This window comes from Mustela erminea, chromosome 14 (assembly GCF_009829155.1).
Source record: "Mustela erminea isolate mMusErm1 chromosome 14, mMusErm1.Pri, whole genome shotgun sequence".
NCBI classification, from domain to species: domain Eukaryota; kingdom Metazoa; phylum Chordata; class Mammalia; order Carnivora; family Mustelidae; genus Mustela; species Mustela erminea.
In genome coordinates, this window is record NC_045627.1 from 17081920 (window position 1) to 17194877 (window position 112958).

Below are 112958 nucleotides of genomic sequence, written 5' to 3' on the forward strand. Positions count from 1 at the left end.
AAGTGGGTTGAAAACTTTGAGTTTATCTCTAATATGTTCTTTTTTTTTCCTCTCCTGTCTTCCCATTCACTGAAAAAAAAAAATCCATTATGGCAAGATAGAGATTTCTTTTTTCTTTTCTTTTTTAAAATTAATTTGACAAACAGAGACCACAAGTAGGCAGAGAGGCAGGCAGAGAGAGAGAGAGAGGAGGAAGCAGGCTCCCCGCTGAGCAGAGAGCCTGATGCGGGGCTCGGATCCCAGGATCCTGGGATCATGACCTAAGTCAAAGGCAGAGGCTTTAACCCACTGAGCCACCCAGGCACCCCAAGATAGAGATTTCTGATGCTGCCAAAAAGACGAGGTGGAAGGTAAAGGCTTTGTTTAGGAGACAGACCTGATTGCTCTGAGTTTTATTAAAAAAGCTAAGGCCCTTCAGTGATCCTTCTGATGAGGGGATCAAGGATAAGATGGCCAACACGCTGCTTTAACCTACGCACCACTGGTGGGTGTTTTGCCTCGTAAATCTAGGATGGCTTTAAAAAAGCTGGTATTCACATCTGCTTCCCCCAGAACCCTTTCTATGATGATACAAATATTCTTTCCCTCTTACCCCAGGCTTTAGGATGTTGGATTCCATTTGTGATGGTTAATTTTACTTGTCAAGTTGACTGGCTAAGGGATGTGCAGAGTTGGTAAAACATTATTTCTCGATGCATCTATGAGGGTGTTTCTGGAAGAGATTAGCATTTGAGTTGGGAGACTAGGAAAAGATCATTCTCCCCAGTATAGGAGGCACTCCCCACCCCATCCACTGAGGGTCTGAATATGACAAAAAGGCAGAGGAAGGTCTAATTTTCTCTCTCTAAGCTGGGACATCTGCTTCTCCTGCCCTCGGACATAGGCTCTCGGCCTTTCAGGCCTTTGGGCTCAGACCGCAACTACCGTGTTTCAGACTCGTCTGTCAAATGTGAGGGCCTGGGTCTCTCAGCCATTTGGATGTCTTCTTTGCAGAAACATCTGTTCATGTCCTCTGCCTATTTCTTCACTAGATTATTTGTTCTTTGGGTGTTGAGTTTGATAAGTTCTTTAAAGATTTTAGATACTAACCTTTAATCTAAGATATTTGCAAATATCTCCTCCCATTCTGAAGGTTGTCTTTGGTCCACTGTTTCCTTTGCTGTGCAAAAGATTTTTATCTCGGTAAGTCCCAATAGCTCATTTTTGCTTTTGTCTCCCTTGCGTTTGGAGACGTGTCTGGCAACAGGATATAATGAGCACTGGGTGTTATAGATAACTAATGAATCACCAAACTCTACCTGTGAAACTAATAATACACTCCATGTTAATTAGTTGAATTTAAATTTAAATTTAAAAAAAATGCTTGCATAGCAGAAGTCTTGAAAAGTGAAAATTTCCCTATAGAGCGAATGGGTAGACATGCTTACTGCCCGTTATAAAGATCCAGTGTGTTCTTCTGTGTTTGAGTATCTATCTCTGGCTCATGGGCTTTGCTCCCACAGGAACCTATTAGCCTGCAAGTAGGGCAAATTCTCATACCCTTTAGCTTTTGCACTTGCTGCTAGAATTGCTCTTTAGAAATGGGAGCCAGTCAATAGAGAAATGGCATCTCAGCTTTTTCTCTTCTGAACTTCTAATTCTAAGCTCACATGGCAGATTGCTTCTAATTGGTGGGCCTAGATCATGTGATGCTTGGGGTAAAAGGAGTCTGGGGAAATCCAGTATTTGTTTTTCTACAGTTTCCATAGTAGGATAGTCTCCAAACAGCTTGTTCAGGATGACAGGAGGAAAAAAAAAAACAGACAAATGTCCACTATATGAATAGTTATTCTGTATTTCCCAAATTGATACATAACAGGAATTCTTAGGACTTTGTCAAAGGTTAAATGCAAAGCCAGAGGTCTGTAATATTCCTCAGGGAAAGACTTAATTCCATGGCTCCCAGCGGAGATGTTTGTGTCACTCAGCAAAAAATACGCCAGATGGCGCTCTAAGTAGTAATTATACTTCTGCTCTCCCCTAGTTGCGTTGGGTGCATTGTTAGAGCAGAACAGAATCCTTCTAGGAAAAGAAGATCGATGTGGCCAGATTCCAGTTGTTCCTATCATATTTCTCAAATGAGATGGCTTCTCGGGCTGTAGGTGATTCAGGGCTAGAAGGAACATGTGCTACAGGTGTCCAAGGACTACCATAACAACAAGCAGTGACTCAGTTGCCACCACCTGGGGTAATAAAGAGAAGGCAAGACTGGAGATGGGAACGTTCTCCAAGAGGATGGTGAGCTGGTGGGAATGGAGAAGCAGTCCTCGGGGGAGAGGTCCTAGAGAATCATACTTGTTGGAGGTTTTAATCTATTCATTCTACAGAAGTCTTGATGTGTATGTGTGTGTCTGTGTGTGTATTATGTTTAAGAGTAACATACATGTAGAAACATGATAAGCTCAGTTAATTATCCTAAAGGGAACATAACCATGAAATCATACCCCAGGTTAAGAAATAGAACTTTGTCAATATCCAGAAACTCACGTGCCTCCCAAGTGCCATTTCCTTCCCTTCCTCAAAGATAGTCACTAAGAATTCTAATATCTTATTACTTTTCTCTTTTGAACTTTATAAAAATGGAATTGTGGGGTGCCTGTGTGGCTCAGTTGGTTAAGTGACTGCCTTTGGCTCAGGTCATGATCCTGGAGTCCCGGGATCGAGTCCCGCATCAGGCTCCTTGCTCAGCAAGGAGCCTATTTCTCCCTCTGCCCCTTGCCCTGCTTGTGCTGTCTCTCTCTCTCTCTCTCTTTCAAATAAATCTTTAAAAAAAAATAAAAATGAAATTGTCTGTACATCCTTTTTTGTGTCTAGCTTCTTTGTTCAACATTATGGTTGTGTGATTCATCCGTATTTTTGCATGTAACAGTAGTCTGTTCATTTGTATTGCTGTCTAGTATTCCATTATATTCCTATATAAAATTTTATTTATCTTTTCCACAGTTCATGGAGTCCAACTTTTGTCCATTGCAAATAATGCCCACTTGAATTTTTTTATGTCTTTGGTATTTACATTTTGGTTAAGCGTATGCTAAGAGTGGAATTTTTGGTCACAAGTGTACTCATGTATAGAACTGCAGTAGATGTTCCAAAAAAATTTCCAGAATGGCTGTAACATTTTGCACTCCACCTGCACTGGGTTTAAACTTGGAGGGACATCAGGCATTTGAAGATGAATGGAATTTTCCATCTTGGATCCTCAAACTTCTTTGGTGGTTAACTGATGTTGGGGAGGAAGAATTCTCTCTTCCATTCGAAGTCCTTCTAGTTGGAGTAAGAATCAAATTGACATTGGCATGAGGCAGATTAACAAGAGATAAAATTAAATTTTATGTGTATGTAGAATCCACATGGACATGGAAATTCCAAAGACATATGAGTTAGAACTGAGGTGGTAGGGGTCTGGGACTTGAAAGTGAAGGAATGCGGTTCACAGGAAGATCAAAGAGCCAATGTTTGTAAACAAATCCGTACTGGGCCCTTCAGAAACAATGTGACATAGAGGACTTTGATCTAACAGTCCTTGCTAGGTTCCTCCTTGATTACCACACCTAGTTCATATCATAACGAAGTTATCAATAGTGATATCTCTCTTACTGGAGCAAGTCTTCTATCTGAATTAATTTGAGCTGGAAGGTAAACGCTTTTCCTGAATCTACTGGGTTTTGATTGTACTCAAAATGATATTCATGCCCAAGTGGCCCACCTTGGGTCTGCCTGCCCTTGGCCGCCTGCGGAGTGTGTGGGCTGAATGTCTGTATAAGAACCTCTCATATTTCTTTTTTTTAAAATAGATTTTATTATTTATTTGACAGACAGAGATCACAAGTAGACAGAGAAGCAGGCAGAGAGAGAGGGGGAAGCAGGCTCCCTGCCAAACAGAGAACCCAAAGCGGGGCTCAATCCCAGGACCCTGGGATCATGACCTGAGCCGAAGACAGAGGCTTTAACCCACTGAGCCACCCAGGTGCCCCAAGAAACTCTCATATTTCTTAGCACCAACTAAGTCACTTCCTTCTTTGTGAGATAGTTCCTTCCTTCACCCACACTTTGTTTCTTCCTGAATCACTGCCAAATTCCCGAGTATATAGTCCCCTAAGGGTCAGAATTATAAACTAAGAGTCAATATTTGGTTCAAATCAGGTTCAAAAGCTCTTGAGGAGCACAACCCCTCAACTCACTTGGCCACACCATAAATTTCTTTAGGGGATGTTTATTTTTTTCCTCTAAGGAAATGTTTTTGCATAATTCTCTCTTTTTTTTACAGTTTCAAAGCCACGCATTGAAATATGGATTTCAGTTGGAAAATAGCATTTCTTATCATCTTCTACTTGGAGACATCACATAGCCACAGTGAATATGGATACTTCTGTAACTTTTCTTCTTCTTTGTATTTTAAACACAAAATAGAAAAAAATATTGCCTCCTATATGTTTAATATTTTTCCTGTTGAAATGACACATTCCTGTGACACATTCCTGACACTAGCTCTTAGCTAATTCAGCTTTTTTGTTTGCCCACCTACAAATAATGCTGCAAATGATGCCATTTGCCTCTGGGCCAATGACCCACTCTGAGAGGGGAACATTCCAAGAATTATGGACTTATCTTCTGTGCCATTTATTTGGTCAGAGTTAATAACACCCATGTTGGAATGCAATGAGACGATGGCTGGACGAGTTGAACTTGAAAAAGGTCAGGGAATCCAAGCTCACGGTGACCAATGGGAGCCCCAGTAGTCTAGGGATGTCTAGCCAACATGAGTCAAGGTCTGGAAATCAAGACACCATCATGGCAGCAAGTAGTCTACCTAGAGGAAGGTTTTTAGCTACATTCTGCCTCTTGTCACCTGCTGATTTGGGGCAGATAATTTTGCCTCTCAAAGTCTCAGTCTCCTCCTCTGTACAAGTGGGGATAATAGTGGTGTCAGCCTCACTGGGTGATTGTGAGAGAGCACTAATGTGAACGAGGTCCCTCAGATGTGCCCAGTGAATAGGAAACACTCCGTACATTCAAGCCATAATTTTTTTTTATTATCTCGAGAAATTACTATCCTCATAGTTTGAGCCAGACGATATGTGAGAAGCACCTGGTAGACAGCCTGGCCCTGGGAAATGCTAAGTAAATGAGAGCTGTTGTCATCGATACCAAGGAAATGTTAAGGCAGTCACAAAAAATCATACCAAGGGCTATCTTGTAACTGGAAAGGGAGTCACTAAGTAGCAGGAAAGGGAAAATGTGGGATGCCAATAATTGCACAAAAAATATCTCACTTTTTGCAAGTTAATTTATGAAGCACACACACATCCTTAGGAAGACGGGAAGGCTGTTTACCAAAAGAGAGGCCAGATAAGGTGATGGCTCTAGTGACAGATTCTGAGGCCATGTGTCCTGGTTTTGGCTCTCATGTTGCCATTCAGAGTCAGGTCACCCTGGCGAATTATTTTATGTCTCTGGGCCTCCGCTTCCTCATCTGTTAAATCATTGTTGGGTTTACCCTGGTCAAAGATTGTTGACCACGTTAGAGAAGTTAGTATGTATAAAGGGCTCAGACTACTCCCTGAAAGTATCAACTATGTGTTTGTTTGAGGGGGAGCAAGAGGGAGGGAGAGCGCCCCAGCAGGGGGGAGGGGCAGAGGGAGACGCAGACTCCGCGCTGAGCAGGGAGCCCAACAAGGTGGGGCTTGACCCCAGGACCCTGAGATCAAAACCTGAGCCAAAGGCAGATACTTCACCAACCGAGCCACCCAGGTGCCCCCATAAAAGATGTCTATTTTAAAAACTAAAAAACTAAGATTGAAATTAGGTGCAGCCATGTTTCTCAAACTTTCCTTCCTGTTTCATTTTAAGGAAGCTTTGGAGGCCCCCCTCCCTAAGTGACGTTTCTCCATGAAACTGTAGTGCCACAGGTACATTGGATCTCCGTTTACGTACTGTGTTTATACCTGTGCTGCAGGCACAGAAACTGAGTTTCTCTTCTCCCGCCAAGAAGTAAGTTTGCTGGGAGGGGAGAGTGACAGCATCCTCATTGAGCACACGTTAGTTAAAAGAAACAAGCAAATATTGATGGCCAAGGAAGAAAAACCTGGGGTAAAAAAACGTAGTAGGTCAAAACCCTGGTAGCAGGGATTCAGACCCGTGCGTGAATGTGTTCCTATTCCATGGGTTATTTACTATAAGGTCTTTTTTAGGTTTTATGCCTAGAATAGAAATGAGCAGTCAGTTCTGGACCAAAAATGGACTATGGAGAAATGAGTATCATCATCGAGAGGGTAGGGCCATTAAAGTCAGAAATAGTATTTGTTATACAGCTTTATTACTTTAAAAAAAAGATTATTCATTTGAAAGAGAGAGAGAATGAGCATGAATGGGGCAGGGGGAGGGACAGGCAGACTTCCCACTGAGCAGGGAGCCTGATCCCCGGGCTCCAAGGTCATGACCTGACTCCAAGGTCATGATCTGAGCTAAAGGCAGACACTTAACAGACAGAGCCACCCAGGCGTTGCACAACTTCATTAATTTTATGTGAAGAAGTCTTAGAATCTCAAACTCAAATGGATTTATTTATCCATTCTTAATATTTTATTTATGTTTTTGAAGTAGGCTCCTCACTCAGTGTGGGGTTCAAGCTCATGACCTCAAGATCCAGAGCCACGTGCTTTACCAACGAGCCAGCCAGGCGCCTCACAAACCGCATTCATCTACAAGTCCAACACTGCCTTTGGAGCTGGATAAATGCTTCCTGTCCAAGCTTCTAGATCAGAAAGATAAAAAATCACAAGTGGCCATGGACACCAGCTTCAGAATCATCTGGAATGTTTATCAACATGTCATTCCCCAGGTCCTCACATATCTGGTGTGAGCGTGAGGAATTAACATTTTAGCAAGCTGTCAAGATTTTTGTAGGCACGTTATGGAATAATGACAAGGAGGAGGCTAATAACCACCCTAGCTCATTTGCCTAGAGCCACGTGTGCCGAGACCCCAAGGGTTCTGGTACATCCCAGGAGAGGGAGAAAGCCCAGGGAACTTGAGCAATCTTGGATTTCTTCAAAGCCTCGGACAGTGGGCTCCACCCACTTACAATCTGATTGAAAAAGTAAAGATGTAGATGTTTCTTATATTCTAAATGGCCCGTGGAATGCCTATGCATCCGTTTCATTAGTCGGTTTAAGCCGTGCACCACACGGCTGACTCATAACATGATTGTGAGAGTAAATGCAAACTGGGAAAAGGGGAAGAGAGGCTGAGAACATAGACAAAAACTCCCATCAGGTAGCATGATGAGAACCTTCCAGAATGGTTGTCCCCGAATGCTATGCTATGGTTTTTCAGCCTTAGAGGTGCCATTCTTCATGCTTTCAAAGCAATATTAAAATGGCAACATAATGGAATGTCTCGTGTTCACTAGTTTTGGTGGATTCATGATCAACAGGGAGAAAGAAGGAATGCCTTGAATTAAAAGAATGATACGTGAGATGATGACCTTGGGACCCTGCCTTATTCTATGAGAAATGGTTGGCCGAAAAGCTCTGGGCTTTGACAAGGACTGGGGGGAATAGGTCAAGCTCTAAAGAGGAAAGCTCAGAATCTGGGCCCACCACCAGTCTGACAGGCCTGACCTTAACAACAGCTGAATTCAAAAAAACAAAACAAAAAGTCCAGAAAGCAACCCTTTATTAGGACATAGAACAAAACAAACAAAACTCCAGAAGAAATTGAGATTGCATTTCATAACCTCAGAAGAGAACATAATAGGTTGAACGTTAAGGCCCCACGAGAAAGTAGACATAACTTCTCTCTTTGTCAAGCCCCAAAAGGCACCAAGAGCAATGGAAAATTGCAGTTCGAAGTGTAAATAAAGGAGGTAACGTCTTCTGCCCCAGGACCAAGTAGTAAACCCACACCCTAAAGAGTATAGCTTGTCTCCCATTGTTTTTATTTAAAAACTGGTTTTACTGCAAAATGGCAAAAGCCTTATAATTTAATTCTACCAGCAGGTTCCCCGTCCCTGGAGGAATAGTGGACGGTTTGCCAAAGTAGGTAGGTATATCCCATAACAGTCATCCAACGTAACAGATTCATCAGTGATATAGTGACTTTTTAGCTTCTTTTCTGCTTTTACCAAGAAGTAAAAATAAACTCTCATCTCAGATATGTGAAGTTATCTAGAAAATCACAGCATTCCAATGACGGTGGGAGCATGGTATTTACTCTTGATGTTTCCATTACAGCACATGATAGTAACTGATTCTGGGACTACATTATGGAGGGTGACACAGAAGTAGAAGCCGCCGAGGAATTAAATGTGGTGTAAGTGTTAAGCAGTGAAGTGACCTACTTCAAATTTAAACTTAAAATGTCATTTTTTTTTTTTTTTTAATTTTCAGGGATGGCTGACCCCATTTCCTTTCCCATTATCATAAACCTCTTTCTGGAAAATTCAAGACTGATTTCAAATTTGACAAGATTTTTTTTAAGTCTTGGAGGAAGGACCCCCCTATCTTAGTACAGAACAACAATTAATGCGATTTGGCCTCAGAATCCGGGACTTTATTTTAAGCGAACAAGTGACCTAAAAAGCTTTCACAAGCAGGAGAATTGTAGAAAGAGATGGTGGGACTCCAATGCATAACACTCAGAAACACAAACATTCTGGTGAGCAAAAGTGCTTATTTGATTGGATAGCCATTGTTCACCTTTAAAGGTGCTAAAATGAAAAGAAAAAGTTGTTATGTTATTTAAAGAAGAAATAACCCTATACAGTGAAGCTGGAAACGTGCATGCCTTCCTTGATCTGGGATTCCGAATATCACTCATCTGTAGCTTCTACACAACTCCAGCGCACTACATCAGCTAGAGCCCAGTAAGGAAAACCATACAACTTACTTTTTTATTTTTCATTTTTATCTGTATTTATGTATTTGTTTATTTATTTATTTGAGAGAAAGCCAGGGCGAGGCGGGGAGGGGTGGAAGGAGAGGGAAAGAGTGAATCTTAAGTAGGCTCCATGCCCAGCACGGAGTCAGAGGTGGAGCTCGATCCCACGACCCTGAGATCATGACCTGAGCTGAAATCAAGGGTCAGATGCTTAACAAATGGAGCCGCTCAGGTGCCCAACCACAGTTATTTTAACTGAAAGAATTTAATATAAGGAATTAATAAAGTGGGTCTTTCAGGGCTGAACAGGCAGAGGGGTAACACTTTGTTACACTGTTACAACAAAATGGTAAAAGCAGCCACCACTTCTTGGACTGGGGGAACAAGGACCAGAGGTTGGGGTTACCAGAATGGAGGAGCTGCAGGGAAGGACCCTGGAATGCTGGGGACCCAGGCAGTGAGGGGGGACATGGTCTGCTTGCTGCTGTGGGAGCTCAGGGGAGGAGCTGCACCTCGTTGGGTGGTGGGAGTCGGTACCTCTGAAGGGCTCGATTTGGCTCTTCCAGACAGTGCAGGGAAAAGCCAGCCTATGGCTGTTTCCAGGATGAAGGGCTATTGCGGGGCTTAGGCGGATGGGATCAGCTAACACATAGGAATGAGCAGCTCTCTTTCTGCCTCCTTCATCTTGTGCCTTCCTGGAGTGCTCCCTATGGGGGAAATCTAACAGGAGGCCAGTGAGGCAAAGAGAAATGTAATTGACAGAGAGCTCTTGTGAGTGTCACAGATCAACGTACAGGGACGTGCTTTTGGTGCCAGGAGGAAATGGTTGTCAAATGACAAGAATAAAGCAATTTAGTTTGATATCCTTTGGACTGGGGGAGTACCGCAGGAGGACTAGGACACTCTTCTCAAGGGAAGTGGGGCAGAGGCAAGTTTTATTGAGCATTAGAAGCAGTGATATAGACACAGGACACCCCCGGCTAGCAGGTCAATCAGGGAATAAGGTAAATGTCTTTGGTTTAAGCTGATTGGCCAGGGGTGACGATTTGACCTTGTTTAAAACTATGACATTAGCACAGATTCTTGGCGGTTGGCTATGGGGTGGCTGGAAATGCCTCCTTTTTGGTAAAATGGAGCATTTACAGGAACAGGAAAGTTCTCTCAGTTTTGGTTTCCTGATGTGACATTCTGGGCAAGTGTGGCCCATCTTGGGCATAAAAGTTTGTTTCAACAATGCATTTTCAACAAAAATGCCCCTTATTTCTACCTCCTACCTCCTCTTCTCTCTGTCCCCACTGCTGCTCTCCTGACTTCCGCACGATTATCTCCGTAGCCTCTTAACTGGTCTTTCTGTTTTTTCTCCTGCCTGCCTCAAATCCACTTTCCACACAATGGCTAGAGCAATGGCTTTATTATTTTTTTTTTTTTTTGAAGATTTTCTTTATTTATTTATGGGAGAGGGAGAGAGAAAGAACGAGCACAAGAGCGCGGGGTGAGGGGCAGGGAGAAGCAGACTCCTGATGGAGCAGGGAGCCCGACCTGGGGTTTCATCCCAGGACCCTGAGATCATGACCTGAGCTGAAGACAGACGCTTAAAGGACTGAGCCATCCAGGCGCCCATTTCATTTTAAGTTAAACAACATAGTTGTTCAATAGAAGCATTCCCCATGCGGTATTTCAGAAATTTATCTAAAATTCAAATTTAACTAAACATCCTGTATTTTTGTTTGCTGTATCTGGGAGCCCTACCTAGGGGCCAAATCGTAGCTGTTTGAAACTCACTGCCCTGGGGTGTTTTTACCAACTGCAGTGAGTCAATTGCTTTTTTATTGGTTTGTTTTTCAGGTTCAACCCTACATCTAAAAAGTTCATCTACCATAATTATATGAGTATTGTGCCTTTAGAATTAGATTGTAGGGAAGGAAAAAGAATCTTTCCCCTACCCTTCTAGGTTCTGTGTCTGGAACCCTCGTCACAAAAGACGGATTAACAAGAGAAAAACAAACCGCAGGTAATAACGTGTGTACCTCATGTGTACGCAAAGGAGACCCAGGAAAACTGAGTAAAATCCCTTGAAATGGCCCAAACCAACATTTTAACCATCATCTCCAGCTGAAGAGAATGGAAGATGGGGGAGGGGCAGTTACGGGACGCTACCAGGAAAAGCACAATAAACAGCATCAGTTGTCCCACAGATTTAAGTCATTACTTTCTCCATTATTCGGAGAATTAATCTTCAATGGAGATTTAGAATCAACCTCCTCTTCCCCAGGGAGGCACCTTAGTAACTGGGAAATTTCTTTTATATATGTAAATGTCCTTTACAAAAAAGTAACTTCTCCTCTGTTTTCAGAGATTCTCTTGTGTGTCTGAAGGTTTTCAGAAACAACCGTATCAAAACAATCCTTGTGTCCAAGAGGCATATGTTAGGGTGGTGTATTTTGCTACCTTTCTAGATGTAGTCAAGAGAGAGACACGGAATCCAATTAGGTGAGTTTTGGTCCTGACGGGAAGTGGAAGAATCCTCTGGATCAGGGAGGAAGGAGCTTGGAGAAGGAAGCCAGCAGCAGCCTTAGAGAGGCAGGGATGGCGAAGAGTTCTGGAGTCAGTAATTTGTTGAAAGAGGTTATAAAGACGCTGAAAGGGGTTATAGAAGACTTGCGTAAGAACATGCAGCACCCAGTGGAAAAAACGTTAATGTTTACGTCAAAGGGAAAGATACTCAAATGTCTTAAGTGTTTTAAGAAACGCAAAATCAAACCAAGCCAAAAGGAAAGTCAGCTGCTACGTTGGTGGTTACTGCAGATTCCCATCCTCAACAGAAGAATTCGTTAATTCTTAACTCCTGGGAGGTTGGTCCGAAAGCCAAGTCCAAGGTAAAGTATATAATTCTTGTTATAAAACTCATAAAAATAGCTCATGATGTCCATCAGGGGAGTAGGAAGAAGTTCCCTGAATATATGTAGGCTCAGGTCTTGGATCCTGGCCCCTTATTCTTGGCCACCGAAGAAACTTCAGAGACTGGAAAAATCACATCAGTTTGACTGGGATAGTTGAAACTGTTTTTTTCATGGGTATGTGTGGATTTACTAATTCTGGAAAATTTCCACACTTTGCTGTGATTGTGTTCAGAGATAATGTGTGAATGGTTGGCATTATATTTATTATATAAAATGTTTAGAATGTTGAAGAGATTTGCCGTATTACCGTGTTTTACCAAGTGGCCTGGTGAATCCGTTTAAAACATGCAATGCGGCAATTGATTTCAGACTTACAATGTTAAAATTGAATATTATAAAAGAATTTGGCTGAATTTATATTAGAATTTTTAAGACAACTAATATTTATTATGTTAATAAGTTTATTAGATATATGAGACAATTTCGCTAGGTAAGTATTACTTGTTAGGTTCAGAATTAAAGTACTTATTAAAGAAAATTAAATATAGTGATATTATAAGTATAATTTAAACATTGAAGGATAATTTAATTACTTAGGATATAAATGGGACTGAAATCTTCAAAGATCTGAGTTTTTTCAACTTGAATTGCTCAAGCTTTATTCAAAATGCCTGTGCAAGTGAACACATTTATGTCTATAAAATAATATAGCTTAAAAACTTCATCTATTATTTAATTTATTACTTTAATTTATTTATATTAATCATGACCATCAAGGAGAAACAAATGACTTTATCCATGCTTAAGGACAGCAAGTAATCCAGGACTCCTGGGTGGCTCAGTCGTTAAGTGTCTGCCTTCAGTTATGTCGTGATCCTGGGGACCTGGGATCGAGTCTCACATTGGGCTCTTTGCTCAGCAGGGAGCCTGCTTCTCCCTCTCCCATCCACCTGCTTGTGTTCCCCCTCACTGCGTCTCTCTCTGTCAAGTAAATAAATAAAATCTTAAAAAAAAAAGGATAGCAAAATTCCATAATGACAGTTTAGAAGATTATTATTCTATTTCCCCCCCCTTTTTTTGAGCAGGGTGGGGAAGCAGAGGGAGATGGAGGTGATCTTGGGGCACCAGGGTGGCTCAGTGGGTTAAAGCCTCTGCTTTCAGCTCAGGTCATGATCCCAGGGTCCTGGGTTCGAGCCCTGCATCAGGCTCTCTGCTTGTTGGGGGGCCTGCTTCTGCCTCTCTCTCTCTCTGCCTGCCTCTCTGCCTACTTGTGATCTCTGTCAAATAAATAAATAAAATCTTAAAAAAAAAAAAAAAAGGAGACGATCTTGAGCAAATCCATGCTGAGTGTGGAGTCTGACAGTGGGCTCGATCTCAGGACCCTGAGACCATGCCCTGAGCCAAAATCAAGAGTCGGCTGCCTAACTGACTGAGCCGCTCAGGTGCCCCTTCGGGATTATTTTTCATGAAAGTCAAGCCCGGGGTAGATATACATGGTTCTAACAAGCAAGTCTGCTCATCCCTAGCCTTTCTCAATAGCCACTGAAAACCAGATTTCAATTAGGAAATGTCTTAACTACCCTGCCCTATTTTGAACCCCGAGTCCTTCCTGTGAGGCTGGGAACTTCCCTTTCCCCTTGACTTTGCTCCCTTCTCTCCACATATCACTACTGGCAGAGCAAATGTGACTCAGAAACCGGTTCCTCGGGCTTGTAACTTTAGATGATGCACACTTAGGTCATTGCGCTGTAAACCAATGCCCGTGTTGCGTTGGGCTGGGCTCTCTAGTAGGTGTGCTGCTGCCTGTGTTATTGGAAGAGCATTCTACAAGTGTGGGAAGAAAGGACGTGCCACCAGCCTCAGCTTCTAGGGACTTTTCTCTTGGCTGGGAAGGATTTTATGTTAATCAGAAATACTTTCAGAAGATTCAAGAAGCGGTAAGGGCGACGCCAATCTGTGAAGGGCCGGCATGGGAATCCTATACTCTGAGGTATGTGATCTTTCTGGAACTAAGATTCCAAAGGTGTTGAAAACTGCTCTTGCCTTTCAAATGTAATTTCCTGCTCCCATAAAAATGTGCCTTTTTCTTGTTTAGCTTTCTGTGAGTGTTAAGCCCAAACAAAGAGCTGTGTATTCATCTTTTTGAGATATATATATATGTGTATATATATATATACACATATATATATATATTTGATATATTTAAAATTTTAAAGCCAATTATTTTGCAATTCTAAAACTCTATCCACGTCCAAGGAGAGAGCAATATGCTATGTCACGATGTCTAGATGTTTGTGGGGGTAATTTGGATCTTGCAGGAACTTCTGAAAATGGAGTTAATGGAGTCGTGTTTTCTGATGTCAAACTTCCAGTGGAAAAATGAAAATTGTATCCAACTGGATTTTCTAAACATACAAAAATAGACCGGCTCCTTTATGGAACCACACAGACAGAGCGACACCTTTCAGCTTGACATTTGAAAGAAATTCACTAGCAGCAATTATAAATAGAGATTATCCCTGTATAAAAGAGGATAAATGCAGAATATATTTGTGATACTTTGAGTTTTTTCTTTTCCCATCTGATCAATCCAAAAAATGTTTTCTGCTGTATTGAAAGTAACCTATTAGAATCGAATAAATTTGTAATCATGTGTCAAAGGAGTACAAGTAATGTATACACAAGAGTGTAAGGGGTAATGATGTTATTATGCACAATTTCCTTTCCTCTCTAACACAATTAACCGGTTATTCTGCATTTCATCACAAATGCTCAACGCAACCTCCTTGGGTGGTTCTCCTCCTCGTATTAAAGACAGTTTCTCTTCATTTGCAATTGTTTCTAATACCTGTCCGGGGTGGGTGCGTGTCTGTGCATGTCTTTCTATAGTCAGTATACTCGTTGATCAGTTTAAAATTCCAGGCGTGTCTTGCTCAGTGATTCTAGTTTGGTGAAGAGATCATATATATGAAACCGACAATTACTACCCCAGCCCAGACAGTCCATTTCACGCACTCAGTCTGTAGTAGGGTCGGGAAACAGCTTTTGGGGGAACATCCCAGGTGACTCTCCCATAGGTGATCGGTTTGCCACCCATGGGAGAGAAGCATTGCCATGAGGCTTGGGCTTTTCAAATTTTAATATGAGTACAGATCACCTAGATCTTATTCAACTGCAGATTTTTTTTTCTGTAGATCTGGGTGGGGCCGAAGATTATGCATCTCCATTCGTCAAAGCTTATGTTGTTGGTCCCCGGACCACACTTGGCAGACCACACTTGGAGTAGCCAGGTTCGATCTAGGTCCTGAGAATAATTATGTTTAAAAAAAAAAAATGTCTCTGCGCAGTACAATTGTTTGTTGATGGGGTGTTGATTTGGCAAGTAGTTGAATAAGTCAAGGCAAGGTAAGATATGTTGAATTGCTTTTGTTTTGTTTTGTTTTAAGATTTTATTTATTTGATAGAAAGGGAGCACAAGCAGGGGGCGTGGGAGAGGGAGAAGCAGGCTTCCCACTGAGCGACACTGGGGGTGGGGGGGCTCAATCCCAGGACCTTGGGATCATGACTTGAGCTGAAGGCAGACACCTAACAACTGAGCCACCCCGGCGCCCCTGCTGAATTGTTTTTAAGTATTGCTGGGGAAAAGAAAATTTTCTTCTACTCTTCAAAATTTCTTCTGACTCTAAGAACTAAATTGACCTTAGACAGATTAACAGAAGAAAATCAAATTTTAATTTGTATATATGGGAACCCTACCAACCTGAGAGTTCAAGGACAGAAAGGTAAAAGGAGGTACATATGCCATCCTGAACTGAGGCATGCAGTAGGACCCAGGATTCAATGGAGAGAAGGCCATTCACAGGTGAAAAGGAGAACAGATGTTTAACCAAGAGATGTGTGCTCTGCTGTACTAATGGTCCCTCAGATAACATTTATTTCTGGAAAAACTCATTCTGGGAGAGACCCCTAATTTAATTTCTTCTCAGTAGTTCAGGGAAGGGCAAAATTTTCTTTTGAGCCTGCTGGATCTTGATTGCCTCTAGCTCAAAAGACTTCACATGCTAAAAGTGGGGAGACTTACCCTGAACCCCTTTAGTATCTATGAGACTATCCGCAGAAGTGGAATCAGTGTTTCACTTTCCAAATATATGGAGGACAAAGCGACTTGGAATTTACTGTACTTAAAGACAGATCCAACAACCACACTCACACAAACCCACATGTATGCACGCACCCCTAAAAATCCCTAACATACCTAGAAGATCAAAGATAATTATTCAAAGCTCATAATTAATATTGAACCAAAGGTAAACTAAGGTAGTGTTGAATTAGATGTTTTGGCCATGCCAATCCATGGCATGTGGATTCTAGAACCTTCCATCTGATTGTGCACACTTGTCCACTAACTCCAGTATCAGTGACGTGAAACACATGATCTCTGGGAAGTCCACCGTTTCCAGAAAGAAGGCAGTTGACTATCATTTTGGCAAATAGTTTCTCAACTTGCAGAATTCCCCCTTGATATCAACTTTTTTTTTTTTTTCCTTAAGGTAAAAGTGGCCACCACTGAGGATTGTAAAGTCATTAGTAGGACTAGCTCTAGTGGCAGGTTTGTACTGGGAGTAAGTGTTAAATCTTCTCCAGTGTCAGCTGGGTCCAGGATGCTGTTTGCGGAGTGGAGGTGTCTGTTCCGACATCTCGTTCCGTCTCATTCCTCCCCCATGGCTGATATCAGGAGACCCTCAGCCGGTATGAGCACACTCTCCCTGGGCTCTGCTGCGGGGACTGCGGCGTGTTTGCTGGCTTTAGATAGAGGGATGGGGCCCAGGGCAGTGGGTTCTAGAGCTGCGCCGATTCTGCCCAAGGTTTTAAAGATACTCAGTGTCCCCAAATGTCACCTAGACTAACACTGCGTGTTACTCCATGCCCAGGACTGGAACAATCCGGCCTGAGCAATGGATGTAAGCTCTGAGGAGAAGTGGGTCCTTTTATTTTTTTTTAAAGATTTTATTTATTTATTTGACAGAGATCACAAGTAGGCAGAGAGGCAGGAAGAGAGAAAGAGGAAGTGAAGGGAGCCTGATGCGGGGCTCCATTCCCGGACCCTGAGATCATGACCTGAGCCGAAGGCAGACGCTTAACCCACTGAGCCACCCAGGTGCCCCCTTTTATTTTTTTAAAAAATATTTTATTTATTTATTTGACACAGAGAGATCACAGTAGACAGAGAGGCAGACAGAGAGAGAGAGGGGGAAGAAGGCTACCTCCTGAGCAGAGAGCCTGATGCGGGGCTCCATCCCCGGACCCTGAGATCATGACCTGAGCTGAAGGCAGACGCTTAACCCACTGAGCCACCCAGGTGCCCCCTTTTATTTTTTTAAAAAATATTTTATTTATTTATTTGACACAGAGAGAGATCACAAGTAGGCAGAGAGAAAGGGGAAGGAAGGTTCTATGCTGAGCAGAGAGCCTGACGTGGGGCTTGATCCCAGTACCCTGAGGTCATGACCTAAGCTGAAAGCAGAGCCTTAACCCACTGGGTCCTTTTAGCTCAGAAGAAAGCTTAGCTTGCTTTCTGTAAGCGGCAACTGCAGTTGCGTGTGGGGGTTACCTCTGAAAGGAAACAAAACAAAACAAAACAAAACAAAACAAAACTTAGCCTTACTGTCTGGTGTCTTGAGGCCGAAGGTCTGCAGTGGCCCCTCTGTGAGACTCTTCTATCTCTGATTTCAAAGAAGGTGTGACACTCTGGAGTAATTCCTCAAATACATAAACGTAACCGACCCATCTGTGATGTATGTCCCAGTCTCTCTTCTGCCCTCGGCCAACAGCTCTGCATTGCCTGAGTGTAAAGAATGGGAACCACTAAATTAAGAACAGGGCAAGAGCCCCCCAGGCCTGCCTTTTCCTTGGTCCTAGACTGCCTCAAAGTACCTTTTCAAAACAATTTTAGGGGCGCCTGGGTGGCTCAATGGGTTAAGCCTCTGCCTTCGGCTCAGGTCATAATCTCGGGGTCCTGGGATCGAGCCCCACATTGGGCTCTCTACTCAGCAGGAAGCCTGCTTTCCCCCCTTTCTCTGCCTGCTTCTCTGCCTAATTGTGATCTCTCTGACAAATAAATAAATAAAATCTTTTAAAAAAAGACAATTTTAATTCCAGTGTTATATTAGCTTCAGGTGTGCAGCATAGCGGTTCAGCAATTGTCCACATTGTTCAGTGCTCATTCTGATAACTGTGCTCGTCATCGGGCATCTGTTAAAAAAAAAAAAAAAAAAAGACTTTTAGTAGAGTTCAACTCCCCAGTTTGAGTGTGGGAAGCTCTTCTACACTGGGGAGGTAAGGTTGTCATTTTTTTCCCTAGAGGGGAGGAAAAATTCTTTGTCCCTCTACTCATTTTCGGTTGATTGGCTGGAGCCCTGCAAATCTGACAACTGAAATCATAACAAAAGAAAAAGAAACAGAAGTTTATTGGTGTGGGCCTTGTCCATATCCATGGGAGCACCCCGCGGTGAGAAACTCCCAGCTACTCTGACAGCATCTCAACCAAGGGACCATACATTTCCAGAGAAGCAATCAGACCCAGGAGAGACTCAGACTTTGAGTCTGTAGGGTAGCAGACCGTGGAGGACAAATATATGGTGGAGCTAATGGACTGGGGCTGCTCAGTCCATTATTATGCTGAGTCCTTTGGTGACTTCTCTGAGCTGACAAGGGGGACTTTTGTCCTTCCTGGCAGAGAGCGGAGGGGAAGCCTCTTCATAAATTTATGTCAGGCTTTTAGCTGAATGGGAGGAAGGTAGAGCTTTCCTTATAGCTGCTTCCTCTCAGTCAACTTCAGCACAAAATAATTATTATGCCAGAGGTATATTTTGGGATATACACACACACGCACACACAGAGAGTGAGAGAGAGAGAGAGAGAGAGAGGGAGAGAGAGGAATAATTGACATAACATTATATTAGTTTCAAATGCTTCAATAGTTTCAAATAGACAATGACTCTGTATTTGTCTGTGATCATCACAGTAGGTTCCGTTAATATCCATCGCCACAGAAAGTTGCACATTTTGTTCCTTGTGACGAGAACTTTCAAGATCCACTCCCTTACCTACTTCCAAATACACGGTACAGAATTAACTACAGTCACTACGCTGTACGGGACATCCTGATGATTTATTCATTTTATAACTGGAAATTTGTACCTTTTCACTCTTTTCACCAATTCAGCACATTTCACCTTCCCCACCCGCCCCACCCCAGGCAACTGCCGATCTGTTTTCGTGTGCTGGATTTTTTTGTTTTTGTTTGTGTGGGTTTTATTTTGCTGCTGTCGATGTTGCTTACATTCCGCATATAAATGAGGTCATATGGTATTTGCTTTTCTGTATCGCATTTACTTCGTTTAGCTGAATGCCCTGGAGGTCCATCCATGTTGCAAATGACAAGGTTTCATTCCTTTTTATGGCTGAGTAATATTCCTTGCCATGTATATGCCACACCTTTGTCCATTCATCCACCCGTGGACACTGGGGATGTATTTTTAAGAAAGAAGGAGAGCATAAGGAAGCATTCCCGGATTGTGCTAACATCTGCAACAGAGGATAGTCTTAGAGCTCAGTGAGAGAACCTGGATTAGAATGATCTATCCGTGCTCGGAAGGCTGGATGCTGAAACAGGGCTGACTCATGTAAGCCCTTATCAAATGTATTTATTCACACTCTTTACAACCACAGCAAACATTTAATTAGGGCTTGTTACATATGTGGTCATGTTCTAAGCACTTCATGTGCATTAATGATTTAATACTCAGAACAACCATATAAGAGAATCACTATTATTATCTTCATTTTACAAATGAAAAAAATTGAGGCAAAGAGAGTTTAAGCAACTTGACCAGAGTAATGCAGCTAAACGTACTTTCTGGCTGGAGATCGGGGGCTGCGAGAGAAGACCTGTGTTTGTCTACTCTAGGGAATTATGCTTACCCCACTGAGGAACACGCAAAGCTCTGTGTCTGCTTGCTTTCTCGAGAGGGACACATGCTTCCTCCATGAATGTGTTGATCTTAACTGCCCTGCTCTCTGCCAGTGTGCTTTCCCACTCGGATACACTGTTGCCTGTTTCTCGGAGGAAAAAGAATAGGGAACCCTGAATCCAGGTTCCAGAGAGCTGCCTTCTACCCCTATCCAGCAGACAAGCACTGCCCTGCGCAGTACTCCAAAAATTAGAAAGAAGGAAGATGTGTAGGAACTTAACTCAAAGAGGTCAGGAATTCATGCTTTAGAGAACTGTAGAACATTCTGTAGACTCTTGGCCCTGTCAGCTGGGGAAAAGGCCCCAAAAGAAATGAAAGTCATATCAGAATGATGTATCTCTTTAAACCTGGAAAAGTCTAATGATAAGGAGATCTATGAGCAGAAGGACTCACAGACACATACCCACCCCCACCCCCACCATTAATGTTAATCTTTTGGGCATGGGCCTGCTTGTCAGCGAGGCAGATGTTACTATAGAAAAAGGCACATGGCAAGTAGGAGAAAGACTGTATTGACGTATAATGTCCACAGAGCAGTAGAGGTTAAACAGGGCTTTTGGGGAGAGCTGGTAGAGTCGAGGGGAAGAACCCAGGGAGACAGGAAGAGAGTTGTGGGCGATGGGAAAGCCGTTGGACCAAACGTCAAGAAAATGTAGAATTTATACTGACCACGCTGGGAACCCTGTGGGACTTTATATCTATAAAATGAGAGCAGGGTGAGATCTGGTTTAGCGTCGAGTCATTCCGTAATACGAGAAACAGAAAGGCAGAGATACTAGAAACAAGATGCCTCCTTCACGATCTTACCAGCTCTCTCTACTTTGTGTGTTGAACCCCTAGTACTGGCACCATGTATTCAAAAAAGAAAAAAAAAACAAAGCACTACTCTAATAGGTTTCTTAATTCTTTCCTTAAAGAAATATTTTTACAAACGATAATGTACCAAGTCACATTTTTAAGAGGAAATGATTACTTGAATGTAGGAACAGGAACCAGGACCAAAAATCTGTAAATATTTCTTCCTTTGATCACTCATCCATTTATGGAATCCACAATATTTGCTGATCACACATTCCAGGCCCACGCTGCTCCTGGTAGATAGTGATAAGTAAATAGAAGTGGACCCTGACCTCTTGGAGTTACCAGTTTCAAAAATGAATATACGCGGGGCGCCTGGGTGGCTCAGTGGGTTAAAGCCTCTGCCTTTGGCTCAGGTCATGATCTCAGGGTTCTGGGATCGAGCCCTGCATCAGGCTCTCTGCTTGGCAGGGAGCCTGCTTCCTCCTCCCTCTCTCTCTGCCTGCCTACTCTCTGTCAAATACGTAAATAAAATCTTTAAAAAAAAATGAATATACACTTGAAAAAAATAAGTATAAATAATTCAAAGTGGCATTGAGGAAGCATCAGGCTGATGAGAGGATATATGAGGCAGGGCGGGGGGCGGTGGTTGCGCGTATGATCTTTCACCCGAGGCTCCTCTTAGATAGTTGATACTGGAGCTGAGCACTGAGGAATGAGCACCAGCCTTGGGAGCTTGGGGCGAGTCCCAGACAGGGGACAGATATGTGGGGAACTGGAAGCATGGATGGTTGAGCCTGTCGGAGTGATGGACGGAGGGTATACGAAGGTGTGCTGGGGACAGCGGCTTGTCCAGGTGCGGGCAACAAGGCTCACTGTCTATATGGAATTTAGAGACTCACAAATCTGACTAGAGGTTGTTTTGCTTCGTGGCATCACCCATGCTCCAGTCATTCTAGCTTGGTCCTCTTCTCCCTTGGGTAGCCATTGTTTGCCAGAAGGTCCGCGTGTTCAAGAGGCTGTGAGGCTGGGCGCCTGGGTGGCTCAGTGGGCTAAAGCCTCTGCCTTCGGCTCAGGTCATGATCCCGGGGTCCTGGGATCGAGCCCCACATCAGGCTTTCTGCTCAGCAGGGAGTCTGCTTCCCTTCCTCTCTCTCTGCCTGCCTCTCTGCCTACTTATGACCTCTGTCTGTCAAATAAATAATAAATAAAATCTTTAAAAAAAAAAAGAAAAAGAGGCTGTGAGACTGAGGTTCTTGCTTCCTCCAGGCTCTGCACTCACCTGTTGGGTGGTCTGAGGCAGGAGGGAGATATCTGGGCTTCTGATCGGCTCCATCCTGGCAACTAGAAGGCGCCCTTTCTCCTCCTCCTGCGGGAGTGGCTGTCTTGCTTTCTCCTGGTCGTCATCACTGACCTCAGAGCTTCTAGGGTCTGAAGTCAGCAGGGAGGCTCCTCTGGCCTCCCAGCAGCGAAGGCAACGTATTCCGAAGCGGACCTTGTAGGAGAAAGAAAACGAAACAGATAACTGTGTGCCCTGCCTCCGTGTCTCCTCATTGCTACAATTCCCCACAATCCAAGCACTTCTGGGACCTTCCTTCATGTTCCATAAAGGCTCCATGGGGCTAAGAAAACCTTCTAAAAACAAAACAAAACAAAACCCTGTGCCTTTTAATTGACCCGGAAGAAAGAACTTACCAAGAAATTTCCAAATCCCAATGTGCATGAGTCATCAGAAAGAACGGCCAGTGATTAATTGTACCAATAAAATGAAGCCTTTGAGATCATTCCCTAGGACTGCTTAATCTGAAGGGGAAGAACATGTCTTCTTTTGTTTTCTGAGAAGACTTTTCTTGAGTACATCAGAATTACCCGAATCATTTTGCTTCAAAAAGCACAAATCCTCCTCAGATCTTTGGCTGTGAGAATGGAGAGAAGAGTACCAAGGGTCAGAATCATCACGACCGTGTTCCAGGTTCTCCACGGGCTTCCCCTTTACCGAGACTTCTCCCAAGTTCCAGAAGCTTCAGAGGTCAACAGAATCCATAATAACACTTCCAGCCCTAGGGGACAGCCTCTTCCTCTTTCTGGGCCTTAGATTTCCCCCAGACTTCCCTCCTGTTCTTGTCCATGCTTTCGTGACCCCGAGCTGCCCCCTGGTGGACACTGGGAGTTCTCAACAGCATAGAGCCTTTTCTGGGGTTCACTCAACTCCTACACCTCTTTTTGGGGGGGGACCCACGGAAACTCTGTGGCTGGGATATAGGAAGCTTCAGAAAGATTAAAAGATAAGGTCGGGTTGATGTGTTAAGTACGATCCCCCCGAGTGGGGTTAAGAAAGCCCTGAGAGTCACTGGGTGTCTTTTTTTTTTTTTTTAATTAAAGATTTTATTTATTTATTTGGCAGAGAGAGAGAGATCACACGTAGGCAGAGCAGCAGGTGGCGGGGGCAGGGAAGCAGGTTCCCTGCTGAGCAGAGAGTCCGATGCGGGGCTGGATCCCAGGACCCTGGGATCATGACCTGAGCCAAAGGCAGAGGCTTTAACCCACTGAGCCACCCAGATGCCCCTGGCACTGGGTGTCTTAACACTTAATACTGCTGTATTTAGCTCCATTTTGTTTGTTATTTAAATTTAAGTGACAGGGCATCTCCCTGGGAAGTTTCTGTGCAGTGTTTGTGCTTAAAAAGGACTAGCTCTCTGGGGCATCTGGGTGGTTCAGTCAGTTAAGTGTCCCACTCTTGATTTCAGCCCAGGTCATGATCTCAGGGTTGTGGGATCAAGCCCTGCTTTGGGCTCTGTGCTCAGTGGGGAGTCTGCTTGAGATTCTCTGCCTCTCCCCCACCCCTTTGCCTCTTTCCCCGCTCGCATTCTCTTTCTCTAAAATAAAAAAATCTTAAAAAAAAAAAATACTATGTGTTGATCTTACTGTTGATGCGGAGGAGACATTGGTTGGGGGAAGACTTGCAGTCTGGGGTGTAACAGTCATAGGGTGTGACAACATGAAACAACTTTTACTTAATTCCTTTGCTTCGTGATTGAGGACACAGAGATACATGAGGGGAAGAGATTTGTCCACCGTCACCAAGGAGTTAGGAGCAGAACCGCAAGGACAAGCCAGTTTGCGTCCTTTCAAGGGCTCTGGTCACTTCTCTGTCAGCCAGACAGAAAATCCGGGGACACTGCTGAGCCCAGCTGGTGACAGTTCTAGTCAAGGGATGACTTCAGGGTAGTAGAAAAGTGAGTTGTATGATTGTGCATTTCTACTGCATTTCAGACCCCGGTATGGTGCTCGTTTCCTTTTGGGGTACAGAAGCTCGCCTCTTCCCTGCTCCCCAGCTGACTTTCCTTTGGGATGTTTCTTTCATGAGTGGGGCCTTGTGTTTAAAAGCATTTTACTTTTAAAAGCTCACCGGTTGGGCGCCTGGGGGGCTCAGCTGGTTAAGCAGCTGCCTTCGACTCAGGTCATGATCCTGGAGTCACAGGATCGAGTCTCGCATCGGGCTCCCTGCTTGGTGGCGAGTCTGCTTCTTCCTCTGACCCTCCCCCTTCTCAAGCTCTCTCTCTCTCAAAGAAAAAAAAAAAAAAAAAGCTCACAGGTTGCGGCGTTTGGCCATGTTGGAACATGAACTGATTAGCCAATGACCCTGCGGTCCGCCCCAGCTGGCGCTGAGTAACCCGAATCCGTGCTTCTTGAACTCTTGAACTGTTGAGGCTGTGCGCGGGCGCGCATGCGCACACCGTCTTCCCAGCTGGTAAATACGTTTCAGGGGGTGCAGACACGCATTTTCTTCTCCTCCCTGATCCCCCACAACGGCGGCTGGCACCCAGGGGAGGTCTTTGTTTCCAAACTGAAGAAGGACTGAGTGAGCAGGAACAATAATTTCCATAAACTGAGTCCCATCTCTGTGCCTGGTATTATTCTAAGGGCTCTTTTCTTTGTCTTGTCTTTTCTTTCTTTCTTTTTTAACTCTCTAATTAAAATCGGTCTGAGGGTATTTAGTATTTGCCTACCGTGTGTCGGTGCTGTGTAAGCACTGGGGATAGGACTCGGATGGGTTCCAGTGATGACTGCACAGAGGTAGCCTCTGTCCGCAGGGCGCGGACAGCCTGAACTCGGACTCCTGGCCGCCTCCCCTCCCGGTCGGTGCCTGCGCCCCACGATCATAAACCACTAAGAAAAGACTGACCGTTACCCGGTTGAACCAGCGCCGACCCTGTCAGGAAAGATGGATAAAGTAAAAATAAAGTGAGGGTACAAAGGACGGGTCAGCAGGCAGCCAGGAGGGCAGAGAAGGAGAAAATGGGTTTGCACCGAGGGAAGAGGGAGGGCAGAGGCCCACGTGGAAGGAACCGAACATGAGGTATTGTAAACAGAAGAGAGAGCCAGGGGCGCGTGGGTGGTTCAGTGGGTTAAAGCCTCAGCTTTCGGCTCAGTTGTGATTCCCAGGGTCCTGGAATCGAGCCCCGAATCGGGCCCTCTGCTCAGCAGGGAGCCTGCGCTCTCTCTCCCTCCAGGCCTGCCTCTCTGCCTACTTGTGATCTCTGTCTGTGAAATGAATTAATAAAATCTTAAAAAAAAAAAAAAGAAGAAGAAGAAGAGAGGTCCAGAAGGAGGGACAAAGTGAGCAAGGGGAGGTAGGCTTCTGTCTTGCTGGTGAGCCCCCACCGTGCTTTGCAAAGCTCCTTCTAACATTCTGGAGATAAAAAGCATCGAATGCAGTTAATTAATTTGTTGTTTATATATTATTTGTCTAAAATAGGTCTTTGCTCCTGTGCTGGGTTTCTTGAGCACAGGGGGTCAGATGTCTTCATCTCATGTCCCAGGGCTGCCCTCAATTCCCCCTCCCCCATGCCTATTTTGTCTTCAGTGAAGTCCTGTCTTTCTGACAGGCCTCCTCTACCCAGCCACCCACCAGGCAGTTTTGTCCCTGACCTGAATCTCCAGTATTGCTTCCACCTTTTCCCTCCTTCAGCAAACACATCTGACTGCCAAGCAATCTGGGAAATCCCAAGAGCTCCTCATGGACTTAGGCTGAATTTTAAGCCTAGGCAAAGGGAGACCAAAGACTCACCTACAAAGCAATATATTACAATTTGGAAACACGCAAGGTTTAAGTGACTGCGTGAGGATTTCTTTTCTATGGGGGGTGGGGTGGTCTCATTATACCCCTATTGCAAAATCTGCTTCTGCGTTTCCCCCCTCAGCCCATCTGCCAGGCGGCCTACCAGAACGACTTGGGTCAAGTGTGGCGATGGGTGAGAGAAGACAGCGCTTGCATCAATGTGCGAGATGACTTCAATGGAGACACGCCCCTGATCTGTGCCTGTAGGCGAGGACACCTGAGAATCGTTTCCTTCCTTTTAAAAAGAAATGCAGATGTGAACCTCAAAAACCGGGTGAGGCCATTACACATGAGTAGAGAGAGTCAATGACCATGGTAATCCTTTCTCCTCATAGCAATGGAAGTAGTGAATGCCATTCTCTCTTTGCTTGTAGCTCCTGATACCAAAAAAAATTTTTTTTTGCCTTACTTTAGAGGGACAGATACATACTATTCTATTAGGCTAAAAAGCCGGATAAATCACAGTTCATTCAGCAGGCATATTTTGTGGTTCAGTATGTCCTTGTACTTCTGAAAAGAAAGGTAATGGTTTACTCATTTGACTAGTGAGAGCTTCTTCCTTTCTTTTCCTCCTCCTCCCCACGCTGTTCCCTGCCTTCCGGCATCCCCCTCTCTGCTCCTCTTCCTCACTATCACAGAAGTAACGGGAAAGACTTCCTGGAAAAAAAATATTGACCCAGTGGTGTTGTGTCTTTAGGTTTTTATCTACTGGGTCAATGTTCTCCAGAAGATCCTGTAGTTTGCTTTTGGACTGAAGGATGCCAGTGAGACATTTGTCAAGGACAAACAAGCTCATGAACCAGAGGCTCCTTGAAGCCACACAGAAAGGCATAAAGATTGTACTTAAGATGCAGGGTTAGCCGACGGAAACTTCAGAATCAAGGAAGAGCAGAACATGTGTGTATTGCCCCAAGCATCCTTTCAGAACACCTTTAAACTTTCTGTGTGTGCATCATAGCAACAAGAAACATTTAAAGCACACCAAGTGGAGGACAAGGGGTGTTAGAGAGGAGAAGGGAGTTGGGGGAAATTGGAAGGGGAGGTGAATCACGAGACTATGGACTCTGAAAAACAATCTGAGGGGTTTGAAATGGCGGGGGGTTGGGAGGTTGGGGTACCAGGTGGTGGGTACTATAGAGGGCACGGATTGCATGGAGCACTGAGTGTGGTGAAAAAATAATGAATACTGTTTTTCTGAAAATAAATAAATTGAAAAAATTTTTAAAAAATAAGTAAAGCATACCAAGTAAATATAAAAAATCATTATTTGTAATAATTATGAGTGCCCTGTTCCCACTCACATATATTCAGTGAGGAAAAGCAACCTGTAGGGCCTCCTGGTTCAAGACCAGTTCATTTAGAGCAATAATATATTACCAGAAAATGGATCGCTCCTAGGCCTTCTTGTTTGTACTTTTTTTTTTTTTTCTCTGGTTGGGTTTAAAAGCAAGTCAGGCCTGCACGGGATCTCACAGATATGCAGCTTAGTGGAGACTATGACACGCTCTCCCCAGCTCGCAGCTGAGGACCTAGCTGTGTGTGCTTTGTGGCGAGTGGTAAAGACAGATGTCTGCGAATTCACGACCTCTGTTGGGAGACATACTTATTCGGAAGCTGTGGGCAGGAGATGCTGGTCGACACAGGGGTGGGCCCGGAAGGGACAGAACCTGAGCCCAGCCCTACTGGATCCTCTGGTTATTATGAACATCTTGGAAAGGACTTTGAGGGATACTTTAGAAAATTAGAGATCTTATTATAAGAAGTATTTGGCTCCCATTTTTTATTTTTAGAATATTTTAAGTCATTTTTAAATGCTTAATCTTAATTTTCCCCCAATGCTAATCTTGGTATGTTAATAATTTAAAGTGCCTTCTCATTTCTTAAATCTATGTTTAGGACTTATTTTAAGAAGTACTAAATAAACAAAGGCCTTAAAATAGGACACACAATTCTGCTGGTGATTTCATATGCACAGATCTCATAAAGAACATCAATTCTATGGAACAAATTATATATATCTATATATTTTTTGTTTTTTTGTTTTTGTTTTTGTTTTTGTTTGTTTTCCCCTGTCAAATTGACCAGGATTAAAAAAGGAAACCATGTGTTGATCAGGAAGGAAGTTTAAATCATTATGATTTTACCAGAGCCAGTTTAGCAATACAATATGAAAAGCGTTCATACTTTTCACGTCAACAATTATACTTTTGGAAACTTTTGCTAAGGACCAATTTGGAAATGTTGACAAAGCTTTATGAATGAGGATGTCCACAAGTAGTGTAATTTATAAAAATGAAAAGTTAAAATCTCGAGATGTCCAACAGATAGGGTTTGGTTAAATAAATTAGAATAGCTCCAGTCAATAGGAAGTCATACAGCTGTTATAGTCCTATGTTTAAAAGTTTTAAAGGGCATGGGAAAAAGCGGACATGACTTTGTACATGCAGTATGACCCTACATTTTAAAATTCGACATAATGCATTTGATCTTATTTTATTTTAATATTTTGTTTATTTATTTAACAGAGAGAGAGAAAGCATGTATTTTTCCCCCAAAAAACTAACATGCATGTGAGAATCCATCTTTTAAAAAAAAAAAATTTATGGGGCGCCTGGGTGGCTCAGTTGGTTGGGCGACTACCTTCGGCTCAGGTCATGATCCCGGACTTCCAAGATCGAGTCCCGCATCAGGCTCCCAGCTCCTTGGGGAGTCTGCTCCTCCCTCTGACCTTCTCCTCTCTCATGCTCTCTCTCACTCATTCTCTCTCAAATAAATAAATAAAATCTTTAGAAAAAAAATTTATTCATAGATTTTTTGAGAGAGAGAGAGCACGTGTGAGTGGGGGAAGAAGGAGAAGGGGAGAGAGAGAGAGAGAGAGAGAGAATCTCAAGCAGACTTCCCACAGAGCCCACATGCGGACTCCATCCCCCAACCTGAGATCATCACATGAGCCAAAACCAAGAGCTGGTTGCTTAACTGACTGAGCCACCTAGGCGCCCACCCTGAGAATCTGTAGACTATACTGTGTTTGACATTCTCATCAATGGAGACATGGCCTTATTAATCAGATACTCTCCACCATAAAAATAAAAAGCATAAACTAACCTTTTTTTTTTTAATAATGTAGTCTTTTTTTTTTTTTAAGATTTTATTCACTTATTCAACAGAGAGAGAGAGAGAGAGATCACAAGTAGGCAGAGAGGCAGGCAGAGAGAGGGGGAAGCAGGATCCCCGTTGAGCACAGAGCCTGATGTGGGACTTGATCTCAGGACTCTGAGATCATGACCTGAGTCAAAGGCAGAGGCTCAACCCACTGAGCCACCCAGGTGTCCCCTGCCCCTTTTTAAAAGTAAACTCTCCTAAAAAAAAAAAGTGCTTGTTCAATAAATTTAATTAATTAATTAATTAAAAAAAAAAAAAAAAAAGTAAACTCTCCTGCCTAACATGGGGCTTGAACTCATGACCCTGAGATCAAAAGTTTGCATGCTCTACCAACTGAGCCAGCCAAATGCCCCATGAATGAAACTTTTTGATATGGCAATCTGAAAATATGAAATTTGAGACAAATGTTAATAAAGAATTTCTTTATTTCTCTATTTTATTTTCTTAATTTTCAGAAAGAGAGAAACTGCTTGCATTATGCTGTGAAGAAAAAATTTACCTTCTTTGATTACCTCCTCATCATCCTCTTAATGCCCGTTCTGCTTATCGGGTATTTCCTCATGGTAAGTAATACAGGTGTGATCAAAGGGTAAATGGAGAGATCAACAGCATGACTCAGCAAGTTTTGCTGGGCCAGTACAATGAGAGAAACAGTAACAAAATAAACTCCTGGTTGGTATTCGAAAAATGACATTTCCAATATCCACGTAATGCTGGGATTGAAGGAAAGTGAGAAGAAAGGCAGCCAACTAGGTTGATCTGTGGTAAAATCATGTGAGATGTTTATTTAGAAAACTAAATTAATTTAAGAATCATCTGAAGAAAGCAGAAAATCCCGAATGTTTAAAAAAAAAAAATCCCCACTTGCTTCTTTGCACACATCTTTGAGTTTCGATTTTTCTGGACCTGCCCTGTCTTGAGTTAAAAAACAGATCCCAGGATATTTGCAGCCAGAGGTTGACAAACACCAGTCATCTTTACAGAGAATTTAAAGCCAACCTTTTCCCTTTACAGAGCTGAATAACAAAAGATACACTTGGTGTAGGAACGCAAGTCATTTCATGAGTAGAAGAGTTGAAGTTGAGTAGAAGAAGAGTAGAAGAGTATGAGTTGAAGTGTGAAATGGTTACGTTGGTTTTTTTAAATGGAGCGACAGCTTTGCCCTGACTCATTCCCTTTTTCCCATCTGGTTCCCCGGAGTCCATGTCCATCCTTGAGCGATGACTCAGCAGATGTGTCACTTAATCCAATTAAATGACCGAGCTCCCTTCTCCCCGTAGCTAATAGACCGTGGACTTTGGTTATTTTTGCTACGAGAGGCTCCAGGACGATGTCTGCCCATTGGAAGTGTAATTACCTCCTTGGGTATTTAAATGTCACAATTTGTGAAACTCTAATTAAATATGATAATACTGATTTCGATGCTTGGATTTATGGAAAAAAGAAAACACAAGTCACTGAGAAACACATCATTTGCTTATATCCTGGAAAAGTTCTTTAAAAATTAATTGCATATTTAGTGCAGAACATTGGTATATTTGCCATTTCTGGGCAGGCGAGGGATCTGCCGTTCATTTCCAGAACGATCACAAGGGTGATGAACAAGGCTTGTTGACACACAACCCTGCTTTCGAAGATAGTCGGAGGTTTAAAATTAAGCACAAGTTGTAGTGGTGAGAAAAGACATTTTAGAGGAAGGAACCAGAAAGGACTGAGTTACTTCAGAGAAAGGGGGAGCCTGTCTAGGCTGTGTAGATGTTGTCGTGGGAGGGAATTACAAATAAAGAAGGAGAGTGGGTGGGGCTTCCTGCTAGGCGAAGGGGCTGATCTTCAGGACTTGCCCACCTGTTCCCTGAGAACTGCCCTCCCTAAAGCAATGGGATGTTGGAGGGTTGCTCAACCTGTCCTGTGGTCAGAATCTCAGGGGATGGGGCAGGAAGCGTGGATTTCTCAGGAGTCTTGTTCATTTCGTTCCTTCGTTCGATCATTCAACACACACTTACTGCGGACCTACTCTGTGCACACACGGCTGGCTGGGAGGGATGCAGTTGGGAAGCAAACAGGTGTCGTTGTTGTCCTCATGAGAGTCAGAGAGGACTGAAGAATGGGTCATTAATGAAATAACCACAGAAATGCATGTAAACTTACTACAAAGTAGGTGATATGGGGAGGTGATCTTCTCCCAGAGAAGAGATTCCACCAACGGCGGTAGGTCAGAGAAAGCCTCCTGGAGGAAAGAGGGGCTTGGGCTGGGATATTAAACATGGATTTACCAGGCAAAGGAGGGAGGTCTGGCATGGGGCCACTGAATTCACATTTCCAATTTCCCAGAGGCTGATGCAGCTATCCCAGGACCACTCTCTGAGAACCCAGGCTTTACCTGCCTGATATCAGAGGGGACAGGGACGTGGGGGAAATTTTAAGACCGATGCAGAGACCCATAAAGGGGTTGGATTAAAATAAATCTGTTGAGTAGAATAGTCTAGGCATAAGATGGAGAAAAGTGTTGTCAATGAACGTCTTCCATATTTGCTCTTTGTAACAGGTGTCAAAGACCAAGCAGAATGAGGCTCTTGTCCGAATGTTGCTCAACGCCGGGGTGGACGTGAACGCCGCAGACTGTGTAAGTTCGTGGGTGCAGTCGTTTAGAAAGAATATTCAAAATGCTGTGTGCAGCCAGTGTATTTGTCACCTACAAACTTACTGGCTTTATTTTCCTAGACGCCTCTCCGTTTTCCCTGGCTTTCTTTATGTTTCGTTTGCTTTCTTTTCGTTTTCACTGCTAGTCAGGCAGCCTTGAAGTTGTTAGGCTCTTGCCATGAAAGTCATGGGAATAACATCTTTATTGACTAGAGGACATGTTGTTTTTTATTTTAATTTTTAAAATTTTTTTTATAAACATATAATATATTTTTATCCCCATGGGTACAGGTCTGTGAATCGCCAGGTTTACACACTTCACAGCACTCACCATAGCACATACCCTCCCCAATGTCCGTAACCCCACCCCCCATCTCCCAACCCCCCTCCCCCCAGCAACCCTCAGTTTGTTTTGTGAGATTAAGAGTCACTTATGGTTTGTCTCCCTCCCAATCCCATCTCATTTCATTTATTCTTCTCCTACCCCCTTAAGCCCCCATGTTGCATCTCCACTTCCTCATATCAGGGAGATCATATGATAGTTGTCTTTCTTTGATTGACTTATTTCGCTACACATGATACCCTCTAGTTCCATCCACGCTGTCACAAATGGCAAGATTTCATTCCTTTTGATGGCTGCATAGTATTCCATTGTGTATATATACCGCATCTTCTTTATCCATTCATCTGTTGATGGACATCTAGGTTCTTTCCATAGTTTGGCTATTGTGGACATTGCTGCTATAAACATTCGGGTGCACGTGCCCCTTCAGATCACTGCATTTGTATCTATAGGGTAAATACCCAGTAGTGCAATTGCTGGGTCGTAAGGTAGTTCTATTTTCAACATGAGGACATGTTTTAAAAGAACTGCTCCACCCTTGGTGAGAAGTTATGGGAGAAGGCAGCTCTGCTGAGAAACTCCCATCCTCCGTCATGAAGACGCTGGAGTCTGAATGCCTACGTGTCAAACTAGGCTTGTCCCTTTATGCCTGTGTGTGTTGTGGCCGGTCATAAGCTTGTAGGTTTGCTCACTTGCAAAGCGAGGATGTTGACAGCACCCACCTTGCAAGGCTGACTGTTTAAAGTGCTTCTCAGTGTGCCTGGCCCAGAGTACTGGCTGCTGCAGCCGAGCTCCCAGCTCACTTGTAAGAGTCCCCGTCTGTTAACTAGATCAGTAAGGATCCAGGTCAAGGAGCCCAGACGGTGGCGAGGGCAGTGACCAGCAGGCCGCAGCCCTGAACTTCTGTTTCTAAATATCAGGTTTTGTTTTTACCTTTTCACCCCATCCCCCTCTTCCTCCCTTAAATGAATCAAATGTTTATTGGTATGCACTTTTATTTGCTTCCATTAATTGGATGAAATTTTGGCTTCTCCATTCAGTATCAGAAAAGTAGGCGATTTGAAATTAGAGTCGAAAAGAACCAGTATTTTCTTTGTGGTCCCTAATTTGTGTGGGAGAACACAAAGGAATAAGTTTATGCAAAGCATGTGTTTCCTTTTATTTAAAATAGGATTTTTGGATTAATTGGAGTAGATGACCACTACACTCCACCGTTTCCTTAGATATGAAATGTACTAAGTAAGATGTTATGAAAGATTAGGGAAAGGTTTGTTGAAGATTTTTCTTGGTCTTCTCATTTAAATTCAAAAGGTTGAAAACTTTGTGGTCAAAATTGCTCAAAGATTTTTTAAAAAAGATTTTATTTATTTGTCGGAGAGAGAAAGAGAGAGAGCACAACCAAGGGGAGCAGCAGGCAGAGGCTAGAACAGACTCCCCGATGAGCAGGGAGCCCTATGCAGGACTCGATCCCAGGTCTCTGGGATCATGACCTGGGCCGAAGGCAGACACTTAACCAACCTAGCCGCCCTGGGGCCCCTACTTTTCTGGTCCTCTGTGTGTCTCTAGTTGCATGATGACATTCGAGTACACACTCATGTGCACACACACTTTCCCCACCATTTTTCTAAAACTGTCTGAATATTCAGGTCATTTTTCCACCTTTAAGTGATGCAGTGCGTTGTGCTTTTAGGTAATTAGATTCTTTATTCCCCATGGCACGTTGGGAGCCAGATCTTCCACTTAAACCCTCTCACCACTCAATAAAAGTAAGCGATCGCAACATTATTCACTATGATCTCGGAAGAGTTAATAAGGTCTGATGTTATTTTGTCCACGTGCCAAAACCACAGTGGCTTGGCTGCTTTTTGAAAGCCAAAACTGGGGGGCACAGACACCCCACCTAGACATTTCTTTTGACTTGTAGTTAGTGTTTTAAATTATACCAAGAGCGCAGATGCACTGTTTGGTCCTCTGTTTCAGTATGGCTACACAGCCCTGCATTACGCCTGCCAAATGAAAAACCAGACCCTTATCCCTCTGCTTCTGGAAGCTCGTGCTGACCCCACGATCAAGAACAAGGTAAGCATCTGTGGACAAGCATCCGAGGTCCCTTCTAGCAGCATCGTCTTCTGAGTTCGGCTTTTTGTCGTAGTGAATTAATTGCCTCTGATGTTTTTAAGAGCAAAAAATATTGTCCTCATTAAGCAATTAATTTATCCTATTACTGTTAGAGCCAAATGACATTTAAGGCCATTGCTAAGAGTGTGAATCAGTCGATCTGGACTGTTTACTAGAACTTTGGCTTTGATGTTGGACTGTATCAGAGATAAATGACTCTAATTTCTTTTTCTCCTCAGCATGGTGAGAGTTCCCTGGATATTGCACGGAGATTAAAGTTTTCCCAGATTGAATTAATGCTAAGGAAAGCTTCCTAATCCTTGTGGCCTTGCATGGAGAAGTAGAAAAAGTTAAAGGACTGAATTCTATCTCCATTTTGGACAAGTGGTCTGTGGACCGTTGAACCTGGATTCTGTGATTTTTTTGGTTACCCTGGGTAACCATAACGGTGGTTGCCACGGTTAACATTTTGGAAGAGCTTTGTATTTAGAATTTTCTTTTGCCCAGTGGAGTTCACCATGGTCACCATCCTTTTAGGAGAAACACTAGAACTCTTGGAGTCTCCATTTGGGTCCAAAAAAAAAGGTGATGTTTCAAACTCAGTCTCTTCCAAAGAAAAGGATCAGAGTTACCTGGTTTGGTTTTCTCTTCCCAGCTGTGTAGCTCTTACCTGGCAATTACATGCCCAGAAGACAGCTGTTTCTCTCCGTCCTTTTTGAGTAGTCAGAGGAAGAATCAAACTATACATATTTGTATGGACCGATGTTTTGGGGGAATGGGAGATGAGCTTCATATGTAAATATTTACTTGGTGAAACAACTTCAACAAAACCATCTCCCACTCGTCAGGGGTGGGAGTATTTATGCCACAGTAATCAGCAAATGCCAGGTGAAGGGGCAGAAGGAGAAGGAGAAGCAGACTCCCGACGCGGACCTGGATCCCAGGACCCTGGGATCATGACCTGAGCCGAAGGCAGATGCTTAACCCACTGAGCCACCCAGGCGCCCCTCCGGAGAGCCAATTTAACCAGCATAGCTCTAGACATTTTGCTATTGGTTTACAAATAAAAGTCATCCTCACTTTGAACAAAATCCCGTAACCACCGAGACCTTCGTTCTAAAACACCTTTTTGATTCTCCTGTGAATGTGAGGCAGCTACTAAGCTTGTTGATTCTGTTTATGTTCATTGGTAAAATTCAAAATAGCATTGTTAATTATTAGACAAAGGACTTCTTTACAAGAACTAGAGCAATAGGGTGGGGTGGTATCTGGGTTACCCTTCTGGGGGAGAGAGAGAATATTGAAATATATTTCATAACTCCTTCATCAATGAGACCCAGTAGAAATACACACATTTAAAAAATGGTTGAATTTTGCAAGGTGAGACGGAGTCATTAATATCTTCCAACATGGACTAAACCACACTATTTGTGGTAACAAACAGTCTACCGAAAAGATTTACCATCCTTGAATAGAATAAGGGTTTAATGAAAATCCGATCCAGGAGTATTTATTGAACTATGTACAGAGCCTTACGGTACATGTTTTGTGAGGGACATAGTAGGGTGTAGATCTAGATTCTGAAGCCCTTAAGTGTCTCTTAAATTATTTAAGACACATTTGCATTGAATGAGGTCAGCAGGTGGCTCTGGGGAGTCGAATAAACATGAACTTTACACACCAGTATACCTCCGATTTGGTTTGTAAAATTATGCTCTCACTCATGTAATCTGTTAACTGTCATCTTTGAAACTGTGTGAACGCTGACCATTTTTCTAAAGACGTAAATCCAGATTTGTGGGTGAGTTTGGGCTCTTGTCGAGATCCAAAGACGGAATATGTGATTGCTTGTGTCATTTTGCTCATAACCTTCTAAAACTTTCTTCCTGGTTTTTAATTTTTGAAGGCAGGAAACGGGCCAGGCATTGGTAGCCTCAGGCAGTAAACGCTCATATGAGCTTGGACTTGGCACTAGGTACTGAAACATGGTTGTCCTTCATGCAGGGTGTAATGTACTTACTGGAAAAGTCACTGAATATCTTACCAGATCACTTCCTCTGAGACTCAACTCTTAAACTTGGCCCTTTCTAATGATGCTTAAAATATATTTCGTCCATACCGTTCTTTTTCCCTCCCACTCTCTCTCTTTCTTTCTTACAGCAGCTCAGCTTCATGGGAGGGTATGTGCTATGGTAAGTGCTGTGAATTGTGTAAGACTGGAGAATCAGACCTGTACCCATGAAACAAATAACACATTACAGGTTAATAATTACAATAATAATAATAATAATAAAGCAGTTCAGCTCCCTAGGTAGTGTGATGTCTTTATGGCAATAAGGTGAAAGTATCTTCCTTATTGTGTTATCGTTACAACAGTTCAGAGATTCAAGACTTCTGCCTCTGTCCCAATCCATCCCTTTTCTTGACTGTTCCCAAAATATGGCTTCTAGAAAAAAATTAACATTGTAAGGGGTCTGCCTGAATGACATATAGCTAATGTCCTAGCTAATTAGTCCTAGCTAATTTCTAGTTGTCAGGTAAGACCAACTCTTCAGGATGGCAGAATGTAAAATAACACGTGAAACCTATGTTCACCCAATGCAAATTTTAATTAGTTGGAAAAAATTTAAGTGTCCGTTTTAGTGTCATGTGTACTCTAGCTTTGCCCTCCCTTCTCCACTACTCCCTACCCTCCCCCACCCCCGGATGGGAGGTTTCCAGTTCTTAAAATCGTGAAAGTCCTCCAATCAGGGACCACCCCCCACCCCACCCCCTGGCCACCCAAGACTCATCAGTATCAAGATGCTTCACAGGCTGACCCCACATGTTCCCTGGGAGAAGCTGGTGTCCTCCTGCTTCATCAGATGTATGATCTCGTTGTACACACGGTGAGGGGCGTCCAAGCCCCAGATGAAATCCACATGTGCCCATTCTGGAATGTGCTTATGGTAGATGAGATTCGTCACCTCGGAGAGCAGCGTCTTCATGTCCTCTGGATTTGAAAGCCAGTCCTGACCCCCGGACCACATTGCGGTGGGGACCGTCATGTCTCTGACTTTGTACCTTATGGGAGTTGGCTAGAAAAAAAGGAATGGTTTTTTAGCTATCGATAACATGTGGGCCACAACTTATATTTCAAGCCAACCAAGTCAAAATATGCCGTGTGTTGTGCAGAAAGACACATGGGTGCTGCAGCCAAAGGGGACTGAATTTAGAGTGTCTGTTCAGCCCCTACTTGGAGGTACAGTTGGTTAGCCTTGGTTTCTTCATCTGTAACATGGGGATAACACTTGTAACCACTTGCAAGGTTAAGTGACAAACCATGTAAGTGACCTTCCACCTTAAGCATGAATTTTCAATTCGTTTTCTCCCTATTAGTAAATATTTAACACATACGTTGGCTTTGGAAGATAATGTTCCTGTCCTTTTAAAGGCTGATTTCACAAATTTCAGAGGGGTCAGAAGGAGAGATATTCTCGAGAGAAAGGCAAGAGATTGGAGCCCCGAGAAGGTCGCTAGGTCTTCACAGAGACTTGCTGGGAGAGCAAAGAGGCCTTGAGGCAGTCCAAGCTCAAAACCTGGGGAAGTCAATGGCACTAGAACTAGGGTTGTTTGAGCCTGGGGTTTGGGGGGAAAGTAACTATTAGACTTTTGCTCCAGTCCCTGTTACCCGAAGAAAGGTATGTAGGATTCCAAACTGATGATCTCTCTTATTCAAATGGTGCTTCTTGATCAGACCGTCTGACTGAGCTCCTCTGATCAGCATCCTTAGATTAGAGCTGAGCTCTAATCAAGCATCCAGAACTTTCCACAGGAAAGCTGAGCCCCAATTCTTCTCAGAAAATCCACCATGGAGCCAAGGCTTCAACCCAGGAGTCCTGGTTGACTCTGTGGCTTTCTAAGAATTTTGAGTTCTAACCTGAGATTGTGATTTGCAATAAGGAGTATATATTTGCACTTTATCCCCATTTCTGGCACAGAATTCTTTACTCTTGGATTTTACCCAGTGATGAGAGTCAGTAAGTATCTTTTCTTAAGTCAGTGAGGTGGCTTTTGGACTTGAGGTAAGGATGGGGGCCATTGGAGCCAAGTGGAGCCAGTGGAGCCAAGCCTGTGAATGGAGGGTTAGAACTTTCAGGGCTGCCCCCGGCCTCTAGAGAGAGGAGGATGCTGGACATTGAGTTCAATCGCCAATGGCCAATAATTGAATCAATCATGCCTATGTGATAAAGCCTCTATAAAAACCCTCAACAAGGTTGGGGAGCTTCCAGGCTGGCGAACACATGGAGATTTGGGGAAAGCCGTGGGCTGGGAGAAAGCTGGAAACTCCTTGCCCTTCCTCCATACCTTGTCCCCTGTAATTATTCCTTCTGGCTGCTCCTCAGTTACGGTCTTTTGTCATAAAGGGGTGATCTAGGAAGCAAAATGTCTCTCTGAGTTCTGCGAGCCAACCTGGCAAATTAATAGAACCCAAGGAGAGGGCTGTTAGAATTTTTCAGAATTTTTCTGACCGGTGGGTCAGAAGCACAAGAAGAACCTAGACTTGAGACCAGTGTGTGGACTGGAGGGCAGTCTTAGCACACCGAGTCCTTACTCTGACACTCTCTCCAGGTAGTGTCAGGATTGAGGTAGATAGCAGGACACCCAGCTTGGGGTCTGGAGACTTGCCTGTCTGCAGTGTGCGGGGGGAGGAAATCTCACCATGCCCCCTCCCCCACAGAGATGATCAAAGTCACCTTTCATGCTCTAACTTAGATATGAAAGTTTGGTGCATTCCACGGCACAAGTCATATATATTTTTTATTTTACAGGCACCTGAATTCAGGTCGAACTCTAAGGTGCTGCGATTCTAGAATGCCTTTTTTTGCATGCATGTTTTCTTTTTCTTTCCTGGAGCCTACGTCATGTGAGCTGCTCTCTCTAGAGTTTAAAACATTAATGTTGGTCATTGAAAACCATCTTGGAGCTGGAATGCTTTCTCCAAAGACATGTTTTAGGAAACGGCGAAGAAGGACCTAATAAAAAGTAGCAGACGGGGGCGCCTGGGTGGCTCAGTGGGTCATGATCTCAGGGTCCTGGGATCGAGCCCCACATTGGACTCTATGCTCCACAGGGAGCCTGCTTCCCCTCTCTCTCTGCCTGCCTCTCTGCCTACGTGTGATCTCGGTCTGTCAAATAAATAAATAAAATCTTAAAGAAAAAAAAAGTAGCAGATGCCTGTGACTTAGAGTTTGCTAGTCAGGGCACTCCCCAGTCTATCCCATTTCCTAGGCTTTTGGATCTAGACTGATGGACGGGAGTGGATATTATGTATGATCCAAGATTCTCAGAGGTTGGCCTCTGTCTGCCGGGCCCCCTCTAGCTTGATGTTCCTATGGTCAGAATTTCTTTGCGTTCACACACAAGATAACCAATGATCTTCAGTGGAGATCTTCTGCTCAGAGGAGCATAACTCTCTCCTGACTCTCCACACCTGTTCATTTTGTTCTAGAGCATTGGCTGTGCATTTTCTTTTTTTTAAAGATTTTACTTATTTATTTGACAGACAGAGATCACAAGTAGGCAGAGAGGCAGGCAGAGAGAGAGAGAGAGGAGGAAGCAGACCCCCGCCAAGCAGAGAGTCTGATGCAGGACTCGATCCCAAGACCCCGAGATCATGACCTGAGCCAAAGACAGAGGCTTAACCCTCTGAGCCACCCAGGTGCGTGGCTGTGCATTTTCTTAGATAATGTAATAACTTTTCATACTTCTCACTTGCAAATGACAGATGTGTTAAAAGTGTGACCAGCAAAACTCTTAAGGATAATCTAATCCTAGGGGAACTTGGGTGGCTCAGTCAGTTAAGCGTCTGCCTTCAGCTCAGGTCAGGATCCCAGGGTCCTGGGATGGAGCCCTGCATTGGGCTCCCTGCTCAACGGGGAACCTGCTTCTCTCTCTGCTTCTCCTTCTGCTTGTACTCTCTCTGTGTCACATAAATAAATATCTTTTTAAAAAGATTATCTAGTCCAATTAATCATCATCATCATCATCATCATCATCATCATCATCATCATCTTTTAAGTAGGCTGCATACCGAGCATGGAGCCCCATACCGGGCTTGAACTCATGACCCTGAGATCAAGACCTGAGCTGAGTTCAAGAGTTGGATGCTTAACCGACTCAGACACCCAGGCACCCCAGTCCAATCATTTTTAAAGATAAAGACATCGGGATCAGCAGAATGAAAGCAGCCTATCCATGACCCCACAGATGAGAGACGGAGGCAGGACTCACAAGCAACCCTTACTTGCTCTTTTATGGGCCATGAAGGAAACTCACCCCTGCCATCCTCATTCCTGGTTTTATTTTTTATTTTCATTTCTTGATCTTAAAAGGGTCCTTCTAGACTCTTCCCTTCACTAGATCTATGTCCTCTTACTCCTCAGAAGCCCAAGGGCCCTGTTCATGGTGGCAGACTTTCTCCTACCCTCTTAGGAAAGCAGGAAGCCTCTCGTAGAAGCTGGGAACTTCTCTCTTTTCAAATGGAGTCAAGCCCGAACTCGTATTTTTATTCCCGCCTCTACAGAAAACCGTCATTATCACTTCCCTCCCTTTTATTTCAGGAGGATGTGTTCGATTTTCATACCTGATTGCCCTTCTCCAGATTTTTGGTTTCGCTCCCCCAGTCATATGCCCGGAGTTCACCAGAATTCATTGCCTAAAAGGAGACAGATGGACATGGTCTTCAAACGCGTCCCTGGATAAGGGTGGCAGGAGGGGCGTGCAGGTGCTAAGCCAGGGGAGGGCAAAATCTGAGGCTGCCCTTCCCTTCAGGGTTAGGAGAATCTTCGAGAAAGCATCCGGGCAAGAGAGTAAGGCCCTTTTGGGAAGAAAGCTGCACTGGAGATGCTCTTGCCACCTTGTCCTTCAAATCCAGAAAGTGCATCCCTACCGTGGTCCGCAACAGGTGGCTGTCCTGCGCACCTCCGCGGACTGCGACGGGAGAATGCCCACTAAAGCCCTGCCGTGCGGTGATCCCGGGAGAAGGTGACCGGAATTTCACCCAGGGCAGACTTCTTCGTTCCTTTTGATTGTAAGGTCTCCCTCCCCATTTACACGCACACACTCACACACACATAGAACCACGACCTTAGAGGAACAATTTAACTAGGCTCTAAATCCTCAGAGCAAACCGGACTGATATTTGTGATTTTTAAATTTCACCCTCAATATTCTTGAATTTCGGAGCCCTCCGGGTTTTGTTCAACAAGGTTATGGCTGGAGTAGATGAGGACCCAAGGTTAGTTGTGTTCTGGCTCTCTATCTTTATCTCCATCCTTATTTCCACAGCAAATCGGCCACCCTTCAGTATGGTCTATAAGGAGCGAGATTAGGCACAGTGCTTCCTTATAGTGACGCAGGAATTAGCCTCCGCACGGTCCCTGAATGCATCCTGGGTGATCCGAGAGGGGCTCGTGGCCCCCAGAGACAGAGACAGTGACTGGTGATCGGTGATTGGGGGTGAAGTCTGCAGCACGAAGTTCTCCTCTGAATTAGGTTCTCCTCTGAATTGTGCCGGAGGAGCCCAGAAAAAGAACGGAAACGTGATCTCCGGCCTCGTCTGTGAGGTGACTAGAGGCAGAGGAAGGACTCACTTGGACCACCTGAAGTCATACTCTCAAGGTCCACTGAGGATTCCTTGGGCCAACCCTCCCCTCCCCGCCACCATCTCCTGAAAAGAGATTCAGGGTTCTGGATCATGGTGGCAACAGCACTGACAAGATCATATTCTATCCGGAAATAAATGTGAAATAAACCTTGGCTGTCAAGAGACAAGCTTTGAGTGCCCTAGACAATGTATGCAGAGACCCGCGGCAAAGACGACGGAATTAGCCTTCCTACCTGGCTCCAGTGCAGGATATTTTGCACGGATGTTCCTGCCAGAGTATGAGCGACGTACACATTTGCTCGGCTCTGTAACAGAACACAAGTGGTTCGTAGGGCATGGGAAACCCACAAGACGTGTGCCTTGGCCAGACCACGTCTGCAGGGTGTTAGACTAAGAAACGGGAATATCATCAAGTTATCAGCAATTATTCACAGAACAGTAATATACACATGTGCGTAAATAAAAATGCCACTGAGTGTGTCCCAGGACACCTGTATTTGTCATCTCAGAAGAGTTGCTCTTTAGACAACTGATTTCTTTAAAAAAACAAAACAAACAAACAAAAAAAAAAAACACCTTGCCAGAATAAGTAAGGACAAGGGAACTAAACTGGATTCAAATCCCACCTCTGCCATTCTCTGTTTAGGTCGATTTGGGAGTAGTTGAATTCATGAGATCTCGGGACACTCGTCTATGAGAGGGGGCTACTGATGACTCCTGTCTCATAGGATTGTTAACAGAGAAGCACTCAGCCCGGCACATAACAAATGCTTATCAAACAGTAGCGATTGGTCATATTATTATATAAAAAAGAAAAAAAAATTTCTGGAGTGAAAGATGTGTTCCTCCAGCTTCTAGAGAAGCTGCTGGTAGATAGAAGCCCACTGCTAGGCTTCCTTGGGGGGCCACCCCACGTGCAGAGAGCTGCCCTGCCCAGGGTCTCCCCTGGCGACATCTGTAGCAAATGACAGGTTGAGGTGAGAGTATAGAGACCGACCTTCTCACTCTAACTTGGGACAGCTTGGAAGGGTCACCCCACCTTCACATCCAGCTGCATCACAGCTTGATGTTTTCAACCTACCGAATCCTGCTTCCTTCCCTTCCCTGGCATCATTTCAAGGGTATAACCCCAAATCGCTGTGCACACTATTTTTTTGACCCCAAGTGTGCTTTCTGAGGAAGCCCCATGGTGACCCCCCTGACGAAGGCTATGCCAAAGCTCAAATGAAGCTCTGGGATGTCCCATGAATTGACAAATTAGAAGGACCCAAGAAGAAAGATGAGTTCCACGATGCCCGGCAGCTCTCTCTTTTGCATACGGTCACCTCATGTAGTAAAGGAGCTTTCAGACCTCTTCCATCCACCATCTATGACGTCTATATCTAGCAACGCCCTCATGCCAGCCTCGACTCAGCGTTGAAGTATTTTCCGCACATTAGTATGATTTGAAGAAGATGCAGTACGTCTCCCCTGGCATTAGCTTACTCTCAGGAGGTGAGACTCACTCCTCGTTTTGCTTTGGAAAACTAAGAATGGACGAGGTTCCCATTTACCATGTTCATGTTGTTCGTATTAAATCCTCCCATTAGTAACATGACGTTGCTACAAATCTGATCCATAATTATCTGACCACACAGGTAAATAGCAAGGTGTCTGAAGAATCTGGTCTGGTACAGAAATTCCTTCTTGCCAAACAGTCCCTGTTAAAATACGACATGGAATCGTAGTCGTTACGTTACAGTGAAAAAGAAGCGTATCTAGTTTAAGAGCATACAGACCTTCCAAAATTGATAATGGAGTCATGTCCCCAATAAGCCCATTCTAAGTTGCAAATATTGGTAAGTCAAAACCTGGGAACTGTGACTGCTGCCTACCTCATGAGAGAGGTTTGTCTCCAATATCACTAGTCCAGGAAAAGATCAACATTCAAGGGTGCCTGGGTGGCTCAGTGGGTTAAAGCCTCTGCCTTTGGCTCGGGTTGTGATCTCAGGGTCCTGGGATCGAGCCCCGTGTTGGGCTCTCTGCTTGGTGGGGAGCATGCTTTCCCCTCTCTTTCTGCCTGCCTTTGCCTACTCTCTGTCAAATAAATAAATACAATCTTTTAAAAAAAATCTTAAAAAAAAATTCTAAGTATGATTTCTGCTAAAAGTGTATCACTTTTGCACCGTCATTAAGTCAGAAGGCCATGAAGTCAAGCTATTGTGAGTTGGGGCTGTCTGTATGTCTTAGCGAGCTGGGTTGGAGGACTCTTCTATGCACACAAGGAATTATCTGAGGAGTCACGTACCTTGATCATCATATCCGGAAGCAACAAAAATTTGGTACTAGGGCCTTTTGCATGTTTAACAGTGGCTATGGGCGCTAATGCAAAATACATTTTGATTTTCTGAGCCAACTCTGGCATGGTGGAAAAAGCAATAAAGCCTACAAGAGAAGAGACAGGTCAGTGTGGATACTGTGTATCCTAGAATCCATAAGATGCTAATTGTACTCTTATCAAGTTATTTCAGTAACTATGAGTGATTGTATCTTAACTGTCCTAGGAAAGTTTGAGCTCCTTGATGGGGAAAACACCAGCAGCCATACACCTCAGTGTTCCCTACGACACCTGGCATCTACCTTCCAGCTAGTAGGTTCTCCCTGTATTATTGAATTAAACTATTGAGTCTAATGGCACAGACTTTGAGAAAACATATATTCAGAGAAGTAACTGTGTGCTGGACACTTTTCAGGGCACTTTTGTGGTTCTTACCTCAGTGAATTCTTAGACTCTCGTGAGGTACTTTTAACAGATCTCTACTTCACAGTGAATGAAACTGAGAATTAGAGAACTTGCCTGTTTATCAGTAAGAAGCAGGTTCTGTAGTATAATGGGTGCTGGGATAGTAGGATTTCCGCTGGCCTCCTTGATGCCTACATTTTCTGGAACCCTAACTGTACCATGATCTAATAGACAAGCTATCTACTGAACTGGGTCCCAGCTCCTATTTTTGTCATAGACCAGGTCTGGGACCCTGGCTAATTCAGTCTGTGCTTCAGCTTTTATGTCTGTGAAAGTCTCTGAGTTACCAGCATGTGGGGACCATCTCTGTGGAGCCTTGGCGAGAAAAAAAAAAAAGGTTATCACATAAAGCCACAGCTTGGTCACTGTATTTGAAATACTCTACATCTGTGAACTCCCTGTCTAGGCTGTATTTGCAGCTTGAGGGGGAGCGGAGCTGGGCAGAGGAAGACCTGTATCATGTGACTTCCTCCAGTTCCCGGAGGTGAGTGAGTATTCCTGAAGAAAGTGTCCTCCCCCACTGTTCTCTCCACGTGATCAGGCTTGGCAGCCACATGCAAAGGCAGGCCCAAGAGTGACTCATTCCTCTTGCCCTCCCAGCTGCACCATCAGTAGGACTGGGTTGGAAATCCATTAAACTCTATTCCTGCTGCATTGTGACCCTATTAGAACTCCCCTTGAATGTCAAGTTTGAGAACTCTAGCTGACTTCTCCCAGCGATACTTTTTTTCTTTTTGCAAACCTAGTATAAGTCCTCCATCTAAGCAGCTCCATGGTTGACAACCAGAAGAATCCTATTATGCTTTTTTGTCCCCTTTCTCGTCTCGAAAGGGCATTTGGCTCATCATCAGCACCTTTGTCTTAATGTCAAGCTGGACAATTTGAATGTAGAGCAAAGAGAACCTCAGAGGCCTCTGGCCATTCGAGCGGAAGCAGGTATTAACACCCCAAATTGCTTTCTGTGAGGGGTTTGGCAAGACGTGTCATCCCCAGAGTCAGTTCATGGTATTGGAAAATCCAGAGAGGAAAATGTGAAAGGTGGACCCTTTTTGCTCGCCAGAGAGCATCAAATAAAAATAAGCCCACTGAACTCCTGCCCTGAGTTCCAGGGAGGGTGTGCTCCCCTGTCTCCTCAGAATCCCATTCCTTGGCTGTCCCCTTTGGGTTTGGCTCAGGGTGAAGGCAAAGAGTGCTCTCCGCCCTCCCAGGAGAGCCTTCTCCTCCTGGCACACACTGCATCCCTCCTTGTCCCGGTCTAAGCCAAACACACTTTTCCTGCGGGCTTTGATCTGAGAGAGAGCCAGAGGACATAGCCTCCACTCCCGTCTCCCTGGCAATGATCTGTACCCAGCAGAGGCTGTGAGTTACAGTTTCTCACAAATTCACCAAAAGCAGAAGGACAACAGCATGAAATTCCAGACATTGGCTGTAGAAGGGGAGGAAAAAGACTTGAATGGAATCCTCCAGCTGCCCTGTCTGTTGTGTAATGATCATTCTTACTGTTTAATGGGATTGAGTGCACTGTCTGGGCCAGAAACTGCACTTAGATTTGTGTCTTAGACAAAACCCTTGCCTCACAGAGAGGATCCACATTGTTCCTGAACTTCGAACACCTCTGACTCCCCTACAAGGAAGTTACTCTCTTCATGTTGTGGATGAGGAAACTGGGACCACAGGTGTTGGACAAATCACTCGAGGACATTCACCTAAGATATGGTAGAGCCCGATGTGATCTAATCCTACATCTGCCTGCCGCCAGAGTCCTTGCTCCTTCTGCTCCTTCAGTCCCTGGCTTCCACAGCCCCAGAAGAGTCGCTGAAGAAGACAGAGCCAGAGCTGAGAGAAGGTCGGGTGCCAGACCCCAGGCACTGCCGAGCACCATACGCCCATGTCCCTGACTATACAAACCTGCTCTCCATTGAACCTACCCATGGTGGTGCCCTGTGAGTAGCCGACATAATAGATCTTTTCCTGGCCAGTTTTCTGCAAAATAAAGTTTATGACTGCAGGAAGGTCAAACCTAGCCATCTCATCATAACTATAAAGGGGAAAAGACAAAGTTACATGAAAAATTATAATCAGAAACAATGAAAGCATCCCCTGGGGTTTACAAACAAGCCCCCAAGTCATCAGCCCCACTAGCTTCTGACCATGCCCCTCAGGATGGGCTTGTTTCACCCCTGTGACACATGGGGGTCTCTGGGCTCACAGACCACTTGCACTATTTGCATCCTGCTGTTTTCTCCAGGTAGTATCACAGAGCGATATCATCCTCAATGAATATATACTGAGCACGTGATCTGCCTCCTTGTAGAAATGTCCTGCTGTATAGTTATTGGAACAACACCCGGCCTTACGGATTCATTTGTATGGAAAGGATTAAAAATGCCGCAGGGCCCTTCTCTGATATAGGCTGAGATAAAGAGCAGGTTAAATGCCGATAAGTAATTTACACAAAAACATTAAAAGCTGTGAGATATGTATTAGCCAAATTAATAATCCCTAGGGCTTACTAGTTTCCCTGATATCTCTAATGTTGCCTGATCTCATTGCTTTCTGGGGGTACAAGTCCTTGTCATTATTCGGGGGTGGGGGAGTTTGTTCCAGGATATGCATTTACAGGGACATGGACCTACACACCTTCTCTCAACTGCCTGACACCAACTACCATTATTAGCCAGGCCTATTAGGCAGGCCCATTCTTCTATTGGGGAAACCCATCCTCCCCACTACTTCCCCCAAATTAAAACAACTGGGGGCTCTCTACCAAGATGGTGCATCCAAAGTAAATTATCCAAATGCTAGAAGTCCTATTCTTTACCCGGTTCTCCCCAAGACATCCGTGTCCGCCTCCACTCGGTATACCTGAAAGCCCAGAACTCATCTTGGTCTACGGAGAGGGTCTTGTGTTTCCGAGACCAGGTGTTCCCCCTGCTGTTCCCCAGCCACACGTCAAAACCGGCATCTGCCAAAATGAAGCCCAGGCTGTTGTTGGGCAGGTTGGAGATCCAGTTGCTGGCGTCCCCAAGCAGGCCGTGCTGCAGGAACACCACCGGCCTCAGTCCTATGTGCAAGAGAATTTCAGCCATTAGACATGTTCTCCACCTTCCTTGTTACCCTCTCGTGTGCAAGCGCCTTCAAGTTCAACAGACCCGTGTTCAAATTTTGATTTAGCTGTTTGCTAGATTGATTATATTAGTTGGTCACTTGACCTGTCTGTGTCTCAATTTCTTTACCAGAAAAACGGGATTTTTGTTAAGACTAGGTAAAATAGTGCACAGGGAGCAGATACGACGATGCCTGGTGTAGAGAAACGATTGGTAGAGTTCGGGTTCCATTGTTGCCTTTCTGTAGTTCTTATTCTCACTCGGTGTGTCTGGGCTGAGGATATTGGAAGTGCCCAGGAAACAGCATAGTCTAATAATTAAGGTAATTATGTAATTATAAATATAATGATATATTACATAATTACATATGTATATATAATCATATTATAAAATTATATATATATATGTATTTGCCATAGGTATCATATGTATAATGATTTAATGATTACAGGCCCTTCATGTCAAAAAAAATTCACAAGCTACCTGAAGGAGCTCCCATTGCTCAAATATGGGAAAATTTGAGATTCAAAATAAATAATTATAGCAATAAATCATATCCCAGTGAATAAGTTAAGAATGTGTGAGTCTAGGGGCACTTGGGTGGCTCAGTCGGTTAAGTGTTGACTCTTAATTTTGACTCAGGTCATGATCTCGGGGTCAGGGTCTCGGGGACCCATAATCGCTTGTGCCCCTGACTCTTTAAAAATATCAAAGTCAAAAGAGACAAAACTTGAGAAATTTGTTTCAGTTCATAAAGGAGACAAAAAGTCATGAAGACTAAATGTAGCATATGACCTTGGATAAGACAACTGACCAGAAGGAAGATCAAATACAAAGGACTTTGGTATAACTGAAAATGTATGAATATGGGCTATGCAGTAGCTACTAATATCCATAAGTGTTAATTTCCTGATTTCTTGATAGATGTATTGTGATGATAAAAGAGAACATCCATCCTTCTTTTTAGTGAAAGGGATCAGGATAGGACCCAGCCTACTGGGTGATTTTCTCCTTGAAGAGGTTAAATGGGAGGTGCAGGAAAAATACTGGCCACTAGGGGGGAGTATTCTGCACCAACTGGACCCAAAGGGCAGATGGATCAGTGTGTTGAACTCCCTGACTCTGGGGGTTTTGAGAGAACTGTGTAAGTAAACAGGATATGAGAACAGTCTCCATCCATGAATAGGGGTGCAGGTGACCCATGAGTTCCGACACCGCCACAGTCGCTTGATTGCTTGGAAAAGCTGTGCCTTGCTTACCTCCTACGATTTGCTGGGCTCAGCAAAAAGTTCTCTTTGCATCTCCAGGCTCTCTGTTTATTTGTATAAAATTCATTCGTTCATTCATTCCACACAGATTTATTGGCATCTAGAATGTGCATGGCATTCTTTTAGGCACTGGCTGTATAGTTTTCAATAAAATTGATAAAGTCCCAGCTTCCAGGGAGTTTACATTTTGGTTGCGGGAGACAGATAATAAACCAGCAAATTATCTATTATACTAGGGGGTAAGCGCTGTAGGGAATGTAGGCAGGATAAGAGGCCAGACCCTAGTAGGTGGCAAGGGGCTGCTTCAAACGCACCAAGGTTGGAGCAGGCTGGACTTATAGAAAGCACAGCTGTGCAGGAGGTATATTAGAAAAAAAAAAAAAAGCTGGTTTTCAAAGAGCTGCACACGTATAAATTAGAATAAAACAGAACCCTGAAGCTCCTTTACACCAAAGAGGATAGCCTTCGCCGGCAGTCTCAGGTCTTAATTAAGGACGTGGGCTAGAGTGGCAGACAGGTCTTGATTTGAACACAAGTTTTGCAATATTCTAGCAAGTGCTAGCATAGGCCTTCTGGGCAAGTTACTTAAACTCTCTGAAGAGCCAGTCTCTTCAGATTATTGTGAAAGTTAAGAAAGACTAATGCAATTAAAGCACACGGCATCCTAGCTGCTGTTTGCAAAGAACACAGTATGAAACTGTATTATCTGGACTCATGGTAAATATTATAGTTGCTGCTATAAATGTCGAGCTAAAGAACTCAAAGAACTCGAGCACACTTTCGTTGGTAATGAATGTGACTATTTTTAAAAAGCCAGCAGTAGCTGAAAATCTCATACAAAAAATAAATGTAATTTCATAAAAAAAATATCAAAAAATTAAAAATGTGTATTTATTGTCCGATTTCTTAAACAAAAACAAAAGCAAAAACAAACAAAAAACAACCTCAGCGAAAAGCTGGCAACATCCCAAATACTTGAAATGCTTTTCGGATAGGGAATACAGAGTACGCGTGGTGGGTGCCCAGTGCCATATTGGAGTTTGCATTCTCCATGAGCAAGGGTTGGTATGGTCTGTTCAAGAGACCATCAGTGGATATTCTAGAATATCTGTATAAAAGAGGTTGGGAATGGGTCAAGAAATGGGCTTTTCTTGAAGGTCTTTCTTTTTTTTTTTAAAGCAGACACTATGTTTCTTTGAGATTATTGGGGATATTTGGGATAACTGTAGTGGTGGTGATGAGGAGAATGGGGGGGTGAAGTTATCTTTTGGCGCAAACAGTGGGTTCCAGTCTATAACAAGAGTCCAAACTCCCCTCGACACACTCTAACCACAAGGAAATCATTACTATAGAGAAGGCTGCCGTGTTGGGATGGTATGTGGTTGAACTATACCTGTCTTTTTAAGTTGCGCTGGGCCTTGAGGAATTCTGTTAACAGAAAGGATGTACCCATCTTCTGTTACAACTTCGTACTCCTCACAAGGATAACCTTGATGTCGGATGATTTCGCTCTAAGGAAAAAGCAGTGTCTTTTGAGTTCAGTTCTGTATGGCTATACTCTCAATGATCCAAAAGTAAAACAGAGATTCCTTGACTCTGGAAGATAAAGAAAGGAGTCCCTTCTTTTCCCCATTTACTGATGTTATCTTAGAAGAACTAACCAGCCCTCTCTAGTATTCATTTTCTTTGCCTTTAATGTAGAGAATGGACTAGAACGTGGTTCTCAAAGTGTGGGCCCTGGACCAAAAGGATTGAATTGGAAACTCTGAGGAGGGGGCCCAGCAATTTGTGTTTTAACAAATGCCTTTGGACATTCTGATTCACTCTAATGTTTGAGAACCACTACACCAGAACCCTGATTTCAAAGCCTGGGTACATGCTGGAATTTTCTGGGGGCACTTAGAGGTATAGTTTCCTAGGCTCACTTCAGATATGGGACCAGATAACTGCAATGAAGTCAATGAGGCGTTCTTCCCAGGACAGCTTCAGAGAACCTTCAGGCCACGTGTTCCCTGCGGCTCTTTTCAGCTCTAAGAAGCACAGGCTTAAGAACAGGAGCTCTTAACATTTTTAGGTCAGGGAGCCCTCAGGGCATTTGAGGAGACCGATAAAAATGGATACACACATGGACACGGGGACTTTTTTTTTTTTTTTTGGACACATTTTTGGATCTCCTTTTAGGGGTTCCTGATTCCTGGTTGCCTATATGTTGACCCCTGTTAAAGGACCCCTACTCTACACAGATATCACACGTAGAAACTCTGTAAAACAGGAAGCTTCAGAAATCTCCTCAGTAGCCTCCCTATTCCTGCCCACCGTCATTGCCCAGAGGGGGGTATCACTTCTCTCAGCTTTAACAGGACCGTGAGGAGAAAGCCAGGTGTGAAACGCCCAGTGTAGTGCCTGGGGAAAGGGGGCATAGTAGTTAAGAGAAAGGCCCTTGAGGTCCCCTGCTTGAGTTTTATTCCCGGTTCTAACACTAATACACAAACCAGCTGTGTGATCTTGGAAAAATTACTTAACCTGCCCCTGTTCTTTAATTTGCTCATCTGCAAATCAGCTATACCCACGGTCTTTACTCCCTGGGCTTCTGGCAAGGAATGTGAAGAGATAATGCATCTAGAATGCTCACTAGGTTACCTGGCACGTAGTAGGTATTCAATGAGCAATAGTGACTACTAGAATTAAAAATCACTCCCACCTTCCCAAGTCACTCCCATTCAGTGGCAGACTTCTGCTTAAGAGATCTTTTTCCAGAAAAACTTCCCTGAATTCCCTGGATTAGGTCCCCCTCTTCTTTATTTTCATCTTTGATTTCACAGCTATCCTAATTAGTAATGGAGGGTCTATTTTCCTGCTGGACTGGAAGTTCCGAACTTGCGTCTTTTGGTGTTCGTAGATGTCTCTGGAACATCACTGACTAGCACATTAACAAGGGATTCCTAGGTGCTCAATTAACACTAGCTAGAAAGACTCAAGCAAGAAGCCAGTTGTAACACCAAATACAGGCTAGATTATATCCATATAAATCAATCTACAGAATCAAATCCATTTAGGCTCTGAACAGCTCGTATTCTATACATCGAATGTACACCAGTAATTATACAGATTTCCTATTTTACTTTGCCTCTCTAGGCGTAAACACTCAATGGCAGAGTCTGACTCAGTGGGTTTTGGTGTTAGGGTTCCTGAAGCCCCAACAACGCCCAGTGCTCGGCACACCCAGTGGGTGAGGCTTGGGGAGACCGGTTCTGCCTCCAGTTGAAGACATTGCCTCCATGCAGTAGCTCAGCGGAATGTGTGTAGGATCCTCCCAGGGCCGGCAAGCTGGTGGGAGCCTCTTCTCACCCGGGAGGATTGATTGCATGTTGGTTACAATTATGAGCTTTGTGTCCAGGCAGGCCCAGATCTAAACTGTGGCTCTTCTACCTGCCGGTGGTACGGCCTAACTGAAGTTGCTTACAGCTCCTTGTTCTCAGGTCCTTGGTTTTGAAAAATGGGGATGATCCCACCCACTGATTGGGCCATACCTCGACAGCTTTTGATCACTGTGTCTGCCATGGGGTGAGTCTAACTCTATGGCAGGCATTCCTAAACTCAACACAGAACTTAAAAGTAAGCCCAACACTCTGGATTACCTAAAAGGACCTTGCATCATTCATGAGTCTTACGTACATGAGGCCCTCTCTAGATTTCACCAAGGCTCCCTTCTTGCCAGTTGACTGAGGTCCCAGTCTGAAGGAGGGTACGAAGAATGGATGCTTCTAGAAGCTGGTGTCCTGACAGTAAGCGGGGAGGACTGAGCCCTTTCTAATATGGGAGCAAAAAGGAAAGGAGTAAAAATCACAGGTGGAGTGGAATTGCACAGGGTCTGGGTGTGGCTTAAGATACCACGATGATTTCTGTGCTCCTAGAATGAACTGAAGAATCCAAGAAAAATTTACATTGTGCTTGGGGCAAAGGGATTAAGTCATTCCCCTGAGTCTACCAAATTTCTTCAAGGAGGATGAAGGCTATTGACACATACCCAGGTTAGCATTCCTCCCAGTACAACATGCTTATTTATGTCTATGCTCTGCTATCAAAAATCACCACCACATAGAAATATAATATATAATGCAGATAATACACAGATGCAAAAGTAAGTATGTGAGCCACTTCCTTTCCCCCCAAACACAGAAAAACACCAACTTACAATATTCATGAATGCTTCTGGATCCACAGCTTTCGTTGGCATACATCCTGAATTCACATCTCTTTGGAGCAAATACGCCACCAGAATCAGAAGCCACATCTCCATTCTGTGGGAGACAATCCACACGCCTGACAAGATCCTTGGCATGATCCAACATCTGCATTTATTGATTTTTTTCTTTTCCTGGCAATGTCACAACTCAATCCTAACGTCAGCACGATCTAAAGCTTTAAAAACTTTCCTACATGTTCCATCCAGGATTCTTCCCCCAAATTTGGAAGCAAATCCAACAAGCTTGGTGGACAGGGAAGAAAGAGCTGGAAGCAGAATGGAAACGTGGCCCAGGATGTCTGAATGCCACCAGCCCCTCCCACTCCTCCCAGAACGCACAGTCACCTGCCGTCAACTTCTAGCTGGGTAGAACCTTCTTTCACACTGCCTGGAGAGATGCGCATATGAGACAGCCCATAAAACCCTTGTTCTTCTTCCATAAGGAAACAGGAACCACAGGGAAGACCATTTTTTCTTTTTTCTTTTTCCCTTGTTTTTGTCTTTCTTTGGAGAGTGGAAAGATACAGAGTCTGCAGAAAACTTTGCAAGCTTCTATAGTCACATTCAAAGACTTCAATGATCAGTCTTTTTTTTTTTTAAAGATTTTATTTATTTATTTATTTGACAGAAAGAGACAGTGAGAGAGGGAACATAAGCAGGGGGAGTGGGAGAGGGAGAGGGAGAAAGAGGCTTCCTGCCGGGTGGGGAGCCCAATGCGGGGCTCGATCCCAGGACCCTGGAACCATGACTTGAGGCGAAGGCAGAAGGTTTGCTGACTGAGCCACCCAGACACCGCCCCCACCGCTAGTCCTTTAACTGCAGATCAGTGAGTTGATAAGTAGTTTTATTTAACATGTCAAGGGATGATGGGACATTTTCTCATCTTAGCAATGGGTGCAATCATCGATTGGAAGAAAATGAATCTTCCGCATTTAGGCCATTTCTCTGTGGCTTGACTAAACAGACACACGCAAAAGGGTTTTATTCTGGGTTATAATCATGAGCTAATGCCGAGAGGTTCCTGAGACAAATACCTGGCAATTAAATCACCTGCAATAACTCAGCTGAGTTGCAGCCTAGTTATTTTCACGACCGGAATGTCCCAATCGGATCAACCGTGGGGTGGTGCGAGCACTTTCTTACCCTACTGCTGTTGAAGCAGGCCAGAAGGACAGACTTAACTGTCATTGTGAGTAAAGAGTGTGTTAGAATTTAAGAAAATAAAAGAATACAAAACCAACCATTATTGGAAGGGACATATTTCTTTGTTTAGGGAGATGGACGAGCCATGAGAGACTCTGGACTCCGGGAACCAGAGGGTTACGGTGGGGGGAGGGGTGAGCGGGGTGGGTGGGGGATGGGGAACCGAGTGATGGTATTAAGGAGGGCACACGTGTTGATGAGCCCTGCGTGTTAGAGGCAGCTGATGAATCGTTGATCACTTCATCAAAAGCTAAAAAAAATGAACTGAGCCAACAGCAGCCACACTAACTTAGAGACGCCTGGAATGTGGTTGGTGAAGGAGCCGAGGCTAGAACAGGACCTGCGAGTCCCTGAGAAGGGACGGCCCACGGTCTCGGCCTCGCCCGTGCTGGGCTGGTGGCAGAAGATGACGCAAGCCTGAGGCTCTTATCTGGACCCATCTCAGCGTTCCCACCGCGCCGATCTGATGCTTGCTTCTGACCTAGTTCAGAAGAGCAGGGACGTCTGTCCAACAAGGCAGAGAGCCTTAAGTCCTCAGTCCCTGCTGAGCCTGCTCTGACCTTCTGCAAAGTGAGGCTTTCGAAGGGAACTTTGGCTCCCATCACTGATATCTTGGAGTTTTTAATGTTAGAAAGCTAGAAAAAAAAACAACCCAGAAAATCACATTCGGCTCTTTTTTTTTTTTTAAGAAAAGCGTGAAGATTCGCCCAACATTACCTCGGTAGATTGTGGCAACACGAATACCAAAAATTCAGGAGCTTTAATTCATTGGTTAGTGTTATTACTACATGGAAAAGAAAATGTGACATTTCAGTGTCCTCATCCCCATTCGAGTACAGAGCCTTACCAGCGTCAGAAGAAATGGCATCAATCTCTGGAAAGTATCTCTTTAAAACTTTTCTCCTGGGTTTGAGATTCGAGATTATTCTCAATGATTTCATTATAAATTTGGGAAACATAATCTACTCACATTTGCTCCAATATATTCAGGTAAGATCAATGCCCACATTGGAGTAATAAACTTGTGAAAATTATATGGATTTGTTAATAAAAGAATTGATGCCAATTAAACTGCTCAGTTCAGAAAGAATGCCATTTTGGGTGGTTTTGTTTTCAGCCTTTCTGAGCCATGCCCTCCTTAGGTGCGAGCATAATACAGAGAAAGTACAGTTCAATTTGGCTATCAAGTTCTTGGGTGACTTTATGAGCTCCCAAATGTCCTTTTGGAAGCAGGAAAGTGACATTCTAAGACCAGCTCAAGGAGATAAATTTTGAACAAACATGAAATAAGTTCATTTCTTCCCCACTCCAGAATTTTAACTACCTTAGCAACTTTCAAGCCATTGGAAGCATCAGAAGCATTATAAACAGAATGGGGGTCCAGATGTGCCAACAAACTTGACCTCCAGCTGGGAAGTGTTTCTCTCGAGAGCTTTATCTGTAAAGGCTTCTATCAGGGAACTCTGTCATCTTTTAAAATGGTTTTTTTATCGTGTCCATACCTAAAGATGGAGGGTCTGAAAGACCCCGGTATCTCAGAACTAGGAAAATGGATCTCCCCTAATGTTCATGATGTAGAATCAATTCAGTATCAAAATGACATAAAAGCAACTGGTCCAATAGGACAGAGGTTAAAGAAAAGCTTTCTAAGAACGAAGTGAATGAAGAATCAGCATGTAGCCTTACCCCAAGTTGTACTGCATGTTAAAACTATAAGAAACAAACAAAACAGAGGTGCCTGGGTGGCTCCATAGGTTAAGCCTCTGCCTTGGGCTCGGGTCATGATTTCAGGGTCCTGGGATCAAGTCCTGCATTGGGCTGCCTGCTCAGTGAGGAGCCTGCTTCTTCCTCTCCCTCTGCCTGCTGCTCCCCCTTCTTGGGCTCTCTCTCCCTTTCTGTCAAAATTAAAACAACAACAACAACAACAACAAAAACTCTCTCTCTCCCTATCTCTGTCTCTCAAATAAGTAAATAATATCTTAAAAAAAAACCATAAAAATAAAACAAAATAGGACAAAATCCCCCAAACAGAAAACAAATAGTAACATGAGAGTAAGAAAAACAAAGGCAAATTGAAAAAGCCCCTTCAGCTGGGAGAGAAGTTCTCTCTTCTGCTTGAGTTGTGTGTGAAAAGGGTCTTGACTTAGCACTGTGCTCGCCTGACACTGAATTGAGTTTTATTAAAACAGTTCCTTTAGGTCGTCTAAGCTGAAGCCTGGAGGCCAGTCGGGCCTGGGCACCAGAATCTAATGAAAGTACCAGTCAGTGCTCTGGGCAGACTCCCTTTGCCATCAAATAACAGGAACTTCTATGCTGACTCAGACTTTGGCCTGACCTCTTCCTTTATCACCAAGACTTATCTCGAAGGACACCCCAGCCCTTTAGGTAAATGGCCTTTCGGTTTATCTGCCCTCCCGATGTGTCAGACATGCCTGAAAACACAGGATCCTCATTTTGAGACCACTTGAAACAGGACTGCGAGGCGCCTGGATGGCTCAGTCGGTTGGGCATCTGCCTTGGGCTCAGGTCATGATCTCAGGGAGTCTTGGGAATAGAACCCTGTGTCAAGCTCCCTGCTCAGCAGAGAGTCTGCTTCTCCCTTTCCCTCTCCCCCAACTCATGTGCACTCTCTCTTGCTTTCAAATAAATAAATAAAATCTTTAAGAAAACATGATCACAGAATAAGACAATGGAATGTGCTTAGGTGTGTGTTAGGCGTAAGGAAGACTACAGGGTTTTAAAATAACAATTGCACAATATCATGGTAGCTGGGCGGAAAGAAGGCAGAGCCTCAAATGTGGGTTCATCCCCTTTTTTCAAAGCTCTATTTGTATATTTATTTGATAGAGAGAGAGGGTGGTTGGAGAAGCAGAGGGAGAGGGAGAATGCCCAGCAGACTCCCCGCTGCTCACCCAGACCTAGACGGGTCTTGATCTCAGGACCCTGAGGTCATGACTTGAGCCTAAACAGAGTGGGACACTCAATGCACTGAGCCACCCAGGTGCCTCAGGGTAGGTGAATTTCTAAAACCAAATAGTCATACCCTAAAAAAAGATTCCTTCAGCTTTTGTCTATCCGAAGGATGACTTTGCTGAGAAAGTATTCTCCGTTGGAAGCATCTTAAGCTCTTTGAGTATCTCATCCCACTCTTCCTGGGCTGCGGAGTCTCTGCTAAGACCTACACTGACGGCTCTGTGGGGGCTCCTTTGTATCAGAGAATTGTTTTCCTCTTGCTGCTTTTAAAATTCTCTTTTGTCTCTAATTGTAGACAGTTTTATTACAATGTATCTTGGGGAAGATCGTTTTGGATTGAAATTTTGGAGTGACCTCTGAGCTCTGTGAACCTGCATATCCATCTCTCTCCCTAGATTTGGGAAATTCTCCACCAGTTTTTCTTTAAATAAGCATTCTGTGCCTTCCCTTCTTCTCCTTCGTGGACCCCAGCGGTACAGACGCTGTTTCTATAAATCCCATACGCTTTCTTCATTCCTTTTCATTCTTCTCTTTGTTTTTTTAGCTTTTGCTTCTCTGATTGGATAATTTCAATTGACCTGTTTGCAAGCTCATGGCTTCATTTTTTCATTTAAGTCTTCGTTCAAATTCTCTGTTGAGTTCTCAATTTAGCCATTGTATTCTTTAGCCCCAAATTTCTATTTGGTTTTATTTTTTATATATATTTTCTATCTTCGGTTGAACTTTCCATTGTGTTCTCGTATTGTTTTCCTGAGACCATTAAATCGTTACCTGTGTACTTTCAGCCCTCTGAGTAGCTATAGAAGAAGCATTTTGAACTCTTTGTCAGGCAATTTCTGGATCTCTGTTTCTCTGGGGCCAGTTCCGGAGGTATGCCTTATGCTTTTGCTAGAGTCATGTTTCCCTCATTCTTTGTGAGGAATGGAACAGGTGTCTGTATTTGAAGATATGGTCACCTCATTCAGACTTGATGAGCTGATTTTGGTGAGGGAAACCTTTTGTCTGTGGGTGGGAGGATGCTGTGGCCTGCTGTGATACAAGGTCTAATGGCACAGGGTGCCAAGTGCAGGGCTGGGTGTCAGTGCCAGGTCCAGAGGGGAAGGAGGTCTTTTTGACTCAGGCTGCCGAGGTCCATTGCATCAACAACTCTGTGGCCCTTAGTGAGTGTGTGGGGGTCTGCGGTGGTGGCCAGGGCCGCTGGGGTCCTCAGTAGGCCCAGCAGCTGGGAATCAGAGTAGGCAGCCATGGGGGCTGACACTGGTGTTATGTACCCACTGGGCTGTTAGTTGCGGGAGTCAAGTATAGACACGCTTATAGTGGCGGTTGTAGGGCAAGTGGCAAGGACTGGACACAGCCGTGGGCACACTGGCAGCTGCCGGGGGCCTTGGCTGTCAGTGTGTACTCTTATGACCGCCATCTCCCACTGGGCATGTGCAAGGCTGTGGCGGTCCGTGACCCGAGTCAGGCTGGTAGTGCGCAAGTATAGAGTGAGGGACTAGGCGGCTGCTGCGGCAGAGGCGGAGGAGGGCGGGAGAGAGGTGTCTGGGGAGGGGAGTGGAGAGGGAAGGGGAGCAGGGACTGGGGCGGGGGAGTGGAGGGCAGCAGGGTTTTGGGAGGCTTGTATCTGGGATGTACATGGAGCAAACCTAGTGAAATCAGCAGGGGTCTGTGGGGGCTGTGCTGGCCGCTGGCATCTTTCTTCCTTTCCTTCCTACTTCTTTCTTTCTTTTTAATTTTTATTTCTTTGAGAGAGGGAGAGAGAGATCATGAGTGGGGAGGAAGGGCAGAAGGAGAGGGGGAAACAGGCTCCCCGCTGAGCTGGGAGCCGGATGTGGGACTCCACCCCAGGACCCTGAGAGCATGACCTGAGCCGAAGGCAGACACTTCACCACCTGAGACCCCCTGCTGCCCCCCGCCACTGATTTCTTGAGTGGGAAAAGTTGCTGGGTTTGTCCATAGAACAGGTCGCTGGGTACCATGGTGGCTCCTGCCTTGTGGCTGTCATTCGTGGCCCCTGTAACTTCATTGTTCCTAGGTGTCCCTAAGTGTCTCAGCTTTGCCAAATGGGTGGGGTGAAACCAAAGCAGGTCTTTGATGTGGTGTCCTGAAAGGCTGGGGAAGCTCCCCACTTACCTCCTTCTTCCTTTCTCAGCAAGGGGCAATCTCTCAGCTGGGGAGCTCCCGTTTGACACCAGACAACTGGCTCCAGGGCTGAAGGGATGCTGGCAAAATGAGGCTGTCTTCCTTTATTCCTGGGTGTGGTTATTGTCAGAGTATTTGCTACACTGTGTCGCTGAGATTCTTTAGGTGGACTCTGACAGCTCCTAGAGCTCTTTTATTTGTGGATAGTTATCTAATGGTTGATCTTTGTGGGTGGGGTTGGAGGCTGGCGCGTCCTACGCTTACTGTATGTGTAACTCTTTGCAACTTTCTTACCCTTGCTGGGACTCAGTGTCACTTTATTTTGTTGTTGTTGTTGTTAAAGAGTGAGAGCACAAGGGAGGGGCAGAGGGAGAGAGAGAATCTCAAGCAGATCCAACGCCCAGACACAGGGCTTGATCTCATGACCCTGGGATCACCACGTGAGCCGAAAACAAGGGTCAGACCCTCAACTCTCTGAGCCACCCAGGCGTCCCCCATTTTGTACCATGTGAATAGTAATGGCCCCTTCTTCCCAGGCTGCTGTGCGGGTTAAGCGGGTATGAAGGCAATGCCTGGTGCAGAGCAGGAAACGAGCACATCTCAGCGAGTTTGCTTCTTGTGGGTCATGGTAGTCGTTGGGCTGGCTAGCTGCTCCTCACCATGGCCTCCTGCTGGCTGAGTTGATGTTAGACCATAAGCCAGTATCTCCATTAACCAAGGAAACTAGAATCATTCAGTGTGGAGAGCCGAAGTCATACTCCCTGCAGATGGGTCCACGTCTGATTCTTGACTCCGTCCCTTCCAGCTCTGTGATCTTTGTGAAGCCCCTTAGCTCTCCCTGGCTCAGTAAACTATGACATCACCATGATAAATGGGAAAATGTATACAAATGGAATAAGCCCATGTGGGTGCTTAAGGCATCGAACTTTCTTTCCCTGTTTCTTTCCTTCTTGTAGGGTCCTGTGAAAGAGACCCCAGCTGGGTGGCTTAAGTTTTCACATTTACTTCTAACCCAAGATGAATCCAGCCCAATGTTTGTTAGAGCTGAAATCACAGACTTCTGACATTACAGAGTTCAACTTCCTGACTTTTGTTCCAAAATGATATAATCTGCATCCTGCATCTTTGCGGTGAAACTTCAAAACACTATACAGCACATAGAATGAGATGTACATCGTACTTTTCTTCCTGGAGTTAATTCTCACTAATAGCTTGATATGTAACCTTCGAGATGCTTTTTATATGTTTACACATACGTGTAATTATACATTCACAGACAAATGCATGTAACTTTATATATGTGAATAAATAAATTTATTTATATAAATTGTGTTTATCTCCATATTTCTATATAGCTTTGAAATTTTCTGTCAGGGGCACCTGGGTGGCTCAGTAGGTTAAGTGAACCACTCTTGGTTTCAGCTCAGGTCATGGTCTCAGGGTCATGGGGTCAAGCCCCATGTGGGGCTTGGAGCCTGCTTCGGATTCTCCCTCTCTTCCCCTCCCTCTGCTCCCCCCCCAAAAAAAAACAAAGAAAAGAAAAAACAAAGGAACTTTGTCATATAAAAAGGCCTTTTCATTTCAATATTTTAAATTTGTTTCTTTTGATTTCACTACCGCAAAAAGCCACATTGTAGGTATCAAGATATAACGATGTACCAACCATTCTTTATAGACGACTAACTTCCTTCCACTTGTAATATTTATTTATTACAAACAATACCATACCTTCATATCTACATATAGTGTACACATATGAGAGTATTTTTATGGGGTGGATTTAAGGTGGGGAATACGAGCTCAAAGGTTATGCAGTTTCTACATTTTCAGAGCTACTGCTAAATTTCCCCCAAAGGACTGACCCAGGGCAAGTTCTGCTAATAGGGTGTGAGCATGATTATTCCTCCCCATCCTCCTTCATCAGTTCCACATTCCATAAATCTTTTTAGTTTTGCCAATCTGATGGGATCAATATGATACTTTAATTTTTCTTTGTGTTCTACTGAGTTATGACTGACTTGGACAATTTTCCTGTGCTCTGGCTCTTTGATTTTTCTTTACGAATCGCTCTTTCAAAATATTAGCCTATTTTCTCTGCCTTTTGAAAATGATTTGTTGGGTTTTCCATTTTTTTATGAATATTGACCTTTAGTTTTTACATGTATTACAAATATTTTTTCTTTTTCCTCTTTTATAAAATTTTGATTATGGTGCCTTTCTTTAGCTCCTTTTTCATTTTACATAAATGTTAACATGTTACTGCTCCTTTTTCATTTTACAGAAATGTTAACATGTTACAGAATTAAGACTCTTGAGGGTTTTATTTTGGGCTTCCAGGTTTCCTGATTTTTTTTCCCCCAAGATAAATTTTCTTTACTCCGAGGTTACATAAATATATTTTGTATATTTACCAATATTTTCCCATTTAGAACTCCAGACCATTTGAAATCTATTTTTTTAAGGGGCATCTGGGCTGCACAGTCGGTTAAATGTCTGCCTTCAGCTCAGGTCATGATCTTGGGCTCCCTGGTTCTTGGGAAGCCTGTTTTTCCCTTTGCCTTCACCCTACTCTTGTGCTCTTTCTCTCTCTCTCAAATAAATAAATAAATAAAATCTTTAAAAAATTATTTTTCAATACGGGTGGGTATTGAATCTGAATTTTTAAAATATAAGCAGTTATTTAATTTTACAACTATAACTTATCCTTTAGTCTTTTCTGATTCCACTGCGGTGAATGACACCTTTACTTTTTCATCTTCTGTTATAAGTTCCAGAAGCCCCAGAAAGCGTACATGATTTTCCTAGAGAAACGCTTCTCAACCGGGAACAATGTTGTTTCCGGGGAACTTTCTGACCTTATCTGGAGACAATTTTCGGTGGTCACTACTAGGGGAGGTGCTACTGACACCTAGTGGTAGAGTCCAGGAATGCCGCTAAACATGCCGCAAGGCAGGAGGCAGTCCCCAGCAAAGAATTTGCCCATTCGCATCATTGCAGCATATGAATATAGGTCTCAGAAAAGAAATTCTACTTGGAAAAGATATATGAACATGCATTACAATCAGTATTTAAAATTGCTGGTTTTGGGGGGCGCCTGGGTGTCTCAGTCGGATAAGCATCTGCCCTGGGCTCAGGCCATGATCTCAGGGTACTGGGATTGAGCCCCGCATGGGGCTCCCTGTTCAGTGGGGATCCTGCTTCTTCCTTTCCCTCTGCTCCTCCCCCTGGTTGTGCTCTTTCTCTCTTTCTTTCTCAAATAAATAAATAAATAATCTTTAAAAAAATAAAATTGCTGGCTTTTTGTAACTGTCGATAAATCCTCCAAAAGTAGTTTTGCTTATGAGCTAATAATTACCATGATGTAGCACCTGTTTTCAAGGTGAGAAAGAATGTGACTCTTGGCACTGACATTCTATGAGATGTTCCTTATGCTCCACCACTGAAGCATTTTATTCTCACCAGCTCTCGAACACATCATCTGTTCCCCTGGATGACACACGCACAGACTAATGTGTGCTCTTTCCAAAGTACTGGCTTTGATTAGACCAGGCGGGGCTGAAGTTTTCCCAGCTGACTTTACCTCCCATATTCGTGGAAATTAGACTGAGAATCATCTAATAGCTGATGCTGACTTCAGTTTCCACCCTAGGCTGGCTGAAGCAGGATCTCCAGGTTTGGGATCCAGGGATTTATATTTTTACCACCCCCCAGATGGTTCTGGGGATGAGCTGGGTTTGGGAGGGGGGTCGCTGCTGGGCTGTACTCACAGACCGCCTGCCCGCAGGGAGAGTCACCCATCGCTGTGGGGCAAATTCTTCCAGAGTAACTCTGACCTCGGAAGGGAATTTAATCCCGAGGGTAAACTACAACTGGAGCTTTTAGGGTTAAAGTTATCCTTGTGTTCATCAGCATCAAAAAAATATAGTAAAAAGATGATTCATAATAACTACAACCTCTCTGAGATTTTAAAATATATCAGGGAAAACCATGGGGGTTGAAGAAACAAACATGCGGGTTACTCATTTTTATGGCTGTTAATGACAGCTTGTGTTGGTTCCGTTTGCTTTCATCTCAAAGGGGATTTAAACATTAATTATCATAAATCTGGGTTGCATTTAATAAACAAATATAGCTAAGCCTAGATAGTAAGATCACACAGATTTGGTGTGCGCGATGCCAAGAAAGTGCTGGGAGTCACCTACTGCCGCCCATGGAGGCGGTTCTCAAATAGTCTGATAAAAGGACAGAGAAATTTTGCTTCCAGGGTCACACAATCCTAGATAAAAGAGGTCTGAGAATATCCCCAAAGGGCTTGAACTTCCAAGATGGCTTCAATGAGACCATTGAACTTGGCAGTTAGAAAGCAACAGCAGACGGTTGTCTTGAAGACTTTAGACTTTAGATTCCAATTCTTCTAGCTTTTAAGAGATCCATTATATGTAATATTAAGATGGTTTCCTGGAGAGCATGTCAAGGAAGGAAGACAAATTTGAAGTGAATAATTGACAAAAATTCAGTATATGTTTGCAAATCATGAAGGAAGATATTTGTGATGAAAGAATTAGTTTAAAAAGTAAGTCCGAGTCCTAGCTAAACATAGTTCCCCTCTGTGTGTGTGTAGGGGCGGGGGAGCATTTTGGCAAAAGAAAGTGAAGGGCAGGGGGTACCTCGGTGGCTTAGATGGTTAAGAGTCTGCCTTTGGATCAGGTCATGATCTCCAGGTCCTGGGATTCGGCCCCATGTTGGGCTCCCAGCTCAGCAGGGAGTCTGCTTCTCACTCTCCCTTGTGCTCTGTCTCTCTCTATCAAATGAATAAAGAAAATCTTTAAAAAAAAAAAAAAAAGAAAAGTGAGGGGCAGAATCCAGAGCATGTCTGAGGACCCTGTAAACCCCAGGGGCCAGGTAATTGATGTCCATCAATTGATATCCACCTGTCATCCTAGTGATAAAGTCTGGCTGATGATTGCATAGTGTTGCAAAGGAGGGGTATTTTTTCCCATGCATATTACCCACAGGAAAAATTAGGGGACCCAAGTAGCTCTGGTCTGAGCACTGACTTCTCTCCTTCTGAAGCCATGTCCAGAGTGCATGCATTCTGGGGTAAGGGGTCTGGGCTAGTGATTGCAGGTTTATGGTCTTTAGAGAACAGCAATCAGGAAAAAGGAGGGTCTTAGGACTTTCACATCTGTTATTAAGTCAGCAGGCAAATAAGTGTGAGTATTGAACTTAAACTACCTAAAACTGTGAACACATTTATACAGGTAAATAAAGCTAGCAGTCATCAGATGTAGGATTCAACCACTTGAGAATGCAGATAAGTAATTTAGGAGCTATCCAAATCAGTGCCTTTGTCCCCAGCTGTATTTTTTCCCCCTAATCAGGAAAAATCTCTACTTTGTTTTGTCATAAGGCCTGAAGTTCCACTGATAAAAAGGACCTTGGTTAGTGAGGCATTCTAGGGAAGTGGCGGGAGCACTGGAGTGGGAGTCGGGGTCTGGGGTCCCTGGAGAAGCTAGTTTTGCGACCCTGGGGGATTCACTTCCCCCATCTAGACCCTGGAATCTATACAATTTCGTTGAAACCAGATCAGTAGTTCTCAAAGTATTTTGTTAAGTCTGGGTTCTGTAGAAGGGCTGCAAGAACTCTGCCAAGGGAGGCATTCAATTCTGTTTTCGAACGTAATTTTACTCATTTAAATAACTTTTCTTCCCAGGTAATCGCAAATGTCTATTTGCATATCAAAGTTCACATAAATAGCCATATATTCATTAAGTTATGCTAGAATGTCCTATGCTATCTTATACAATTGAAGAGAATTGAGGTTGTTTGAAACCATTTAATGGTTTAACAACAATTATGACTTTAAATACTTTCGTGTGCAGATGTTATCATATCACTTAACTCAACATAAAGCCAATACTGAGTCCCTGGACTAATGTGGCTTTTAAAAACTCCTAATTCTGAGGATCATCAAGATAACTTTATCTTTACCACTTCATAATGGCAGAAGGTCATAAAAGTGAATTTTATCTGATAAATTTAGACTAAACATCTACTATTCATTGATTTTACATGTGTCCGAGCCTTAGGTCCTATTTTTTTGTTTGAAAAGATTTTTTTTTTGTCCTAAAACTGTTTGAACATCAAGGGGGAGATGGTTTGTATAATCTCTCCTTTGACATTTAAAATTTTTTTATTTTAAAATATATTTTATTTCTTATTTTTTTACTTTTTTTGAGGTGGGGAGGGAAAGGAGCAGAGGGAGCGAGAGAATCACCACCAGACACCATGCCCATTGTGGAGCCTGACGTGGGGCTCGATCTCCAACCCTGAGATCCTGACCTGAACCGAAATCAAGAGTCAGACACTTAACCGATGGAGCCAGCCAGGAGCCCCCAAGTTGATGTTTTAAAAGTGATCACATTTATAGGAATACACATATTGAGGCTGACGAAGACCTAGAAGATCAGCTATTATTTTATAGATAAAAAGGCCCAGAAGAAGGAAACAATTTGCCCAAATATTTTGCATGACAAGGGCACTGCAGAATGCAAAGTGAGAGGAGGAGGAGAGAGGAAGTAAGGTAGAGACAGCTCCCTCTGTCACTTCACTGGGATTCAGGGGACGTCCTGGCCACATCCACCGGGACGCTTGAAGAGATTTAGATAGGAAGTGTCTCTGGATTCAGAAGTTTGTTCTCCTTCCTATGAATTCTTGCTTGGGGAGTCTGCCCATGTCCAGAACATAGTAGCCTACCTCGCCCTGTCACTAATGTTGACATAGATCATTTCTAGAAGATTCTCCCCAAGGGTTCCTGCCTTGAAACGTTGAATTGATTGTCTATAATATGGCCGGTATAGCTCATCAACAGGGAATATGAAGCCTCTCCTTCCTCACATCAATAAACACCAAACAAATAAAACAAACATCAACAACAAATCCAGAAACTACAATCTTAAAACAAGGTCCTTAAAAATATAGAAAAAAAATTTTATTCCTGCTTTTTCAAACCCACAATATGCCTCCTGAATGATAGAACAACTGAGGAACATGAAAGACTAGAAGTATCATTGAGTCTCTTTAAAAAATTTTTTCCTAAGGCCATTTTTTTAAAGGGTAAGCATGGGAATGTGTGGGTTCAGTTATGGAACCTGGAAATCCCAACTGAAACCTCAAGGACACCTAGCAAGGAATCCCATCTACCAGAAGCATCAGGAATGGTGGAATCTGACAGCCCTGGGTTCAAATCCCAGCTCTGCTCTCACCAGCCGTGCACCCTCGGCCATATTCTGATTTTCCCTTTTCTTATGTATAAATGAATAGTAACACCTTCCCTGCAGCATTATAGTAAAGCCTAAAATACATACACACACACACACACACACACACACACACACACACACACACACGTGAGGTGCACAGCAGTAAGCCTGGCATCTAGAAGCTTCTTAATATGTCATTGGTATTTATTGCCATTCTTATCACGAGACTGAATACCAATTTGTAGGCTTGATGCAGAGAAAACCAAAAAGAAATCAGATTACTCGTACATTTTTTGCCTCACATTTCAGTTAAAATACATAAGGAGCCCGAAGCAGGTGACCCTGACTGTGGACCACAGTCTCTAGGATGTCGGGTTTGTGAGGCTGGGGCAGAGTTGCCTGATCCCCGCCCCATGCTGGGTGGCTCTGGCCACCTCTGGCTTTGCCACAACATCACTAGGCAAGGGGGATATCTGGAAGTTCTGCCTCTAACAACCTGCGTAGACAGCTGAGGCAGAAACTGACTTTGCAGCTTTACAATCTGATCATCTGTGTTGATTATAATGCACAGGTCTCTTTATGTCTGAGAGGATAGGCTGCGACTTTTCTGATAAAGGCCAAGACTTTGGAAAGACCTTGGAAGGAGCTTCCCAATGAGCCATAATGAGGGCTGTCCACCTGCTACACCTTTCTGCAACCAGAAAGCACTGACCCGAGAAGTATTTATAAATTCATCTAAATACCGTAGGGGGAAAAAAAAAACCTCTCACCTATTTTTTTGTCCTCTTTAGGAATTACTCCATTTCCAGAACATCTCTTTCTGCCCTTTTTCTTTCTCCAACACAAGGTCAAGAGGAAGGCAAGCATGTACTCTCATTTAACACATAAAATAGGAAGAAAGGAGATGCTTCTCACTCTTTTCCCCAAAAAGGTCACTACTTATTTCCCTTTCTTTTATTCACTCAAACTTGCAATTAATTCCAGAATTAAATATATTTTTGAAAGATTTATTTATTTGAGAGAGAGAGAGGGAGCACAAGCGGGGAGAGGGAAGGACAGAAGACCAAGTAGACTCCACTCCCAGCTCGGAGCCAGACATGAGGTTCCAGCTCACAATCCTGAGATCATGACCTGAGCCAAAACCAAGAGTTGGATGCTCAACTGATTGAGCTGCCCAGGTGCCCCCACAATGAGATATTCTTCATTCAGAAATTTATTTCTAGGACCCATCAGTGACAAACAGAAATAGCATTAAATAGCCAGGTGAGGGAAATGTAACCAGAAAATCTAGTTCAATCTCACAGCAGAGTACTACTCAGTCATTACAGATCTATTGCAGCAAGATAGTAACATGTTCACCATATGTCTCAATAGGGAAGATAAAAGCTAGTAAATAATATTTACTGAATAAAAATAAGACCAGAAAGAAATCTATCAAAATGTGAACCAAGTAGCTTTTGTTGGTGAGAATTTTGGTTATATATTATTTTCTTTGTTAGGATGGTAAGGACTTTGGTTGTTTATTATTTTCTTTGTTAGTGTCTATTTTCTAAAACGTCTATAATAAACAGATTTTTACTTTTACAGTTGAGCAAAAACAAAATAATTTTATTTGTTTGCTATTTAATTTAAGAGACTATTTCCAAGCCGATTTTAATCCAAAGAAAGGCAGTGCAGTTTGGGAGCAGAAAGAACCAGAGGGATGGCCTACCTCAGGGCAGGGTTCATTTGCTGAAGGAGGGCTGATTCCGGAATGCTGTCGTCCAGCTTGAGGACTGAAGCAGGAGAGGAAGCCGGACACTGGTCACATGCAGCTTCCCCTGTCATCTAACAACCAGCTTCACTGCCTCAGGCCCCAGTTCTTCCGCAGCTGCTCTAATCTATGGCTACCTTTTTCCCCCACGGAACCAATGGAGCTCCTTAGGCACTGTTTCCCCAAGCATGGGCTAGATTCCCCTGGGACTATGGGAGATTTCAGCTGCTGCATAGGCTGCTAAATCATTCAGAGGAGTTAAATAACACAGAATCACAGGATGGGAAAGTCAGTTCCTATTGCCACTGTAACAAACGACCACAGAAGTTATGGTTTAAAGTCATGTACATTTATTCTCTTATGGTTCTGAAAGCCAAGGTCAAGGTCAGGGAGCTGAGATCAAGGTGCTGGTTGGGCTGCATTCTTTCTGAAGACTTCTGGAGAGAATCTGCTTCCTTATGGTTCCCAGCTTCGAGGGGCTGCCTTCAGTTCTCGGCTCCAAGTACATCATACCATTTCTGGGTGTTCCAAGGTGTATTTCCTTTCTCTGACTTTGACCTTCTACTTGCCTCCTTGTCATAAGAACCCTTGTGCTTCCATTGGGTCCACCCAGATAACCCCGAATAAAATTCTTACCTCCAGTTTCCTAACGTAATGACACGTGCAAAGTCTCTTTTGCCAAAGAAGGTAACACGTTCGCAGGCTTGTGGGATTAGGACACGGACATCTTTGGGGGGCCATTAAACATCCTATCAAATTTCTTTCAACCTTCTGGGTTGAAATTTCTTTCAACCTTCTGGGACATAGGGCTGGCTCAGTCAGTAGAGCATGCAGCTCTAGGTCTCGGGGTTGTAAGTCCAAGCCCCGCATTGGGTGTTGGCATTATTTAAAAATAAAACCTTAAGAAAATGTCTTTTCTTTCAACCTTCTGAATGTTGCAAGGTGAGAGTCTAACTTTGGTTTATGTCTTTGTTTCTAGCCATTGCTCATCTCCCTGGCAAAGAGTGCATTTAACAAGAAAAGAAGTTTTTAAACTCTAGTGCCCTGACAAGTCATGGCATCTGTTTTGTCACCAATTATGTTTTGTGCTGTTATTATGTCTCTGGTGATTTTCAAGTTTTGGCAAATTATACCTCTCCTTCCATTTATAGTAGCTGCAGGAAGTTTCTTACTTTCTTTCTTTCTTTTGATTTTATTTATTTATTTGAGAGACAGAGAGAGAGCACAAGCAGGGGCAGTGGGAGACGGAGAAGCAGGCTTCCTGCTGAGCAGGGAGCCCCATGTGGGACTCCATCCCAGGACCCCGGGATCATGACCTGAACCGAAGCAGACGCTTAACTGACTGAGCCACCCAGGCACGCCAGTAGGAAGTTTCTTTTTTAAAAAAAATTACAAGAATTGATTCTGAGACTTCTGAATAAGCAGTATTATGGATGGCATGCGGATATAGCAAACATTGTGAATGAGAAATGGGAATGACAAAAGCTTGAGAAGTATTGCCTTGGGTAGAACACCACTCTACTTAAAATTGGGGAAGAGTTTGGACATTCAGGGATGACTCAGCTCTTTGCTTAGCTCTGTACGAGCCCTCCCTTGAGGAATGTGATGTAACTTCCTTTCTGCTTCTGGGCTTCTGGCTGGCTTAGACCGCGGAGCCCACAACTCTTAATCTCAGGGTTGTGAGTTCGAGCCCCACCTTCAGTGTGAGGATTACTTAAAAATAAAAATCTCAAAAAAAAACAAACCCAATTTCCATTCTGTGTCTTTGACAATATGTTCCCTACATTCTCTATAGAGGATGGGTCAACAAGATTGGGAGATAGACCTTCTTCTTCATTCAGAAAGAATGCAAATCAGCAATGGGGTATGGTTTATTGGGCATGGGCTATGGTCAAATCTCCTTGCAAGTCTTGCTGAGCGCTGAAGGTTAGTTCCTGTGCTCATGTGGTTCTCTGTCTGGTGGCTGATGACAGATAAGGACAATTTAGACAGAAAGAGCTAGGCCTGTAGGAAAAGGAACCAGAAGGTGCTTTAGAGTTCAAATAATCCAATCCTTTCAGCTTGGAGGTAGAGGGGAAAGGGTAAGGATGGAGGAGATGGCAACGGAAGGCTCAAGGAACTTTTTATGGTGAAGACAGTTTTCCCTCAGGGACTTTACCAGGGATTTTCCCAAGAAGATATTGGGGTGGGAACTTTATCATTTTTTCCCTGCTGGCAACCCCAGTACCACGAGCATCTCCTGAGTACCGACCACTTGCCAGATTGTCTCAGTGATAAGGCGATACAAAGCTAGACTTTAATTTTCTCTCTGTTAAAATCACTTCTTAGATTATTGGTCTTCTCTTAATAAAAGATGATAAAATGGTTTTTGTTTACCTTTTATGTAATCTGCCTCAGAAGCAAATATTCTGCGTCTTTTTAAATACTTCCTATACTTCACGTTGTCTTTATCAGATCTTTGATTACTTAGAATAACTAAGTTTTTTTCAATATGAAAAGAGCTAAGCGGTTTTTTGTTTGTTTGTTTTTTGCAACTAGAACTTCTAACTATATTTGCCTTTTGAAACCTTAAACTGTTGGAAATAAGGGTATGTAGTACACCAATGCCTAAAATTCCATTTAAAGAACCCACAGTATTAAACAATGTTTATAATATTTGCATTTTTCTAATTTTCTATCATATTCGTGTACTTTTTAGTAATATAAATCATATTATCTTACTAGAATATTGAAACCTATGTAGTTCCCATATATCCCTGTGGCAAATATCGCTGCATAGGTAGTTAATAGTTTTTCCTTTCTTCCATTCCAGTCCTGATTTTTTGGCCTCTGTCTTCTGTGTTTGGAGCTTCGTTGCCCTACATGGCTAATGAGGTGTTTTGATAGAGTCCAGGACCAGGTGTTTTTACCTATAGCAGTTTCCAGAGATCTTTCTTTGGGGAGGGGTATGGTGTCAGGGCAAGGAGGTCATTTGCTAGTGTTTATCATTTTAAAAAAATATGGAACCGTTTATGAATTCGTGAGGCATTCTCCCCGCAAGGGGTCATGCTAATCTTCTACTGTTCCAACTCTAGTGTATGTGCTGCCCAAGTAAGCACTTAAAATGCTTGCTTATTTTGATGAAACTGAAGGGCACACAGTATTCCAAAAAAGTTAACTTTTTCCCCCGGCTCAGTTGAAGGGTTTGGTTAAGGAAGCAATTTGCACACAGATTAAAAATGATAAAAACAAAACAACAAAAACTAACAAATAAGCAGAAACAGAAACAGACCTGTAAATACAGAGTACAAGCCGAGAGGTTGTCAGAGGGGAGGGGTGAAAAGATGGGCAAAAGGCGTGAAACAGAGTGGGAGACACGGGCTTCTCGTGATGGAATGAACAGGTCCTGGGAATAAGAGACACAGCTCGGGGAACAGAGGGCCTACAATACCCTTAGATGGTAACAGATGGGAGCTACTCTTGTGAGCATAGCATGAGGCATAAGCATAAGGCTAGGCTATCAAGTTACTATGTTGATACCTGACACTGATGTAGAATTATGTGTCAACTAGGTTTCAATGAAGAAAATTTTTCAGTGGCAAACAAAGGTAGGAGTTACTGAGTTACTGAGGAGTTACTGAAAAGCAAAGTATTGGTGCCTTTATACTTCACTGAAAGTGTTAATGATGGCACAATATTATTGTCATGTTTCTTTTCATTTGGACTGGCTCTGTGGGGCTGCGATGATGCTGATGGAGATGTTGAGATCAGAGCCCCTCTCACATCGTGGTACTGGCTGGGGGAGTATTTCATAACCACCAAGGTGTGAGTACCAGGAATCTGTTTTCACTGGACCCCCAAAGCACTTCTTAACTTCTAAAATGGAATGAGAACCACACGGAGATTTTGCAATCTCTCGGTATCAGATGACGATAAGAGTGAAGTCAGTGGAAATGCGGAGAAACATTTCCCCTCAGTGGAAATGCGGAGAAACATTTCCCCTCAGGGCCATACGTACTGCAAGTGTCTGCACAGAATTCAGCGTCGGGTGGGACTAGCAATTAATTCAAATTGACGAACCCAGGTTGAGTGTTTTCTGCAATCAAGTCACCTTGCTTAGTACTGGAAAGTTAAATGGTAAAGCCCCAAACTTGGAAACAACCCAGAAATTCCTCAGAGTGAGAAGTACCAGCTCAGTGGGTAAATAGTTAAATTATAGTGGGGCCACACCCTGGATATTTCTCAGCATTAACAAGGAGCAAATGCGATACACTTTAACAGTTAACAGTTTGGATGGCTCTCAAGCGAGCGAAACAAGCCACTATCAAAAGGTCACATATCGCAAGATTCCGTTTACACAAAGTTAAGGAGATGTAGAGCAGATTAGAGGTTGTGCAGATTAAGTTCAAGGAGGGCTGGGGAGGGGTGGGTGTGGTTGTTAACTATGCTGGGAAAGCTGGAGGGAAATTTTTGTGGTGATGGGCCATTCTGTATCTTAATTGTGGTTGTCTTACACAATCTACACCCCGTGATAACACAGATCTCACACACACACATGCACACACGGGAGGGAGGGCATAGCAAGGTCTGAATAAGGTCTGTGGATTATACCAAGGTCAACTTCATGGTTTTGAGAGCATGCTATAGTCATGTAAGATATTATCTTTGGGGGAACAATGAAAAGTACGTGGGACCTTTCTGTACTATTTTTGCAATTTCACAGCCATCTATATTATCTCAAAATAAAGATTTTAAAAAGTTAAAATATTTTTAAGATTTTAAGAAACACCTAGCTCCTTTTTTCAAGCTACATTGGTTAGGGAGATAGACTAAAGAGATAATTCAGGAGATGATAAAAAGTGATTTAGAAGAAGTATTAATTTGGGGGCGTGCGGTTCAAGGAAATCTTTTCAGAAATGGTGGTGTTTGAGCCAGACCTTGGAAGGTGTGGATGAGCTTTGCATAGAAGTACTACGGGGAAGTGGTCAGATCTGACCAAGGCCCTGGGTGGTCAGATAACTTCCTTGATCTTGGATTAATGAGTCTTGAAAAGCCATTATTTTAGTCCAGTTTCACCTCTCTGAAACTAATTATACCTCCTCAAAGAAATTCACCAAACACTTTATATGTGGCATAGAGTTGTACTAGAAGTTAATGTTATTATTTTCCTTGTTCTATACAAAATATTAATGGGATATTCAGGCTTGAGAAAGTACAGTTCCCCAGTGAGTCTGTTAGTTTCCTGCTTTGTGTAAATGTAAGGGTAAGAAAAAAAAAAGGAGAAACATTGTCAAATTTGTGATAACTTTCTATTACAAAGTCTATAACCAAGTTCAGCATCAGTGGATTGCTAGATTCTATGCTTCCTTGGAAGTGATTCTGGTATTTCAGACAAAGTGATGAAAAATGTGTTATAATTGACCTGACTAGCTATTTTCTACTCATCCAAATTTTTTTTTATGCAGCCTATTGAGATCTAACTGACATAAAACATTGTGTAAGTTTAAGATACACAATGTGATGATTTGATACACTTAGGTATTGTGAAATGTTTACCACAAACAAGATTAGCACATCCTTCATCTCACACAATTACTCTTTTGTTGTTATGGTGAGAACACTAAAGCTCTCATAGCAACCTTTAAACACACAATACAAGATTGTTAACTATAGTCACCATGCTGGAATAGAGCCCTAGGACTTGCCATCTGAGCTAAAAGTTTGTGCCCTTTGCCACATCTCTTCATTTCCCCCTCACCAAACCCCCCACCCTGCAACCACCATTCTACTCTGTTTCTTATGAAAATAATTGAGATGATGCAATGCTTTTCTTTCTCTAACTTTTCTCACTGAACATAATGCCCTCAAGGTCCATCTGTGTTGTCGTAAATAGCAGGATTTCCTTCTTTATGGCTGAGTATTATTTTACTCTGTGTGTGTGTGTGTGTGTGTGTGTGTGTGTGTGTGTGTGTATCATTCATTCATTCATCCGTCAATGGGCCCGTAGTTTGTTTCTATATTTTGGCTGTTGTGAATACATTTTTTAAAAAGATTTTATTTATTTACTTGACAGATAGAGAGATCACAAGTAGGCAGAGAGGCAGGCAGAGAGAGAGGGGGAAGCATGCTACTTGCTGAGCAGAGAGCCCCATGCGGGGTTTGATTCTAGGACCCTGAGATCATGACCCAAGCCGAAGCCAGAGGCTTAACCTACTGAGCCACCCAGACACCCCTGTTGTGAATAATTTGACAATGAACATGGAAGCACATATATCTTCTTGAGACAGTGATTTTCATTCCTTTGGATATATACCCCAAAGTAGGATTGCTGGGTCATAGAGCAGTTCTGTTTTCTCATCTCATTTTTATGGTTAGAGTTTATAAAAAATACAACAACCTCCTTATCCCCCAAAACCCCAAGGCATTTTCTCATCTCTTGCCTTAATTTTCCAAGTAATTGTGGTCTAGGGTAGTACAAACATGATTTTCTCTATGGTGTCACAATGACATTTATATACCGTTTGGGCCCATTTATATAGATACATACTATTAGATATCCGGGATTAAAATCATGACTCCTTCACTTGTGCAATCTGAGGAAAAGTTGGCTTTTATATCTCATTATTCTCTGTGTCTCATGTGACCATAGTTCTATCCCATAGGCTTTTAAGTTTTAAATGAGGGATTTCTTATAAAACTCCTAGCAAAAAAATGAACTATTATTCAGACCTATCATAGTCAATGTATTTGCTACCATATACAGAGCAAAAAAGCTAAAAAAAGTAGTGGTATTGGTAAAAGGTGTTCTTTCCTTCTGTACTTCATAGCTTGTTGATTTAAAGCAGAAAAGTTTAGGGTATTTAAAACACATTTTTTCTTGCAATGCAATGCACAAAACAGAGAAAGTGCACACATTGCAAAGGTATAGATTGATAATTTTGTTTAAAAGACTTTTTAAATTTGTCCGAAGGAGAGAGCACACATGAGAAGGGGGAGCCGCCGAGGGGGAAAAGCAGGCTCAGCAGGGAGCCTGATGTGGGACTCGGTCCTGGACCTGAACCCAAGGCAGATGCTTAACCAACTGAGCCACCCAGGCGCCCCGCCTCTATGATATTCTTTACAGCAATGTGTGTAATTACAAAAGATCCTAATCCATCTGAATCTCTGTTGATTATGAATTTCCATGTAGTCGATAATAACGTTCCAAGTGAACTGACAGAGAAAGGCCTCCAAGATGTATTAAGTGATCAAAGTCAAATGTGAAGAAGTAGGTATAGTATGGTACATTTAGGTGACAAAAAAACAATGAGTTTTATGAATCTATTTGAAAATGTTCACTACAATCCATAGAAAGTCCTCAAAAACACTGTAAGAAGGAGTTGTCTTTGAAGGGGAGACTGTGGGGCCTGGAGCCAAGGCAGGGAGAGGGACATACTTTTTATTATATTCCCTATTTTCATCTTTTGAGTTTTGTGCCTGTCTGTGGTAGGACGGATTCTTTCCCATTTCTGCACTCCCATATCACAGCATTCTGGGTACACGTTCTTTGTCCTGTAGTTTGAGCCTCCTTCCCCCATAGGCGAGGCTGACTACCCCACCCCACTGGGGACAGGCTTGGCTGTGTGATTGGAGGCAGGGAAAAGTATGGGAGCAGTCGGGCGGCCAGCAGAGTTGTAAACACGCTGCTGTGATTTAGCTAGTCCTCTCCTGCTTTTGGGATCTACCCTGGGAAGAAAAGAGTCCCATTAGCTGCTCGTTCCAGAATGAACTGGCATGTGCAGCAGACCAGAACCCAACCCACAGGGTTGAGCGGGGTCCTGGTGATCCCAGTGCAAGGCAGAGCTGCCCCAGTCTCCCTGCAGGGCTGTGAGCACGAAAAAGGAATGTTCGCTGTTGGGAGCCAGTGGGCTCCTCATGACTGTTTGCCCCATAGTGTTATTATAGCAACAGCCGAGTTAGATAAATCTTCTTAGGAGCTCTCTCAACTGACCTCCACTTAACTAGATTCCTATAGGAACCAATGCCTCTTTTCTCTCTTGTAGGTATCTTAACTGATGCCCAATGCCTCTTAAATAGTCCAAACAAATAGGCTCATCTATTACGGTCACATCTTTCCCCTCCTTCCTGTTGAACTGTAAGCTTACTAAGAGTTAGATGTTTGTTCTCAGACTTACTTATGACTCTTCTATTTGTTATAGTTGTTATATTATTTAATGCATTTTGGTTAATTTGGTTAAATGTGACTTTGAAAGACTGTATTGTTTGTATAAAACCACATTTTCACTGGGTGTTATACGCAACTGATAAATTATTGAACACTACATCTTAAACTGATGATATACTATATGTTGGCTACTTGAATTTAAATTAAAAAAATAAAAGAGAAAACTACATTTCATTCTTCAGAAGAGTTCCATAAAACTCACTTAAAACTGATAAACTTGGATAGTCTAATCTTGGTAAATAAAAGTTATATAAATATGGATGGATTTGCACTTCAAATGGCTTCCCCAGTGTATTAAAATTATTATTCTTTTGAAAGACATTAAAATTAAGGTTATAAATGATGAGGTATGAATTATTTATTAAAGAATGATTATGTGGTATTTGACATCCAAAAGACCCTGATCCGACATGCAAATATTGGGGGGCTAACATACATTACTTTTTAAAAATTAACTGTGGGAGGTATGTTCATTCCTTGAGGAATGTAAACAGTTTTCCGTTAGTGACATCTTCACAGAGGGTAAAGAACTTTTCCAAGTTTCCACTGCTCAGGAATCCAGAAACGGACACAAAACTTCATGCTGCTCTTGGAACTCTGTACTAAATCCTAGAATCAACATCTGCATCATTTAGAGAATGAAATAGAGCAAGACTTGGAATATTCCTAGCGCCCCCCCCCCCCACCATAGGCTTTCTGGAAGCTGCTTTAAATGTCATTTGGGTACAAGCCATAGTATAAATCCCACTTTGACCACGAAGACACTGCTGGTGATCAGTTTAACTTATCTTTAGGGCAAGACGTGAGAGATTTATTTCTTATGTGTTGTAACTTCAGAACAAGCAGTAATTCAGCATATCCTACCTAGTCCTTCGTGGGAATACTTCCATTTTGTTAGTCTTTTCCAATGTGATGTTCTCTTTCCTACTGGATGTGGACCGGAGCTTATTTTCATGGCCTGTTTACAGATGGCCATCATGTCTCTGGCCCTAGTGGTGATTTCAAGCAAGTCATAAGATCACCGCCCTCCAAAATATATTCCCAAATGGCTGCCTTTGCAAAGTCTTTCCTTTTAAGAAATTGACTTTAATAAGGAAAGAAAAAGGCCTCTTTGAACTAGTCTCCCAAGGGCATATTTCGCACAAATGAAAAATGGGGCCTCCCCTGACTGAGGGGGGAAGGTGGGAGAATTTTTAAGCTAATGAGCAGCACAGTTGAAATAACTCCTAGCGGGGATGTCGGGTAAGGGAAACCCTTAGCAACAGCAAATGAGTTGAAGGACGCCAGAGGAGGCCTCCCTGCTGACCAGTCTCTTTCCCAAAGCCTACCCTGGGCTGGCAGGCAACTTTTAACCAAGAAGTAATTCCTTGCCATCAGGAGTATGACTTCATCAAGGCTATGATTTTACTATACACTCTCTGGGGAGCATCCAGGCCCCAGATGAAATCGAAGTGGTTCCAGTCAGGCAAGAGGTCGAAGTACTGGAGATTCCTGATTTGGGGGATTACCCTGGCCACATCCCGGAATGTCACAAGGACGTCATGGCCACCAGCCCACATAGCAGTAGGCACCTTCATGGCAGTCAAGTCATAGAGCGGGGGACGGCTCTACGGAAGAGAAAGAAAGAGCCTTTGTGAGAGAAATCTCCTCACAGCAACAGCTGGGTTCAGCTACTGGGCTCAGCATTGACTACAAGTGCAGCTCTGTCAGGCACCGAGGGAAGTAGAAAGAACGCCTGCAATGGTCTGTATCTTCAAGGAGTGTGAAGGAAGGATGCAAGAGAGGTCAACAGACATTTGCCTACAAAGTAGGGTATGTCAAATGCCACTAAACACTCCCCAAATACAATGGCAGTGAAGGTGAAGAAGACACAGCTTCTGGTTGGGAGCTTCTGAGGAAGAGGAATCATCTGAAATGACTCTGGAAGGACAGTTGGATTCTGTCACATAAGGATAAGGGTGAGAGGGCTTCCTAGCAGGTAGCAAGAACACGTACACCACGGTCAGAATGGCAAGCTGTCCAGAGAACCGCAGGACGAAACTGTGTGAGAGAATGCAGGAGGATAGAAGATCGGAGACAGATAGTCAAGGGCCAGCCTAAGGTATTTTGACATCTTTCAGAAGTTTGGGAGGATGAGGCAGGGTCATTTCTCAGAGTTCTGTCTGAGGGTAACTGTAAGGGCCATCGGTCTGAGATGCCTTGAGGAAGGAATAGGCTGGAGGTAGATTCTGGAACAATCTAGACATGCAGCAGGGATGGTCCAGAGAAGGGATAATTGAAACTATAGGTTAGAACTACATTCTCCAATAGAGAAAGGGAGAGAGGAGGAAGGCTGATCATTTGTGAATGGGGGCGATAGAAAGCAGCCAGTGGCGACGGAGGATGAGGGAAATAATCAGAAAGAGAAGGCAAAACTCAAGATCACCGCATTATGGAAGTCTGGGTTGGGGGAGTGAATGGCAAAGGTGCCGTGGGAGCTCACAGAACAGCACTGGAGCAGGCCACTGGATGTGGCAGTCAAAAGGCACAAGTGACTTTAAATACAGTAGCTGTAATAGAAAGATGAAGACCCAAACTCCAGCTCTGGGGTTCAGGAGTGAGTTTGGAAGAGGGGAAGAAATGGAGAAACTCAGCCCTTTCAAATATTAAAAAAAAAATGTTGATTAAAATGAGAGGGTTGGAATGATGAGTGATAGAATCCGTAGGTTGATGGAAGGCTTTTTTGTTTGTTTTTCATAAAGAACAGCAATTCATTTAAGAGTGTAATGGGAGGGGCGCCTGGGTGGCTCAGTGGGTTAAGCCTCTGCCTTTGGCTCAGGTCATGATCTCAGGGTCCTGGGATCGAGCCCCACATTGGGCTCTCTGCTCAGCAGGGAGCCTGCTTACCCATCTCTCTGTGCCTGCCGCTCTGCCTACTTGTGATCTCTGTCTGTCAAATAAATTAATAAAATCTTAAAAAAAAAAAAGAGTGTAATGGGAACCAGGAGGAACAGGAGATAAGAAGAGATGGGGCCAAGGGCATAGGCCCATAAACTTGGGAAATAAGTGGGTCTTCATTTTCTGAAAGAGGAAGGGAGAAGAGAAGGGGGCAGCGACATTTTAGGATGCATAAGAGGGACTTTAAGAAATTTCATTCATGCAACAAGTAGGTGTTAAGGGCCCAGGAAGTGCCAGGGCCTCTCCCAGGTGAGAAAACATCTGGTGAACAAAACAGAAGGAAATCTCTACCCTTGTGGAGCTTACACGGGTGAGTCTCCTTATTCTCGATAAAATGCGACAGGCTCAAAGACTGGCCTGGGAACTTAAGAAGACGGCAAAGTAATGAGGCTAGAATAGAATAAAAATTATCTTCAAGTGGCCTAAAATCATACTCAAAGCAAACAGGATCAGCCTGGACTCAGATGGAGCCAGTGAACCATGGAGAAAGTCTAAGGACACTGACCCTCCCACACACTTAAGTCAGTACGTTGTATCCTTCAGTCTTACAATTTTATTTGTCAATTTTGCCTCAATAAAGCTGAAAAAGAAAGAGCTTGACTAACAATGGTCTTAAGTGTATGGGTGACATTTTTATTTTATTTTCTTGTAAACGGAAACAATTTATAAATATAATACGCTCATTAAAAATAATGGAAGAGCGGCCCCTGCGTGGCTCAGTGAGTTAAAGCCTCTGCCTTAAAATCCCTCTGTCCTGGGATCGAGGCCCCCACATCGGGCTCTCTGCTCAGCGGGGAGCCTGCTTCCCCCTCTCTCTCTCTGTCTGCCTCTCTGCTTACTTGTGATCTCTGTCTGTCAAATAAATAAATAAAAATCTTTTTAAAAAATAGTGGAAGAAAAAAGAATTATGTCAAATCCAAATTGAGATTCTCCTTAATTCCTTCACATTCTCCCCGTTCAGTCTGCCTTTCTTCCCTCTCTGAAGGTAATTCTTTTCACATTTGTTGTGGCTGTTTTTTTTTTTTTTTAAATTTTGTTTTGTTTTTGTTTTTCTGTTTTTCTTTTTTCCCTGGACTTATTCTAAGCATTTGCAAATATATGCATCTGTGAATATATACAGTCTGAGGGGCAGGGGAAAACATCTGGGGGTAGTGGTAATTTCTATATCTAAATTATGGCATGGTTACCCAAATGAGTGTGTTTGCCAAAACTCACTGAATTGGAAAATTTGTGAATTTCATTGTATGTAAATTATACCTTAATCAAGCTTAAAAAATAATAAAAATATACATAGCTCTCTTAGTTGTCCTTAGGGCTAGTAGAATCATTTGTCCCACAATTCAATCCATTCACTAATGGAGAAATTGGCTGGTCTGATTGACTGTTTTGATGCTTAGAAACAACGTAATTGGTCCATATTTGCACTCATAAATTACCTTCAATACATCAGTCTGGGAAAACATTGGGAAAATTTAATTTAATGTGTTTGGTTCATATAGAGAAGCCCAGCTCTTGAATTTGAGAAAAGAAATGGTGGCAACAGGATTTATCACAGGAACAGAAGGCCTAAATGAGTCTACAAATTCTAGTGTGAAATATCAGATGGAAAAAAGAGGCTAAAGGGTGTCTGAGTGGCTTGGTTGGTTAAGCAACTGCCTTTGGATTAGGTCATGATCCCAGGGTCAGTGGGATCGAGTCCCACATCGGGGTTCCCCTGCTCTGCAGAGACCCTGCTTCTCTTTCTCTCTCTGCCTACTGGTTCCCCTGTTTGTGTTCTCTCTCTCTCTCTCTCTGTCAAGGAAATAAATGAGATCTTTTAATAAACAACAAAAACAAAAAGTGGCTAATAGCTCAACTCATCATGGGTGGATAATATTCTTTTAATTTTCATGTGGGATCCTATATTTTTTTCTGTTGATATCAAGAACCGGGTATTCCTTTTCTCTGTACACTTCCATAGATTTTTAAAAAACAATTTTCATTATTATACAGTCAACAAAATATATGTTAAAAACCACCTCCGTGGCACTGGCTACGTCTTGTGTAACCATACATGAAAAAGCAAGATTAAAACTTGTGTGAAAGCAGCGACACTGAGAAGACTAGGATAAATGCAGTAAAATATTAATACATCTTGTGTTCTGTGGGTGGAGGGATTATACATTATTTTAATTCCTTTGGACATGCCTCTTTTATTTCTATCCTATTTATTTTTAGATGTTCTGCAATGAACACATATTTAAATTAGTCACTTTTTAAAAAGCTCTGTCAATGGGAATGCCACCAATCATCAGGTTAGATTTTTTTCACTCTCCAATAATTTCTTATTATAATGTCTCAAAGCCACCCTTCTGGGGCTGTTCCAAACAGCTCACCTGATTGTAGTGATGCATGTTCTCTGCTTCACTTCCCCAGTCATAAGCTCTGAATTCATCAGATCTGTAAAGCTGAAATACATGTTTTTTGGAAAAAATCATCAGAGTAAGAATCACAATTGTTAACAGTAAATCTTAGAAAACCACTGTGCCCTGGGAAGAAAATAAGACTCCTGGGTCATTAGAAGGATAGAAATACATTTTACATTACATACATTTGTGCTTTTAGAAGCACAAAGCCAGCAGAAAGGGAAGCAATGACTGCCCTTGGTTTGAAGGGACAGCTAAGGGAAAATCAGGACTCCTCAGGGGGAAGTCAAAGCTCGGGTAGTTCTCTCCAGGAAGGTTCGATCCCATGAGGCTTTCCCCGGTTACCTCCTGCTTCAGCTCAAGGTCTGTTTTCCAAGCTCCCATCTAAGACTGGCTCATTTTTGTCACCTACTTGGTCTGTGCCATAACTTGCCCTTTTCCTTACAATCTGGGGAAATCAAACCAGAGATGGTGATGGAGACAAAGTAGAAGCCAGTTTCAAAACTTCTAGGGGGTAGACCTGCTAACTCTCTCCTTTCAGATGTGCTGAAATAAGATCGGAGAGTCCTTCCATGGCAAAGACACTACCTGTTTTATATGCAGGATGTTCTGCATTGATGATCCAGTGGGAGCATGTGACATATACACATCCATTCGACTCTGGAGGGAAAGAAAACATAGTATACCAGAAATCACTCAGGGAAAGGAACAATACCTCCCAGAAGCAGAGAACGAGTGTTCTAAGAGTAGCAAACCCAGACGGGGTTTGGGAAATGAAGAGGCTGAATCACCTAGGTAAAGAAGAGCTCAGGTCAGGCACCTGACTGTGAGTAAAAGCATGGGTTGCTTCAGCGCAATCCTACACCAGCTCCAGCGTAATTTGCAAGCGGGGTTTCAGGGAGTGGAGGGGTGCTGTGCGCATGCGCGTGGGTGTGCATGGTCCCTGATCCGCACGTCCCACCACCTGGGCATCGGAACTTAACCCTGTTAATTATAAGCTTTGTGACTTTGGTCAACTTGTGGGTTTCTGTATTTTCACCTATTAAATGAACATACTAAAAATCATACTGTGCCAGGCTTTTTTGAGGCTAAAATAAAATATTGCAGAAGAAAAACTAATATAATCACTTCAGATGCACTGTGCTTTGGTCTTTGTAAACATTATAGAGATAAAAATTATAGAGATATACTAGTAATGGGAATCCTATGTCTTAGAACTCTGCAGAAGGAAAGTAATCTATTGAAAATATTTATTGTTGAATAAGAAGACTTTGAACAATGGTCCTTCTCCTATTTTGGCTTGGCTCAAGTTCGCCTCTTGAATAGGAGTAGGATGGGCTGGCGAGAAGGGTCATTTGGGGACTGGCTTCACTGTATCAGCCTCGCTGGCTGGCCATCATATGCAATGTGACAGAGCTAGCCATCCAACCACAGTAGCCTGCAGATATACACGCCTCCTCCTTGAATTCTCCATAACAGGAAACGAAGAGATGATGAAACAGCCTTGCTCATCTTTTGAGGTAGAAGAGTTCTATCTCTGTTCCATTTTGTCTTGTGCTTTCCAAGTTAAGTGGGGAGTTTTAACCGAGGCCAAAGTCACCCAACAAAGGAAGGCACAGAGGAAATAAGTTCTACGCTTATATGGACTTCTCTTCTTTTCTGTGATTTTTTTTTTTTTAATGCAGGGTATCATTTCTAAAATCACATTGACTATAGTATGGTGGCTGATAGGGAATGGGCACAACTCCTACTCATGATGGCCATCTGTTTTCCTAATATGACCATGGATGGAAGGATGAACCTACCTACTCTTCCCCCCAGTTTTCATAATCATGCACCATTGAATACTCAATCTAGGCATAGCAAATCTCTGCCTTTACAGTTTAGAAAACCACATTAGTTTATGCAGCGTGATAGATCCACCAAAGTGAGTCTAAAAAAAGCTGGAATCTCTTAAAGCATCAAATGGCCCCATAATCATTGTACATACCATATTCATATTTTTCTTGTCGTATCCAGCCCATAAGGACATAAATTCACTACATATCACCCATAATATTTTATTGTTGCAGATTTTGAGGGCGGGTTCCTTTCCTGTCTTTAGAAATACACCTTTGGTACCAAAAATACCCTGTAAAAATAAACAATAATTATCCTTTCAAGAACGGATCTCTGGCTTCTTGACATTCCCTTCATCCCAGAAATAAGGATTCTTAGAGATCCATTTCCATTTGTATTTGGTGTTTCTGCTAAGGAGACTAAGTCACTTGGGAAAAGGAACTATTTATGAATCCATCTCTATCCAGGGAAGATCAACAAATATCATTTAAAAAGAAATTGCATTCAGGCTCTTCAACTCCAAATTCACTTCTCCATGGTGGAGCTCCCTTATCCCGTCCAATCAGTGACTGCCTCTGTTTCTCATTTCTCATTAACTGGCAAGAGAGGCGGAATATTTTCTCCTTAAGGCTAGACATTGCCTTGACTAGGAAGGAAAAGCAGGATTTTCCCCTACTTCCTATGGGCACACTGTCTTTTTAGCAGTGTCCCAGTGGAGCCAGCTCTTGGACTGGAAAGTAGACCATGGCGTTCGTACTGAGGGAAGGGGACCACTGGACAGAAAATACTTGAAATCACGGGATGTAGCACAGTTAAAACATGTAGGGTTTGAGAGAGTAAGCTTGGGCGTGGGGCACCCAGTTGGAAGGACTGGAGTTTCTGGCCAGAGACATGAAGTGGTGGGAGGGATCAGGGGATGGCACTGAAAGGGGCAAGAAATCTGACAGTCAGTTATAGGAAACTGACATAAGCCTCAGACCCTACCTATGCCCACAAAGCCATATATTATAAAAAATGATGTAGAGACAGATGTATCTGCCTCCCAGTGTAATGTAACTATTTCGTCTGCTCAACTCTACCCAAATGTAGAAAACATCCCAGACTAACTGATGTTAGTCACATTTTGGCAACAGAACCATCAACCCCACAAAAGGGAACTTGCATCACCTGAGCTTAAAGTAAACGGCACAATAAACTATGCAACAAATCATTAGGTTCTATGGAAATTCATTCTTGTGTTTGCCCACAAATAATTTTTTTTTTCCATTCTCACCCCTTCACCTTAAGCCAGGGCCTCATTTTACATGTGAATTACTGTGAAACCCTTATCAGTCTACTTGATTTCATTTTGGCCCAAATCCATTTTAGCTGACACCCTAAATCGAAGGGGCAATTTTGCCAAAATACTATGTTTATCACAGCAATGTCCTTTTTAGAGAAAGAAAAAGCAAACAGAAAAAAAATATATATATAAAAGACTTTTGATGGATAAAGTCCCAAATTCACAATTGGCAACCAAACTACATCTTCAACCTTGGAAAATAACCAATAAATTCTGAACAAATAATTGAGCTGTAAGACATTTAGATTTTGGAATCGTAGCCTTGGTAAATTAAAGCAAACTCCATTACAGGAAGGGGTTGTAGTATTCAGGCTCATGTAATATTAAAGTTAGAAATGTCAGGGATTATAGGGAACTTGAAAAATGTCTTTCACTTGGGCATTGTGAATTTACTGAACTGCCCAGTGGAATAAGAACGGAACAAGAAAACTCGAGTGGACTTTAAGCTACACTGTGCTCACTTCAGATAGAAATTCTGACATATACTCAGATCTGTTCATGACTGAGTATAGTAAGTTATATATGGGAATCGTAGACATGTACATGGGTACACAAACACACACACACACACACACACACAGCACATGGTCACAGAGTCTGGTTTCTACAGATTTCATGTAAATTTCCTACTTTCCCATTACTGCTTCATAATAGACTTTAAAATAGCAAGGGTCTACGATCCAAAATGGGACCCTCAGAGACATTTTGGCAAAAATGAGGAGCCTACCTTGATTATGGAATTTGGAAGTAGAAAAAAACTGGTAAAAATGCCCGTGGGATATTTGAATGAGACCACAGGACCCAAGGCAAAATTCATTTTGATTCTTTGTGCCAGTTCAGGCATGGTGGAAAAGGCTACAAACCCTAAGAGAACAGGAGACAAGACAATCTTGTAAAAATTAGAAAATACTGAGGCAACGTTTCTACTAGCAAAAGTGGAATTCTGCTTTGACACTTTTTCCTTCTGTTGCAATAATCCCACGGGTGAACTGAGAAACTCTTCTGAGTTATTCAGTGAAGATAATATGCCCTTAGTCCTGTCTGCTCTTGTGTCCATTTTTCTTGTATTCTAGACAATTCGACTTCTCTGGGGAGAGTGAGGGATAAGCTGCGTGAGCCCGGGGACAGCTTCACCCCCCAGTGTGGGCTAAGCGCTGGCAATGTTGTCATTTTACCCCAACACTGAGATGCCAGGGTGAGTCACAGAGCTTCCAGAAGTAAACAGTCTGTTCACGGGAGGGCAATGCATCAGTTCTTGATGTGGTATTATCCAGTGATCCCGCAGTTGCTTTTTTCTCACACTGCAAAGAGATGTCATCCCTTCCAGTGCTTTACTGGGTGCTGACTGACCTCTAGAATGTTCCCTGATTTCTCTCAGTCCCCTGTGGTCCTAGTAAGGACAGCCATCTCCATCCGCTTTGACTTTTCAGCAACAGCATAGCAAGCATTTCAAGCCCCATGAGGATAAGGGTGGAGAGCAGCCCTGCATGGGCAAGGATGTGGTCTATATGTGTATTTTGGTTCCCTGAGATGCCTTTCTGGGCCCCCCACTGTGTGTAAGCATGTGTGTGTGTGCGCACGCTTGCTTTTTTTTGTTGTTTTTTTTTCCTCCCTGAAAGTCTTGTTGAAACACTGAAACCATCTTGGCCAGAAAAAGAACTGACTTTGTATTAATTGGCTGAGCAATTGATACAAAGACTGAAACTCGTATACTGGTCTAACACTTCCTGTAGAAGATCTCTGGAAGTGTGTGGAGGTGAGTTGTTCTGTGCTCACACTGACCAGCAGTGTGAGTCGGAGCCTGGGTTGCCAAATGTATTGTGAAGAGTGGGTCCTTCCCACATAACAAAAATTGCTCTGCTCCAAATGCAGAGGATGTCCACTGAAAAATTCATGCCCTATATATAAGGCAGAGAAATGCTGATCAGATATTTTGTTTTCTTTGCAGATCAGATGTAAGAGCACATCTACATCCTGCCCACTTTATAAGCCCTATTCAAGCCATTCTGTCTCCATCTGGTTCCTCCACATGCCCAAACACCCTCACTGGGGGTGGGAGGGGGTGTTCAGATGGACCTAATTTGAATCTGTGTCCTTAGAATTGGAAGTTTTAGTGGAAGATCACTAACAAATTCGTAATATTCATATAATGAATTCCTCTAAATTTTTATTTGGAGCTGGATTTTTTATTTCTTCTGAAAAGATCTAGGAAATCATTAGGAAGTACATTTTCAAAGAGAAAGGTCTTGGACTTCTAAACATTTTCTACATAGTACTTGCATTAAATTGCTAGTCCATAAATACTAAATTGCACGTTAAATAGATAAACCCAGTTGATGTATGCTTTTGTGTATCAACTAAAAGAAAAAAAGTGACCATAGTGACGCCTGAGTGCCTCAGTTGGTTAAATGTCTGCTTTGGCTAAGGTCCTGATCCTGGAGTCCCGGGATTAAGCCTTGCATTGGGCTTCCTGCTCAGCGGGGAGTCTGCTTCTCCCTCTCACTCTGTCCCTGCCCCTTCTCATGTGTTCTATCTCTCAAATAAGTAAATAAAATCTTTTAAAAAAAAAGTGATCGGGGGCGCCTGGGTGGCTCAGTGGGTTAAAGCCTCAGCCTTCAGCTCAGGTCATGATCCCAGGGTTCTGGGATTGAGCCCCATATCGGGCTCTCTGCTCAGGAGGGAGCCTGCTCCGCACCCCCTCTTCTGCCTCTCTGCTTACTTGTGATCTCTGTCTGTCAGGTAAATGAATAAAATCTTAAAAAAAAAAAGTAATCGTATTATTTTCAATTCATTTAAATGTAAGTATAACCTCACCCTTTTACTATTTTTTAAAATCCCAAATGGGTTGTGAGGAAGGTATGATCGACACATACTTATTCTTCAGGGATATTTCATGTCATTAGGTGTTACTAGTTTCATGCAGAGGGGACCTAGAAACTTACTCTTTGCAAATTTGGGGCACATGGAAATTCTATCACCATTACAAAAGTGCTGTTTCCTCCAGAAATGGAGGAAAGATTTGCCCAACATGCAGTTTCTGAAATTCAAGAAAGGTGAACACCTGTGAGGCCCTGACCCTTGTAAAACACTGACATTTGTAAACATACCTATTGTAGTGCCAAGTGAGTGCCCGATGAAATACAGCTTCTCCTGACCGGTTTTATTTACAATTAAATCTACTATTGCTGGGAGATCGTATTTGGCCATTTCATCAAAACTGCAAAATGAAACAGGGGCTTGTAAGTACTTGCCACCAAGTTGAATACTCAGAGCACCCACTCACCTATTTTTCATGCCCAGAATGCTGGTGGGCACTTCATTCTTTATCCAATTGCATGTGGGCTAGTGTGGCTTCCGTTTGCTGCATTTCTGTGTGTTACTGTCTAATAGCAGGACTGATTTCAAGCCTTGTGTGCACGGTCTGAAGGCCAGTCCTCCCCTTCCTCCTCCATCCACTCCCCCTTCCCCTGCTTGGCCTGCCTCTTCTTCAAACAGCCACAGGGCCCTTCCAGACCTTCAGGCTATAGAACACTCAGCTTTGGAAGCAGACCTGGAGGCGGATCATGACTCTGGCTGAAACTCTTGATACATTACTTAAATGCTCTGAGCTTCAGTTTGCTCATCTGTGAAATGACCATCATGCCCATTTGGGAGCAGGCCTGCTCAAGGGACTGGATGACAGGCAAGGCATGACTCAGGTGCACCTGCTGTTGATGTTTCTTCCCGTATCAGAGACATGTTCCGTATCTACCAAAATGCCACAGCACCAGTTCAGCTGGCATTCACGCAGGAGAACAAAAAGACGTTCAAAATACTCAGTGGTTCCAGGTAGCCTATGGGCTTGAGGGTTGCTTATCAAAAGGACACGTAAGGAAATCTGTAGGCTGACACTCCCAAGTATAAGAAAATTCTTGTGATGTCTTACAGCAAACAAGTTCCAAGCTCCCTGCCAAGGGGCAGCGACGCAAAATATTTCCTGATGTTTGTTCCTGCCCAAAGGCTCTGACCCTAACAATTTATTCTACCCTTCCTGATTCCCCATCTGCCAGCGGGCGCTGAATATTTCATTAGCATGGGAGGAATGCACACTCTGTTCTAGCAGCAGGCTTGCAAACCAACAGGGAGCTTAGCCTTGCACAGGGAAATATCTAACAAGAATCAGCCTGTCCTCTGGTGACAGCAGAAATACTTTCAGTGAAAGAAGGAGGTAGCATACGAGGACATTGTTCTCTATGGCCCATCAGCAAGGTTTTAAAGACCTCATATCGGGGTTCTCTTGAAAATGGTATCTACTACAGTTACAACCAGAATTTCTCTAAATAAAATACAGTACCGGCACACACCATCTCTGTCCAAGAGAAAAGACCTGGATTAGCAGCACTAGAATGAATAGAAGTTTTGCGAAGACAGGCACTTTTCTCACTCTTGAGTGCTCCAGAGCCTATAACTGTACATACAGGAGACACTCAGCAAACGTTGATTGAATGGGTGTGTCCCTGGTCACAGGAATTCCCTGAGCTGTCCCTTGGGACATATTTATATTGTATAGTATTGGATAGAACTGGATGTTAAAAAACCATCTCATTAAAATGATGTAGCTAACTTGTGGGCCAATCAGTGGAAATCTAACTTCCTGCTGTTTCTTTGCTTTGAGATATTAGTAGAAACTACAAGGAACTATGTGCCTTCCAGTGTTATGAATTATTATTAATATCACCCACACTATTATATTCAAAGAAATTGTCTCCAACTTTCCACATGATTTTTCTTAGATGAGGCTTACCTAAAGGCCCAGAATTTTTCTTCAGTGATGGACAGTGTTCTGTGCCTTCTTGACCAAGTGTTCCCCCGACTGTTTCCCATCCAGACATCATAACCTGCATCTGCTAGAAGGAACCCAAGGCTGCCATTGGCATAATTCTCCAACCAAGAGGCATTGTCTGCAAATAAAGCATGTTGCAAATACACGACTGGCCGGGGGCCTGGAAGGAGGAAGGGAGAAGAGAGAGAGGGGAGAGAAAATAACTTATGATAAAAAGAACATCTCAGGAACATGATAGAAACCCCTCCCACATACACACCCCACAACAGAAGAAGCAAAACCCAAAACCAGCATTCACCTTTCCCCTTGTCATTGGTGTAGAGGGGGAGAGTCACGTGTAAGTTTCTCAAGCATGTTTATTACACCTGGTGCTGTGCTGACGAATGAACATGCAGGAGCTTGTTATGGCCTCATGATACCTCTACCGAGTAGCGACTACTTTAAGGATCCTCATTTTACAGCTGCAGAAACTGAGCTTTAAGGTAGGGAAGTACCTTTCCCAAGGGGCCACCTAATTAACAAGATGCAGAGCCAGGATGCAAGCCCAGTTCTGTTTCACACCGCAGTGGGTGCTTGTAAACTGTGCTCCCAGCTCTAGGAATTCACATTTGCATATCTCTGGGGTCTGATTGGCAAAGACAGGAAAATGATCATGTCTGATGGAATCCCTTGCCTCTTCCAGGGAGGAGGAGGATGGGAGCATAAATGGACAGTGACTGATTTCCTCTCCAAGCTTCTAGCCAAATCCCCAGCCTCTGCCCACCAGAGAGCATTTGAAAACCCCAAATATAATAGAGTCAGCTTAACATCCCTCTGATGACTGTCAAATTCTTGAGGGAGAGGGTATTCAGGGAGATGAGGCTGAACCAGCGCAGAAGGTTTCAAAAGGCACCATAATATAGCACGTTAAGAGTACAGGCTCTATGGGGATAAAAATATATGTTTATAAAAAATAAAAAATTAAAAAAAAAAAAGGCAATGTATTACTATTTGAGAGTTAACTTTTTTCCCCTAACAGTTTTTCACTTGTGGCATTGAGAATGGTTTAAGCATGCTTTGATCAACGTTTAAGAATTGGCTACTTAGTGCTTTACAACTCTTTCATATTTTGAGAGATACTTTTATAACAATTGTATTATTTAAGTACAGCTGTGTGTTTTAGATCCCTACTATAGATTTAAAGGAAATAAAATTTTTGAGAGAAAAAGTATTGAATCCTTAAAAAAAAAAAAAAAAAAAAGAGTACAGGCTCTGGAGCTGGCTGGGTTTGAGTCCTGATTCCATCACTCGCTATGTGTGTGTGACTTTGAGCCTGTTACACAGCCTGCTCAGGTTCATCACCTGTAAAATGATAACTATTTGTAGTACTGACCTCTTAGGAATGCTGAGAGGTTTCTCCGATATAAATTAATGTAAAGTTTTTAGAATAATACACCTAATCCATGGTTCTTAACTTCAAACCTTCCCCAAATTCTTCCTCCTTGGAAAGGAGAAAAATGCCCTCCTTTTATGGTTCCCAGCCCCCTCCCTCCAAGCCTGGTGTTGCCCGATTTAGAAAAGAAAAAAAAAAGAAAGAAAGAAAGAAAGCGAAGATTAACTGGAAGACTCAGGATGGCCTGTTGATCTGAATTTCGGATACGGGATGAACAATATTTGGTTAAGTACATTCTAAAGAGGAACTTGTCCATGAAACTGATTTGTTAGTGATCACAGAGTCAACTTTGACTTCTGCCATTTGTCTCTTACCCTCACCTTTGTCTCACTCTCAATGTTCATTCTGAATCTCTAGAATTATGCCTTTCTTTCTTGGAGGACAGAAGTCAAACAGGGCCATTTCAGCTGCCTCTGAATACGAATGGCAGGACGGACAGCGCAGTGATGGGGTACAGGATTTGCCCTCCTGTCTTCCCAGATACTCTGCTCCTGCTTCTCTGTTCCTCACTCATCCTGAGCTTTGCAGTGACTTGTCCCTACTTAAAGAGTAATTTCCTCTGCTTTTGCGTGGCTGGCTCTTCATGCTAGAATTTAGGCCACATCAACACCATGCTCCTTCCTCCCACAAAACTTGTGTCCCTCGGATCAAAATAAAGGAAGAATGTTCGAATTTTCCTTCCTGGAAAAAGTTTCAGAAATGTCAGGGTCATCTAATTTGATTTTTTAGTCCCGCCAAAGGGGGCCTATTGATTCTAAAGGGGGCAGCAGAGACTTCATGCAACCCAGACAACCTCTTTGTGAGTGAAGAAATCCCTTTCCTGGGATGCAGCAATTTTTCACATGAGAAATGAGTCACGAATGAAAGAAATGTTGGTCCCGCCTTTGCATTCACACCCCCAGCAAGCAAGCCTGTTTGCTGTCAACAAGATCTGTCTTGCCCGTCATATTTTTAGGTTCTTGGCTGTCTTCAGAAAATTGGAAAAGAAGGAGACTCCCTTTAACTGTTTAAAGACTAATCTAAGAATTGAGCCAAGTTTGATAAACCAGTCATTCTCTCAGTGGAAAGCCAGTCCTAAGGTGTAGTGATATGCCATCGCCTTCGCAGGATAGACGTATCTCCTACCTGGGCTCCGGGCACCTCTTCGTCCATGGGGAATTCTGTTGACACTGAGGATGTACCCGTCCTGAGTAGTGACGTCATACTCTTCACTGGGGTAGCCATTATAGGTGATGATCTCACTCTGCCCCGTGAAAACACAGACATTAGCTCTACATCTTCTCCAAAGTGTTTTGGAAGGAACTAGAACAAAGCATCTTGTCTGTCCTTATTGGGGTGAATTATCTGAAATCTGTAGCCCCAGGTAACTGCAAAATCGATTTATTATGTAAAGTCTGGATTTTAAAAAATTAGCAGAATATTAAAAAATGTCTGCTATTTGCAAATTTGGGGGTGGGTAGTTGGGTAGAGATGGTTTAGGTATTGACCCATTTTTCTGACAGAACTATATTCTCCAGCCAGCTAATTCTCGAGACCCCTTTTGGTTGGGGAGAAGGCGGTCATATATAATATCCAAGGGGCTTAGAATAGAAATTTTTAATATTTTTAAAATATAAATTCAAACAAGGAGGTTGCCTATAAATTCTTTTTTGCTTTACATTACTGGAAAGTGTTATTTACTCAGCCAAAAGAGAAGTTCTCCCTAGCTTGACTCTCAGAGAAACCTTAACTATCACCTATGTTTTATCTGTTCCCTTATTTGAGACTTTTTGCTCTCATAAGACCATGCATCTGCCTTATGTGATGTCCTTTGGGACTTGGCATGACTTACAATATTCATCCACACTTCAGGATTCGCTTCATTTTCCAAATTAAAGAATCTATCAGCATTTAAAGTTCCACAGATCAAACAACAGGTTGTTGTTAAAACCAGCCACATCGTGGGAATGCCTGACGTAAGACATTTAATAATCACAGATTAATTTTATACATCAACGTTGCTTAAGAAATGAAAATAGTGCCCTACTGCAAACTGGACGGACATCCTAGGGACACTGAGAAACTGTGGAAGGGAGAAAACACAGTGAGCTAATTCTGAGCATGGGAATCCATTCTTCGCATAGCTTTGACCCAATCCATTTCTTGCAAGACATTTCATCAAGCACCAAGATTTATTGTTTTGGTTGTCCTTTAATCAAAGGTTTTCAATTATGTTAAGTCTTTGCTCACCTGCAAATTGCCAGGATACCTGAAGACTCAGAGGACAGGTGTCCAAGCCACAGCAAAGGGAAAAGGGGTGTTATCCTCTACTCTAACCGGCCTCCCACAAAACAAACAAGAACAGTGAGCAGAGAGGAGGGTGGGTTTCCAGTGATGGGATTATTTCTCTTGTGGACACCCAAAGGGGAAGGTTGCACATTTAAATGTGCGATCTCTTCCTTGGCAGGGCTTAAAATAACCTCTTCCAAGGCAGACCAACCTCATGGCAGTCCAGACTGACCCTCCTATAACACCCTCCCCACCCCCACTGTGACCTGACTTTTAGGTCCAGCCTCACCAAGGACAAGATTTCTGACCTTGGGCAAGTTATTTTGCAGCTTTGTCTCTTGGTTTCCTTGTGGGTGAAATTAGAATAATAATGTAACCTACCCTACAGGGTTTACAGGAAGGATTAAATGACCTACAAAGCAAGAAACAGGTCAGTCCTTTCACTATTTTTCCTAATCTGAGAATGAGCCAGAAAGTAATATCAGAGAGCTGTAACAAATTAATGACCGACTTCTAGAAATTTAGAGCTTTACTTCTGAAGATTTTAAATAGCTTCCCATGCATTCGCTGTCTGATTGAAAACGATTTTATATCTGCAAATGTTATATTATTTAAAACATTGTTAAAACTAGCAACAGCTAATATCTACTGAGTGCTAAAGCTTGTGCAGAGAACGTTTCTAAATGCCTAGGGTGTGTTATTTAAATCTCAAAGAAACTCCATCAAGTGGGTCCTATCATCCTCCCCTTATGGATAAAAAATACCCCAAGGCTTAGGGAGATTTCAGATCTGCCCAGGTCACAGAGCCCACAGGTGCCAGAACTGGGTGGAGAAGGCAGGCAGCCTCCCAGCAGCGCCCTTGGATCTGACCATCACCCCAACCCGCCTCCCAGTTGTGATAGATCTTGACCTTACCTAGCTCAATGAGCGTCCTCTGCTCCAGAAGACTCCGCACTGACTAAGAACCTCTAAACTTCTGGCTGTGACATCAGGTTGAAGAAAAAGATGTAGTTGCAGTGACAGTTAGCAGCTAGAGAGAGCAGAGACCGGAAGCCCATGGCAATGAGGAAACCCCGGGCCGTGGCGCCTCCCAGGGCGTCTTCCTGACGCACCAAATGCCCTGATGTGCTTGCAGATTGGGAAATAGTGGTCTGTGGAGTGCCAAATAACCAGTATGACTGAATCCTTTATGTTTCCTTGGAGTGGCAGCTGCTGTCGGGAGGGTTCAGCTATCTTTTCCAAGCCTGGCGTGAAATGGGGAAGTCGGACGGACTCGGGATCCTAACGGACAGAACCAGGCATAGAAGCAAAATCTACCTCCTCTACACCAGACCATTTCTGTTGGGAGTCAGACGAAGCGAAGTCTGGAAAACCACTGGTGTCAACCATGTGGTGTGAAAGGGGTGACTGACTGAGCTAAATGGTGAGGTGAGGCCACCCTGACTCCCGGCTCCCGAGGCCGGCAGGACCTGGAACTTGCAGAGCATCAGGGGAAACTGACACTTACGTCCAAGGGAGGCAGTGACCCTTGTGGATGCTGAACCACAGACCAGTTCACCTCGAGTTAAAGCAAAGCAGAAGCAGGTGCTCCTAGGGAGCTCGGTCGGCCAAGCGTCCCACTCTTGACTTTGGCTCAGGTCATGATCTCAGGGTCTTGGGATCGAGCCCCACATCAGGCTCCTTGTTCAGTAGGGAGCCTGCTTCCCCCTCTCCCTCTGCTGCTCCCCCTGTTCTTACTCTCTCCCTCTCTAAAATAAATAAATAAATAAAATCTTTAAAACAAAAAACAAAGTAGAAGCAGAGGCCAGAGGAGAATGACAACAACTTAGCTCCACCCCTTCCCCAAACACTAGTGGAGGCACACAAGCAGGGTTTCTGGTTCACTCTGCATTCTGTACCCCTAGAGGCCCCAGGAATGACTGAAGCTCTCCAGGACAAGAAGCAGGGAGACAGTGAAGTCCTACCTAGCAGAGGCAGTAGTTTCCGTTCTCCGAGTCTGGACTCATTCTGCAACCCTTTCAAAAACAAAGCTATTATTTGCATTTGTCCGAACCCTCAGATCTGTTCCACTGGAATGGGGAATTCATGCCAGTTACAGCAACATGGAGTGAGAGGAAGCACTCTGATTGTTGGAAGACGTGGGAAGATTATGGGTTATTCTGGCTCCCCTGCCCCCCCTCCTTTTTTAAAGACTTTTATTTATTTGAGAGAGAGACAGAGACAGCACAAGCAGAGCACAGGGAAAGGGACAAGTAGACTCCCGGCTGAGCAGGGAGCCCGATGCGGGGCTGGATTCCAGGACCCTGGGATCATGACCTGAGCTGAAGGCAGATGCTTAACCCACTGAGCCTCCCAGGTGCCCAGATTATTCCCCCTTTGAGGCAAGACTCCACTGTTCCTGACCCTAACGGCCCAGTGACAGGGGTGAGGACCTGTTGGGAAACGCACATGGCTTCTGACTTTCAGAATCACTTCAAACAGAACTTAGCAAACTCTCTGGGGAGTTCTAGGAGGCACAATGTTATTAGTATTAATGTAGATTTGTGGCCATGCTTGGTGTGGGAGCAGCAGGAATGGAGCTAAACATCTCCGGCCTTGACAGGCTGCAGACCAGGGCAAATTTCAGAACTCTAACTCGTGGCCCTACCTCGGGGCCCTCTCAGATCCACTCTTGAGTGTTTTCAACATGTTGAAATGAGCTAAAATGAGACACATTGCAACTTCTTCCTTGGCCCTGTGAAATACAAAACTATAGCTCCTACTCTCTAAAAGCTCAAGATTTTCCTGCTTCACTTCCCCCACCCCCATTAGATGATATTAGAGCTGGAACATGATCTTGGGCAAAATTAGATTGAAGGTCAGTCTTTCTGAAACCCAGTGGTGTTTCTGATACCTTGGTCTGAAGATCATATTGCAGTCTGAGCCAATTTTTTAATGATGAATCCTCATTCAAATATCAAGATGTCTAAAAACATGTGCCTGAACATAGAACATGGATCCTTGAACTTGGTATCTATTGGTGACAATGATTATTATTTTCCTTCCGATGTTCTAATTCAAAATATTTTTGCTATTACATCTCTTCTTTTTTTGTTTGTTTGCTTCTTTCTCCCCAAAGATTGATTTTTTTTTTTTTTTTGGTAACACATAACTTTGTATCAAAGGGGAAATCATTTTCCCTTGAAAGCAAGTCGAGGTTAAAAAAAGAAAGGAATGAGAATTTTAGAAAAACAAATAATTAAACCTTACCCCCTTTAGACAAATTTTCCCCTGGAATAAAAGATTTTGCATGAAAAGATTTTGCTAGCTCACCAGATAATTTATCTAATTCATTATGCATCCTAAAATTCAAACAGAGCTTTAAGCACGCACGCGTACACACACACACACACAATGATTGATTAGCCCACCTTGACCTTAGAAAAGGCACTTTAAATTACATTTAACTATCTTATTTCTTTACCCATAAAGCAGAGTTGGCCATGCTCGTGACATGTCTAAGAAACAATGCTGTTTCTGAAGTTACCTATCAGAATGGAGCTCGCTCTCTTTAATGCTGGCTGGGGTTGGTGAATCTCCCAGTCAGCTCCAGTAGTCTGTACCCACCTTCAATCGCCAGATGGCTATAGGATAGAGAGGCAGAAGAGAGAAAAGGCAAATGAAAAGTTCTATCATAAATACCTGAAATTTTAAAGGTTTTTGAAAAGAGGTCATAAAAAGCTAATTGAATGGACGCTCATCCTGATCGGAAATGCGTAAAGGAAAGATCATGTCCATTTAAAGAGAAGTTATTACCAAAAGTGCAGGTGTTTGCCTTTGATGACTTCCACGTCCTGGAGTGGCCGGATCAGGACCACATTCATGGCAAAGGTCAAAGCTTCAAGGGAATGAAGAGGAGGAGCCGTATCATCTCCTGGGAGGAGATTTACAGCATCTAATCCTCCAAGCCTGTTTACCTGCCTGCCTGCCCACTTAATGTGCAGAATTTATGTATGGTATTCCCTACAGCTGGTTTTGTATTTGATTCCCGTAGGGGGTATGTTCAAGTGGGAATGTTTTTGTTTTGTTTTGTTTTGTTTTTTGTTTGTTTTTTTAACATGCACAGACATGCACACACACACACAAACACACACAGGGCACTGGCCAGGAATTTACATCATATCTAGTTTTAGACACCATCTCATCAATTTGTGGGTAAATGAAAGGCCGTTGGAAAGAGCAACAAGATAACACTGGCTATTTTGATACATGCTCCTGTTTCTTTTCTGAATTAATTTTCTGCTGTGTTACATTGCTGTTAAATCACCTTCAAATCCCCTCAACACCCCTGAAAAATGGGTCAATGCCTTTGATTTCATCCCTCTCTTAATCACCATCAACTTCTAACGTATTTGCTGGGTGAGTGAATAAATAAACAGATGAATCCAGAAGTCCAGAAAATATTGCTTAATTACTGAGGCATAATATTATTATTCATAAAAATAGTGAAATCTTAACTATTTATTATTTACTTTGTATCAGGTGTTTTACCTCATTACTCTATAGATTCTAATGGATCTCTTTGCTTTTAAGTATGCTTTGAAGGACATTTTCCTTAACTTCATTATATAGTAGATTTAATAAGAGAGTAAACTCATAGGAAAAGTCAATCTTGTTTTTGTACTAAATGGGAATAATTCCACCGTTAGTCATAGATTACATTGCATACTGATACAATAAAAAATTACTACTGGAGAGTCATTTTTCTGTTATTATTAATATACCCTTAAGTCTATTATGGCGTAATCAGATATCTGTCCTACAACCTCTCTTCCTTAATTTCTCCATACATTAAAAAAAAAAAAAACTCATCAGTGTAGAACTGTTCAAGTTTTTTTCTACAAATAACCAGATTTCTTAGGAGATAACCCTTTTCTGTATGCCAGCATTGTCCAATAGAAACATGATGTGAACTACACATATCATTTAAATTTTCTTGTAACCACATTTTTTTAAAGAATAAGAAAACTGGTGAAATTAATTTTTATATTATACTTCCTTTAAACCAATAGACCCCCAATATTATCATTTTGATATGTAATCAATATTATTAACAAGAGAATTTCTTTTATTATGATGATTTTTGCACTAAGTCTTTGAAACCTGGTGACTATGTGACACTCACAGCACATCCCCGTTAGGACTAACACATTGTAAAAACTTTAGAGCCACATCGGACTAGTGACTGTGTATTGGAGGGGACAGCACTGTCCTATCAGTCTTGTGCTTGCTCTTTCCTCCAACCAGATACCTTATTTCTTCACTTAAACTCTACCCAGATACATAGCTTTGTGTCATATGTCTGACCTGAATTAGATATCTGCCTACGGCACTGTTTACTTTCTGATTCATCGAACATATCTTCTCAAGTACTCGGCCTCTGCTCTCCCCAGCTGAGCCTCAAGTCTTCCTGTCCAGCCAAACATCTTGCTCACCAATATTTAGTTATAATACTTCATCAAACGAACCCTGATCACCAGTCTTCTCCAGCTCAGTAAATCTAGATAGAGAGCTTGTTACATTGACTCTATGCCAATAACAAATGCTGAACTGTTATTTAAAAGGTTTTCTTTTTTTTTTTTTTAAAGGATTTCATATTTCCACTGGGTGGCCCACTCAGTTAAGTACCCCACTCTTGATTTTGACTGAGGTCATTGACTCAGGGTCCTGGGATGGAGAGCCCCACACTGGGTTCTGTGCTCAGCAGGGAGTTTGCCTTTCCCTCTGCCTCTTCCCCTGCTCATGCTTTCTCTCTCAAGTAAATAAATAAATTTTTTTAAATGTCACTAAAATAATTTTGCCATCATTTAAATTCATTTACAAGCTTGACAGCTTCCTAGATCCACCTCTTCTGAGTGTTGGCTGAATAATCTGTAGTTATATGTGTGTGTGATTAGTCTAGCTTTTTTTCAGAGGTTTTGCCTTGAGACCAGGGATATCAGCACAGTTTCACTGATTGTCCCTAGAAGGTGATGGAGTCCTTAATGTAGAACTGAGAAAGTATTTGTCCATGCCCAGATCTGTGGTTCCAAGTAGCCCTGTGGTATCCAAAGCAGCCTTACCTTCAGCTGGAGCGCTGGAACTTTCTAGTAATGCCTTCTCCAAGTTGCAGCTACTGTCATCCCTTTAAATCACACATCTGAGTCTGTTTTGAGCACTCTTGAAATTAAAACTCTTAAATGGCTTTGCATTCAAAGTTCTGTGACTGTCTAGGAAAGCCCACAGCCCAGGCTCTGCCTCCTTCTGGAGCTCACCTTGCCCCACTCTCTCCTGGCTCCCCATGCCTCTTTAATTGTCTCCAGAAAGCCTAGCTCTTTGCCACCTGAGCCAGTCCCCTGCCTGCAATCTGAGATGAAATTTTGTTTGCTCAGAGACTTCCTTCCCTGTCCATCTAGATGAGAGTGTCCTTCTTGCTGGTAGATGTATCAATATTATAATTAAAGATTTAATTATGTGAGTAAACAGCTGTCAGATATCTGCTTTTCTCATGAGTCTATAAGTTTCACTTGGACAGGAACAGTATCTACCTTATTGCTCTTTGCATTCTGAATGCCCAGTTAGGTCATAATAGGTACTCACAGCCTCATAACATAAAGATGAAGAACTTGGCAAAGTCAAGATCCTGAATTTTAGAGAACTGATATTGTGGGGGAAAGTTGTCCAATATTTACAAAATTCAGTTCCTTCATCTGGAAAGAAAGGATGAGGAAATTACCATTTTGTAAGATTATTATGAAGATTAAACATAATAGATGTAAATAACAGACATAAAGTGATGAGACTGTTATTTACATGTGGGAAGGACTCAATGTTCTTGAAGGATTGTAGATGGTGATTTTTGCCAAAGCATATACTTCCTTTGTGTTCATTCCCTTGGACACCAGGTAACATTCACATACTAGGACTTAGGTGTTTTATTACAGGGAAAGAATAAATAATTTGGCCAAAAAATTGATACAGTTCTTTTGACAGCTATACTTTCCAATGCAAATTATAAACACATGTATTGACTTATGTTTTGCACTTTCTGGTACATTTTAGTTATGTGGCTCAGTTCTCCGTAAGTGCCATCACTTCTGGGACACTGCCAGGAACAAGAGTCACCATATGCCAGGCTGATACGCTGTCATCACTGAAGAGGGTCTTCCCTGTGAAGCCTTCTGGTGTCCTGCCAGCCAAACTTCCCCATTCAATATTGTCCCCCTCGTATCTAAAACTCTTTTATATATGATAAGAAATTCTTGAGAAAGGAGTCTTGGTCAAAATATATTAATCATATGTCTTGAAAGTACCCCAATTCCTACAGGACCTAAACCAGTGCTAGAGGACAGAGAGGACACTCCTAGCCATTCAGCAACTATTTATTGATGACTGATTTTGTACAATCATAATGAGACACATCCACAGCCATTAGGCTGTCGGACTCTTGCCCAAGTTCATTTGGAGACCAGATTAATCTCTATATTCCCTGTCCCTTCCTCAATCTGTAGATCCACCCAAGACTTCCTTTATGACTCAGGCCATTCCTTTTCTCCTCTGGGCTGTCTTCTCTACTCTCAGCCTTCTGTGATCTTTCCTTTCTTTGAGGTTCAGTAACACTTTGGGCTTACTGTCTGTTATGGCAAGCTATCAGCTTCTACGTACACGTGATTTTATATCCATTCCTTGAAAGCATGCAGAAGTGCTTTTGGGAACTAGAGTAACCACCTGGCTATTTGTTATTTGACCTTGGGTATCTTAGTTAATTGTTTCTGGTACTGATCTTCTTCATGTGTAAAGTGGGTATACTAATATATAAGTCATAAACTATCCAAAGGATTAAGGAAGATAATGTGCATCTTGTTCATTATGTGACACAGCAGGGACGCTATGAGAATATTCATTCTCATCCTCATGTCACACTCAGTACCTCTTCCCCTTCTCTCCTCGTAGCACCGGAGAGTAGAGTGTCAGACAAAATATCAGGGATGATTTAATTGACTGTGTGAATAAATGGGGAATAATTGACTGACAAATACTATGATGCTGGCAATATGGCACTGTGATTCAGTACTGGCTTTTGAACTGATAGACAGCTTTGGGTTTATCCTCTATCCCCGCAAAAATGACTCCATCACCTGAGGAAGTTATTAGCTTTTCTTTCTTTCTTTCAAGATTTTATTTATTTATTTGACAGACAGAGATCACAAGTAGGCAGAGAGGCAGGCAGAGAGAGAGGGGGAAGCAGGCTTCCCACTGAGCAGGGAGCCTGATGTGGGGCTCGATCCCAGGACCCTGAGATCATGACCTGGGCTGAAGGCAGAGGCTTTAACCCACTGAGCCACCCAGGTGCCCCAGTTATTAGCTTTTCAAACATTCCATCTTCTTATCTGTAAAATGGAGGAGCCATGGAGTCCATCTTCAGGGTCAATGTGAGAACGCAATGAGAGAACCATCTAGAAATCACTGAGCAGCATGCTTGGCAAGTGTTAGGTATCTCAAAGAAATAAGTAGATATGACTTCTATTAATGTTACTCAGATAAATATGTCCAAGGAAACAGGTCTTGTGATTAAATAAGACTTCACATGTGCCATTTAACGTCTTGGTATACCTAATTCCTATGTGAAACAAGAATTCTATTTTTCCATATGGGATATAGATCATGACTGGAAATATGAAGCCATAATGTACCCAGCACTTTATAAATAATAATATCTACCCACCCCTTTCTATGGAACTGGCATTGTGCTAAATTCTTCTGCTTTATTACCTCACAACAACTCAATAATAGAGGCGCTTAATAATATTTCCATTTTAAAGGTAGGAAAAATGTGGATTAGGGTGATTAACTAACTTGTCTATGATATAAAGATAACAGTGGACTAGGAACCAAACCGAAAGACTTCAGGGTCCATGATGAAGTGCTGTCCTCTACAAATTCACTTCACAAACAGTTTTCGTCTTCATGATGGCTGCATACAGCTGAGGCAGGAATGAGGGTCTCCATTTTGTAAAAAAAAAAAAAAAAAAAAAAAGGGAAGTAGCTAGAATCCATGAGAAATGACTATTCTAGGGTTACACAGCTAATAAATAGTGGCGTTAGCTCTAAACTAACATGTGTCTAACATGACCATAAGGATTGTTTCCATAGCAGTTCCATGTTCCTGCTCAGTCAAGAGAAGAGGTGATCATGCATGAGAAAACACTTAAAAATTTATTTTCTTTTATTATTTTTTTTATTATTGAAGTCTAACTGCCCTGCAATGTTATATTAGTTTCAGGGGTACAACACACTGTTTCAATAATCCTTTATATTCCTCAATGTTGGCCATGATCAGTCTGTTTTGAAAAGAGCATGAGGTGTCATAGAAAGAAGGGTTTGTTGTTTTGTGTGTGTGTGTGATGATGATCTTTGTAAATGTTCAAGGGTCCCCATGATACCCTTGAAGGAAGGGATGAGAACTGGTGGTTCATTTCTCTAAACAGAATGCATCCCTCTGAAGCCATGCTGGTGAGTGGGATAGCACAGGCCACCAGGCCCGGAAGCGGAGCCTACAAGTCGGAAACCCAAAGATGGGAAAATGTGCAGCCTCAGATAAGAAGGCTCGGGTGAAGAAGGAGGAAAGGTGTGTTATCGCAGAGGACGGCAACCTCTCAGATTTTCCAGTTCTCCTAACCACAGAGGGAGCAGGGCTCTGTGGAAGGTTGGGTAATTCTCCAGTGGGGCAGGGCAAGGCTTTTCTGACAGGAATCGGGTTGCGTGGGGTCAAGGGGATGACTCCTGGCTGTGACCCTGATGTGTTGTGGCTGTGAGAGAACCACCCTAGCACACCTGTCAACAGATCCATCAGAGGAATAACAACCCAGCTACTGAACCTGGCTCTCCTCTCTGCTGGGCTGGGTTTGACTCAGAACTGGGGTGTCCTGTTTCACCTACTGGAGGACCTGCCTGCTCCAGTCTGACCCCGCCCACTTCACTGCCGCCCCCGGGGCTGGCTCGGCCGCTCCCTTTCTGCGGTTCTGGTGACACAGATTTTGCTTCACTTGTTCTGCTTCTTAAAATCTGTATGAAATTCTGGCCTGGCCAGGCACCCCCATACCAAACAAGAGCCTCCCTGACCAGAGGGGCTCGCCTGCGCTTCCTCATCTGCTCTTTATGGAGACAACACAAGGAAGTGATGAGAGTTGGAATCCAGATTCAGAGAACTCTTAAGACCCAGATTTGCCTCTGATTGGGCTGAGGTAGTATGCAAGGCTTCTGAGCCTCTGTGGTCTTTGAAATAGCCTAATCCCTTTATCACCGAGATATGGGCAGGGATAAGTGGCTCAGGCCAGGCCTTCGGTAAATCCCCTAGAAGTCAGTAAGTGCGAAAGACTGTTAGCTATTTTTATTATTACCCTCATTGGGTTGAAATTCCCTAGCATTTTTTAAACTCGGTATAAGTCATAAGATGAGAACCACATTTTCCTTGTGTAATGTCCTATTATCTCCAGCCTCTGACACATAGGAGGTGCAGAGTAAATTATTATTATTGTTTTTAAAGATTTTATTTATTTATTTGACAGAGATCACAAGTTGGCAGAGAGGCAGGCAGAGAGTGAGGAAGAAGCAGGCTCCCTGCCGAGCAGAGAGCCCAATGTGCAGCTGGATCCCAGGACCCTGGGATCATGCCCTGAATTGAAGGCAGAGGCTTTAACCCACTGAGCCACCCGGGTGCCCCAGAGTAAATTATTTTTTAAGATTTTATTTATGTATTTATTTATTTAGAGAGAGCACGAGCATGGGGAGGGCCAAAGGGAGAGGCAGAATCTCAACCAGACTGTACACTCAGTGTAGAGCCCAAAGGGGGGCTCGATCTCAGAACCCTGAGATCATGACCTGAGCTGAAGCCAAGAGTTGGACACCTAACTGACTGAGCCACCCAGGTGCCCCACAGAGTATTTATTTAAAAGAATGACTTGTAACTCTGAGGAGTTGTTTGCAAATTTCTTTGTGGGGGGTCACAAAGACAACCCTAGAAGGAGAACCCTTAGCCCCCTAGTCCTGCACAAAGTAGGCTTAGGATGAAACTGAAAAGTGGTTCCATGTCAAAAGTTTCTCCCCTCTGGAAGCTGCCAATATTCAGATTCCTGAACACGTAATACAAAATCAAACTAAAAATATGATATTTACATGATTGATGAGAGTGATAGTGATGTGCCTTGAAGCTTTTACAGAAAATAAATTATAAATTTAAAGAGTATTTTTAAGAGACAGCACTAAAGGCAAGAAAATCCAACCTGATCAGGAAATGCAACATTGTGACTTAATTTTAATTGAATTCCATTCTGTTTAGGGCAAACAGCGTGGGCCGATCGTGTATTGAGGAGAATGAGGAAGATGCGTGGGAAGACTTCAATAAATAAACCTCGTTCAAATGAAAGATGGGCATCTGGTTAGAGAAGCAGAGGCAGATGTATCTAGAAAAGCAAGTGAAGTCAGGTTATGAGGAACTGTGAAATATAGCTAGGGAAGCTGGAGTTTGGTGGAAGAAGATGAAAAGCAGCAGAGTCATGGTAAGTTCTGGTACAATGGTATTTCATGGTGAAAACACCCTTGAAAAGAGGAATAGGGAAGATGAGTCAGTGGAAAAACTCATAAATATATTAAGGAGGAAGCAATAAAGTTTTTAAAAAAAGATTTTATTTATTTAAATGAGAGAGAGACAGAGAGAGTGCACGAGAAGGGGGAGGGGCAGAAGGAAAGGGAGAAGCAAGCTCCCTGCTGAGCAGAAAGCCTGAGGCAAGGCTGATTGCAGGACCCTGGAGACCCTGACCTGAGCCAAAGGCAGATTAACCAAATGAACTACCCAGGCACCCCAGGAATAAAGCTTTTGTCAAGAAAAACTGACACAGTACAAATACTATATTGGCTCACCATGCTGGAAATACAGTTCCAGTCCCAGCTTACTCTCTAACTCATACCCCTTGGGCACACCACTTAAACATACGACTTTGTAAAAGACAATTTTAGGTAGAACATAGCAGAACTTTGAAATTGTTAATTGTTATGCTTATTTTAGTTACTTTCTTCATGTCAGGAGTTACACTAGCTCTGCCTTAGCACAGTGATATAATCTTGAGAAGAATGATGCAGTCTTAAGAATCCCAGCCACCAGCATGGTATCAGAGGGATACAATCAGTTTAGTGACATGGACCAACCAGTTCTCAGCCCTTCCTTTCAAGGATATTGTGGGTACGGCCAACATGCTTCTAGCCATCAGACAACAGCAGTGTCTGGAAATACCATCCTACTGATGAGGGAGCAGGAGGCTGGCTGAGGACAAAGCAAAAGCTGGCGCCTTGCACCCCCTCTTCACCGGCTCCCCTCCATATGTGTAGCATTCCTCAGGCACCCCTGACTGCCATAAAACGATAAATAGTTAACTTGCAGGGATCGCAATCCTGCAGAACAGGAATCTCCCTTGCCCTACAAGGGAGACCTAAACAGGGAGGTTACCTTATCAATAGCACAAATTTCCAGAGGCAAATAACTCTTGGTTCCTGAAGCCCTAATGTCTCCCTCCCACCATAAACTGGAGGAGACTGGAGTAGAAAGGAATGTGAATGATAGCCGGATCATAATACCCCACCAAGAATCCCCCATTATCTTGATGTTAGTGCCTGACCTAAAGACGACATTGATCAAACCATAAGGGCAAGGACTCCCCCCGGCACCTTGTAGGCCCTCCCTGACATGTGAGAACTCTGTTGAAACCTCCCATCCCTTCCCCTCACCTCCCCCCAACCACGGGGTATATAACATGCCTACCCTCACAACCCGGGGCAGCAGCTCTTCCTGCCCACGGGTCCTGTCCCCGTGCTTTAATAAACCACCATTTTGCACCAACGACGTCTTAAGAATTCTTTCTTTAGTCGTCGGCTCCGAACCTCCTCACCCCACCGAACCTGACTTAGGTTCTGGGACTTCATCACTACCATCAAAACTAGAAGATTGGAGCCAAAGTAATAAGCAACAGTTTTCGAACCTTGGAAATCTGGCCACACAGGACTGTGATTGCTGAAAGGAGGGAAACAAATGAGGTGTTCTCTAGAAAAACCTGAATGTTCTGCCTACTGATCATTTCTAGATCACAGCAAAGGGTGGGGGGAACCCACTCAGGAGGAGTGGGGTCAAATCATGGATGCCAGGGAAGCCCCTGGTTGTGAGAAGAACCTAAACCAGGTGCCTTTGTATCTGCATGCCCTGGGTTCTGTTCACACAGACCACCATCGCTGGCACTTCCTGGAGGAATACTTCCTGGGTGAGGAGGTAAACCTTATCAAGAAGATAGGTGAGCCCCTGACTCACCCCCACAGGCTGGCTGGCCCCCAGGCTGGCTGGGAGAGGACCCCTTCAAAAAGGCTCACCCTGAAGCACAACTAGGAAACTCTGGAGCCCAGAAGATGTTGAGGGGTCCCTCTGGCATCCCCTGGTGCCCAGGTTCTGCCTGAGCCTCTCCCTGCAGCCATGAGACAACTCTTCAGCCACTGTGGAACATTCTCCCAAGCCCTGGACCAGATGGAAACAGTACAAGCTTTTTGCAGAAAAAAAAGAGAGAGAGAGAAAGAGAAAAAGAAAGGGAAAGGAAAGGAAGGGAAAAAAGAAAAAGAAAAGATGAAAGAAAAGAGAAGCTCAGTGGTTTTTATGCTTTATGAAACCAGAGACTGGTATTCGGGGATGATGAGGACGATGAAATCTGGGAGTCAGAATACCAGAGAAGGAAGGGCAATACAGAGGAAGGGCTTCTGAAATACGGAGATGTATACCTTTGAGCTTTTGGCTAAATTACACTGTGCCCACACAGAGGGTGAAATATCACCAGAGTGGACATAGTAAAACTTTCAGAGAGAGAACAATTGCCAGGAAAGTATAAGCAAAACAATTTCTAGAGTGTCCCTAGTATAAGAAGGGATGCATTTGAATTCCCACCAGCTGGCATGGAGAGAGGTTTCCGAACACCTGGGAGCATTTAGTAGAGACTTCAAAAAGTGCACACCTCCTAGAAAGGCAGAGCTTCCTGGGAGGAGAGATTAGTCTAGAGCAGCCCTTGAGGAGATGAAAAACCAAAACCAAAACAAAGAAGTCTTAAAGCAATCAGGCTTAGCTTCAAGCAAACAAACTGAACGCCAAAAGAATTCCCAACCCTATTTAAAGGAAGACAATAAAACTTAGCCCTCAGCAATGCAAAATTCAAAGTCTGGTATCCAATAAAAAAATTAAGCAGACAACAAAGCAGGAAATATAACCCATAACCAAGAGAGAATCAATCTATAGAATGAACTCATAAATGAGAAAGATAATTCCATAAACAGAATGTATGTTAAATAGGTTCTGAAAGATGCTGACTATGCTCAAGGATTTAAAGGAAAACATAAAATAAAGAGAGGGAAAAACAGGAGATATAGAGAGGAGGAGCAAGATGGCAGAGGAGTAGGAGCCCAAATATTGTTGGGTCGCAGGAGTTCAGCTAGAGAGTTATCAAACCATTCTGAACACCTACAAACTTAACAGGAGATCAAAGAGAAGAGCAGCAATTCTAGGAACAGAAAAGTGACCACTTTCTGGAAGGTGAGATGTGCGGACAGGTTAATCCAAGAGGATATACAAAAAGATAGACCATGGCGGGAGGGACTGGCCCCCGGCAAGTGGCAGAGCAGTGGAGCACAAAATCAGAACTTTTAGAAGTCTGCTCCACTGAGCGATGTCACTCCAGAGGCTAAGTGGGGGCGGAGCCCTTGTGAGGACAGTGTGGTCTCAGGACCTATGGGGTCACAGAAAGACCGGGTATGTTGGACTGTGGCAGGTCTCTCAGGTATTGCAGTGGGGAAGCTGACTACAGAGACGGAGCCAAGGAAGGGGCTCTCAGCTTGGGGTTACCATAAACCATGATCCACAGCACAGTGAAGCCACTGCTCTTTGAGCCGGGACCCCACAAGTGGCAGATCTGGGGAGACTCACCTTCCTCCTCTGGAGGAAGATAAGGGTTTGGAGACTCCATATGGGGCTGTGCTCCAGAGACAGAAACGCTCAGTCACAGGTTGGGTGAGCATCAAGTGTGGCAAGAGACCAGGGAGAGGGGAGGGATTGACTGCCCTTCTCCAAGGGTGCACTGAGTGGGGTCCCGAGCTCTAGGCTCTCTTGGCTGGAGATTGGGCCATTTTCATTCCCGTCCTCCAGAGCTCTACGGAAAGCATTTAGGGAACAAAAGCTCCCAAGAGCAAAACTGCGCAGATTACTTAGCCCAGCTCCTGGCAAGGGCAGCGCAATTCTGCCTGGGGGAAAGACATTTGAGAATCACTGCAACAGACCCCTCCCCAAGATCAGCAAGAACATACAGCCAAGACCAAGTTCACAGATAAACAAGAACTGTGGAACTCCAGAGTAGGGGAAAGCAACACATAGAGTTCATGGCTTTTTTCCCATGATCCATTAGTCTTTCAAAATTAAATTTTATTTTTCTATTCTATTTTTAAAATTTTTCCTCTTTCCTATTTTAACCTTTTTAAAGGTTAAACCTTTTATCCTATCTTAAACCTTTTATCTTATCAATACCTTTTAAAAAAACCTTAAAAAACCTTTTAAAAAAATCTTTTAAAATTTTCATTGTTATAGTCACATTCTGTCCCTTCATTGTATTTAACCTTATTTTTTGTATACATATAGGTTTTTCTTTCTTTAAAATTTTGGGATACAGCTTCTAATAGATCATATACCCCAAATCTAGCACATGACTTTGTTCTAATCTCCAGCCCTATCACATTCTTTCCTCTTTTTTTTATAACCAACTTCTTATCAATTCCTTCTTTAGAAACTTTTAAAATTTTAAATTAAAATTTTCATCTAAAATTTAAGATTTAAAATTTTCATCTCTATATTCATATTCCAACCCTTCATTGTGTTTACCCTTATTTTTGTGTGTGTGTATATATATATATTTTTTTTTTTCTTTCTTTAAAATTTTGAGAGGCAGTTTCTTCTACCAGACCAGCATTCACCCAAAATCAAGTGTATGGCTCTGTTCTATTCACCAGTTGTATGTATGTGTGCGTGTATGTATGTATATACACACACACACATACACACACATATATAAAATATATATGTATGTATATATAAATATATATTACATAATATATAATATATTATATAATAATGATGTTACATTATATTATATAATATATAATATAATAAAAATATATAATATATAATATATTATAATATAATATAATACATATGCACACATATAAAATATATGTGTAGTTATATATATACATACATATATATGTATGTATAGTGTATATATATATATATATATATAAATGTGTATATATATTTCTTTTTTTCCCTACCTTTCTTCTCCCCTGGTTTCAGGTCTCTTCCAATTTGTTTAGTGTATACTTTTCTAGGGTCATTGCTACCCTTTTAGTATTCTGTTCTCTCATCCATCTATTCTTATCTGGATAAAATGACAAGGTGGAAAAACTCACCACAAAAAAAGAACAAGAAGCAGTACCAATGGCCAGGGACATAATTAATATGGACATTAGTAAGATGTCAGAACTAGAGTTCAGCGTAATGATTATTATCAAGGTGCTAGTTGGGCTTGAAGAAACATTGAAGATACTAGAGAATTCCTTTCTGGAGAAATAAATTCCCTTTCTGGAGGAATAAAAGAACTAAAATCTAATCAAGTTGAAATTTAAAAAGCTACTAATGACGTGCAATAAAGAATGCAGGAATTAGTGATATAGAAGACCAAATGACGGGGAATAAAGAAGCTGAAAAAAAGAAAGACAAACAACTACTGGACCACGAAGGGGGAATTTGAGAGATAAGTGATACCATAAGATGAAACAATACTAGAATAATCAGGATTCCAGAAGAAGAAGAAAAGAGAGGGGCAGAAGGTATATTGGAACACATTATAGAAGAGAATTTCCCTAATTTGGGGAAGGGAACAAGCATCAAAATCCAGGGGGCACAGAGAACCCCCTCAAAATCAATAAAAACAGGTCCACACCCTGTCATCTAATAGTAAAACTTACAAGTCTCAGTGACAAAGAGAAAATCCTGAAAGCAGCCCGGGACAAGAAGTCTGTAACATACAATGGTAGAAATATTAGATTGGCAGCAGACATATCCACAGAGACTTGGCAGGCCAGAAAGGACTGGCATGATCTATTCACAGCACTAAATGAGAAAAAAATGCAGCAAAGAATACCATATCCAGCTAGGCTTTCATTGAAAATAGAAGGAGAGATAAAAAGCTTCCAGGATAAACAAAAACTAAAAGAATTTTCAAACACTAAATGAGCCCTACAGGAAATATTGAAAGGGGTCCTCTAAGCGAAGAGAGAACCTAAAAGTAACAAACCAGAAAGGAGCAGAGACAATATACAGTAACAGTCACCTTATAGGCAATACAATGGCACTAAATTCATATCTTCCAATAGTTACCTTGAATGTAAATGGGCTAAATGTCCCAATCAAAAGACATAGGGTATCAGAATGGATTAAAAAAAAAAAAAGACCCATCAATATGCTGTCTGCAAGAAACTCATTTTAGACCCAAAGACACCTCCAGATTGAAAGTGAGGGGGTGGAAAACAATTTACCATGCTAATGGACATCCAAAGAAAGCTGGGGTGGCAATCCTTATACCAGTTAAATTAGATTTTGAGCCAAACAAAACAAAACAAAACAAAACAAAACAAAAAAAGAAAGATATAAAATAGACCTAAATGGGATCTCTAGAGATGAAGAATATAGGCTCCAAAATAGAAAATGCATCAGATAGGATTCCAGCAGACTAGACACTGTGTAAGGAAAAATTTGTGAATATGAACACACACAATGGACATTATCTAAAAGGAAGCACACCAAAGGAAAAGAGTGGGAAAAACATCCAGCTTCAGTGACTTGGGGGTCAACAGCAAGTGGTCTAATGCATTAGAGAGCCAGGGGATGTGAAGTCACAAAAGATGTTTGATGGGAAAAAAAAGATATTTGAAGAAATATTTTAGTTAAATTATTAAATTAATAATAATTATTAAATTATCAAATTTGATGAAAACTTTAAGTCTACGGATTCAAGAAGTTCGTTGAATTCCAAGTAGAATACACAACCAAACCACCCCAAAGCTCAATCAAATCAAATTGTGAAAAATCCCTTGGTGAAAAGAGAATCTTAGAGTAAAGAAAAAAAAAAGTGCAGTAAATACAAAGAAGGAATAGAAGAACTCACATACTTACCAGAAACTACATGCCAGGAGGTAATGAACAACATTAAAAAACATTGCAAGAGCGGTGCCTGGGTGGCTCAGTTGGTTAAGCATCTGAGTCTTGGATTTGGCTCAAGTTATGGTCTCAGGGTCCTGGGATTGAGCCTTGCATCAGGCTCCTCGCTCAGCACAGAGTCTGCTCAAGATGATCTCTCTCTCCCTCTGCCTCTCCTCCCACTTGCACATGCATGTGTACGCTCTCTCTTGTTCTTTAAAATAAATGAATATAATCTTAAAAAAAAAACAACCCTGTGAGAATAACAAAATAGGAAGCATATCTGTCCAAGATTCTCTTACCAGAAAAAAAAAAAAATTTTAGAAATGAAGGCAAAATACCTTCACTGATCAGCCCAGGTGGAGATTCTGGGAGCCTCTCAAACTTTTCCTAAGGATGTATGCATTGCCACTTCTCTTGCTCGCTCCTGGGGGATAGGTCCCAGGGCCATGCACCTTCTCTGTTCATTGCTGACCATCAGGGAAAGGCAAATCAGAACCATGAAAAGCTATCTTCTCACAACTGCTGGGATGGCTATAACAACAACAGTACTACCAATAAAACAAAAGACAAATAAGTGTCAGTGTGGATGTAGAGAAATTGCACCATTACACAGTGTCAGTGGGAACATAAAATGGTGCAGCCACTGTAGAAAATGGAATGGAAGTTCCTCAAAATATTAAAAACAGGACTCCTCCATGATCCAGGATTCACACTTCTGGGTATATATTCAAAAGAATTGAAATTAGGATCTTAAGGGGTGCCTGGGTGGCTCAGTGGGTTAAACTTCTGTCTTCTGCTCAGGTCATGATCTCAGGATCCTGGGATCAAGCCCCACATCAGGATTTCTGAGCCTGCTTCCTCCTCTCTCTCTGCCTGCCTACTTGTGATCTCTCTCAATCTGTGTCAAATAAATAAATAAAACTTAAAAAAAAAAAGAAATTAGGATCT

The 112958-nt window shown here is 42.9% G+C and overlaps 3 protein-coding genes and 1 long non-coding RNA gene across 7 annotated transcripts; 1 reads left to right on the top strand and 3 right to left on the bottom strand.

Annotated features, from left to right (window-relative positions):
- Nucleotides 1-13223: 13223 nt before the first annotated feature.
- On the top strand, nucleotides 13224-35126 carry ANKRD22 (ankyrin repeat domain 22). Of its 2 annotated transcripts, none has more exons than XM_032312614.1 (6): nucleotides 13224-13809; nucleotides 25855-26046; nucleotides 29390-29497; nucleotides 31480-31557; nucleotides 33898-33996; nucleotides 34275-35126. In XM_032312614.1, the coding sequence occupies exons 1-6, from the start codon at nucleotides 13789-13791 to the stop codon at nucleotides 34350-34352; spliced, it is 576 nt and encodes a 191-aa protein (XP_032168505.1). In that variant the 5' UTR covers nucleotides 13224-13788; the 3' UTR covers nucleotides 34353-35126. The 2 variants fall into 2 exon arrangements, with proteins under 2 accessions (XP_032168505.1, XP_032168504.1); XM_032312613.1 differs by lacking the exon at nucleotides 13224-13809 and adding an exon at nucleotides 24198-24401.
- LOC116573018 lies at nucleotides 17934-22775 on the bottom strand. The gene is made up of 3 exons (XR_004278583.1): nucleotides 22346-22775; nucleotides 21933-22145; nucleotides 17934-18071 (listed from the first exon to the last, which is right to left on the bottom strand). It is a non-coding gene; the product is annotated as an uncharacterized LOC116573018 (long non-coding RNA).
- A 1182-nt stretch (nucleotides 35127-36308) lies between the features above and the next one.
- Nucleotides 36309-68394, bottom strand: LIPM (lipase family member M). Of its 2 annotated transcripts, XM_032313376.1 has the most exons (10): nucleotides 68378-68394; nucleotides 53036-53141; nucleotides 50234-50351; nucleotides 47331-47529; nucleotides 46394-46503; nucleotides 43971-44107; nucleotides 43237-43383; nucleotides 41917-41988; nucleotides 40661-40732; nucleotides 36309-37112 (listed from the first exon to the last, which is right to left on the bottom strand). In XM_032313376.1, the coding sequence occupies exons 1-10, from the start codon at nucleotides 68392-68394 to the stop codon at nucleotides 36843-36845; spliced, it is 1248 nt and encodes a 415-aa protein (XP_032169267.1). In that variant the 3' UTR covers nucleotides 36309-36842. The 2 variants fall into 2 exon arrangements, with proteins under 2 accessions (XP_032169267.1, XP_032169266.1); XM_032313375.1 differs by lacking the exon at nucleotides 68378-68394 and having other exon boundaries at nucleotides 36310-37112; nucleotides 53036-53439.
- A 1825-nt stretch (nucleotides 68395-70219) lies between these two features.
- On the bottom strand, nucleotides 70220-100350 carry LIPN (lipase family member N). 2 transcript variants are annotated; one of them, XM_032313380.1, is made up of 11 exons: nucleotides 100286-100350; nucleotides 94583-94647; nucleotides 93231-93349; nucleotides 92525-92642; nucleotides 89929-90127; nucleotides 88253-88362; nucleotides 85873-86009; nucleotides 83955-84095; nucleotides 82553-82624; nucleotides 81935-82006; nucleotides 76888-78229 (listed from the first exon to the last, which is right to left on the bottom strand). In XM_032313380.1, the coding sequence occupies exons 3-11, from the start codon at nucleotides 93336-93338 to the stop codon at nucleotides 77996-77998; spliced, it is 1191 nt and encodes a 396-aa protein (XP_032169271.1). In that variant the 5' UTR covers nucleotides 93339-93349; nucleotides 94583-94647; nucleotides 100286-100350; the 3' UTR covers nucleotides 76888-77995. The 2 variants fall into 2 exon arrangements, with proteins under 2 accessions (XP_032169272.1, XP_032169271.1); XM_032313381.1 differs by lacking the exons at nucleotides 76888-78229; nucleotides 100286-100350 and adding an exon at nucleotides 70220-70423 and having other exon boundaries at nucleotides 94583-95191.
- Nucleotides 100351-112958: the final 12608 nt, after the last annotated feature.

What these genes read in the sequence shown, in the direction of transcription:
- ANKRD22 (XM_032312613.1), top strand. Translation starts at nt 24,378, where the DNA reads ATGCGCACACCGTCTTCCCAGCTG. An exon ending in GCACACCGTCTTCCCAGCTG is followed by an intron (nt 24,402 to 25,854) that starts GTAAATACGTTT and finishes TTCCCCCCTCAG; the next exon opens with CCCATCTGCCAGGCGGCCTA. An exon ending in ACGTGAACGCCGCAGACTGT is followed by an intron (nt 31,558 to 33,897) that starts GTAAGTTCGTGG and finishes CCTCTGTTTCAG; the next exon opens with TATGGCTACACAGCCCTGCA.
- LIPN (XM_032313380.1), bottom strand. Translation starts at nt 93,338, where the DNA reads ATGTGGCTGGTTTTAACAACAACCTGTTGTTTGATCTGTGGAACTTTA. An exon ending in GAAAAATTCTGGGCCTTTAG is followed by an intron (nt 88,363 to 89,928) that starts GTAAGCCTCATC and finishes TTCATTTTGCAG; the next exon opens with TTTTGATGAAATGGCCAAAT. An exon ending in TTCCAAATTCCATAATCAAG is followed by an intron (nt 84,096 to 85,872) that starts GTAGGCTCCTCA and finishes TTATTTTTACAG; the next exon opens with GGTATTTTTGGTACCAAAGG.
- LIPM (XM_032313375.1), bottom strand. Translation starts at nt 53,182, where the DNA reads ATGCCAAGGATCTTGTCAGGCGTGTGGATTGTCTCCCACAGAATGGAG. An exon ending in ATACGAACAACATGAACATG is followed by an intron (nt 41,989 to 43,236) that starts GTAAATGGGAAC and finishes GTTCTGTTACAG; the next exon opens with AGCCGAGCAAATGTGTACGT. An exon ending in ATATCCTGCACTGGAGCCAG is followed by an intron (nt 40,733 to 41,916) that starts GTAGGAAGGCTA and finishes GTCTCCTTTTAG; the next exon opens with GCAATGAATTCTGGTGAACT.